The 104252-nt window shown below is 45.2% G+C and overlaps 1 protein-coding gene across 5 annotated transcripts; it reads left to right on the forward strand.

Moving 5' to 3' along the window:
- Nucleotides 1-11414: 11414 nt before the first annotated feature.
- MARK3 (microtubule affinity regulating kinase 3) lies at nucleotides 11415-87466 on the forward strand. Of its 5 annotated transcripts, none has more exons than XM_040412498.1 (18): nucleotides 11415-11886; nucleotides 19462-19653; nucleotides 23119-23172; nucleotides 38628-38676; nucleotides 40672-40737; nucleotides 48438-48508; nucleotides 57158-57214; nucleotides 57953-58189; nucleotides 59270-59389; nucleotides 61041-61140; nucleotides 63192-63304; nucleotides 63790-63943; nucleotides 65458-65669; nucleotides 66099-66202; nucleotides 67530-67691; nucleotides 69720-69977; nucleotides 85169-85213; nucleotides 86468-87466. In XM_040412498.1, exons 1-18 carry the CDS (start codon nucleotides 11836-11838, stop codon nucleotides 86811-86813), a joined length of 2391 nt encoding a protein of 796 aa, XP_040268432.1. In that variant the 5' UTR covers nucleotides 11415-11835; the 3' UTR covers nucleotides 86814-87466. The 5 variants fall into 5 exon arrangements, with proteins under 5 accessions (XP_040268432.1, XP_040268428.1, XP_040268430.1 ...); XM_040412494.1 differs by lacking the exon at nucleotides 67530-67691 and adding an exon at nucleotides 81774-81800; XM_040412496.1 differs by lacking the exons at nucleotides 67530-67691; nucleotides 85169-85213 and adding an exon at nucleotides 81774-81800.
- The last annotated feature ends 16786 nt before the right edge of the window (nucleotides 87467-104252 follow it).

The following is a 104252-nucleotide window of genomic DNA, read 5'->3' on the forward strand; positions in this document are numbered from 1 at the left end:
CTGTACCTATCCTTGTTTTCAGAATAATGCCATTGTGTACTGTGATCTCATCGTCAGATCGACTTTCCCTTGTATACTGATCCAACTAGGCACAGAACACAAGGAGGAGAGGGACTATGGAAGTGTCATAAACATTGAGAGACTTGGATGGAGGAGAAGGGGTGAACTCGGGAAGCATTTCTACAGATTTAGGATGGTTTGGACACCTGTAACCTAAATTCACTTCAGTAGGATCACAAGAGGTTAAAAGTCTAAGTCATCATTATAGCTACCTGTAAACATGGCTGACTGCAGAAGGAAGTTTCTGTATTAGCTTCCAGAAGGAAGTCCTGTGCAGACTTAGGCTCCGATCACATCATGTCCGAGCCTTCTGAAAGCTATACATCTCTCAAGCATCCGCCTGAACCCTATAGGCCCCTATGTACTGTATATTTCCACTGAATAGGAAAGTGCAGTAGACTTCATATATTAAAAAATAGTTATGCTTATGCATGGGGACAAAAAGGGCACTGTGCAGCGGAACAAGCACAGCTCTGTACACTGTGTGACGGAACAAGCACAGCTCTGTACACTGTGTGACGGAACAAGCACAGCTCTGTACACTGTGTGACGGAACAAGCACAGCTCTGTACATTGTGCATCGGAACAAGCACAGCTCTGTACACTGAGTGATGGAACAAGCACAGCTCTGTACACTGTGTGGAGAAACATGGACAGCTCTGTACACTGTGTGATGGAACAAGCACAGCTCTGTACACTGTGTGGTGGAAGAAGCATAGCTCTGTACATTGTGTGATGGAACAAACACAGCTCTGTACACTGTGTGACGGAAGAAGCACAGCTCTGTACACTGTGGCGAAACATGCACAACTCTGTACACTGTGTGATGGAACAAGCACAGCTTTGTACACTGTGATGGAACAAGCACAGCTCTGTACACTGTGTGATGGAACAAGCACAGCTCTGTACACTGTGTGATGGAACAAGCACAGCTCTGTACACTGTGTGACGGAACAAGCACAGCTCTGTACACTGTGTGACGGAACAAGCACAGCTCTGTACACTGTGTGACGGAACAAGCACAGCTCTGTACACTATGTGACGGAACAAGCGCAGCTCTGTACTCTGTGTGGTGGAACAAGCGCAGCTCTGTACACATTCATGCAATTATCTAGTCAACCAATCACGTGGCAGTTGCTTCAATGCATTTAAGGGGGTGCTCCTGGTCAAGACAATTTCCTGAACTCCAAACTGAATGTCAGAATGGGAAAGAAAGGTGATTTAAGCAATTTTGAGCGTGGCATGGTTGTTGGTGCCAGGCGGGCCGGTCTGAGTATTTCACAATCTGCTCAGTTACTGAGATTTTCACGCACAACCATTTCTAGGGTTTACAAAGAATGGTGTGAAAAGGGAAAAACATCCAGTATGCGGCAGTCCTGTGGGCAAAAATGCCTTGTGGATGCTGGAGGTCAGAGGAGAATGGGCCGACTGATTCAAGCTGATAGAAGAGCAACGTTGACTGAAATAACCACTCGTTACAACCGAGGTCTGCAGCAAAGCATTTGTGAAGCCACAACACGCACAACCGTGAGGCGGATGGGCTACAACAGCAGAAGACCCCACCGGGTACCACTCTTCTCCACTACAAATAGGAAAAAGAGGCTACAATTTGCACGAGCTCACCAAAATTGGACTGTTGAAGACTGGAAAAATGTTGCCTGTTCTGATGAGTCTCGATTTCTGTTGAGACATTCAAATGGTAGAGTCCGAATTTGGCGTAAACAGAATGAGAACATGTATCCGTCCTCTGATGGCTACTTCCAGCAGGATAATGCACCATGTCACAAAGCTCGAATCATTTCAAATTGGTTTCTTGAACATGACAATGAGTTCACTGTACTAAAATGGCCCCACAGTCACCAGATCTCAACCCAATAGAGCATCTGTGGGATGTGGTGGAACGGGAGCTTCGTGCCCTGGATGTGCATCCCTCAAATCTCCATCAACTGCAAGATGCTATCCTATCAATATGGGCCAACATTTCTAAAGAATGCTATCAGCACCTTGTGGAATCAATGCCACGTAGAATTAAGGCAGTTCTGAAGGCAAAAGGGGGTCCAACACCGTATTAGTATGGGGGCACTAATAATTCTTTAGGTGAGTGTATATTGCATCATTTGCCTACTACATTTCAAAAGTAGTTAATGTTTTCTAAATAAAAACAACTGTGTGTGAACTACATATACGTTGAGCATTCATACATCACAGATTTTATCATAATTTAGAATTTTCTCCTTCAATGTGAATTTTGAAAATAAGAATAAATTACATTTTTCAGGTTAATTAGCTCACAACGCCAAATATGCAAAAATTTCTAAATAATTGATTGGTGTTTGGATCAGTGAAGCACAAAACGAGGTATACACATTCAAGGACCAAAAGCAGTGCTGATATTCTGTCCGTCTCTTCTGTATCTGGACTGCTTTGAACTTACTACCATTCATATGTAATGTAAACCAAAAAGATCATTTCCTAATAAATAACATGGGGCACGCATCACAAGGCCATGGTGGTAGTAGTAGTTACTATTCAGCTGTACGGACACTGATGGAGCAGCAGTACTATAGGGTGCTATACTCATAATACTCTATTCAAAGCGGATTCTGTATGTGTCATTTTTATATAGTTCAACTTTGATGACTCCATGTTGAGGTTTTTAAGCAAACATTAAAACTATATAAATGTCAATTACAGTACCGAAGAGGTACCAAATCCTAAAACCACCATAATAAAATTAGCGTGTATGTTCCAGAAATTATGAACATAACAAAACTTACACAAATGGGTACGCTATTCAGGCTTTTCCATAAACTTTACACGTTTATTACCTATCCACAGGTTAAGTACACAAGATCATATTGGCCGGGGAACAACAGCCAACCACCATGACGATGAACTGTAGGAGAAGACGATGCGTGCAGTGCGCACGGGCCATCTCCCCTCTCGATTTCTGCTCTAATTGCTGAGATCTAGGTGACTTGTTCAAGAAAATAGCGCCACGCAGGAAATAAAAAGATACAGGAGGCGGCATGTGCGCTCTGCACGTGTCGTCTCATCATACAGCTCATCATCGGTGGTGGCCGGTGTTACTACCCCACAAAAATGATTTGGTCCACCGACACAAAGGATAGGTCAACAATTGTACAACCCCTTACATTCTAGACCACTATGGCTAAACCAATATTAGGAACTAATAATTACCAGGAAAAAAAGATTTTAGCACAACAAAATAACTTACGGCCTCAAATCCATCACCGGACGCAAAAACTGCAATTGAGCAGCGTATAGATATGGCCTCTTTTTGGAGCTGCCTTCCCCACTCCGGCCTTGACTATTCAGCTCCTGGCGGAATTGGTCCCGGCAGCTGTTCCACCTTGTTTTCGTCTGTTTCAATGTAAAGAAATGAAATATTGCATTTAATGTAAAGAAATGTCAGTCAAAACATAAAAAATATATCAGTAGAAATAGCAAAGGGAAATGTAAAATCAAAATCAAGTTGACAACTAAGATAAATGTATGAATAGTCCGGATTATACAGCACATGGTACTGTACTGCAGGTGTGGGGATACTAATGTACAATCAGTTCAGGAAGGAGGAGATTAGTCGTGCGAGCCATTTGGACTAAAAGATTTAATAATATGACATGGAGACAACTATAGGATGCTCAATTACAAAAGGGACACGTGTGACGAAATAAGAAGTGCACATACAGGCTTGAGACATGAGTACTGTTTGCTGGAGCAAAGGGAGGCTCAGCCATTTATTGAAAAAAAAGATGGGGTATGGTATTTAGTAACATAGTAACATAGTATATAAGGCCGAAAAAATACATTTGTCCATCCAGTTCGACCTGTCATCCTGCAAGTTGATCCAGAGGAAGGCAAAAAAACCCTGTGAGGTAGAAGCCAATTTTCCCCACTTTAGGGGAATAAAAAATTCCTTCCCGACTCCAATCAGGCATCAGAATAACTCCCTGGATCCACGACCCCTCTCTAGTAGCTATAGCCTGTAATATTATTATGCTCCAGAAACACATCCAGGCCCCTCTTGAATTCCTTTATAGTGCACGACTGTTCCCAAAACCATGTGCAGGTTTTATGCCAAATGAAGCTGGACCACAAAATATACATTCTTCTGACCGCATGGAATTTATAGCTACATCATTTTATAGGGACAGACTGGGCAAGGACAGTACAACGACATTGCTGGCACTTACCTAAAGCTGCACGGCCACGGCCATCTGCTTTGGACCATTCTTGCCGCCTCATGTTACGGGCCACCTGCTCCTAAGCCGACTCCTTGCGCACTCGGTCCTGATAATTATTTGACCGGGTGTCCCATAGTTCGGGCCTCTCCTGCACCAAACAAATAAGTCTCTCCACGTTCCAGGGGGGCATCTTTGTTGGCACGAAATATAATAGCCAGACGCTCACTGCCCCACCACACTATGGATTTTCACCACAGGTGCCTAGCAATTTGCATAACCTGTGACCTTAAACTTCCTGTATCAGATTTTTTATAATTTTATTGGCACAAGTTCTGGCAGACATTTTTGCCATGGCAAATGATAGAAATAAAACAGACGCGGACGACAATCGGATGTGCCTCCGCGTTTTATAGCAGATCTATTGACTTGAATGGGTCCGCGAACCATTTTCCGCGAAAATAATAGGACAGGTTATATTTTTTGGACGGACTGGAACCACGGATCACGGACGGCAAACGGTGCATTAGCCGAGTTTTCCACGGACCTATTGAAAATCAATGGGTCCGCAGAAAATCACGAAAAACGGCGCAACGGACACGGAACACAACAACGGTCGTGTGCATGAGGCCTTACACTGCACCTCACACTGAGAAGCGGGAGGGAACATGACCAAACAGCTCATCGTAGGTAGGCCCTGGCAGAGGAACCCGAGCGATCAGCTAGCTGAAGAGTCAGATACCAAATTCAATTTGTACCCAGTCCCTATAAAGTACCATTTATCATACTGGTAATATAACACAGTGGCCCCTTCGTTAAAGGGGTTCTGCACTTTCATTTAACTGATGATCTATCCTCTGGATCCTCCCACTGAGGAAGAGATAAGCTATCTCGAAACGCGTCTGGTGGAATACCTGTGCATTAACTCGCCTCATTTATCGAAACTTACAGACGGACTAAGTCTCATGAGAATTGGGACGAGATCCCGAAAGACGCTGCAAAGAGAAACCAACACTACTGGAGCGTGGTGTGAGCGGTGGGACGCCACTGGAAAAATCTCCACATGTAGAAAAAAACCTTGTGATCAGCGCAACGTGTCGTGAGTAATAAATGTGTATATTCACCCTCTAAAGTGGGTAAAACGATTGACTATGAAAGCTTGAAACTAAGGCGAAACTGTGAGGTCCTACATATACAGATTGACATTAGATATCTGCTACTGGGACTCACCTACATATACAAGTCTTTGTACTGGGACTCTTACCTATACATACAAGTCTTCATAGGAAACTAAAAACAACAATCGATTTAGAATGTTTTATTGATGTCCTACTTTCATTTTATGTATTCGATTTTATTTATTCGATTTATGTCATAATCGATTTTATATACAGTACAGACCAAAACTTTGGACACACCTTCTCATTCAAAGAGTTTTCTTTATTTTCATGACTATGAAAATTGTAGATTCACACTGAAGGCATCAAAACTATGAATTAACACATGTGGAATTATATTCATAACAAACAAGTGTGAAACAACTGAAAATATGTCATATCCTAGGTTCTTCAAAGTAGCCACCTTTTGCTTTGATTACTGCTCTGCACACTCTTGGCATTCTCTTGATGAGCTTCAAGAGGTAGTCCTCTGAAATGGTTTTCCCTTCACAGGTGTGCCCTGTCAGGTTTAATAAGTGGGATTTCTTGCCTTATAAATGGGGTTGGAACCATCAGTGGCGTTGAGGAGAAGTCAGGTGGATACACAGCTGATAGTCCTACTGAATAGACTGTTAGAATTTGTATTATGGCAAGAAAAAAGCAGCTAAGTAAAGAAAAACGAGTGGCCATCATTACTTTAAGAAATGAAGGTCAGTCAGTCAGCCCAAAAATTGGGAAAACTTTAAAAGTAAGGGCTATTTGACCATGAAGGAGAGTGATGGGGTGCTGCGCTCAGATGACCTGGCCTCCACAGTCACCGGACCTGAACCCAATCGAGATGGTTTGGGGTGAGCTGGACCGCAGAGTGAAGGCAGAAGGGCCAACAAGTGCTAAGCATCTCTGGAAACTCTTTCAAGACTGTTGGAAGACCATTTCAGGGGACTACCTTTTGAAGCTCATCAAGAGAATGCCAAGAGTGTGCAAAGCAGTAATCAAAGCAAAAGGTGGCTACTTTGAAGAACCTAGAATATGACATATTTTCAGTTGTTTCACACTTGTTTGTTATGTATAATAACAGTTGTATATAATTCCACAGAGAAAACTCTTTGAATGAGAAGGTGTGTCCAAACTTTGTCTGTACTGTATTTGATATTTTATATTCGATAGATTGTATATTTTATATATCAGATGGTCAATACCTAGATACATTGTGATTGAATACATTTGTTTGGTTCCACATTGCTCTATGGGTGTTTTGAGTGCCGGTCCAACTATCTACATTTTACCATTGTCGAGAGCAAGGGGTGGTTCTTTTTGACCTGAGCACCAGTCGTGATTGTCCACAGTGAGCCATCTGTTTATTACATTCAGTGCAAAGATAAATGATTTCAGAACTTTTTCCACCTTTTATGTGACCTATAAACTGTACAACTCAATTGAAAAACAAACTGAAATCTTTTAGGTGGAGGGAAGAAAACAAAACAAAAACTAAAATAATGTGGTTGCATAAGTGTGCACACCCTCTTATAACTGGGGATGTAGCTGTGTTCAGAATTAAGCAATCACATTCAGAATCCTGGTAAATAGGAGTCAGCATACACCGGCCATCATGTAAACTGCTTCTGATTAACCCCAGATAAAGCTCAGCTGCTCTAGTTGGTCTTTCCTGAAATTTTCTTAGTCTTATCCCACAGCAGAAGCCATGGTCCACAGAGAGCTTCCAAAGCATCAGAGGGATCTCATTGTTAGAAGGTATCAGTCAGGAGAAGGGGACAAAAGAATTCCCAAGGCATTAGATATACCATGGAACACAGTGAAGACCGTCATCATCAAGTGGAGAAAATATGGCACAACATGATATTACCAAGAACTGGACGTCCCTCCAAAATTGATGAAAAGACGAGAAGAAAACTGGTCTGGGAGGGACCAAGAGGCCTACAGCAACATTAAAGGAGCTGCAGGAATATCTGGCAAGTACTGGCTGTGTGGTACATGTGATAACAATCTCCTGTATTCTTCATATGTCTGGGCTATGGGGTAGAGTGGCAAGACAAAAGACTTCTCTTACCAAGAAAAACATCCAAGCCAGGCTACATTTTGCAAAAACACATCTGAAGTCTCATTTTTGGCCATAATTCCAAAAGATATGTTTGGCGCAAAAACAACACTGCACATCACCAAAAGAACACCATACCCACAAGTGAAGCATGGTGGTGGCAGCATCATGCCAAGGGGCTGGTTTTCTTCAGCTGGAACTGGGGCCTTAGTTAAGCTAGAGGGAATTATGAACAGTTCCAAATACCAGTCAATATTGGCACAAAACCTTTAGGCTTCTGCTAGAAAGCTGAAGATAATGAGAAACTTCATCTTTCAGCATGACAACGACCCAAAGCATACATCCAAATCAACAAAGGAATGGCTTCACCAGAAGAAGATTAAAGTTTTGGAATGGCCCAGCCAGAGCCCAGACCTGAATCCGATTGACAATCTGTGGGGTGATCTGAAGAGGGCTGTGCCCAGGAGATGCCCTCGCAATCTGACAGATTTGGAGTGTTTTTGGAAAGAAGAGTGGGCAAATCTTGCCAAGTCAAAATGTGCCATGCTGATAGACTCATACCCAAAAAGACTGAGTGCTGGAATAAAATCAAAGGCCTCATGCCCACGACAGTGTTTTTTCACTGTCATTGATTTTGCTTCAGTTGTGTTTCCTTGTGTCTTACTTTTTTTTGTCTGACAGGGAAAAAAAAGGAAGGTTAATGAAAAGTGTAATTTTATTGCACCAAGGTCTTGTAGAAAAAACGAACGCGGACGCGGTCACGGATGACATACCAGTTGTGCATCCGTTTTTTTTGACTAACCCATTGACTTGAATCCGTCCTTCGTTTTCCACTGACAAGAATAGGACAGGTTATATTTTTTTGACGGACTAGAATCACAGATCACGGATGCGGAGAAAAAACGGAGGACTATCAGTTTTTTTTCACAGCCCCATGGAAATGAATGGGACCTCCACTAAACTGTGAAAAATGACGGAACGGACGCAGATGCACACAACGGTCGTGTGCATGAGGCCAAAAGGTGCTTCAACAAAGTATTAGTTTAAGGGTGTGCACACTTCTGCAACCATATTATTTAATTTTTATATTTTTTCTTCCCTCCACCTAAAAGAATTCAGTTGGTTTTTCAATTGAGTTGCACAGTTTATAGGTCACATTAAAGGTGGAAAAAGTTCTAAAATAATTTATCTTTGTCTCATTTTTTATTTTTTTTTACATCACAGAAACCTGACATTTGAACAGGGGTGTGTAGACTTTTTATATTCACTGTACATGTCAGTGAAAAACGACTCCACTTCGAGCGCATTGACTGTGGGGGGAATGGGCCTAGGTTATGACGAGGAGTGCACGTCATCATAAATTAGGAGCATCCTCCGGTAGCGCACAGGGAAACCAAATGACCCCCAAGGAGTCCAGATCGCTGGTTTTTATTCCACCACCATCAGTGCCCAAAGCTGCACTGAAATAGATTTGCTGTGCATGCGTACAAATCCTCTCTGTGGCTGGGTTCACACCTGAGCGTTTACAGCGCATTCCTACGCGCTGTAAAACGCTCAACAGGCAAGAACCAATGATTCCCTATGGGAATGGTTCTCACCTGAGCGTTTTACAGCGCGTACGAACGCGCTGTAAAACGCCCTACGCCCCAAGAAGTACAGGAGCTTCTTTGGGGCGTAGTGTCGCGCGTTCCCGTACATAGATCTCCGGGAACGCGCGACAATGGGCGTTCGCTTGCACAGGAGCCGCGTATGTGAGACGCCCGTAGAATCGCGCATACAGAGCGCTTCATCCAGTACGCTCAGGTCTGAACCCAGCGTCAGAGGGTGACTGGTGATCTGGACTCCTTATATGCAGGACTACTCTCGTGTGATGACAGTCCTTTTAAAGGGTTTCTGTCACCCCATTAAACCGTTTTTTTTTTTTTCTTTAATAATAATCCCTATAGTGCGATCTCATGATACATATTCAAATTAATAATTTTGGTTCAGTAGATTTTGCTAAAAAACGATTTTTAAAATATGCTAATTACCTTGCTACCAGCAAGTAGGGCGGCTACTTGCTGGTAGCAGCCGCATCCTCCGATGGTAATGACGCCCCCTCGGCATGCCGGCGTCTTCTCTTCCGGGTGTATGCGATGACGTCATCGACGCAGGCGCATTGAGGATGGAGCGGTCGAGCAGAGCGGCCGCCTCTCAGTGCGCCTGCGCCGATTGAAGCCAGGTACGGCGCAGGCGCGAGATTTCAAATTCTAACAGCGCCAGTAGAGAAGGATTACCTTCCCTGGCCCTGTCAATCAGCATGCCGAGGGGGCGTCATTACCATCGGAGGATGCGGCTGCTACCAGCAAGTAGCCGCCCTACTTGCTGGTAGCAAGGTAATTAGCATATTTTAAAAATCGTTTTTTAGCAAAATCTACTGAACCAAAATTATTAATTTGATTATGTATCATGAGATCGCACTATAGGGATTATTATTAAAGAAAAAAAAAAAAAAACGGTTTAATGGGGTGACAGAAACCCTTTAAAGTGGGGCCACACAGGGTGCGTACACAGCACACTTTTCTGCAGCAGAACACAGAAGGTAACCTGCAGTGCACAGTTTAACCCCTTCACGCATTATGACGTAACTGTACGTCATAACGTGTGAAGGGATGTATGGAGCGCGCCCGCATCCTTTAGGCTACTTTCACACTGGCGTTTCTGGGTCCGCCTGTGAGACCCGTTTCAGGGCTCTCACAAGCGGCCCCAAAACGGATCAGTTCAGCCCCAATGCATTCTGAATGGAGAAGGATCCGTTCAGAATGCATCAGTTTGCCTCCGTTCCGCCTCCATTCCGCTCTGCAGCGTTTTGGTGTCCGCCTGGCGATGCGGAGCCAAACGGATCTGTCCTGACTTACAATGTAAGTCAATGGGGACGGATCCGTTTTCACTGACACAATATGGTGCAATTGAAAACTGATCCGTCCTCCCATTGACTTTCAGTGTAAGTCAAAACTGATCCGTTTGCATTATCATGAACAAAAATAAAGATAAATTATTTATACAATCGTTTGCATTATTGGTGCGGATCCGTCTGTGCAGATACAAGATCGATCCGCACCTAAACGCAGATGTGAAAGTAGCCTTAACCCCTCAGGTGCCGGGATCAACGCTGATCGCAGCACCTGTGACTGAAGGCAGAGGGATGTGGCTCGCTCTGCCTTCTGATTGGAGCCCCCGCGTTGATCGGTTGCCATGGCAGCCTGGACGCTAAAAAAACAAAACAAACGGCGGTGGTCGTGCTTGCACACTATAGAAAAAAAGCTCAGCCTCTCTGGTGGCCGGGACCTTAGGAGCGCGCATAGGCCGGCGCTTTTTCTTAGGGTCCATTCACACGTCTGCAATTTTGTTCCGCATTTTGCGGAACAGAATTGCGGACCCATTCATTTCTATGGGGCCCGGACACGGAATTGCGGACCCGAAAAAAATAGAACATGTCCTATTCTTGACCGCAATTGCCTTTTTCCCGTGTTTTGCGGATCCACAGCTCCGTGGATCCGCAAAACACGTTGCGGACGTGTGAATGGAGCCTTATAGTGTGCAAGCAGCCATGGAAACAAGCTATGTATAATGCGATGGTAAAATGAATCCAGCCTGCCAGGGGGGCAATATGGACAATCACAATACATTAGTAAGTGCCTGGTAGTAACTTTCTCTACATGATAAGTGCCATTTGCTGAAGTGACACAACCCCTTTAAGAGTCACCTAAACAGCTCCCCCTACCGTCACACACCATAATAGCTATACTTTCCCCCATGTTCCTATGACAGCGCCGCCTGCCCTCCATTCCCCTCACAGACCCCGAGTCGCCCCTAGCAACAACAGCCAGCCCCGTCCTCCAATCAGTGCCGCAGATGGAGGCGACGTCACTTCCGGCGGCTGTAGCAGGGCTAGGCTGTGAGGATCCGTCCGGAGGAAGCGGGGCGGCCATCTTGGATGGTATAGTAGTAGCGGCACGGAGGGGGCAGAGCGCTGTAGCTTGGGGCGGAGAAGATAGCACACATTGCCCCCCTCCAAATGTCCATAGGAGCCCGGGGAGCGAGGAGGGGGCCGTACAGCAGGACAGCGCCCGTGAGCCCGCCCCCCGTGTGCGGCGCGGAGAGCCCGTGAGCCTCGCCCCGGTGACATTACATCTCACTCGGGGCCTGTGGGACCGGAGGGTTTGGAGTCTGTGTACACAGAGGAGAATGGAGGAGACCGCAGTGTGAGAGAATGTACCCCCGGGAGCCTGCGGAGAAGAGCGGACTGTAACCACTAGACCCCCGCACCGTCCCCCCGGCCTCCTCACGTCACAGGGCGATCAGAAGGGACCCCGCCATGTCCACCCGAACCCCCCTGCCCACGGTGAATGAACGGGACACCGAGAACGTAAGTGACTTCATCATCCAGGCTGCCCCCCCCCTCCCCCAATGTCCTGATGGTTCAGCCCATTTTGTACCCTATAATATAGCAGTGTGGAGACATGTGGACATCGGGTGATGCATAGTGTGTACAGGAAGGGCTCTGCTACATGGAGACCCTGCTGCTCCGCTGTGTGGTGTGCCATTCATGTCTGAGGAGGCCTGGGCATCAGATCGACTGTCTAATGTCACGTCTGTCTAATGTCACGTCTGTCTAATGTCACGTCTGTCTAATGTCACGTCTGTCTACTGTCACGTCTGTCTACTGTCACGTCTGTCTACTGTCACGTCTGTCTATCTTCTTTTTTTCTTGCTAGCGCTCTTTCTCTTCCTTGCTCCCTCTCTCCCTTTGCTCACATACACTGTAATATAATTAAATTGCACTTAAATATCCTATTTTCCATTGCAATGAAGGCAGTGGTTGTCTCAGCGGCGTTTGAAGGTGGTTTCACTGGTGGCGGTTGTCTCCCCGGCGGCGGCGGTTGTCTCGCTGGTGGCGGCGGTTGAAGGTGGTTGTCCCGAGTCTCATTGTCTGTAGTGATTTGTTTTCTAGGATCAGTCCCAATGTTCCGGATCTTACACACAGTATATGTAACAATGTCTCGGTTGTAAAGACTCTTTTACATTCAGAGGTATTTGCTGTAGTCCTGCTAGAAATGTCAGCGGGTGCGTGTGCTGTATTCCATGAGGACAGAGATTTTGGGCCGTATTCTGTGCACTGACACGACCCCATCAGATAAGATTTTTGTATTGCACTAGGTGGGGGGTTTCACTTGCGGCACTGACATTTTTGATTAAAAGGCTCATGTGCTGGAGGTCAAGTGTTACGTTGACCGTAGACGGCAAGAATAGAGCTGCAAGTACTGAAAGTGACAGAACCGCCAAATGTGAACATGGCATAAGCCCTATTCAGGTGAATGTGACTGAATATGATGGGGCCTCGGACAGATGTGAACATAGATCTTCCAAAGCTGACGGCTATTGCCCCCGCCCCAAACACATGCATGCTCGGGGGCAAGAGAGGAAAGCTCTGGCAGCCGCTTATCTCCAGCCAGAATTGGGCAATAAAAAACTCAACTTTCCCTATTATTCTTCGCTCCTTGGAGGCTTCTTTATCAGGTAATCTCAGACAATCACCGATGTTCCCAAAGGAGGTCTGCTATGAGTTGCTGGAGGCGGGCTGGCCGTAGACCCTACAGGGAAATTTTCTGGTGGGCTGATGCCCAGGGGGGCCCGCCCGTGGTCTCCTGACTGGCGTCGTACAGGTACATAATGATCCGATGCTCTCGGCAGTAATTAATTCCGGGAACATCAGGTTCTCTTGTATCTGGCCGGTGGCGCAGATGCTTTCCTGAATTCAATTGCATGGCTGTGCTCGAGGCGGTGATCCAACTTAATATGGCTGCAGGGCATGGGAATGATCACCCTCATGAGCCCCAGGCCACAATATGAGGCAGTGTACCAATGGCATAGGGATGCGGGCAGGAAAAAGGACTGTGGTCTGAGATGGTGACTTGGAACGGCACTCAGGTGTTTTATTTTCTTCTTTCCTCGGCCACTTGGGGAACATGCAGCTGGGGGTGCTATAGAAGTCATTACTAGGGAAGTGGCCCGCATCTTACCTCCTAAGCCCCCTGCTCCATATCATACTTGGAGACAATTGGAGGAGGACAGAACGTGCCCATTATTAATGCCTGATGAAGGGGGCTGTTCGTCCCCGAAACGCGTATACCTGGAATAAAGAATGGTTACTGTTTTACCAATCCTAATCTAGTCCCACGTCTTCTGCATCAGCGCCGGGAAAAGGTCCTGTTTTTCTTCCTTTCTACCGCTATTAATGCCCACCACAGAAGGACAGCTGCTGGGGCAGTATATTGTGCTGCACTGTGGTATCGCTGACCCCATCTACTTGTGATGCCCCACCTTCTGCCAATTCGGATCCGCCTACCACCTGGGGCCAAGTCATGTGACCCTAACAGGTATCATGTGACCTGGCTTTCCGTTAACTACCCAGGTATCTATCAGGTGAATAGTGTATTGAGGAGCAGCACATTCACAGTATTTACAGAATTACTAGCTGCAGCATCTCATCATTATGTGTCGGTGTAGATGCAGATCTATGTGTTTTCTTTCTTATTTTTTTTTTTTTTTTTTTTATACTAAACTCTATGAAGTGAACAACATGACAACATCACCTAGAGACAGGAGGCCATTTCACAACATTGCCTAGAGACAGGCAGCCATGTAAATACATGCAGTGATGTAGTCACTGTAATGACCACAATAAAAAGTACGATTCCATCACTTGTCCTATTTATGTATCACATGGATGTTTCCTAATATGATTTCCTATTATATAAGCAATTAAATTAAAAACAAACTGGAACACCCCTTTAAGCCTTTAAGTGCGTGGCTAGTCGGTCTCATTTTGTGGTATATTATTATGGCCACTACGAGACCTCAGTTTTATGTAGATGGACGCCGTCTGATCTGTAATAATAATTGTGATTTATTTCGGATTTGTGTTCCTGTAATTACAGTTTACCACAGACAATCTTATTTTCCAAGCTATCATTCGTGGTGTGCTCAGGATTATGGGCATTGTCACTGTATATCACAGGGCCGTTCGGATATTGTCTCGCTAACGTATTGGACCCATGTCCAGGCAGCGCCGCCGACTCATTTTGTGGCGTCTCCTTAAAAAGTCTAAATTACAATTGATCTGGGTCTCTCTTCCTGGAACTGTTTGGCATCTGCTCTGCTGCCAGTGTGTTTTCTGGTCTTTTAATTGATGATCCTTCTATTGCTACATCTGGACACAAATAAAGCACGTTCCTTGGCCGCTTCCTTTGGGCGGTTGCGTATTTACTAGACCATTTAACCTGTCAGCTGGACCGGTCTCCTTCAGATGAGTGCATCTAGATTGGCTTCAAAAGTGTTCACTGAATGGCAGAAGTTTCAGAAGTGGCTCACCCTTCCTTAGGGTACTTTCACACTTGCGTTTTTCTTTTCCGGCACGGAGTTCCGTCCTAGGGGCTCCATGCCGGAAAATAACTGATCAGTTTTATCCTAATGCATTCTGAATGGAGAGCGATCCGTTCAGGATGTCTTCAGTTCAGTCTTTTTGACTGATCAGGCTTTTCAGAAAAACGTAGCATGTTGTATTTTTACCTCCGGCCAAAAATCCTGAACACTTTGAACGCCGGATCCGGTCTTTTCCCCATTGACTTGCATTAACGCCGGATCCGGTGCCGTGTGTTCTGTTCTGAACCGGATCCGGCTTTTGCATGTTAAACCCGAAAAATGTGAAAAAAAAGTTAGTCCATAAATGGCGGATCCGTTTTTTCCAATGCATTTTTTCATTGTGATCAGGATTCAAATGTAATCCGTTTTCACACTTTTTTCCGGATCCGGCGGGCAGTTCCGGTGTCGGAATTGAACGCCGGATTAAAACAACGCTAGTGTGAAAGTAGCCTAATCCGTTCAGGATGTCTTCTTCAGTTCAGTCATTTTGACTGATCAGGACGGAGATAAAACTGCAGCATGCTACGGTTGTATCTCCGGCCCAAAAAAACTGTTGAAGAGTCCTGTAAAAACGGTCTCTGCAAGTTGAATCTGTCAGACGACTCCGCTGATGTCTGCAGAGCTCGTTATGGGGATGGCCGTTTTTTCCCTGTATGATAATTAGCAGAAGAGAGAAAAGGAAAAGACCCTGTGACTTTGCATGGCGAGGATTCTGTGTGTGGATCTGCTGTAGGATCTCTGGTTACAAAGCCCCTGTCCTCTGAGCTGGCTGTCAGGAAATGCGTCAGTGCTTTGTGGGGAGAGCCCGGCAGATGACGATGTCAGTTATGCAGCCCACAGACTGGAGGCTCTGCTTTGTTTCCGAATTTTATGCTATACACAGGCAAGGGCTGGACGGGCTGCCCTTGCTTTTCACAAAGTGGTGGAGATCCGGCACCTGTTTGCATCCGTTGGGGGGGGGGGGGGGGGTTGCAAAGGGAGTGTTTTTAAGAGTTTTGAGCAGTATTTTTCTAGATAGGGCAACATGGTCACTTGTAACCAGGATCACAGTGTCACTAGCAGTGAATGTGGTCGCAGTACTACATGATGTGGTACGACCGTGACTTTGCTGGATATTTGATCCCAGGAATAAACGTTCCAGCATAGAGATCAGCGTAAGGCCACTTTCACACGTCAGTGAATCACATACGTCTGCTGTCTGTGGTCCCCATGTATCCATTGCCTTTAGGCCTCATGCACCTGGCCGTATCCATTTTTGCGATACGCAAATCAAGGATAGCGGGCGTGGGTTTTTCCCTTCCGCAGGTCCCACAGTCTGTTTCGAATGCCTATCCTTGTCCGCAAAACAGAGAAGAACAGGACATGTTCTATTTTTTTTAATTTTTTTTGGGCAGGGCCGCGGACGGACTTACAGATGCAGACTGCACATGGGTTGCGGCTCCTTAAAACAAATGGGTCCGCATCCGAGCCGCAAAAAATGCAGGTCGGATTCGGACGTAAACTATGGTTGTGTGCATGAGGCCTTATTTCACACACCAGTCGCTTTTCACAGTCCATGGTGACACCGTGGAAGCATACTCTGCTTTTGTCCGTGATTACGGATCCCTCACACACACAGTCAATGGGCCAACTAAATCCACGGATGCAACACGGATGATATCCGTGTTTGGTCTGCGGTTTTCACTGACCTTTGGCAGAATATGCTCTGGAAATTATGGACATTTTTAGCTTGGCAGTGATCATGGAATACGGATGACACACACACGGAGGGCAAAAAACGGACACACGTGACCACGCATGGATCCTTCACGGACATCTTCACAGAACTACTGACCCTCTTGTCATGGATGTCATCACCAACATGTTCACTACTGAGACTCCCTTGAGACATCTTAGCGGGGTTATTTTTGAGTGTTGCAAAAGCTTTATTACATACGGCTCGCCTCCATATTGCACAATGAAAAAAAGACAAAAGTCACACATTTTTGGAGACGCAGCTTTGTGTTTGGCGGCTTGTAGCCCTAGCATAAAAGATATTTAAGTGCCATGTGACAGCGTCCCGGATTTGTGCAGTAAGATGAATAATCTGCGGCGTAAATCGTCACGCTGTGTCTTTTAAAATCTGAACCACAGAACTCTGCAGATCTATAGATGTGATTTGGTAAAATCGCCTCAACTTTTCTGTGTCTGTAAATCCTTGGCTTTGTGTGTCTCGTGGGAACTTACCGTTAAAGGAGTTGTCCTATGTGGCCAGGCACGTGGGCCGGCGCTATGCAGTTTCCGTTAACTCATTTGGTAATGAACGTTACGTAACTCCCGGAAGCAGCAATGGGAGTTGTGAACACAGTGGCGCGCCGTCCCACTCCGGCCGTTTCTGTAAGCCCAACCATCTAGGACGGGCGCCTTGTCCCATTCTGCTGTTTTTTCCCGGTTTTAGGTCGAAACGGACCACTTAAAGTACTGTTCAGCACTTACCTGGAAAATCCCGGGCTTCAGCTCTGGTTCTTCTGAGATCTGCTTACAAAGCTGCAGCAGCGATTACGTCACATCATCAACAGGTGGCTGTTGCAGTCAATTACTGGCCTCTTCTGTGTACCGCTGAGACCAGTAATTGCAACAGTAACTCGTTTTCAATGTGACGTCACCGCTGCAGCCCTCTGGGAGAACCAAAGCCGGTGGCACAGGGTCTGCTAGTCGGTATTTTTTTATTTATTTGTTTTGCAGGTGGATCCCCTCTGTTCTCCAGTTTCCTCTGCCAACCCCTTTAAGGGCATGTTAGACTGGATGATTTTTGGGTCAATTATCAGGAACAAGCATTCCTAGGTGCTCTCGTTCCCCATAATTGGCCTGTATAATTATTCCACTGATCAGTCGATAAATGAGCAAACGCTCGGCTTATTTGCCTGTTTCATCCGGATGAAAGATGCATGGTTATTGGCAACACGTCGCCCTGTGCCACAGACGGTCATTATAGCTGAATGGGCACGCTCCCTTTGCATCGGCTTGTGTAATAGGCCGATGCCAACGAGCGCAGGTCGACGCTTCTCCTGCCGGAGCATCAGGCTGTCTAATAGGGCCCTTACATGTGGGTTTTGCTACACATTTCATCTTTCATTAAGTTAGGCGCAATCCATGGCAAAATCCGGAAAGAAAAAGTTCATTATATTATTTTTTCCCCTCTCTCCTATGTATGGCTTTTCAGTGCGCCCCTGCTGCAGTGTGAATGTGGCCTTACAGTATAGTTTACAGCCCCTCAGGTGTACAGACCCCTGTCTGGTGTTTCTACTTCTCACAGCATTTCTGCGGACGTCTGTGTAGAGTATCCCACTCATCCACAGGATGTGATAACACATTTAGATGGATGACACAGGAAATCTGCCTCTGGCGTCACTCCCTGCAGCGCCGTATGCGGCTCCTGATGTGTCCCAGCTCTTCCTGTTGATCAGCCGTAAATACGGGCGTCGTTTCCTTCAGCGCAGATCTATACTTTTATTCCAGAGAAGCAGAAGAAGAAAGTTTGATTGTTAAAGGTCTTAAGTACGCGCTAAGTAGTTACAGATGTCTCCTTAAGGCCTCGTGCACACGACCGTTGTTTTGGTCCGCATCCGAGCCGCAGTTTTTGCAGCTCAGGTGCGGACCCATTCGCTTCAATGGGGCCGCAAAAGATGCTGACAGCACTCCGTGTGCTGTGCGCATCCGTTGCTCCGTTCCGTGGTCCGCAAAGAAATATAACCTGTCCTATTCTTGTCAATGGCTCCTCAGGATAGGCCCCCACTAGGTGATCAGCAGGGGGTCCGACACTCGTTGCAATCAGCTGTTTGGGTGTATGTCCGTCACCGGAAGTTAGCGGCAGAACCACACTGCAGGAATGCTGCAGTAGCAGCTGATCGACGGGGGTGCGGGGTGGAGAACTCCTTGAGGATAGGTCATCAATCAGTAAAAGCAGGAAACCCCTCTCATTCATCATTTGTTTAAATTGAGCATTTTTAGCTCCTCTTTGCTGTCAGTGAATGAAAACATTCTTCTTTACCCTCATAAGCTGAAAAACCCATGCAGACCTATGGGTGCAGGTTCTGTCAAAAATGTATCAGTGTTTTTTTTTTTTGTTTTGTTTTTTTGCAGTAAAATGAACACCATGAGTGAAATCCAGTGGTCCCCATTATAGTCACTGGGGTCCGTTGGCAGCTTGAATTCCGTTTATCTGTCCCTGGGATGCAGGGGCCGCAGCGCTGGCCCCATTCACGCAACCTATCAGGCTGCACCACAACTCATAGTAGTGCAACGTGTGTGACTCAACTTGGATCAGCGCTGCAGCCCCTTCGTTCTCCGCAACGGACCTTCCGCAGAAGTTGGACCCCCCCTCCCCACCGTTCATATGTAATGGCATTTCCTATTGATGTGCTATGACTTTATCAGATGGAAATGCCCCTTAAGTAGGAAGACCTACCTGGCCTGTGTGTGTAGACGTTGGAGTGGGAGCACCCAAACTAATTTTTTATTTTTTTCCTTCTCGTTACAGCACACGTCCCATGGAGACACCCGGCAAGATGTGCCACCCCGCTCTGCCCGCTCTGGAGCCCGAAACAGGAACTCGATAGCGTCCTGTGCCGACGAGCAGCCGCACATTGGAAACTACAGGCTTCTAAAAACAATCGGCAAAGGAAACTTTGCAAAAGTCAAACTGGCTCGGCATATCCTGACTGGCAGAGAGGTAAGCGTCCGTTTGCCGTTCTCCCTCGATGCGCGGTGTTACGTAAGCGGAGTGCATGCATATTTCAACGTCGGCACGCACTGGAATGCTATGAGAGCCTGCCTATCGTTCGGAGACCTCATTGTGTATTCACTGCAGCGCTCCGCTGTAAATCTGGGCTTTGTGCGCTCCAGTACACAATGAGCTTGTTTGCAGTAAAAGGTCACTGGAAGACTCTTTATGCAGAGATATCTTAGAACTTTGCATTTGCTTACGCTGGATACACTTATTAGAATATTATAATGGAAAAGAGGCCATTGATGCTTTTCTGCGACTCTATGAATATACGCATCTGGCGTGGTTTGTTTGGAGAGGGGTTTCACGTCGGGTTGCTCACTTTCTTGCAAATCATTTACATTTATGTTCTGCGTTCCCAGTGGTGTTTTTTTTTTTTCTCCCTCTCCCTCTCCAAAAGTGGGTTAGATCCAGAGTGGAGACAAGGAAAACCTTTTGAAAGTCACATTGCTGATTTTATCTAATGTATGAACGCTGTCAGGATCTCCCACTGGAGTAACAGGGAAACTCTAATGCTACGTTTAATTGTGCCTCGGAGGCCGCTCTATTTTTCCCATCCAAGCAGTGTCCATTGTTCTTTCCGTTTATGACAGAAATCATGAAACACTGGATTTTAGGTATAGAGCTGAGGACATGGGATGCTAGATCGTCTCTAGCACATCCGCAATACCCAGTCCCCATAGCTCTGTGTGCTTTTATTGTGTCAAAAAAACTATTTTGTATGTGTGTATGTATGTATGTATATATATATATATATATATATATATATAATGTGTGTAAATGAGGCTACTAACTTTTCTGGAGCCCAACCACGCCCAGTGTGAAGGAGCCCAGCACCGCCCCTCATCCTCCGAATCTCCTCCTTGCTCCCCGACGTCACAAAGCTAGAGCGCCGCAATCTCGCGATGCGCCAGCTAGCACATGCGCAGTGTCGGCATAGTGTTCCTTCCCTGTGCTGGCATCAGCCTCAGGGAATGTACTGCGTGTGCGCTAGCTCGCTCATCGCGAGATTACGGCGCTCTAGCTTTGTGACCTTTGGGAGCAAGGAGGAGATTTGGAGGATGCGGGGCGGTGCTGGGCTCCAGAAAAGTTAGTAGCCTCATTTACATATATATACACAAAATTGTTTTTTTGACACAATAAAAGCACACAGAGCTATAGGGACTGGGTATTGCGGATGTACTAGAGGCGCACATGCAACAGGTCAGACAGTGTCATAGGTACAAAACTGCTGACAGATGCCCTTTAGAGAGCACCTTTCACTGGTCCTGACATTACAGTATAAGTACCTGGCACTGTAGAGCATATTGAGGAAATGTGATATCCCTTTTTTTTTTTTTCCGATGGGCCTCTCCTTTCCCCTGCCGTGCCCCCCTGTTCTGGTTTTCTGCCATGTATGCTAATCCATACCATCGGTACAGGAGGGAGGAGACGGCCATGTTTCTCAAGGTGCGTCTCCTCTCCCTGGCTGTGAGCTGGCCAATCACAGTGGAGCGCGTCACAGCCAGGTAGAAGGAGATGTCCCCTTCTTGCACCAAGTCTGTCAGTTTGCAAAACCATGGATTTGTGTTGTGCCAAGCCTGGATGGAATAAATCCTGTTTGGTTGCAAATGTCACTTTCTCTAGGTACAGTGGGTAATCGGCTGGGCGCAGCAGTGGGTGTTCCCGTGTGGCCAACCACTGCTAAAGAGGTATGACAGCGCTGTCCATTAAACCTAGAGGTCAATATATTCAGCATCATGGTTCCTTAGAGCCCAAATTTAGATACTGCCATCCGGCTCATTGGATAGGTACAGAAGCTGCCCATAGTGCTTCCTCATGAGGCATTTGGGAACAGAGCGACAGATTTAGCATGTGGGAATGCCCAGAAGATGCCAGCGTTGGATGGTCTCCGAGTCTTCGGTGACTGTTTTCTTGGCTACTTGATTATTCATAGAGAGCTAGGCTTTCAGCCTAAGTATCTGTCCCCTTGTCCCAAAATGGAGTAATGGAGGAGCAGGGTACAAATCAATAGTGGTCCGTGGGCAGGCGAGATTTATTATAGCAGTATTTTATATGACTGCAGCTGCACATGAGGAACTGCTTTGATTATTTTACTAACCGTTTGTTTAGGCTACTTTCACACTGGCGTTTCTGGGTCCGCCTGTGAGATCCGTTTCAAGGCTCTCACAAGCGGCCCCAAAACGGATCAGTTCAGCCCCAATGCATTCTGAATGGATAAGGATCCGTTCAGAATGCATCAGTTTGCCTCAGTTTAGCCTCCATTCCGCTCTGGAGACGGACACCAAAACGCTGCTTGCAGCGTTTTGATGTCTGCCTGACGATGCGGAGCCAAACGATGACACAATATGGTGCAATTGAAAACGGATCCGCCTCCCATTGACTTTCAATGTAAGTCCAAACGGATCTGTTTGCATTATCATGAAAAAAGAAAAAAAAAAAAAATTATTTAATTTTTTCATGGTAATGCAAACGGATCCGTTCTGAACGGATACAATAGTTTGCATTATAGGTGCGGATCCGTCTGTGCAGATACTAGCCGGATCCGCACCGAACGCAGGTGTGAAAGTAGCCTTAAATGCATGCTTTTGTGTATTATTTTTATTTTTTTGTTGGGGTACTTTCACACTATCGTTTTTCTTTTCCGCCATAGAGTTCTGTCCTAGGGGCTCAATACCGGAAAAGAACTGATCAGTTTTATCCCCATGCATTCTGGATGGAGAGCAATCTGTTCCGGATATCATCAGTTCAGTCTTTTTAACTGATCAGGACGGAGATAATACCGCGGTATGCTACGGTTTTATCTCCGGCCAAAAATCCGGAACATTTGCCAGATTTTTTATATATATTTTACATAGGAATGTTTTAGTGCCGGATCCGTCCTTCCGGTCTGCGCATCCGCAGACTGAAAAAAATAAATGCCGGACAATATTGTTTTTCTCTCATATCTTTTGTTAATCTATTTTTGCTTTGCTTAAATACCTTTCCTCATCATTCTGCCTCGTTTGTATGCTATTGCTATGGGGACCTCAAATCACAGGGTCCCCAATAGACTTGGCGAAATACCTGACATTCATACAGCCCCCGCCCCCCCCCCTCGCTGTGCTCTCATGTGTTTCTAGTCGGCTGTGAGGCACCCCTGCTAGAGTTCAGCTTCTATATTTTCTGCTTTGAATAGCATCCAAGTAACAGTGTGTTCTGGGAAGTGACATTGCGCGCCCTGCTAATTGATCTGGAGTCGGGTTACATTCCCATGAAATGTGCCAGTGTTCAGGTGCGCCTTTGCACAGGAGTGCCATCCCCATCTCCAGCATTGCCCGCACAGATGTGCCATCTGTTTTGTCATGCAATTTTATTTTATTTTTTATTTATTAATCCCCCCCCCCCCCCCCTCTCTTTCTCTCTTTTTAGGTCGCAATAAAAATCATCGACAAAACTCAGCTAAATCCAACTAGTCTGCAAAAGGTAAGGTCCGGGCTCGTTGCATATCCGAGTATCGGCTTACAAGTTGGCACATGTGTTCTTTAGCTGCATTGTCTCGTAATCCAGAACAAGGTGACTTTTGCACAGCGACTTCCTGCCGCCCGGTGAAGGACACCGAACACTTGTCATACGCCAAGAGAAATCCACAGTGTAAATGCTTGAGGGGGCAGATGCGGGTATGGAGGTGTTGGCAGGTTCCTGTTATGTCAGAATGCATTATGACCGTAGTGTTTGTCAACCAGGGGCCCAAAATTTACCCAGAAGGCATCGAAAATGTCACTTTGCAAGATCCGTCCTTTTATAATGGTGTATGCAGCCGTGTTTGACCTGCAGTCAGCACCAACAAGTCCTCTCCACAATGGTGGCCATAGACGGCTAGTAAGTCTGCTGAATAGCGTGGCTACCAAGCAGTCATTTCTCCTGACTCCCCACGTGAACATGCATGCTGGGCCGAGCCTTCATGTATATCTCTATAGGGAGAGAAGAGTAAGCTTATCTTCGGTGACATGTCCGATACTACTTTCCCTAAAAATCTGTTGTTGAAGAGTTTGATGGCCGCGACATCTACAATAGTTCGTCTGCTTGGCTTAATGCTTGGACGTACCACAAGGTGGGTTTCCGTACACGACCCACATATAACACATGCAGATTTTGCTGCGGCTTTACCATCAATTTCTCCCCACTACATGGAAAGAAGTGAAAATAGCGAGGATGCAAAATCCGTACTGCAGATTAGTTTTTTTCCATCAGTGCACGAATCTGATTTACCATGCCACAGATATCGTCCAGGTGGAAAATCTGCAGCATTTTATGAAACTTAAAGGGGTTGTGCAGGCAGTATATATTGATGACCTATCGTCGGGAGGGGCTATCAATATCTGATCGGCTGGGGTTTTTACAACTGGCACCCCCACTGATCAGCTGTTTAAAGAGGAGGCAGCAATCCATGCGAGCGCCACTTCCCGGTCTTTACACAACACGTTGTCTCCCCTGTAGTGGTGGCGCAGTGTCATTACAAGTACTGGCCCCATTCGAGTACCTAAAATTACACTCCAGTTCCTCAGCGATGAGCAGTGTAACAGGAAGTAGTGGAGAAACAGCTGATTGGGGGGGGGGGGGGAGAAGAGTTTCAGACCTCCGCAGATCAGATATTGATCACCTATTCTGAGACGAGGTCATCAATACAACCCCTTTAATGACATTACAGTCAATAAAATTGACAGGCTTAGGCTACTTACACACTACCGTTCAGAGCTGATGTCTGCCCAGACGGATCCGCTCATATAATGCAGACTTGGGATCCATTCAGAACGGATCCGTCTGCATTATATTGTAGAAAAAATTCTAAGTGTGAAAGTAGCTTCAGACGGATCCGTCCAGACTTTACATTGAAAGTCAATGGGGGACGGATCAGTTTGAAAATTGAGCCATACTGTGTCAACTTCAAACGGATCCGTCCCCATTGACTTACAATGTAAGTCTGGACGGATCCGCTTGTCTCCGCACGGCCAGGTGTCCGCTTGCTGACTGATGATGCATTCTGAGCGGATCCACTCAGAATGCATTAGGGCAGTACGGATGCGTTCGGGGCCGCTTGTGAGCCCCTTCAAACGGAGCTCACAAGCGGAGCCCCGAACGATAGTGTGAAAGTATCCTTACACCGCATACATCTCTGGGTACATATAGTGGCCTGAATGGTTTCGAAATTGGCTTGTGCTAAACATTTCGTACGTCAGAACTGGACAAATGCCAGGCACCACAACTAGAAATTTGCTGCTGTCACCTACATTTTTATTTTGATATATATATTTTTTTTTATATCTCAGTGACGTTTGGCTAAAAAACAAAACTAGTTCTTAACATAATTCATCCGCCCTTTAAATTAATTAGTGGGTGCTGATTGTGCCTGCTAATTGCCATATGACTTGACAATGGGATGGAGTCTGCGGATCTCTGCTGATTGGCCCATGTGGTGTTCCTGCTGTACTCCTCCTGGTCAGCACGTCTCGCTCGTACCTGGTGCAATTTCTAGGTGACTCGTACTACAGCGCATCTGATGCACCCATCCGGTGGATAGGTCATCAGTATGATTTCCCGGATAACCCCCTTTAAAGCCTGGAAGTCTTAAAGGGATGTCCGGGTTTTCTATTCTTTTGGGGTGTCTTCACTGGACTTCCTCTTCTTTGCCATGTATGGGGTCACAGGCGCAATGACTGACCTGAGCAGTGATACATCACCAAGAGGCACATCACTGCTGGGTCACGTGTCACTGCTGAGGCCAGTTATTGGCTGCAGCGGCACACGTGATCCCGTTAGTGCGGAAGTTAACAGGTGGAGATTCAGTCAGGTGAAGGGAGCTGGGATGGAGTGGTGGGGAGCAGGTAAGTGTAGATATCTGCTGTGTTACAGCTGCTGGGGGGTTGTCCAGATAGGAACATGGCTGCTTTCTTCCAACAACAGCCCCCCAAGTTGCATGTGTATATTGTATCTCAGTCTCATTCACTTCAATAGAGCTGAGCTGCAATACCAGACACAACCCATGAACATGTGTGGCACCATTTATGATAGAAAGAAGCCATGTTCTAATCATAGACAATACCTTTTAACCCTTTCATGCCATTTTTCACCTTAAGGACCAGGCCATTCTTTGCAAATCTGACCAGTGTCACTTTGTGGTGATAACTTTAAAATGCTTCTACTTATCCAGGCCATTCTGAGATTGTTTTCTCGTCACATATTGTACTTCATGACAGTGGTAAATTTGAGTCAAAATATTTAATATATATATATAAAAAAAAAATTACCAAAAATTTAGAAAAATTCACATTTTTCAAAATTTTAATTTCTCTGCTTTGAAAACAGATAGTGATACCTCCTAAAATAGTTATTTTACGTTAAAGGAAAATGGAGATGAAATTTCAGAATTTCATTTTTTGGCAGATTTCCCATTTTAATCCATATTTTTCTGCTAACAAATCAAGGGTTAACAGCCAAACAAAACTCAATATTTATTAGCCCGATTCTGTAGTTTACAGAAACACCCCATATGTGGTCGTAAACTGCTGTACGGGCAGACGGCAGGGCGCAGAAGGAAAGGAACGCCTTATGGTTTTTGGAGGGCAGATTTCACTGGGATCATTTTAAGTTGCCATGTCACATTTGAAGGCCCCTTGATGCACCCCTAGAGTAGAAACTAAAAAAAAAATGACATTTTGGAAACTGCGGGATAAGGTGGCAGTTTTGTTGGTACTATTTTAGGGTACATATGATTTTTGGTTGCTCTATATTACACTTTTTGTGAGGCAAGGTAACAAAAAATAGGTTTTGGCAGCGTTTTTATTTTTTGTTATTTACAATGTTCATCTGACAGGTTAGATCATGTGGTATTTTTATAGAGCAGGTTGTTACGGACGTGACTGCCAAATATGACAACTTTTTTTGGTTGTTCGTTTCAGTTTTACATAATAAAGCATTTTTGGAAAAAAATAATATATTTTTTAGTCCATATTCTGAAAGCCAAAGTTTTTTAAAAAATTTTTGGGCTCATTTATTTCGATATGAGAGGACTGTTTGATTGGTACTATTTTAGGGTGCATATGACTTTTTGATCGCTTGGTATTACACTTTTTGTGATGTAAATACCTAATATGTCTACTTAGGTTTTAGTGTCTCCATAGGCTTGAGAGCCATATTTTTTTTATTTTTTGGGCAATTGTCTCATGTAGGGGCTTATTTTTTGCGGGATGAGGTGACCGTTTGGTATCATTTTGGGGTACATAAGACTATTTTGTTCACTTTTAATAACTTTTTTTTTGGGGGGTGAGGTTTCAAAATTTTAGTTTCATCATAATTATTATTTTTTTTAATGGCGTTTACCGTCCGAGGAAAGTAACATGACCCTTTCATAGATCAGGTTGTTGCGCACGCGGTGATATCAAACATGTGTAAGTGTATTTTTATTTTTTAATCCAAGTATAAATGTGCGGCTATAAGAAGAAATTATTATTTTTGAAACTTTTTTTTTTTTTTTTTTACCGAGACCCACTTGGTTCTTGAAGATCCAGTGGGTCTGATGCCTCTATATTACACTACAGTACACTATATACTTATATACTGCACTGCAGTGTATTGTAACTTTACACAGCCTGATCAGCCTCCTGCCTGTAAAGGCATCTGGTTGCCATGGTAACCATCAGGACGCTGCCACAACAGAGCAGCGGCCCGATGGGGGGAGGGAGCTCCCTTCCTCTGTGAACTCGTCAAGCATCGGGTCGCTGCAACAGCACAGCAGCGGCCTGATGGGAGAGTGAGGGAGTTCCCTCCCTGTTAACCCTTTCAATACAGCAGTCGCTATGGGCCGTGGCATGGAAGGGGTTAAACGGCTGACATTGGTTCCAGCACTGATGTCGGCCGTTTTAAGCACCTAAAATTAGGGGGGCACAATGAATAAAAGCTGGGGTCTCAGCGCTGTCACCATGTCTGCAGACATGGTGACCGTTTAATGCCATGATGTGTATACTCGTCGTGGAGTGCCAAGTAGCAGTGCTCCATGACGAGTATACGTGTCAAATAGCACTAAGGGGTTAAAGGCAGATGGCCCTGTGTCTTCACACATCTCCCACAATCAACGTTACAGTGGACTTTAAATGGTTACAGCCTGTCCCTCCGGTTCACATCTGTTGGACCCTCTAGTGCCCTGATTTAAAGCGACCCGTGACCTACTGAGCAGACGTCCATGCTTTACCAGGCAATGTCTGTTAGGCTACTTTCACACCTGCGTTCGGGTGTCCGCTCGTGAGCTCCGTTTGAAGGGGCTCACGAGCGTTCCTGAACGCAGCCGTCCGGCCCCAATGCATTCTCAGTGGAGGCGGATCCACTCAGAATGCATCCGCCTGCCAGCGCTCAGCCTCCACTCCGCTCAGTGAGCGGACACCTGAACGCTGCTTGCAGCGTTCGGGTGTCCGCCTGGCCGTGCGGAAGCGAGCGGATCCGTCCAGACTTATAATGGAAGTCAATGGGGACGGATCCACTTGAAGATGACACTATATGGCTCAATCTTCAAGCGGATCCGTTCCCCATTGACTTTCAATGTAAAGTCTGAATGGATCCGCTCAGGCTACTTTCATACTTAGAAAATTTTCTAAGTTATAATGCAGACAGATCCGCTCAGAACGCTAGTGTGAAAGTAGCCTAACAAACTATTGATTTTGCGGCCGCAGCTCGGCTCAGTTATTCCTCATCTAGTACAGCACCATGTCTGTGGCGCTTCATTCCAAGCGTTTCTCCATGTTTTCTGGGTCCGCAGAGTAACGGAATATGCAGGGACTTGTTTACGGCCATGTTTCTGCCCTGTAAACCTCACCTCCCCCTACAAGAAAAGCATTTTTTGACTCTTGCAGCGGTTGCCTAGACATGCGGCGGCACACATTACGGTAGTCACATGTGCGGTGAGAGGTCAGCTGTCTTTCCCACCCCCTATAACCGAAGGTCAGAAGAATGGTTCCCACAAGCGGCGGTTTCCTCCCCTAGCCTGTCACAACAACCAGAGAAATCTGTAAGAATGGGACGGAGGGGGGAGGGGTGCAGGAATGCCATTCTCAGACAAAAGTACTGTTCATGCCTATAGTGCCACCGACCCCGAGACATTTCTCTTCCATCCAGACTGCTGAGTCTGAGCTTTTTCCTCACTTGTTAATATTACGGAAGTTTAACCCTTTTCCTGCTTGTGATGTACATCCTTTCTACCTCTTAAAAAGGCATTGCTCTATTAGTAGCCAGTTGAGGCCAGACGGAGGCGTGCACCGACCTTCTCCATTATTTATACTGCTGGAAGGTCCAGAAGAACCCCTCTACCAGAATCTCCCATATTTTGTAGTTTAGTTTTTCTTCTACCTTTCTATAAACTGTGTATTCCCGGTTTTGTTCTCTTTTTAATAATTATTTTTTCCCTTTAAAGGGAACCTGTCACCAGGTTTTTGGGTATAGATCTGAGGACATGGGTTGCTAGATCGCCACTAGCACATCCGCAATACCCAGTCCCCATAGCTCTGTGTGCTTTAATTGTGTAAAAAGACCAATATGATACATATGCAAATTAACATAAGAGTCATATCTTACTTGTGAGACCAGAGAAGAGTCATATTTTCAAGCTCTGACTCATCTCAGGTTAGTTTGCATATGTATCAAATATTTTTTTTTACACAATAAAAGCACACAGAGCTATGGAGACTGGATATTGCGGATGTGCTAGCGGCCATCTAGCAACCCATGTCCTCAGATCTATACCCAAAATCCCGGTGACAGGTTCCCTTTAAAGGGGTTATCCAGGCTTTTACTATTGATGACCTATTCTCCGGATAGGTCATCAATATCAGATCGGCGGGGGTCCAACACCTCCGATCAGCTGTATGAGGAGACGGCGCGCACGTGCCGTCTCCAGTCTCTCTCTCCATGTTCACCGCTGCGGTCTATGGAAAAGACCGGAGCAGCGGACAGGAAGAGAAGAGAGATGGTACGTGCGCACTGTCTCCTCATACTGCTGATTGGGAGTGGTGGCGGGGGTCAGACCCCCACCGAACTGATTTTGATGACCTATCCTGAGGATAGGTCATCAATAGTAAAAGCCCGGAGAACCTCTTTAAAGGGGTGTTCCCATCTGAGACATTGATGGCATGTTGCTAGGATATGCCATGAATGTCAAATGGCGATCTGCTCCTGTCTCTAGAACGGGACCCCTGAAGAGCAGATCTGAAAGTACCCGAGTTCAGTCCCATAGCAATTTATGGGGTTCTCTGAGGCTTTGACTAAATCCTAGCTTGCAGACAATCTGTGAAGGAAAATCGTTTCACCACTACTTGCCATGCCATTGCCGATTCTGCAGTTTGGGCTGTGGTGACGTGACCGCCTGACTCTGGCGGCGGACTCTCCTGCTGAGGTCTTGACTGGATCTGCTCCTGTGGCTTCCTGTTCAGTTGCCTGTACGTTATACAGGGGGAGACAGGAGCAGAAGTGGTCAACATGTCAGCAGAAGTCAGGCGGTTACGTGGCCTCAGTCCAGATTGCAGAATCGGCGGCGCAATGAAATGGTAAGTAGTGGTGAAACCATCTTCTTTTACAAGTTTAGTCAAAGCCTCCGAGAATCCCTTTTAAAGGGTTTGTCCAGCCTTTGGGACTTTAATGGTCATGAGCAGCGTACTGGGCCTTTTTGAAAAAAATAAATAAATAAATCCTGCTCTCTTGCACCCCCTTCTGGTCTTTGGCTTCTGTTCAGCAGTGTTCCAGTCCCCAGCCTGTAAACTCCTGAACAGAAGAAGTCAGATTCACCACTCCAGCCATTGACTTGCCTGAGTGGTGACTCCTGGGTGACGTGTTCCACTTGGGGAGAAGTCACCGCTGAGGCCATTCATTGGCTGCAGCAGCCATGTGACTCCCAACTGTCCGGAAGATCGCAGGACAGCCAGTAATTGGTTGAGGGGCATTCACAGCCGTTTCCTGCCATGTTGAGAGGATTAAGAAGTAGAGAGCAACGGCGACCTGGGTCATATCGGAACAGCAGAGGCGACTCGGGTCGTTTCAGAACAGCAGTGGCTGGGAAATTTTCAAGGTGAGCATAAACTTGGAATACCCCTTCAAGGATACTGCTTCATTAGGGCTCAGATAATATTTAATCTTGGCACGGCGGGAGCGGAGAACATAAAGCAATCCTAGATATTTCAAGTGAAAATAAACTAAGCTTGCAGTGCAAACGGCTTGGCTTGTCGGAAGCAGACGTGTGGGCATATTAACCTGTGGCTTGCCAGGGGACCATCTGTTATGCCACCTGACAACTGGCTGCGGTACAGCTCTGCCGTCAGCCAAAGTCACGTATGATAGGTTTGTGCGTGCTGCCTTGAGCACCATGTGGCTTCTGATCAAATCTGCAAATATGACTCGCCGCAGAACGATTGCAGTTAATTAATGCTGCAGCGTTGTGCCCAGTCAGCAGCGCCCTGGATTAAGCTCCAGTGTTTGGTAATGGGCGCTACTGCTTCCTGAAGTTACAAGTTTGATCCCACATGTGCCTTTCACTGACGGTCTGGTGAGGGTGACATAAGGGCGGTTCCTTGCGGCACTTTTAGGTCTATTGTGTGCAGCATTGGCATTGTAGTCAAAGGCTTCTGGGCAGACACATGCTTGTACTATGACGGTATTGTTCTCAACCTTTTATCTGCTCGCTTCACTGCGATAGACCGTCCATTGATGGGTTGTGCTTGTGAACAAAAGCTTCTATGGGCGCTGCATACCCCGGTCATGGGAATTTTAGAGGTTCCTTTTAAAGAGGACAATCTGTGGTCCTGGAAAACCCGCCATCTAGATTGCAGACAGGTCATTTGCTCAGTTCATATGCAGCAGACGGGATCACTTTACTTTTTTTACGGTTCCTTTTGGGAGTCTGAAGTTTTACGAAAGTTAAAGCTTTCTTACTTTAGAATGGCGATACAGCTTTTTGTCATAATTCCCCACCAGTTCCAAGATCTCTGCTTGCTTTCAAATATAAATATTTATCCTTAAGACCTGTAACTGCAATGGACCGTGCTGTCACACCGTGACCTGCTAGTGTCAGCTAGACGCGGTCCGGAAAGGCTTTCTGCCCGCCACGTTTTGTTTGCATTGCAGCAAGCAGAGGTTGTAAAAATGACAAGGGATGGAAACACTATGTATTAGAAAGGTGCAGAACGTATACAGGGAATATGATTCATTTTCATAAAATTGGATTTTGCAAAGTCTGGCGCATAATCCACGGCATAAACTCCATTGTGAAGGCCGTGGACCCACTTGCATTTTAGCCACTTTGAGTGGAGCGAACACCCAGCAACATCATGACACCGTGCCGAGAAAGGACATGTTCTTTCTGGGCGTGACCGCGGCCTAGTGAACTGTGGCGTGGCCTCCCAATGAAAACAGTGCCCGGACCCCGGTGTTTCTTTTCAGATTTCGCACCCATTTCTGATGGCAAAAGCTGCTGTTTGAACGGACCTTAGATGGCCTTAAGGTGGCCATGAAATATGGGTGATATTTTTTTTTTTTTTTTAACCCTCTATGGTTCCAACACATCTGAACCTCCTACAGTTAATCAGATCCTGCGAACTATGGCTTTAAGAACACTCTAATTCCAGTTCTGATGAACCACAGGAGCTCCTATAGCTGGGCCCCTAAAAACATCAAAATGGCCTGACTTGCTCCTAACATTTATAGGATTTTTTCCAACCCTCATATGGGGGACGTACTGGCTGCAGAAATCTCAAGCACTTGAAGCTTTTCCAGATCCCTTTTGGGAATAATATTGCAGGTGGTCATTTTCAGCTCGCCGTCTTGATGGCCTTTAATATTTTATTAGATGCTGATGTAACATTGCCTGATTTGCAGGAAGTGAACTAATGTGGAAAATCACGGCGTAGATCGATAGTCAGACATTGCAGGACATTTTGATCTGAGGTGGTTGCTTTAGGTTTCACTTGTACGGATAAAGGTTTGTATTATTTTAGGCCACTTAGTTTTTTTTTTAATGCCTGGTCAGTCACTTAAAGGGAGTGTGGAATTAGTAAAAGAGTTTGCTTTTCCTGGACAAGCCCTTTAAGGGGAACTAATGGATGTAATGTATAAAATCCCTTGGAGCGCTGTGATCTTAGGTGACAATAGCTCCTTTTGATTCCTGTAAAATTTCTTGCAATAAGGGCACATTGTGTAGATAGAAATCGCTGTTCAAGTCATCGTACACACTGTGCTAGCCAAGTCAGATGTAAGCTTTGGCACCTTTATTCTGCGACTGCTCAGCTCCTAGCAGAGAAATGAGGCTTCCGGTGGGGACAGAGACAGTCTCCTGCCAGTTGCTGCCATACAATGAGAGAGGAGAGTGGGGCTGATTCATTATCTCAAGAAGTGTAAAGCAACAAGATAAGTCTTGCTTGTAATTGGAAGTGCACTTTAAAGGGGTTCTTCACTCTCATAATGAAATTATTTTGTTATCTGCCCAGAGTACCCCAGACATTGCATATTTTTGCCCCATATACCTGTTTTTCATGTCAGTGCTTTCTTCCCCCAGTTGTCAGCATCACTGCATCCTGGCAGGATGTTTACATGCAGAACTTCCTGTTTGCATCAGATTCCTGCTGGGTGTTCTAACCAATCCCACCATGCTCTGCAGTATTTCACCAATCTTGCGCCCTCTACCACGCTGTTCCTTCTTTATTAGTCATGCCCCCTACACCTCCCATCTTCATTTTAGTTAGGCGTTTAAGCAGGAAGCTGATGAAAACAGGAAGTTCTGCATGTAAACATCCTGCCAGGATGCAGTGATTCTGAGAACAGAGTAAGGAAAGCCCCGACATGAAAAAAAGTATATGTCAAAAATAGTGTCTGGGTTACACTGGACAGCTTTAATTTGAGGACCAGCGAACCCCTTAAAGGGGTTATCTGGAAAAAAATATTGATGACCTATCCACAGGATATGTCATTAAAAATCACATTAGCGGGGGTCTGAGTCCCGGCACCCTCAACAATCAGCTGTTTCGTGGCGCTGCAGTGCTCACCAGAGCTATAGTGAGCATAGCAGCCTCCTGGGCGCTTACCAAGCACAGCGCCTTACATCATATAGCAGCCGTGCTTGGTATTGCAGATTGCCTCTTTTGGCTTGGACTAGGCCATATGACTGATGCGTGGCAACATCACGTTGGCCTAGGAAGAGGCAGCGGTGCTCATGGAGCACCTGGCCTCTTCTAACAACTGATTGGCGGGGGTCCCAGTTGTCGGACCTTTGCCGATCCGATATTGATAGCATATCCTGAAGATAGGTTATCACTATTAGTTCTCGGATAACCCCTTTAAAGGTGTGCCCTCATACTCCTGAGCAGAAACTGACAGTCCTGATAATAAGTCAGTGGGATCCTCCGGTGCCATTGGTATCAGTCTTATGATGAATCTGGTTTCTCGTCCATGGACGGAAGTCCTGTTGCAGATGTGAACAGCGCCGTATACTCCTGGTTCAGCTTGTACTGTAAAGTAAGGAGACAGTAGGTGCTGTATCGGTGACTACCAGTGTGGGCAGGACGGGGTGATTCACTGGTAAGGGTCTGGGCAGGCAGAAACCATTCCTTTACAAAGACACTGGATCATTGTTTTACAGGAAAATGACTCCTTGGAATTATTCCTTGTGATAAATCCTCCAACCTTAGCTCGCATTATACCTGAAGATTTAGCATGTGATTCATAAGTGTCGTGCAAGTTACGGCTAAGACTGGCAAAATGTTGTGTTCTTCACCTGGAAGGTAGAAAGACCTCAGACTTTCAGTGTTGTTGGGTACAGAGCCGGGGCCGGGCAAACGCAGACTTCTGTGGTTAAAACTGCACATGGCGTTCTGCCACGCTTTTCATGGCGTTCAATCTATATAGCAAAATGTTGGGAATTTTTCGGTTTTTGTTTTTGGAGTCAGTGGCAATAAGTATTTACGACCAAGTATGTCATGTGAACCGATCTTTTCAATGTAAGGACACTGGCTTAGGCCTCATGCACACAACCCTACTTTGCATCCGTATCCAATACACATTTTTTGCAAATTGCGCACAGACCCGTCCATTCCTATGTGTTTGCAAAAAAAAAAAAACAAGCACAAGGATGTCACCCGTGTGCTGTCCGCATCTGTGTGTCCATTGCTCAAATTATAGAACGTGTCCTTTCCTTGTCCGTATTGCGGACAAAAATAGTAAATTCCAGTAATGGACTTGGGAAAAATGCGGAGTGCACATGGACAAGGTGTCCGTATTTTTTAGATCTCTGATTTGCAGACTGGAATATGGACACGGTCGTGTGCATGAGGCCTTATCATGCAGTTCTCCAGTCAATGGCTGACTTGGGTTTAAGGGGTTCTCCGGGGCTTTAAAAATAAAAATAATCCAGCAGACTGGGCACCCATGGTGGTGCGCTGTTTCCATAACCTGTGGATGAGACATCTTCTAAGAAACCGCTCGGGTTCCCATGTGTTTACTGTGGCACAGCATGTACTGTGTGCAGTATACACCTTTATGGAGCATCTGTGCTTATGACGTCATTCCTCTATTATTTCTTCCTGAATGAATTACCAAGTGGTATTACCGGTTAGCCTGCACAGCCTGACACCATCCAATCAGTGCAAGGACACACACCCAACACTCAGTTGTCAATTCATTCATAAACTTCTAATAGGAATAATAGAGGAATGGCACAGCATAGATTTATATGGAATTGTTGTTGCATGGTGGATTCAAGTAGTTCCTAAAACAGGCATGTCAGGAGAGGGGACAGGTTATCTTTAGAAACGGCCAGACATGGATCTCCGAGGTGTACCATAATGCCCAGCAACACCATTGCTCACATAGAAGAGCTGCAACCAAGCAGCACCCAGAAGAGATGGAAAGTGTAACCTACATTGTGCACTGTGTGTGTTCTCTGTATGACGTATGCATAGTATTTCTATTTTTTTGAATAAAGATCCCCCCCCCCCCCCCTTTATTTATTTTTTCCCCGGACATACGGACGGAGGAAAATATTGGATTTTCAGTATATTAAATTTGACTTTCATCTTAAACGTGTCCTCCCCAGATAGCTGGCATGCTGCTGCCTTCCTCTGTACAGCGGGCATAAGGTGCTGAATATAATTCACATTATATTAAAGAGAATGCCATCTGTGGTTTTCAGAGCGTGCAAATCCGTTTAGGAGAGTGGGCGTTGCGAACAAATTCCCAAAAATTTATTCCACGAGGCACGGCCCCATTTGGGGTTAATCCGGTGCCTCCGAGATCTCCACCCAGGACAAAGCTTTAATTGACCTGATTTCTTCTTCATATATTTATGAGGAGTCCTCGCTGAGATAAAGCCTCCCGGTGTCTGCTCCCCCCTGCGGAAGAAAAGCAAATGCCTCGCTGCTCGCCTCCACCGGCGTATCCGGATTGGCCAGCCCGTCTGCTCTCGGACGGCCTGGGTGGAGTGGGAAGCTCTGGAATCCCATTTATAATTGAAGTCTTGCGTCAGTCATATGAGGGTTAATGGGGACGATAATTTTCGTTCTAAATTTAGGAGCTGATTCCGTCTGGTTATCCAGTTCTTTCACAATGTGAACGTCGTTTGTCCCCTTATAATTACTGAGAAGAATGCCAGCCTCATGTCACTTCTTGTAAGACTCGTTTCCTTCCAGCCTCGGATAATGCGCCGCCTGTTAGCCGCGATGATCGCCAGAGAATCGGGCCGCGTCCAGTTTACTCTGCCGGGTGGTAGGAAGGTCCGTAGCACGCCCCTATACCTGGCGCCCTGGATTTAGCTTTCTCTGGCTGAGCGCCATCGCTCTTGTACTGAATTTAGGCATGTGCTGGTGAGTGGTTAGAGGGTAGCTAAAAAGAAACGAAAGGGCAGAATTGCTGCTCAGAGCGGCTTTCGTAAAAAATTCGATCCGTGCTCAAAAAGCCTAGCAAAGCCGACAGGGCAGAGCGCAGTTCTGCCCCTTCATTTCGTGCCTACTTTTTTTTTTTTGTGGAGGCGTTTATTATACTGAACGACTGACCATGCGGCTTCTGAAAAGGAACAGACAGGAGTCCATATGATACAGCGCCGCTGCACAAGTTCTAGCGATTGCTAGTGTCTAGTGTTGAGCGAACTTCTGTTTTTAAGTTCGGCGTCTAAAGTTCGGCTTCCGGTTAGCGGAGAATCCCGATATGGATTCCGAATTCCGTTGTGGTCCGTGGTAGCGGAATTAATAATCGGCCATTATTGATTCCGCTACCACGGACCACAACGGAATTCGGAATCCATATCGGGATTCTCCGCTAACCGGAAGCCGAACTTTAGACGCCGAACTTAAAACAGAAGTTCGCTCAACACTACTAGTGTCTCCACATTTTAGTGATGTCATCAGCGTCTTTTTTGATGAAACCCCTTGAATATTATAAGGCCATATGTTGAAAGAGCAGGTTTAACCCTATTAACCCAGGCATACTGCCTTGTAGGCCTGATCCTGCTTATGTAGGGTCTAATGTGTATGGCGCCCTGCGTTCTCAGCTTATTCAATGATGGTATAGAGCTGTGATGGCTAACCTCCGGCTGTGGTAAAACTACGACTCCCAAGATGTAAACTTGCTTGGCTGTTCTCAGAATCTCCATAGAAATGAATGGAGCATCTTGGGGGTCGTAGTTAGCCTTCACTGGTCTAGAGATTTCCTCTACGCTTCCTACAATGGCGAGTCAGGTGCAGTCGTGGCCATACTCCCTTCTGTTGTCTTTTACGCAGTTCGCTTAGGGTACTTTCACACTTGCGGCAGAGGATTTCGGCAGGCAGTTCAGTCACCGGAACCGCCTGCCGGATCCGTCAAAACGTATGCAAACTGATGGCATTTGTCAGACGGATCAGGATCCTGACCTGTATGACAAATGCATTGAAATGCCGGATCTGTCTCTCAGGTGTCATCTGGAAAAACGGATCCGGCATTTATTTTTTTTCACATTTTTTGCGGTCTGAGCATGCGCAGACTGCATTGCCGGATCCGGCAAGTGTTCTGGAATTTTGGACGGAGATAAAACCGCAGCATGCTGCGATATTATCTCCGTCCTGAAAAGGCAAAAAGACTGAACTGAAGACATCCTGATGCATCCTGATCAGATTGCTCTCCATTCAGAATGCATGGGGATAAAACTGATCAGTTCTTTTCCGGTATTGAGCCCCTAGGACGGAACTCAATGCCGGAAAAGAATAACGCTAGTGTGAAAGTACCTAAATTGGGGAAATGTGTCATCATAAAAATGACCTATTTAGATAGTCAGTGAGTCATCTCCAGTCTGCCGTTTTCTATGGTCCACGTGGCCTATTTGTGAATGATAATAACAGCTGAGACATGAATGCCACCCCATAGTCAATTACAGAAAATAGAATAAAAATATCTGCTATCTGAAAACAAAAACCGATTAGAAATAAAGAATATGTAGCAGTATCTGGTTGAAAAAAAAATAGGTGACGTCTTCCCTTTTAAGCAGCCGGAGCAGAATGTAATCGCCACAGATCTGTGCTCCTAGCAGCACAGAGTACACTGGTCTCCAGTCTAGCTGTGTCTATCAGCCCGGCACTGCTTCATATGCTGTAGTGCAGGGATCAGCATCCTCCGGCACTCCAGCTGTTCAGAAACTACAGCTCCCAGAATGCTCCGTTCACGTCTGTGGTAGTTAGTAGAACAGTCAAGCATGTTTGCATGCTGGGAGTTGTAGTTTCACAGCAGCTGGAGTGCCGACGGTTGCTGATCCCTGCTGTAGTGTAAAAATGGCCACTAGTAGTAGGGCCTTGTAGCTGTAATATTGCCCATATTAATCTGACCGCTTTTAAGTGATTCCAGTTGTCTGTGGTTGCAGTTTTCAGTAACGAGTTGTCTTTTTCTTGTCTCCTCAGCTCTTCAGGGAAGTACGGATAATGAAGATTTTGAATCACCCTAATATAGGTAAGGTTTACAGCGAAGGCTCTGTGTACCCCTCAGCGGTGGGTCTTCCGTTCTTGGAGAGGAGCTGTCCCCTCTCCTGACATGTCTGTTTTACTAAGTACTTCCACATGTAATAATTATGGAGCATCCATTCTTATGATACTATGTTGTACCATTCCTTTATTATTCCTGCTAGAAGTTTATGAATGAATTGCTAGCAGTTTGCTGTGATGGTCCAGATGGGTGTTACCAGTTAGGGATGTGTCCCTGCACAGTCTGACACTATCCAATCAGTGCTGCCAGTGTCAGACTGTGCAGGGACTCATCTGGACCTTCGCTGCAAACTGCTAATAATTCAGAAACTTCTAGAAGGAATAATAAATCCAGCGTTGACCATAGCTGGGCTTCCACTATGATGGCTAATTCAGAGGTAGCTCAGATCCCGACTGTTTAACCCCCTAGATTCCACAATTATAGCGACCGCAGCATCTAAGCAATTACCCAGAAGCTCCCTACCATTGGTCCTTTGTGAAGGCAATCGCATCCAAAGTCGCTTCGTTCAAAACTTCGGACTATTAGTGTATGGAGATCTGTCTCCGTACAGTATTAAAATGTATGGCCTCTGATGAGCGGGAGTCAGTTATTCGCGAAGTCGCACGAGACTTCGTTGAATAACTTCGGTAGTTGATTTGTAAAGTGGAAAAAACACTTTAAAACTTGGAACTGTGCGACTTTGCCTCATCGGAGCCCATACATTTTAATACCGTACAGAGACGGATCTCCGTACAGTAATAATCCGAAGCTTTGAATGAAGCGACTTTGTATGTAGCATCCGAAGCTCACTTCTCTCAAGAAAAAAATAAAGGTCAATAAAGATTGTATTAAAAAAAATCCATCCATGGTAAACTGCTCCATGAACAAAATAAAAAAAAAACACAAACTTAGTTTGTTTGTTTGTTTTTTTTGTTCGTTTTTTTTCTATCGCCTCCCAAAAAATAAATGGTACTCAAGAAAGTCCCATGTACCCCAAAATACTAATAATAATAAAAAAAAAAAAAATCTCTCCCCTCGAAAATCAAGCCTATAAATGACTACATCTGTGGAAAAATGCTTAAGTCCTGGCTCCTGGAATGCAGCGATAAAAACTATTGTTTTTGCATTAGACGTGCTAGTACTGTGCAAAATTAGTACAAAAAACACTCTATGCATATTTGGTATCACTAATTGTACTGACCCATAGAATAAAAGTGCCATGCTAGTTAGGCCAAATGGGCAATATCCTAAATTTTAAACTGCAAAAAACGAGTAGTCAGTTACCACATGCCAAATTATAATAAATTAATCTATTAAGTTGCACGTACCCCATGATGAGGTGGCTAAAAACTACAATTCAGCCGCATACAGCTACATCAGCAGAAAGATAGTTATGGCCTGACAAAAATGGAGAAAATAGAGAGAAATCAATAATTGCCATCAAAGGGACCCACATCTGAGACCAGCTCCAGAACAGGCCTCCCGAAAGCCTCTATGCAAAAATGTCATTTAGTGACAACACAGAATGCAAGTTTTTTTTTTTCTTTTCAAGTTTCTAAAACGCTTCAAAAACAGCAAAAAAAAACTTTAAAAAAAACTGTTACTGCGGCCTAATCATTCTCCCTCCGGCCCGCTAGCGCTGGCTTTTTTTGTGTTCCTGACTTTACATGTGTGTGTGCAGCATTTCCTGGAAATCCCACTCTCGCAGCACGGGGGATTAATTAAAACCCTTACTCATAATTTCCCTTACTGATTGCTAAGCCCCCGGATGCTGCAGGATTTTGTGTTCTTTCTTGCTGTAGACAAACATGTTCTGGTTTTGTCGTATGGACGCCGCTCAGAGTTGAGAACGAGCACACACGTTTCTAATTTGCCGTCTGCCAACACACAGATCGATTTTTTTTTTTTTTTTACATTGGTTGTTAATTAACTTTAAGTAACGAGAAGGAAAATTAACTTAGACTGTTTCTAATTTTCCTCCAGTTAAATTATTTGAAGTAATTGAAACGGAAAAAACTCTCTACTTAATAATGGAATATGCAAGTGGAGGTAAGTGATCCCAACGGCACTTGGTGTATTGAGACATTTAGCATCTTTATAGGTCTAATCGCTGTGGGTCTCACTTTTTGGGACCCCCACTAATTGAGAGAACGTGACCCCCGTCTGAAGTAGCGGTTACACATACACAAATTCTATGGGATTGTTGAACAGCGCTGTACTCTCCATCTGTCCTGTAGAGCAGTGTTTCCCAACCAGTGTGCCTCCAGCTGTTGCAAAACTACAACTCCCAGCATGCCCGCACAGCCAAAGGCTCTCCGGGCATGCTGGGAGTTGTAGTTTTGCAACAGCTGGAGGCACACTGGTTGGGAAACACTGCTGTAGAGACTGAACGGAGTGGTGACCGCAAGGGACGCGAGTCCTGATTGGTAGGGGTCCCAGCAGTGAGATCTCCAGCAATCCGATATATATATCCTGCTCAAAAAAATAAAGGGAACACAAAAATAACACATCCTAGATCTGAATTAATTAAATATTCTTCTGAAATACTTTGTTCTTTACATAGTTGAATGTGCCGACAACAAAATCACACAAAAATAGCCTTTCTCAAGCATTGGTACAAAATGAACAGCACACATATAAAGGTGTATCAATCAAGGTAATCAGTGGAAAGACATAATTGGTAATACAAAATGTGTCAAAATACCTAAAAAAATAAAAATAAATCAATGATCATCCCCAAAGGGTAAAGTGACATGTGCATATGATGAATCAAATACATGATATAATAAATAACATACAGTACCATCAAATGTGCATAATTGAATCCAACTCTATCGCATCAATTTGTAATCGGTGCATATACTTTAATGTGATCATAAGAAGGAGGAGGAGACTAGTTAGTACCTGGAAGATCGATGTAGCCCACATATACAATCGCGCCGATCAGCGCGTCTATAGGTTACCTCTGCGCATGTTCCGGCTGCATTACATCATCCTTATCTGGCCGAAAGACACGTTCGCCGCAGGGTCGCCTGCCGATGACCCAAGCGGCGCACGCATGAATCACGTGCACTGCCCATAAGCTGACTGCTGAAAATGGCGTCGCATGCGAAACACTGTCGTCACCTTTGTAACTGCCACCATATTCAAGAAGGGAACATTGCCAGATCTCTTTTTTTGTAATTCATCATTGTAGCCAAAGACTGTCACAATCATATAAAACCAGTCACTGTGGATAAATTCCACTGACAAGCAGGTTAGGCGAGTAACCACCTTTTCCAAGATCGATACCCCAGACCCGATCGGCGCCCCAATGTTGCCAGCACGTCAGTGTTAGCCACATTACGGGTCCCCGCCCTGCCCCAACTCGTGACTAAGAGGGTTCTCCTCTATTAGCTGTGACATAATTGGTCATTGGATATATAAAGCTCTAAAGGGGTACCATACTGGCAACATAAGCACTTGAACTAAACAAAACATTGTCTCATCAAAACAAGGAGGGAACTACCTCCATGTAATGCAGGCGGGACACGCAAAAGGAACCTCAAAAACCAATAAGATGTTATAGCAGAATTGTACTTTATTGGGGGCTCTTCATCCAACGTCCAGGCTCATTACTCATCCAAAATACCTTCTCCCAGATGTGCGAAAGTGTCTAAAAAACTGAAATAATAAAAAAAGTATCAATAATAAATATAAATAATATACCTTATTATTCCTATGTTACAAAAAAATATCATTTTCTTTTTATATTTTTAGTTATTTTTTAACCAATGAACCTGTCAACCACCACAGGTAGAACGCTTCATGTACAGCCAGGGTAACCAAGGGCAAACCACCACATACTCATACTAGACCCCCATATCTATAATCTATGTTCAATCCATTAGGATACAGGCTATTTAAGGTCTGGATCCAGTATAACTCCCTTTTTTTAGAGATATACGGTCTCCACCCCTCCGTGGCATTTGGATCTGATCTATAATCCAACATCTGAGATCCTTTTCATTATGCTTATGTGACACGAAATGTCTAGGGACCGGTAAATCTGTGCGCCCTTTTCTAATCGTATAGCGATGATCATTGAGCCTGGTCTTTAAATCTGTAGATGTTTCGCCTACATAGAGCAACTGGCAAGGACAGGACAATATGTATACTACAGAAGAAGAATCACATGTTCGGTGGAACTTGATGGGGTATGTGCAACCCGTATTGGGGTGTACGAATGTCCTAGATCTACAGACGTAACGACAATTGACACAATGCAGGCACGGAAAACAACCAGTGCCCGATGGTGCCAACGTCTTCTGTCTGATAGTTGTTTTGGGGCCCGCATCCGCTCTCACTACCTGATCGCTGATATTTTTACATCTGCCATATGAAAACAAAGGTAATGCCCTAAATTCAGGTACCGCTTTCAAACAACTGCCTAATATAGGCCAATGCCTCTTCAGAATTGTGTTGATTTCACCGCTACGCTCAGAATAAGTAGATACAAATGTGATTCTCCTTTGAACATTCCTATCTCTAGTCCCTTGAAGTATAGAGTCCCTATCCATAGCCAAAACTTTGTGTTTTTGTTCAGTAAGCAATTTACTAGGGTAACCTCGCTGTCTAAATTTAGTAACCATGTCATCTATTGTCTTGTCCAAAGTGGTACTATCTGTTACAATCCTCTTAGCCCTCAAGAATTGTGTTTCACCATACTACGAGGATGGCAGCTCTCATACCTCAACATCGTATTTCTATCGGTTGGTTTCATATAGAGTTGTGTAATGAGAGCCCCATTAGAAAATAATACATTGGTGTCAAGAAATTGTACAGCGGTATCTGAATAGGTGATGGTGAACTGTAAATCATGGTGTTGCGCATGTGACGCCTTTGTCAGCAGTCAGCTTATGGGCAGTGCACGTGATTCATGCATGCGTCGCTTGGGTCATCGGCAGGCGACCCTGCGGCGAACGTGTGTCTCCTTTCGGCTCGATATGGATGATCTAATGCAGAGGTAACCTATAGACGCGCTGATCGGCGCGATGGTATATGTGGGCTACATCGATCTTCCAGGTACTAACTAGTCTCCTCCTCCTTCTTATGATCACATTAAAGTATATGCACCGATTACAAATTGATGCGATAGAGTTGGATTCAATTATGCACATTTGATGGTACTGTATGTTATTTATTATATCATGTATTTGATTCATCATATGCACATGTCACTTTACCCTTTGGGGATGATCATTGATTTATTTTATTTTTTTTATTTATTTTGACACATTTTGTACTTGTACTTTTTTAATTACCAATTATGTCTTTGCACTGATTACCTTGATTGATACACCTTTATATGTGTGCTGTTCATTTTGTACCAATGCTTGAGAAAGGCTCATGTATGAGCCGAAACGTCGCTCTTTGCCACTTCATGGGTGAATAAAACACATTGACTTATTGAAGTCTTCTGGAGTGCAGTCCGATTTTTTTTTTTTTTTTTTTTGTTCTATAAAAGTGGGTAAGCGCCTATTGCCATACTTGGACCTTGCACCCTCCTACTTTACTTTTTTCTTTTTGGATGGTGCTGCCGGTGGTTTTTTCTAATAAAAAAATATATAGATATAAGATCAAGCTTTTTTGTATTCGATCGATGTACACTTTGCGCTATGTTTGCGATGCACATGACATGCATGGTCATGTCTCTTACCTTATGATATGTATTTTTATCAATGTCACCATGTGTCACTGCATTTTTTTCATCATATTATTGTCACAATTTGTAACACACCCACTGGGGGGGGTGTGATCACATGATTTGCATGTAGATTGATTTCCTTATATAATTGCCATCATTTGAGTTGTATCTTTGCTTGAAGAAGGCTCATGTTTGGAGCCGAAACGTTGCACCACCTGGGTGAATAAAAGTGAATGGGGCTGCGTGAAAGTCGCAAGCATCCGCAAGCAAGTGTTGATGCGGTGCGATTTTTCACGCATGGTTGCTAGGAGATGATCGGGATGGGGACACAATCATTATTATTTTCCCTTATAACATGGTTATAAGGGAAAATAATAGCATTCTTAATACAGAATGCTTAGTAAAATTTAACTCTCCTCATCCACTTGTTCGCGCTGCCTGGCTCGTCTTTCTTCTTTGATAACCTGGGAGGAAAAGGACCTTTGGTGAGGTCACTGCGCTCATCACATGGTCCATCACATGGTCCATCACATGATCCATCACCATGCTGTTGGATAATGTGATGAGCGCAGTGATGTCATCAAAGGTCCTTTTCCTCCCAGGTCATCAAAGAAGACAGAAGACGAGCCGGGCTGCGCGAACAAGTGGATGAGGTGAGTTAAATTTAATTTAATTTTTTTTTTAACCCACTCCATCCCTATTTTACTAAGCAGTCTGTATTCAGAATGCTATTATTTTCCCTTATAACCATGTTTATAAGGGAAAATAATAAAATCTACACTACACCTAACCCAAAGTTCTGTGAAGAAGTTCGGGTCTGGGTACCAAACATGCCAATTTTAATCACGCGCGTGCAAAACGCATTGAAAAGCTTTGCACTCGCGGGGGAAAATCGTGCATTTTCCAGCAACGCACCCGCATCTTTTCCCGTACGTCGCCCGCAATGCCAGTGTAAAAAGGGGCCTTAAAGGTTGCCTTGCCTGAACTTGGTCCCACTCTTTATCAACCTTTTATTATGATTGTACTTTAATTCAGCACCAGAAAATGCATGTGCAGCAGTAGACCGAGCAGATGTGTTTGAGTGATAGCGGATCTGATAGTGATAAGCCATTTCCTGTTCTCGTGAGGGTGAACAACTCTCAACATCCTCGTACTAGTCAGTGATCAATACATACATTATGTCTGTAGGTCGTCAGGTCTCTAACCTGTCAAGGCCTAGTCAATTCTGCTGGTTATTAATTGCACACCGCTCAGTTTAAGCCTCTTGCACATGACCGTATCTTTCAGCTGTGTGCTCTTAGCATTTTTTGCGGATAGCCCACTGACGATTCGTTTTTATGGGGCATTTCACATATCCATATTTTTTGGCGGATCCAAGTTGCGGTGCCGCAAATTATAGAGTATGTCCTATTGTACCTATTGCAGAATAGTCCTTTATATTTGTGAAAGCGTGAAAAATACAAATGCACATGGAAAGTATCTGCATTTTGTGGACAAATGTCGACTCAGCCGTGTGCATGAGGCCTTTAAAGGGGTTGTCCAACCCCTATAATGATACCCCCCTCCCCCAATGCCAGGGCTCTTCGTGTGTGTGTGTATAGATAGATAGATATAGATATATAGATATAGATATATATAGATAGATAGATATAGTACTTACCTGCTCCCTGGCATTCGCGCCGCTCCGTATGGCTGCACGGCCCCCGCTGCATTATCCGCGATGATAGGGAGGCTCATCCCTGTCGCAGCCTGCTATTGGCTGCTCCCCCTGTCGCCAGACATTTTGATCCGGACAATGGGGAGATGCGGCGGTGGCCCTGCAGGGATCTGGAGCAATGTGGGTGCTGGGGAGCAAGTAAGTATAATGTATACAAGGGGTCATTATACAGATGCCGGAGTACAATCGCTCTGCCATAGTGCTATTCAGCTGTATGGAATGGTAGCGGGCAGGTGTGAGGAGCCGTCGGGTTCTGCCCCTCCTCCAGCAATCAAACACTGGTAATGCGTTGTCTAAATGGGACAATCCTTTTAATTTGGGTTGAATCGAGGTTATAATTTTTTTTTTTTTTTGTAATCTAGCAGCCACCATTTTTTTTGCCCACTAGATCTTCCTAGCAAATTTTGCTTCAATCCCAACTGTGAAGGGGATTGTCTCAGCCTATCCACCCCCTTTCTATGACCATGCAGTCAGACCTCTGACTCGCCATATGTTTCCCCTGCAGCATTATGTGGTCGCCAGATCAAGAGCGGCTTTTTGCTGCAACACTCTGCATCGGCTACTGGAGAGGGATCCTTAGCAAGGGATCCCCCCCCCCTCTTGATAGATTCCCAGATGAGGAATTTGAGCAGGGCTCGTCCTGCCTCTATCCGTGGCATATTTGCCCTTGAACAGACTGCCCGTCTTTGTAGCACCTGAGGTTTGCTGCCGCCCTCTTGGCAGCCGCTCTGTACGAGTGTGGTCAGCGGTGTTAATGGAGTACAGGGAAGGGAAGTTTACTCTACAGAGGAGAGCGCCAGACCAAGAGTTCACGTTCTGAAAGGCGAGCTTTTTTAGGCGTAACCTCAGATGTTCTTATTAAGGACTTGTTTATTAAGTTGAGTTTGCCGTGGATTGATCTCAGCTGTGCAAACCCAATTATTCTTTCTGCAAAGACGTCTTGGGGCTGGGAACATTTCTGGGGGATGTTATGTAGCAGACTTGTTTTCACATGTGCATTTAACAACTTTCTGGTTTAGACTCTTTAGCAATCTCTTCTTCCTGTGATCTGAACACTGTCTGTGGCATCGTGTTCTTTACATTGCACGCCGCTTCGCCTATTGTCATTTTCACGTTCAGGCCGTCGTGCCAACTGCACACACTTCAAGGGGTGTCCGGGAGTAAAATACTGATGATCTATCCTCAGGACAGCTCATCAGTATCAGATCAGTGGGGGGTCAGACAGCCGGCACCTCCACCGATGAGCTGTTTGAAGAGACTCTTGGAGCTTCTCAAAGCATACAAGTATATGAATGGGACTGAGCTGCACACAGGCCACGTGACTGGTGAACGTGACATCACTGGTCTAGGAAAAGGCCATAGTGCTAAAAGAGAGCACCGTGTTCCCTTCAAACCGCTGATCGGCAGGGGTGACGTGACCTGGACCTCCACCGGTCTGATATTGACCTATCCTGAGGATAGGTCTTCAATATTTTACTCACAGAAAAGCCCTTTAAGTTGCCAGAAGACTGACTGTACATTTTTGAAATTTGACAAAATGTGTTAATTTCTTATTTTATTTAGCAGGTAGATTTTCCATTACTTTCATGGCACGGTAATGGCTCGGGCCCAAGAGCTGTTCCCACATAATCACCCATGGAAGTCAACTGTAAGTCACAGCTGACATACTGCACTAAATGGAGTCTGTCAGCAGGTTTGACCATGCTCAACTGCTGACGGCACTAGGTAGTGGCCTGGGAGAGCACTAATAGCATACATTTTGTGTAGCGTGAATAGGAAGTTTTATTCTGCCTAAGAGCAGAAGGGCTGTGAAGCAGAACACTTGCAGAAACAAAATAAAACTTCATATTAACTCTACTCCTGATAAGAATTGTATAAAGAATAGATATGTTGTACTGATCTTCCCAGCCCCTGCCTATTGCTGTTGACGGCTTGGGGTCAGCACAGATGACAGACTCCTTTAGTGGATCAGTCCGACTCGGGTTAGGCAGGACTAGAAAAATATGGCTACTTACCTGTCTACAGGTTGAGTGTGGAACTGGCAGGTTTTTCGAATCTTATATCCCCATTTCCATATGATATGCCATAAATGTCTAAAAGGTGTAGGTTCCAGATTTGGGAGACGTATCTATAATGAGATTTGGGGACTTTTTTTTTTTGTTAATCACATTTGGCACCAAAAATATGTAATTGAGCAAATATTGTATTTTTATCCATCATCCTCTTTGTTACATGTTTAACGAACCACCAGGGTTTAGGGTGAGAAATCCCTCCCCAAGCCTCCAATGTGATACACTATGGTATATGATCTCCGCCTCATCTCTTTCCTCATCGTTTCCTCTGTAGGGGAAGTGTTTGACTATCTGGTTGCACATGGAAGAATGAAGGAAAAGGAAGCCAGGGCCAAATTCCGGCAGGTGTGTGAAGTTATTTCCTCTTTTTTTTTTTTTTTTTTTTTTCCTTTTTTTTTTTTTTTCCTTAGTGTCTGGTTTGGGGGCAGACATTTCAATTTCCAAAATGATTATTTTTTTTTCATATGACGGATTACACAATGGCAATTTGTGTAAGTATGTATGTATGTATATAATGCATGTTAGAAATGTGATATATATATATATATATATATATATATATATATATATATATATATATATACACACTGCGTGCAGAATTATTAGGCAAATGAGTATTTTGACCACATCATCCTCTTTATGCATGTTGTCTTACTCCAAGCTGTATAGGCTCGAAAGCCTACTACCAATTAAGCATATTAGGTGATGTGCATCTCTGTAATGAGAAGGGGTGTCGTCTAATGACATCAACACCCTATATCAGGTGTGCATAATTATTAGGCAACTTCCTTTCCTTTGGCAAAATGGGTCAAAAGAAGGACTTGACAGGCTCAGAAAAGTCAAAAATAGTGAGATATCTTGCAGAGGGATGCAGCACTCTTAAAATTGCAAAGCTTCTGAAGCGTGATCATCGAACAATCAAGCGTTTCATTCAAAATAGTCAACAGGGTCGCAAGAAGCGTGTGGAAAAACCAAGGCGCAAAATAACTGCCCATGAACTGAGAAAAGTCAAGCGTGCAGCTGCCAAGATGCCACTTGCCACCAGTTTGGCCATATTTCAGAGCTGCAACATCACTGGAGTGCCCAAAAGCACAAGGTGTGCAATACTCAGAGACATGGCCAAGGTAAGAAAGGCTGAAAGACGACCACCACTGAACAAGACACACAAGCTGAAACGTCAAGACTGGGACAAGAAATATCTCAAGACTGATTTTTCTAAGGTTTTATGGACTGATGAAATGAGAGTCTTGATGGGCCAGATGGATGGGCCTGTGGCTGGATTGGTAAAGGGCAGAGAGCTCCAGTCCGACTCAGACGCCAGCAAGGTGGAGGTGGAGTACTGGTTTGGGCTGGTATCATCAAAGATGAGCTTGTGGGGCCTTTTCGGGTTGAGGATGGAGTCAAGCTCAACTTCCAGTCCTACTGCCAGTTTCTGGAAGACAACTTCTTCAAGCAGTGGTACAGGAAGAAGTCTGCATCCTTCAAGAAAAGCATGATTTTCATGCAGGACAATGCTCCATCACACGCGTCCAAGTACTCCACAGCGTGGCTGGCAAGAAAGGGTATAAAAGAAGAAAATCTAATGACATGGCCTCCTTGTTCACCTGATCTGAACCCCATTGAGAACCTGTGGTCCATCATCAAATCTGAGATTTACAAGGAGGGAAAACAGTACACCTCTCTGAACAGTGTCTGGGAGGCTGTGGTTGCTGCTGCACGCAATGTTGATGGTGAACAGATCAAAACACTGACAGAATCCATGGATGGCAGGCTTTTGAGTGTCCTTGCAAAGAAAGGTGGCTATATTGGTCACTGATTTGTTTTTGTTTTGTTTTTGAATGTCAGAAATGTATATTTGTTTGTATGGGGGGCGTGGCCTGACTGCCGGCATGAACGCACGCATCTGAGAGAGGCTCCGTTCCCTGTACTAAATCCTAATCAATCCTGCCAAGCTGTCTATGCCAAATACCGAGTGGCAAGTGCAGAGGAAAAGGAGGAAGCCCAGGCAGCTCGAAATGGGCCCCAGCAAGGCGCAATCGGCAGCTGAGAAGCTGAAGGAATATGCCCGCCAAGATAACCAGCATGGCGCCGGCCCTCCCGCCACTCCACGGGCGGCGACTCGCGGACAGGTCGCGCAACAGATAGAGCCTGATGATGCTGGGGAACCAGAAATTACCCTAAAAGCAGTATCGGAGCAGCTTCTAACGGCAATCTCCTCCTGCCAGTCCTCTCTCACGTGTAAGATCGAGGAGGTACGGGTGGACCTGGGCCTGTTGAGGCAGGACGTACAGCAGCTGAGAGAGAGGGTTAAGCAGACGGAAGATCGGGTGTCGGCGCTGGAGGATTATACTAGGCCCCTGGACACAAGACTGCAGGAGGTGGAGAGATCCGTGGGATTATGGCGGCAGAAGTGCGACGACCTGGAGAATCGGTCCCGCCGCAACAACGTGCGGATTCTAGGTATTCCCGAAAGAGCGGAGGGAAGGGATCCTGCTAATTTCCTGGAGGCATGGTTCAAGGCCCAGTTTCCCGATGCCGCGTTCTCGACCGCGTACGCGGTGGAGAGAGCGCATAGGATTCCTGCCAGACCACCTCCCCCGGGAGCCCCGCCGAGACCATTGCTGGCCCGTATGCTCAACTGGAAGGACCGGGACTTAATCCTAAGTCAGGCAAGATGCAAAGGAGTGCTGATGTACGACAACGCTAACATATCATTATTTCCGGACTTTTCTGCGGAATTGCAGAAGAAGAGGGCCACTTTTGTCTCGGTAAAGAGACGTCTCCGTGAATTAAATTTGCAATATTCGATGGCCTACCCAGCTCGTCTCCGCGTGATCGATGGGGACAGACCGCTCTTCTTCACTGATCCAAAGGAAGCAGAGGACTGGTTATCCAGGCGCCCAAGACCGCGCTAACCGGGACATTGGGACTGCGCAGCAAGTATTATGGGGTATTGTACTGAGTAATATGGTACCTGCCGCAGTGTCCAAGTGTATGTGATGCTGTGTTCTCCTTCTCACTTGTATGCCACGGACACTCTCAGCCGCTGGGCCTTCTAGAATTTTAATGCTGGCTACTGTTGTTCATTAATAGCTGGTATGAGGCCCGGTTGTGCATTATATATTTTGTTATCCGCTGTTCCTCTTAATAATTACAGCTGTACTACAACATGTACAGGGAATGTCCGGCCACCGGTATGGGCCTGAACAACTTCTTTGCCGTACCGGTCCCCGAACACGTTACCACGAAACTAACGCATTAATGGTTGTACTGGATGAATATCTAGAGTTGTTAATTCATCATATGTTATGTTCTATGTTTATACTGTTGATTAAGGCATGGGCATCTGCATATTTATCATGGGCTAAGGAGGCGAAGAGACTGCTTAGGAAAGTGGGGTACTGTGCTGGATCTGACAGAGTGACCCCCATTAGTATGGTAGATGTATTGTTGGCTGAGCCATGGGGTCTTTAACAATGACGTCCTGGAATGTGAGAGGATTGGGCGCACCAAATAAGAGGATCGCGGTATTCTCGCATGTCAGGAGATACTGCCCTCACATTCTGGGACTTCAGGAAACTCATTTGACGCCAGACACTGGGCACAGAATAGTTAAATCATGGGTGCAATGGTCTATGCAGGCGTATGGCACCTCACACTCTAGAGGAGTAGCAATACTGGTTCGTAAGGGCCTAATATGGGAGCCACAGCAGACTGCTGTAGATCCTGAGGGGCAATACGTAATGGTGTACGGGTTTATTAATCATGTGCCTTATGTTATTGTTAACCTATACAACCCCCCTCCGGCCAGGGTTTCACTCTTGCAGACGACATTGGGATTTGCAGCACAATATCCCTCGGCCCGATTAATCTGCATGGGCGACTTCAATATGGTCATGGGGGAGGAGCTAGACAGGCACCGCCCACCCGGGATGCAGATAAATGAATCCTCCTCTGTCACTGCATTATCTAGAATTGCTGCAGAATTGGGATGGCTGGACCTTTGGAGACTTAGGAACCCACGGTTGAGGGAGTACTCCTGCTTCACCCCCGCTAGAGGCGCGCTGTCTAGAATCGACTATGTCTTGGGCAATGCCACAGTGTATACAGATCTGATTGATATTACCTATGTGCCACAGGGCCCCTCAGATCATGCTCCAATAGTAGCGCGTCTGAATGTCCCTGGTGCCGCCTCTGGGGGGGGTAAGGTGAGGATTCACCCCTTTTGGCTCACGCTTTTTACTCAGAATGATAGGATTCCTGACCAACTGGAGGTGTTCTTGGAGATGCAGGGAGATGAGACGGAAGGTTTGCTATTGTGGGACACCTTGAAGGCCTACCTGAGGGGCTGCCTGAAGTCCTCCATTTCTTATGTAAAAAAGTGCACTGCCCGTCAGGAGCTTGAGCTACACACCAAGTGTAGGGAGGCAGAAGCCTCTTTTTGTCTAGATCCCACAGAGGCGAATAGAATTGAATGGATGACGAGGGGTCGATCTTATATGCTGCACATTAAAGAAAAAAGCGAGCGCAGAATGTTCTTCATGAAGCAGCAGTCATTTGAATCTGGGGATAGAGCGGGCAAACTCCTCGCCCAGATTGCAAGAACCAATCAGATGTCCCCCCCTGTTCTGCGCATATTAAACTCTAGAGGGCAGCTGCTGGAATCAGTGGAGGGTATTCTAGATACTTTCAAATGCTTTTATAAGTCGCTTTACAGTTCCTCAGCTCAATATACTGTTGGAGAGCTGTGTGACTATATTGCTGAGGTGTCCCACCCTAAGATTAGCGCGGAGGATAGACGGTTGTTGGATGCAGATATAACACTGGAGGAGATTCAACTAGCCATTAAGGATCTACCTAAAGGGAAGGCGCCAGGCCCGGATGGGATCCCTGTGGAAGTATATGTCAGATACAGCAATATCCTAGGACCCCAACTCCTTAAACTGTATTCGGAGTCGATTCGGCGGCGTCTATTACCTGATTCCCTGTATGATGCCACCATTGTAGTAATTTTAAAACCAGACAAGGATCCAAATGAGTGTGGGTCCTATAGACCAATCTCATTGTTAAATTTAGACTACAAGATATTGACTAGGCTTTTGGCTTCACGCCTAAATAAAGTGGTGACATCCATAATACATAAGGATCAGGCTGGATTTATGCCGGGCAGGACGACCTCTGATAACATTAGAAGGGCGCAGGTAATAGCGCAGATCGGGGCGGCGGAAGGTAGGAGGTGGGCCTTGGCGTCCCTAGACACTGCTAAGGCCTTTGATTCTGTGGAATGGCCCTTCCTGCTGCAGATTTTAAGAGATTTCGGCTTTGGCCCTCAGTTTGTAAGCTGGATTGAAATACTGTATCAGAGCCCTAAAGCAAATATACTAGTGAATGGCACTCAATCTGATTCCTTTGCGCTTCACAGAGGCACGAGGCAGGGCTGTCCCGTTTCCCCGCTGCTGTTTGCGGTTGTGATAGAGCATCTTGCGCTACGCATTAGACAGGATGAGGCCTTTCTGGGGATCTCTAGAGGGAATAGAGTAGAGAAAATAGGGCTCTACGCTGATGATTTGCTCCTGTTTATGGATGAGCCCGAGAGAACCCTCCGAAGTGCGATGGAAGTGATAGAGAGGTTTGGTACTTATTCGGGCTTGCACATAAATTGGACAAAATCTGCTATCATGCCCCTCTGGACACATGACTGGCCCGAAAGGCTACTTAACTTACCAGTGGTGGATCAATTTAAATACCTTGGCATTGTGATCACTAGGGATCCACATGTATCAGTGGCAAGAAATATAGACCCTATAGAATCTTTATTCATTGACAAATTTAAAACATGGAAGTCCTTACCGCTTTCGATAATGGGTAGATTGAATTTGGTCAAAATGGTTTTACTTCCGAAGGGTCTTTATCTCCTGTCACACGCATGCGCCCCGGTCTCTAAAACCTTCTTTGACAGATTGCACAAGATAACAGCTGCTTTTGTCTGGGGGGGAGCTAGGAGGAAGCTTTCATTGAACGTCCTACAGAGGTCCAAGCTTCACGGTGGAGTGGCCCTGCCTGACTTTTTTCTGTATTACTTAGCTAGTCAGCTGAAATACGTAGCGGCATGGGTGGGGCAGGGGGAACTGCCGGGACCGGAATACTGGCTGAGGGAGTATCTTAACCTTTCCACTTTGTGGCCTGTGCTAGAAGCCCCCAATCAGGTGCTTGGTAGGCTTCTCCCTGCCCATAGGTTAGCCAACCAGGTCTGGAGGGCGGCCAAACTTAACTCATACAAGGATTTGCCAGATACTGCTCCTCTTTGGGATAATCCTATGTTTCCACATTTGGTGAATTTGGAGGGAGCAGCGGATTGGAAAGAGCAAGGGATTCGGACCTTGGAGGACTTATATATAGGAGGCGTTTTGCGATCTCTACAGCAATTGCAAGAGAAGTTTGAGATTCCTCATACACAATTCTATAGATATCTTCAGTTGCGGCATGCCCTAACTGCTCAATTTAGAGGTGAGAGTAAGAACATCTCTAAGTATCCCTTGATAGGGGTATTAAGGTCACAGGGTCCCAGGGGAGTAATTTCTGTGTTATATACTCATCTGTTGGGAGAGCGCATGGCACTCCAACCTCTGGAGGTAGAGGCAAAGTGGAGAGACTCCATCATTACATTTGATGCCGAGGATTGGGAGGAGGCTCTGCTGGTGCCCACTAGGGTTTCCCCTTCAGTGAACAACAGACTAACCCAGCTATTTATTCTCCATAGGAGCTACTTATCTCCTCTAAGGTTATATAGAATGGGAAGGTCTCCCAGTAGTAGATGTCATAGGTGTCAAGAGGAAAGGGCTGATTTCTGGCATTTGATGTGGGGATGCAGCTATATTCAGGCCGCCTGGGGTGGGGTTGTGGACGTTCTTTCAACAATGGTCCCTGCTCAGCTAGCTGTTTGTCCTAAAGTTTGTGTCCTGGGAGTCCTGGATGAGGAGCAGTGGACACATCACCAGAGGATATTTTTAGGAGAGGCTTTATTCATGGCTAGGAAGGCAATAGCGCTGAGGTGGATGGCAGACAGGCCTCCAACTGTCAATCAATGGAAAGCACTGGTGAATCAAGCCATGTCTATGGAGAAAGTAGTATACACTCATAGAAGGTGCCCGCAGAAATTTCAAAAGGTATGGGGGGAGTGGTGCTCCTCACCTTTGACTTTGCAACCCATGCACATGCACTCTATATAAGCAAGGTCTACATGATGCACCCCTTTGATGAATACTGTGCAATGATGTATTTAATGCCTGGCTCAGTGCTTTATGAAGCATGATGATATGCTTACTCGCTTGTATATGCTCCTATTCCGAGTTACTGTATTTGCCCATATGTGATTTTCATGTAAAATGCCATGATACCTGGAGCTCCCCTGCGCGGGCTGCTACAGTTTTGTTTTTGATGCCTAAATGTATGCCTTTTATTGAAACTCCAATAAAACGAGTTTAAAAAAAAAAAAAGAAATGTATATTTGTGAATGTTGAGATGTTATATTGGTTTCACTGGTTAAAATAAATAATTGAAATGGGTATATATTTGTTTTTTGTTAAGTTGCCTAATAATTATGCACAGTAATAGTCACCTGCACACACAGATATCCCCCTAAAATAGCTAAAACTAAAAACAAACTAAAAACTACTTCCAAAAATATTCAGCTTTGATATTAATGAGTTTTTTGGGTTCATTGAGAACATGGTGGTTGTTCAATAATAAAATTAATCCTCAAAAATACAACTTGCCTAATAATTCTGCACTCCCTGTATATATATATATATAATGCTTTAATTTCATGCCATTTTTTATTTTAATTTAATTTTTTTTTTTACAAATGCAGCCATACTATTCTAATCTTGTACAACACCTTTCAAGGGATTATTCACCCCGGGGACCTTTTCTGCAGACCCCCACAGTGTGGCCACGGGTCTCCCCACGTCACCCTCCTGTTGATGACCCGCCAGAAGCGATGGCGGGTCACCCATGCATGGTCACTGGGTCATGTGACACTTCACCACTGCAGCAACTTGACCAGCGTCAAACCGGATTTTGACGTGGGGAGACCTGAGACCTGTGGTGCCTGGGAGCGAAGGAGCCAGAACCCGGCGATCAGGTAAGTATGATTCCCACCGTGGGTCCTGCCACGCCTGGGGGTCTGCAGGAAAGATACCCAGAGGTGGTATGTACAGGTCTGTGGATGGTCTCCCACTTATGCCCCATTCCTGGGATATAATCTGCCCTTGTTAATAATAGGCTTCGTTATCTTGCCTTGCTGTCTGCCCCAGTATAATTTGGGCCTGGACCTTTCTCCTACATGATGGATTTTGTGTTTTGTGAAGAAACATCTGGAGGGTGGGTTCCTGTTAATAAATTAAGACCCGGCTAACTATGACCTTGGCGAAGCTTCTGTGAAGTGTTTATTGAATATGCGTCACAAATATGTTTCATACTGAATCACAGAAATTTTTGGGTGGAGGGAAGGTCCTTCTCCACCAATTTTGTTTTCCGATTGCATCGAAGCTGGAAAATAAAGCAAATTGTGCAGGTCTTAATGAACAATTCTCTGTTTTGTGTTTGCTGGTCCTATAATGACTCCTATGTTTTCAAGGTAACAGATAACAAGCACATGCTGTAGTACTCGGGTACTGCAGTGAGCACCATCAGTCTGTCTCCCTACTTCTTGGTAACCCAGCAAGTGTAAGTTGGTATAAATTCTCAGATATGGAAGTGCAGGATCAGACTACAGAGTTTGTAGTCTGTTACCATGGAAACCTATAAGTCCGTATTAAAGTTGGAAATCGGAGCTCTCCAATGAGCAGTGACTGTAGCAGCTGCCGTACAGCAGCCTACACAGAGGAAAATAACCATGTCCAGAGGTCGAACACGGTGTCTCATTTGGAAGATTACAACAAGCCTTTGAAATATATGGAATGGTGATGTAAATCGTTATTTTGTATCTTTTAGATCGTTTCTGCGGTGCAGTACTGTCATCAAAAACACATTGTTCACAGAGACCTGAAGGTAAGTGTACCAACTTCTCAGAACGTCTGCGTTTAAGGCCTCATGCACACGACTATCGCGGACCTGTTGACTTCAATGGGTCCATGGCCCGAGTTTTGCAGCCAAGAACAGGACTTGTTTTGTCTTTTGCGGAAACGGACATACAGATGCGGAAAGCACACGGACCATATGTGTGTTTTCCTCATCCCTATGTCCATTCTGCAAAATGCAGACCACGCATCCATTGAAGTCAGTAGGTTCGCAAAAAAACAAAACAAAAAACTGATGCGACACGAACGTCATGTATATTTTGCAGTTGTGTTTTGGGGACCACAAAATGTGGCCTTGCTTTACTCAGTTATACGCAATTGAGATGGGGTCTGGTTCTTCAAGGGGTGAGGACATGGGTATTACGTTATTGGGTGTCTGACTTTTGACAACCCCCGCCCTGTAGTTGTGTGGCGCCCCTGTTTACCAGGCACAGCTCTGTACTTTGAGTAGCGGTTGTATTTGGTATTGTCGCTCAGTCCAATTCACTTCACTTGTTTGAGACGCAGATATGTAGTAAACTAGAATACCAGGTACATACATCAGTACGAAGCTGTGCCTGGTACCAGGGGTTGGGGCGCTCACTATATTGTCCGAAGCGGAGAACCACTTTAAATACGCCAAGTGCGAAGTGACTTTTATTTAGTCGGTACGTTTGTATCACCTGATTGTACTGCTGCTGAGCAGTCTTGTTTTTTGTCGATCCTCCAGGCAGAAAACCTGTTACTAGATGCGGACATGAACATTAAAATAGCGGACTTTGGATTTAGCAACGAGTTTACGGTTGGCAACAAACTGGACACGTTTTGTGGGAGCCCGCCATACGCTGCCCCTGAGCTCTTTCAGGGCAAAAAGTATGATGGACCCGAGGTAGACGTCTGGAGCCTGGGGGTCATTCTGTACACTCTCGTCAGCGGATCCTTACCCTTCGATGGACAGAATTTAAAGGTGTGTGTTACTGGTGGTCTACATACGGTAGACCAGTGTTCAATGTCTTAAAGACAGGTGGTGCTTCTTTCCAGTATATAATTACTCCCTTTTAATATTATTTTTTTTGCGGGACAGAATAGCATGGTCTACCACTGTGTTCTGTCCAGGAAAAAAAAGAGGGAAATACATGAAAAGCAGGTCAAACGGGAGTCTAAAGATGAATCCTTGGATTTTTCCAAGCATGCTTTTGAATGGTGTTTTTTGGTTGAAATGTTTACCCCTGATGAGTATAACCCCAAACTGTGTTAGGGAGAGAGCTCCAGCAGAAAGGGCACACCACTGGAGCTGTGACAGGGAAAGAGCTGCAGCAGAAAGGGCACACCCATGGAGCTGTGACAGGGGGAGAGCTGCAGCAGAAAGGGCACACCACTGGAGCTGTGACAGGGAAAGAACTGCAGAAGAAAGGGCACACCACTGGAGCTGTGACAGGGAGAGAGCTGCAGCAGAAAGGGCACACCACTGGAGCGGTGACAGGGAGAGAGCTGCAGCAGAAAGGGCACACCACTGGAGCGGTGACAGGGAGAGAGCTGCAGCAGAAAGGGCACACCACTGGAGCTGTGACAGGGAGAGAGCTGCAGCAGAAAGGGCACACCACTGGAGCGGTGACAGGGAGAGAGCTGCAGCAGAAAGGGCACACCACTGGAGCGGTGACAGGGAGAGAGCTGCAGCAGAAAGGGCACACCACTGGAGCTGTGACAGGGGGAAAGGTGCAGCAGGAAGGACATTCCCCCGGAGCTTTGACAGGTAGAGCTTCAGCAGGAAGGGCACTCTCCCCGGAGCTGTGACATGCAGAGAACTGATCCCGGAACTGAGATGAGTAGAGACCTGCAGCAAAAAGGACACACACCCTGACAGTCTGAAGAAAATGTAGCAGAAGAAGAATGGCTCAAATTGCATGTCTGATTCTAGCCCCTGAAATAGCATCGCACACGAGCTGATTTTGTTCATCTTTGTAGTCTCGGACTCTATTGATTTACATTGGATCTGTTTTTCATAGAAGTTTTATTTTTATTTTATTTTTTTATATTCTTTTCTTAGGAATTAAGGGAAAGAGTGCTGAGGGGGAAATACAGAATTCCCTTCTACATGTCAACAGACTGTGAAAACCTTCTCAAGCGTTTCCTGGTGCTAAACCCTACCAAAAGAGGCACTCTAGAGGTAAGGGTTCCAAAACTTTGCAGCCCTTTGTTTTTTTTAAATCTAGGTTGTCATCTTTGTGATTACTTTGTTATATTCTAGATCTTTTTTAAAGGGGTTATGCCACTAATAACACTTATACCCTGTCCTATGGTTAAGGGATAAGTGTTTGACCGCTGGTGGTCTTATTGCTGGGACTCCCACCGATCAGGAGAACGGGGGTCTGCAAGTGCCGCTGAACTGCCTGGTGGTGGTCAGAGAAAAATAAAAAAGAAACTGAAAATGGAGAGGTGGTGCTCATGCATGCCCACTGCTCTATTTATTTCTATGGGACTGATGGAAACGCTGTTCTTGTTAGTCCCTTAGAAGTAAATAGAGCAGTGGGCATGTATGAGCACCACCTCTCCATTTTCACAGTTTTTATTTTTTATTTTTCTCTGACCTGTTAGGTACATGATGTAAACTGTAGTGAAGATAATCTTCTTACCAGTGAATGTATACGTGAGTTATAACCTCCCTTCTGATCCTCAGCTGTGTCATGTGACCAACCCTCTGATCTCTAACTGACACAGAACAGGAAGTCAGTTACTTCTCTGTTCATTCCTATGAAACTGACATTGAGGCCCCCATAGGAATACATGGAGAAACTGGCTTCCTGTCCACACATAAGATACTGTTATTTGGAGAGTCAGAGTACTGGTCACATGACACAGCTGAGGATCAGAAGGGAGGTTATAACTCAGTCACTGGTAAGAAGATCACCTTCACTACAGTTTACATCAGGGGTGCACAACGTTTCCTGGTTGGGGGCCACATTGCCAGACTGAACCAATGACGAGGGCCGAAATTAAAATTTAAAGGTGTATTAACAACTGAAATATTGTACTTATGGCTTATTGAACACACATTATATACCATTAATGTCTAGTTACACTTCCAGGACTCCCATCTAATGGGAGAAATAAATGAAAAATACATCTGAGCAGCCACAAGACATAGGCATACATTTCTGTTACTAGATGGTTGGGGGCCGCACAGAATGGTATCAAGGGCCGCATGTGGCCCCCGGGCCACAGGTTGTGCACCCCTGGTTTACATCATGTAACTTTCTAACCGTTCAGAGAGTACAATCTTTTGTTGAGTGCTTCCTTAAAATCGTTTTGCCATTTACTGTGTGGACAACCCTTCTAAAGGGTTAATGTGGATTTCTTGCCGTAGACTTGCTCACAGGTGTCAGAGGTGGTCCTTTGCTCACTTATCCATCGTACTATTAAAGGTCGGTGTGGATTTACAAAATTTGGCTAGATGGATCTAAAGAGTCTGTTTGGTAAATAAGAACAGTGGGGTTCTCCTTGTTAAGCCGGTCAGTGGCTTCCCCGGACACCGGCGAGGGCTGAGGACGGCGCTCGGCAGGGTGTTTCTTGGAATGAGCAAATTTATCCCCCAAAAAAGTGCTTAATGAGCACCACACATGAAAACTAATGCAAACCGTAAACATGGAAGTAACTGAAAGGCCACTTTGAAGATCATACGGCTAAATGATTTCCTCTGGGTGCAGTCTTGAAGAGAGCAAAGGTGTTCTATGGTTTTTTATTTTATTTTATTTTAACCCTTGTCTGTCCAATGAGAACCTCTTGTTATATAACATCCTCATTTAACTTTTCCTATTAAGCAAATAATGAAGGACAGATGGATCAATGCGGGACATGAAGAGGACGAGCTCAAGCCATTTGTCGAGCCAGAGCTTGATATAGCAGACCAGAAACGAATAGGTAATCAATGGTTAATTACATGAGGGCAGAATCTCTTGACTACTGGCAGCTTAGAGGCAGTGTCGTCAGAAAATGACCGGTTTAAAAAAATCTTAATGTTATTTTTTTTAAGTCATGATCTTAAAAAATGCCCTTCACTTTTGCAGTATTGCTTCTTAACGCTAAGCCTCATAATAGGCTTCTGTTCTGTAGAGATCACTTCTCAGCAGTCATCTTATTATCATCACAGGCAGGATTACACTTATGTAGGAGACGCCATTCGCAATAAATGATGGTCATAGCTCACCTCACCCTTCCTGCATAATGACCTCCAGGGGTCACAGAGCATGCCCACAACACTCATCCTTAAAAGTCAGATATCAATTTATTTTTTATTTTTTTTATTTCCTGCTCAGAAAAACTTACTTAAAGGGGTTGTCTCATCTCAGACCTTGGTGGCATATTGCTAGGATATGCCACCAATGTCAGGTAGCTGCAGGTCCCACTCCTATCTCCAGAACGGGGCCACCAAAGTGAAGGAGATTGCACCACGTTCTCCAATCAATTGTAAGGGAGTTCAGAAGTTTTGGAAGTCCCATAGCAATGTTTGGAAAGTGCACGATGTCTGCACTGGTGCCTCTCCATTCACTTCTATGAGACTGCCGAAAATACAAACTACAAATTGGCGTGGTATTAAAAAGCAGGAAGTGCTTAACCCCATATGCAGTGGTGCATCTATACCGGGGGAGCAGATCCTGCACTTGTGGTCCGCTGCTAATGGCAATCCCCAGCAAAAATGCATACAATGGAGGATGCCTGTAGCGGACCACAAGTACCACAATGGACATCCTACACAGGATAGCAAATGTGTGGATGTGATAAACAGTATATATAATGTAACAAAAACAAAGACAGGTGCACTCTGCGGTCTTACTAAGCCCTCAAACTGGTGTTAAAATTGAGAGATTAGCCAACATGTCCTATGTGAGGACATGTCTGAGCCCGAGCACCGCGCCAAGGTTTCTCAAGTAGCTCGGGACCTAACGCTAAACCTACCTGGGCCGTATGGGCAATACCAGGAGCCAGTGGGCGAATTACAGGAGCGCATGGTCCGACTCAAAGCAATCTCCCAGTAACCTCCAGCATGTGACCATGCGTACAATGGGAGGAGGCAGAGAGCTCTGAGCCCCACCCAAGATTGGCTGATATAGCCCGGGCCTCACATGTGCACCAGAATGCTGCCTGTGGATGGAAATAAAGGCACATTCAGACTAGGAGTTTCTACACCTCCAAAAAATTCAAAATACAAACTACAAATTGGCGTGGTATTAAAAAGCAGGAAGTGCTCAACCCCATATGCAGTGGTGCATCTATACCGGGGGAGCAGATCCTGCACTTGTGGTCCGCTGCTAATGGCAATCCCCAGCAAAAATGCATACAATGGAGGATGCCTGCAGCTGACCACAAGTACCACAAAGTGTTATATAGACTGCCGAAAATACCCCTGCCAGCGCTCGGCTATTTTCAGCACAGTCTCCCGTCAAAGTAAATGGAGGGGTGGCCGCTCTTGCGCCATGCATTCTCCTTCTCTTTGGGAGGCCAGTTTCAGAGAGTGCCATGGGTCCCACGTCTGGGACCTGCCTCTGTCTGACTTTGGTGGCATATCCTAGAAATATGCCGCCAATGTCCGAGATGAGACGACCCTTTTAAAAGGGCTGAAGTTGATTGAATAGCAGGAAAGATTATAAAAATAACCACTTGCCTGTTCAGACCCCGCTGCTCCAGCATAACTGCTCTGGTGGTCCCAGTCAGTGTGTTTACCTCCCTGCAGTGATGACATGATCTCCACAGCAAATCTCTGGCCTCCATGGTGATGCTAGCATGTATGGCACAGGACTGCTGGGGCCAGAGATTGGCTACAGTGGTCTTGTGAATGTATGGCAAGTCATCACTGCAGGACAGGCAAATTAAGGCCGCCGGGGACCACCAGGATGGAATATGTGAATATTAGATTCCTAGTAAGGTGCTTGAAAAGTCTAGCTAATGACCCCCTTTTTTCTGTTCTTTTTCAGATATAATGGTTGGAATGGGTTATTCAAGGGAAGAGATTCAGGAATCTCTTAGCAAAATGAAATATGATGAAATCACTGCTACCTATCTGTTACTTGGAAGAAAATCATCAGAGGTATTCATTTTACTCTTATACGGCTTAGTGATTTTACTTTATTCTTTTTGTCTTCAATTATTTATTATATATTTTTATAAATTGTCTGAAGAATCTGCCACCAGATCTGAGGGCAAAGAAGCCGAGATCCTAATTCCCTGGATGTATGACTTGTGCTTCTGGCTCTAGTTTTCACAAAACTACTGCCGTGCTGCGGTCTGTTCAGTGATGAGAGCTCGCTGCGTAGTTCTGTGTATATGAGCGCCATGCTGTCCCCCTGCCGCTTACTGATAGCTTAACCTTGTACTAAGCGGAAAGCTGCCAGTCACTGGTGGTAGGAGCCCAAGCCCAGCGCTCACGTATACAGAGGACTACATAGCATGTGCTCATCACAGCGCTGTGCTAAATGCAGTAGTTTTGTATGTGCTAAAAAAGGAACTTGTATATATCTCTGCACGTTTCCTTGCTTTACTTTTAATCACCAGAACATGTGTTTTTATCTACAGTTGGATGCCAGTGACTCCAGCTCTAGCAGCAATTTGTCACTTGCTAAAGTCAGGCCAAGCAGTGATCTGAACAATAGCACTGGACAGTCCCCGCTCCATAAGGTGCAGCGAAGCATCTCCTCCAGCCAGAAACAGAGACGGTACAGTGATCACGGTGAGCAGGCCTCTTGTATGTCCGTATACATAGTATATGCGTAATGTGTGCGCGTGCGTTCATATGCGTTATGTAGGAGATGTGAAACTAAATATACGGTGGGAATTTATCAAATGAGTCGGTTCGTTCAAACACTTTGTTTTAATGCTGTCGGAGACCTGTCTCCACACAGCATTAAAGGGTTTCTGTCACCCCACAAAACTCATTTTTTTTTTTTTGGATAGTTAGATTCCTTATAGGGCGATATAGGAGAATATAATAGTCTTACTTACTTTCATGCGGCCGATTCTTTATAAAATGAAGTTTTATAATATGTAAATGAGGGCTCTACCAGCAAGTAGGGCGTCTACTTGCTGGTAGCCGCAGCAGCAATCCGCCCCCTCGCCGTGTTGATTGACAGGGCCAGCCGTGATCTCCTCCTCTGGCCGGCCCTGTCAGTAATTCAAAAATCGCACGCCTCTGGTCATTCGGCGCAGGCGCTCTGAGATGAGGAGGCTGGTCTCCTCAGTGCGCCTGCGCCGATGACATCACCGAAAGAGAAGATGTCATCGGCGCAGGCGCACTGAGGGAGTGCTGAGGAGACGAGCCTCCTCATCTCAGAGCGCCTGCGCCGAATGACCAGAGGCGCGCGATTTTTGAAATACTGACAGGGCCCTGTCAATCAACACGGCGAGGGGGCGGATTGCTGCTGCGGCTACCAGCAAGTAGACGCCCTACTTGCTGGTAGAGCCCTCATTTACATATTATAAAACTTCGTTTTATAAAGAATCGGCCGCATGAAAGTAAGTAAGACTATTATATTCTCCTATATCGCCCTATAAGGAATCTAACTATCCAAAAAAAAAATATGAGTTTTGTGGGGTGACAGAAACCCTTTAAAATGTATTGGCTCCGCGGAGCCAGACTGCATTTCATCCGATGTCGCTTGAGACTTCGGCGAATGAATTCAGTATTCATTTATGCATTTTTAAAAACCTTCAGAATTAGGAATCCAAAGTCAGGTTTAGTAGTGAGGTACCAGCCGTGACGAAACCCAACTTCGTATTCCGAGCTTTAAACGTTTTTAGAGATGCAGAAATGAATACCAAATTAATTCACCGAAGTCTCGCGCGACTTCGGGTGAAGCGCAGTTTGGCTCTGCAGAGCCAATACATTTTAATGTATAGTGTGTAATTTTTTTATTTTATTATTTTTGTATACAGATGGTAAAAATGGGATGTGAACCTAGCCTAAAAGATGCACTAACTTTATCAAACGTGATAAATATGGCATAAATCACAGCAACAGACTCAAGCAAAACCAACTTTAAAAGTTCTCCTTGTGATAAATTGCACCCACTGTATACAGAATTCTTGCATAATCAGAAATCTGACGTCTTCCCCACTCATATGGGGTCGTAGGACCTCACAATGTCTCCAGAATGGGCCACTCTGGTTTTAGGCAATAGAACCCATGATGGGGCTTGTGTCTTATTTTCTGTGTTATTAACAAGCCTTTGTCTTCCTGTTTCCCAGCTGGCCCTGCCATCCCTTCTGTTACAGTTTACCCAAAAAGAAGCCAGACAAGCACCACAGATAACGATCTGAAGGAAGAGGTGCAGTCTCGGAAATCCAGTAGCGCGGTTAGTGGCCGAGGAGTCACTCCTCCTAGCCCGATGCTTGGTAATGCAAACAACCCCAATAAAGCAGATATCCCCGAGAGGAAGAAGAGTTCTGTCGTCCCCAGTGTAAGTGTGTTAAAGTAACTGTGAAACGAACACTCCTCTTCTATATGCACTTTGCATCTCCTAAAATTGCAGTTGCAATTTTTATTTTGGTGTGTTTAAATGCCATACTGATTTTGACCGTGTATTCTAACCTTTCCCGGTGGATATTCTCCCCATCACCTGCCCTTCCTTCACTGACATCGTATTTAGCCTGCCAAAAAAAAATCCTGGACTCTAGCTTCACCCTTCTTGCTGTGGGTTGGGAATGAAACAGGATTAGATTGTTTTTGCTGCCACAAAATGCCCCCAAACCCTCCTGGCAAGTTGTAAATGTGAAAGGTTGAAGTCGAGGTCAGTCCACAAGACTTGTGTAGCGGGAGCGGAGTTCCCTTATGTTGTGCCTTTTTAGTACGACCGCCACAGTAACCCACGGTGTTATCTCCCCTGCAGAGTAATTCGACGTCCAGTGGAATGACACGTCGAAATACGTACGTGTGCAGCGAGCGCGCCTCCACCGATCGACATTCGGTCATTCAAAATGGCAAAGAAAACAGGTAAGTTTTCTTTTTGTGGGGGGAAGGGAGCCTTTGAGTAGTCCTGCATAGATAATGCTGATTGTGTGTAAGGTATGATGTATGCAAACCTTTATAATGTGCCATAAGTTGTAGTTCCAGTGACAACACTTATTCCCTATGCACAAAATAGGGGTTAAGTGTCAGATTGGTCGGGGTCCAACCACTGGGACCTCCACCGATCAGAAGAATGGGGGTAATGTGTTTGAATTAAGTGTTGGTCACGCATGTGTGCTGCCACACCTTGCAATTCTATGGGACTGCCTAAGATGGCAGCGTACAGTCTAGTTGTTGGGATCAGCGGGGGTACCAGCGGTTAGTTCTCTTCACCAGTCAGACACTCTTCCGCTATCCTATGGATAGAAGATAACTTGTATCTGAGTAAACCCCTTCAAGGGTGTTTTCCCACCATCCGATTGTTGGGTGCAGAATGCTGGGACCCCCTCGGATTACAAGAATGAGGGGCCTAGAGTCCCCAGAATGGATGGAGTGGCTGTCACGCATTTGAGCTGCCATGCCATTAAACTCTATCGAAGAGAAGTGGAGTACAGTGCTCAGCTACGTCCAGCAGCCCCATAGTGTTGACTGGAGTAGCAGTAGGCAAGTGTGAACCCCGCTCCAGGGAGCCCAGGCCCCTCATTCTTGTTATTTGTGAGGGTACCAGTAGTCTGACCCCAAACGATCACTTATTCCCTATTGTGTGGATAGGCGATAAGTTCTCATGATGGGACAACCTCTTAAAAGAGCTTTCCAGGACTTTTATACTAATGACTATCTGATCGGTGGGGACCAGGCACCCGGACCCTGCTGATCAGCTGTTCGTGAAGGAGGCCTTTTCCATAGAATTGTCACATAAGATGTGTAGAAATTTACATAATGGCGCTTAACATTAATGGCGCTTAACAGCGATTTCAGTGAATTCAGACTGGCTGCCCGTGGTGTGCCGCATGCCAATCTGCGAACAAACACTAGTTTCCAGCTTAAAAAATTGAACATTTTACAAGCGAAATTTCCATCCTTAAAATCTAGCATTTATTTTCAATTATGCCTAGAAGCCCTGGATTTGTAGCACGTGCATGAGAATGAACGTTCGAGATGATGCCCGGGGCTTGCTTAAAATGTATGGGGAATTTGTATAGTGCATAGGCATTTTCACATGTAGGACTGTATGCACGGAAATATACAATGTTTTCTATTTTTATTTTATTTTTTTTTGTTTTGTGCTTTTTGCAATAATTTGCACCTGTGTTCTTGGTCCATTATACTTTTCTGTCTGCCCAAACCTATTCTACCCCCCTTCCCATCACAGCCTGACAGGAATTTTCGCTTATGCAACTAGTCCTGCCTCAGTAGGTGCCCTATCTTCCATCTTTGCTCGGCTGCGGCATCCGAAATCGATGTCCATGTCAGCCTCCAGGCACTCCGAGATGTTACCACCAAAGGCCAGTGAAGCCGATAACTTCGGGTCTGCGTAAGAATATTTAAAAAGAACACAAAAAAAATCTTTCAAAAAGTATCTGTCAAACTAACATATTACCCGTTGCCCTTAAGTGTCATACTATACCATCCCCTCCCCCAGTTGTGCTACAAGGCCTGTGTTACATTTCCCATTTGGGTCCATTATCATTTTTTCCCTTTCTCGTAGCTAAAGCTGTTGAAATATATGTCCCTCATGGTAATAATGTCGTCTGTGGAAACCCATCTAAAATATATTTCTTGCTAAGATCCCTGATCGTTTTTTGTTTTTCATGTTGCACTTTTAACATTGACGATAAAGCGCAACGTGGTCATGTCGAATACTAAGAATGCCTGTAAATCCGTGACACATGACCAGTGATGTGTATAACATTTGTTCATAACGTCCGTGTGCTTTCGGACTACATTCAGATGTTTTCCATTATCTCCCCCTTGTTTTAATTCCAAAGCGTCAGCCGTTTATCTTCATTACAATGTATTTACTTAAAGCGCACCTCCGGGGGGAAAATTCCTGTGGACGGATCGCGCGGTCCCATTTTCCACCACTCCCCATCATTACGGCGTTCCACGGAGCAGAGGTTTTTAATCCTGTATGGAGCCTCTGCACATCGGAGAGCTACTTTAGCTATCCTTGTGCCTTGGGGGAAGGTAGTCGTCAAAAAATTGCAGTGCAAACAAAGACCCTGCCTACGGTAGCCTATATCTACCTCCTGGACCCCGATTAGGATGTGGTGATTTGGGATACTGCGTCTTCCGCCCGGGCAGATTTATGTTCTTGGTCAAGGTGTGCTTTAAGACTGGTTCCAGTTATGAATTTGTTTGCATTGATCCATTATTTTAAAGCGGTTGTTCAATAATTTAAGGGGGAAAAAAGTCTAAAAGTAATGTTCCAAAACAGCAAGAAAAAACACCAGTACTCACTACCTCAATCCGCCACCGATCCTGCGCAGATGTCACAGCGGACCTCCATTGGGGTTTGTTTACAGGCTGTGGGCTTTGACATGATATACCGCGCAGCATATGATGTGTTTACTTTGTGGCCAACGGCCATCATATGTCACCACATGGCGCTACAGTGGTATATGCCCCTGTAACGTATCGCCCGAATGCCTTGTAACTGGAGCCCAGGTATGGCATGTGATGCAAGGAAACTGTGTTTGTTATTTTAGACTTTGCAGCTTTTTTAAAAAAAATTCTGAATATTGGACAACCCCTTTAAAAAGCCTTAAAGAGGTCCTGCACTCGGCACTCCCTGCCGATCAGCTGGTTGAAGGGAGGGCCCCGCTCCGTGCAAGCATAGCCTTCCCTTGTTTACTTACTCGCCATCGACAACGCAGTGGTGAACAAGTGCAACTACAAGCCGTCCCATTACCTTCTATGGGACGGCTCCTTCCTATACACATGAATAGGAATAAGCCGTCCCAGTGAAGTGAATGGAATGGTTTGCAGTTACACATGCACAACGTGCGCTTTCTCCTCATACAGCTGATCGGCGGGGGGTGCCCAGTGTTGGACTCCCGCAGATCTGATATTGATGTCCTATCCTGAGGATTGGTCATCAATATTAAAATCCTGGACAACCCCTTTAAGGTTTAGTAGGTTTGAGGGGGGATTTTTTTCCCAAAAGGGTTAAAAATAAAATTTGCAATGCTCAGCTCACAAATGTTTGCTGTTCTGAGGCTACTTTGGTCTTCTCTGTTCTGATTCCTGCCCGACACAGGAAATCACTTGAAATCCCCACTCAGCCAATCCCTGGTCGTAGAGGTGGCCCACCTCGTCCAGTGATTGGCTGAGCTGCTGTTTCTTGTGTCTCAAGCCAGGAGTGGAGAGCAGCGACAAGACAGTATCTGTGAGGTGAGCAATGTTTTTTGTTTTTTTTATAACCCTTAACATTTTTGTTAGTTTTTTTTTTTACCCATAGCGAATACCGCTAGTAAATGCTGTAAATACCCGTGTTCCGATTCCCCTGTCTCATTACCAACCTTATGTAAAGGTTTAGTTTATCTGTCTCTTCTTATCGCAGCACAATCCCTGATCAGAGAACATCAGTGGCCTCCACGCACAGCATAACAAGCACCACTACTCCAGATCGCATGCGCTTCCCCCGAGGAACCGCCAGCCGAAGCACTTTCCATGGCCAGCTCCGCGAGCGACGCACTGCAACCTACAACGGACCACCCGCCTCGCCCAGTTTATCTCATGAAGCCACACCTCTGTCACAGACTCGAAGTAGAGGCTCCACCAATCTTTTTAGTAAATTAACTTCAAAATTAACTAGAAGGTAAGTTGTCTTTTTGGTGGTGTGGCAATTCTTTCACCCGTCACTCCCAAAAGATCCCTATGTCACAGAATTTGACTTTCTGTTGTATGTATTGTATCTGTATGTATATTTTGTGCCATATTTATAGCGTTTTTGTCCCTTTATGTTCCCCTCCCCCCCCCTTTGCGTACTGTAAACCTTAGACCTATTTGGATATGTTAGCTTCGTTGGACCAGTTTACAGTCATTGTGTAAGCTCCGGCCCCTCAAACATACTTGTGCCACGGAGCATTGCTAACTGGCAGAACAATTGGAGTGTAACATGTCGCCAGCCTGTGATCCATTCCATGCATGGTGCTCCCAACCAGCAGCTTTTTCTTTTTTTTTATTTTTTTTTTATACATTTAATTGTGAACGGAGGATGGCATCCGTTTACTCCAGTTGTGATCATTATGGTAGTGTTCGTGGGGCATCAAAGGTTTACATTGAGTAGGATGTGCAGTTTTCTATTCAGGTAATTGTCTGTTGGGCAGTTAGATGTAAGGCCTATGCTTAGCAAGCAGTAAATATGTCTGAATTGAGATTTTTCTCAGAGAGACTTGCATTGAGCGCATCCTAGGGATAAATAGTGACTTCCGGTCCACACGTAAGACACTAAGTCCCCATGCACACAGCTGTATCTTCAGTCTGCATTTTTGAGCGGGTAACTCAAAAATAAAGGCACCAGGAATGATTTTCACACGCCAGCCCATTTAAGTAGAGGCACATAGGGACCCGCTCCCTTTGGCTTATCTGATATGTATCATGCCCTCTCAAAGTTGAAATCCTGAAAATAATTGCACCCACAAAGTTCAAAACTGAAGGCCATTGACTTTTTTTTTTCTTTTTTTTTTTTTTTCTTTTTTTCTTTTCTTGCACCCCAGTGGGTAATTTACAAGGCATTTTAGTGGGTGCAATTGTGCCCTCTAGTTCAACGTTCTTAGGGCTCATGCACACAGCCGTATCTTGTCTCCCATCTGCGTTTTTTCAGCATAGCACACAAACTCATTCATTTTTAGAGGTCCGCAAAAAAAAAAAGTGTCGTCTGTGTTCTGTCCGCATCCGTACACAAATTATACAACCTGTCCTATTCTTGTCCTTATTGCGGGAGAGACTAGTCATTTCTAGTGAGGGTAACACACGGAAGGGATCTGTATTCTGTGGATCCGTGGTTTGCATAGTTGCGTGCATGAGGTCCTACATCATCTGTAAGGCTAGGGCTCCGCGACGTGTTGTGTGACAAATTTTATAAGGCTAGTCTATGGTGTCGCACTGTGAAATGCAACATACTGCGAAATGACAGTCGTAAAAAATCCATCTGAGATGGATTTTTGTGCGACACCATAGTCTATAATTATAAAAATTGTTGCGCGACACATGTTGCAGTGTAGTTGTAACCTATGTGCTATGAATTAAAGGGATGCAGTCACACCATTTCAGTCTAGGGCCCTGTGACTGCATCCCTTTAGTTCTCGTACTTATAGCTGTCTCCACATCTGCCATCTTGAATACATTTGTGCAGTGTATTTCAGCGATCTGGCAGAGGATGATGATCCTACCCCCTGAATTCTTTGTTCCTGCGGCTAGCACAGTGCTGAGTCAACTCCATCGTGACTCATCTCTGTTCATCAGAAGTTGAGTAGAAGCATCTTCCCAGAACGTTTGACAGCAGCGCGAGTGAAAATCCGTCCCTTCTTACGAATGATACATATGTAGTGTATTTACTGCTTGTGAAGTATTGTGCCCTAGGTGTGTATCGCAGTGCAATAATAAACCAGATGCCTTCTATTTCCTTCCAATCTGGACCAGGGATGAAAGCGCAGCCTGCTGAGCCAGTGAGACACTGTAAAGTATCGCTGTATGGTTGCTTTCTGTTTCGTAGAGTAGAGCTTTTTGCTAGCGTAAAGTATTATTTTTTTAGAACCTATATCAATGCATTAAACACTTGCAATATCTCGGGTGGTGAATGCTGCCCGAGCTTTTAATACTACAGTGTGGTCTCGTTCAGTCCCAGTGAACCCCTCACTTGTGTGTGCCGACATTTTGTAGTAGTCTCTTGAATATGCAACGTCTAGAACTTGGGTCATGTGACATTAATGTACATTGTAACCTGAACACTAAATCTACCTCCAAGTTTTACCTGCTGGTGTAATCTGGTATTGCACAGAAATTTGTTCATATAAAGTTCTGATTTGTAAAAGGGGGAGGGGATTGGGGTAAATTTTGAGTTTGAAGAGGAACATTTTTGAAGCTTACACGTAGGGCTGCAGCTAACTATTATTTTAGCAATCGAGTATTCTACCGATTATTTTTATGATTAATCGAGTACTCTAATAAGAAAAAATTAATTAATAGACTGTTTTCCTTTATAAAAACTCATCAGACTCCCTGCCCTCAGTCCCCAACACCCTTCGTTCCCCCACCCCGGTGCCTTCAGCACCACTCCCCCTTGTGCCACACTTCATTTAAACCACGGACACACGGTCCGTGAAAGCCCAGCCTGCCTGCCTCCTGACACGCGGGCGCCTGGCCTTAGTCGCGCTCCCACCCCCTCGGTGTCACCAACTTATGTTTCAAGCAGGGGCGCTGCCGACACTCCATCGTTCCGCGCTGCTCTGGGCCTGACGTCACACAGCTCATCAGGTCATGACATGCGTACGTAAGGAGGTCAGTGCAGCGCGGGACCATGGACGTGCTGTGGAGTGTCCGGAGCCCCCCTGCTGGAAAGGTAAGTATTACGAGCGCATTGCGGGCCAGCGGGAGACCACTGAGCGGGAGTAAAGCGCTTGGTCTCACGTGACACAAACGAATCTTCGATGCAAAAAATTTGCATCGAGGATTTTTTGGTCGAATTACTCGATTTAAGCGAGTACTTGTTGCAGCCCTACTTACACATACGTGGCTCATTTCTTACACTGGTCGTTTTTTTTGCTCTTCTTGTTCACTGTCTGTGCAGATACATTCTGGGAGATGTAGTGTTGACATCGGGCAGCGTAACAGCCTGATGTTGAAATCCTCTCCAAATGTACTAGGCTTTGTCCGTACGATGCAGGCGGATTCCAAGCGTCATAAGACATGACGTGGCTGAAGTTTAATACAAGATGAAGAGATTCAAAGTAAACGGTGGGGCCACCCCGTATGTTGCGGAGTCGCAGTTTGCAGACCACATAACCGGTACGGTCGTGCAACTGAAAATCCGTTCCATTCATCTGAAAGCAAGCCATTCAGATGACTGGGACAGCTGCAGAAACCTCTGCAACTAATCTGCCACATTTGACTACACCGTTATCCCAACCCAGAAGCTCAGGCTGTCGCTCGCTTTGTCCCTTCCTTCTGCTTTACACTTCAGCACTGCACTGCTCAGGTTGGTTGTTGGGTATAGTCACAACCTCGCCAATGGAATCTGAAATTCTGCTTCCGCCTCCCTTCGGTCATGCAGCGACACTACAGAGGCATGAAATTGGCCGTCTCCTCTGCATATTGCCATCCAGTAAGTTTCATGAATGTTCCTCTTTAACTCCTCCGGGTTCTGTCCAGTTTACCTTAACATGACCTTTGTGTGATTTAGTGGAAAAAACGATCAGAGTATTTATTCCGAAAAGTTTTATTTTTCAATGTCCAGTCCATGAACAAAGCCTAAGCTGTATTGTATTTTCTTTCTGTACCTTTCATTATGAAAGTATTATTGCTTCCTTAATGTTCTTTTTATGCTTTTAATTATATTCTCTGCAATCGTTTGGGGAAAAAACAAAAACATAAGTCTAACCATTTACCCCGGTCTGAGACCGTTTGAGGGGCTGTTCATTTGCCTGTGCTGTATATCTCGATCAGCAGTAGTTTACACCCATCTGTTAACAGCAATACATTAATGTTTATGGTATGCGTGTTCTCAGCGATTTACATGAACTCTAAAAAACCCAAAAATTCTCAGGGCCAAAATAATCAAGTCTAAGATACCTTCCAAATCCAACTTTAAGACCCTTTCGTCAGAGAGCAGCCCAACATCTGGCAGATCCAGAGGCTATAACATTGAAGAATCTAATCCTCCTGCTGCTGCTGCGTTAACGATCTCAAATTAAAATGTCTGTAAAATAATTTTTTTTACATAGTTTCCAACCGAACTTGCTTGTAACAAAGTTTAATAAAACTTTCAGAAATACCCTGTCTGTGTGACACTTAGTTTCATAGTAAATTAAGATGTATGTTATATTGATCCACACCTATACATTAGAATAATCGGAAAGTCCCTGTATTCTGGCAGATCACAAGACCAGAGACCTGATGGGATGGTCCGTTTAAAAAGGTTGTCTGAAATTGGGGGGGGGGGGAAAGGCACCATTCATGTATATGGGCCATGTCTGGTATTGCAGCTCAGCCTGATTCAAGTGAATACTAGACGCAGCCCTCACAACCATTTCTTCGTTTTTCTGATCTTGGAGAACACATTTAAAGGGGGCATTGCCATCTCATAAAGTGATGACCTCTCTAGGGTATGCTGACCTCTGGTCCTGAAAATAAGGAATCTTTAGTACTAATGTACTTTTTGTTTTCCACTGCACAGAAGTGCCCCCGACCACCAGCCACGCAGCAACCAGCCCCATTTAGGTGTAGAGAATGAGGCGAGCTGCAGTCCCATGCACAGCGAAAACTAAGGAGGGGATGCAGCAATGCATCATTCTCAGGATTGGTGTGGAGGTCTGACCCCTGGGACCTCCTAGTGATAAGCAATCGCTTTATAAAGTAGGAATGATTTCTTTAAAGGGGTATTCCCATCTGAGACAATGGGGGCATATTGCTAGGATATGTTCCCATTGTCTGATAGGTGCGGGTCCTATCTCTGGGACCTGCACCAAGAACGGAGCCGGGAAGGCGGTGGCAAGAGGACCCATGTCCGGCCACCACCAAGCGCTCTACCCATAGTAGTGAATGGGAGCGCAACGCGCTTGCGCGGTCACCGCTCCCATTCATTTCTATGGGGCCAACGGTCTGTTATTTTCGCTGCCCCATAGAAATGGATGGAGTGCAGCTGCGCATGCGCAGTACACCCTCCACAAATTTCAGGGCTCCATTCTCTGTGTGGGACCCGCACCTATCGGACAATGGGGGCATATCCTAGCGATATGCCCCCATTGACTGATAGGAATACCCCTTTAAGGCCAACTGGCCATGTGGATTACGTGCAGAAAACTGCAGCGTAATACAGTACCAGCAAAGTGTATGAGATTTAAAGGGGTTGTCCTACGATAAATATTCTACAGCTTTCAAACCAGCACCTGGTTCTGATTACTTTTGTAATTGCCTGAGTTATTCAATAAAATGTATCTATAGCACCACCTGCTGTTTGTTCCTTTTATTAATTTTTCTGTCCACCTTACTGAGGCGGACACACGTGCTCCGTTCTATCCTCTAACTCAGTTCCATCCTTGAAATAAGTCAAGCAGAGCAATGACTGGGGAGATCTCTGGATCCATGTGAGGGACAGGGCTGGTTCTGGCTTAGTTAAAGGGGTTGTCCGGGTTCAGAGCTGAATCCGGACATACCTCCATTTTCACCCAGGCAGCCCTTCTGACTTGAGCATCGGAACAGTTCATGCTCTGCAAGGGCTCTTTTGCTCTTTTGTTTACAATAACCCACTGCCGGGCAGAGGCTTCCGCCCAGCAGTGTGTTCCATGACGTCACCGGCTCTGATGGGCGTGCTTTAGTGCTGCCCTAGCCATTTTGCTAGCCAGGGCAACGCTAAAGCCCGCCCATCAGTGCCGGTTACGTCACCGGGCTTCCTGGCAGCCCCATGGAGAGCCTGGTTCTTCACCGCAACTCTTGAAAAAAATGCCTTTGCCCTGCGCGATCTAGCGCAGGGCAAAGGAGAGCATCGGAGCATGAACTGCTCCAAAGCTCGTCAGGGGGGCTGCCTTTGTGAAAATGGAGGTATGTTCGGGTTCAACTCTGAACCTGGACAACCCCTTTAAAAAGATTGTCATGTACTATATGATGTCAGTTTTTTACATTAATCCTGGGATAACCCTATTAAGCAAATCTCATTTACACTGCTTCTGTGCAGAAACTGACCTGCTGTGCGGATTTAGAAATCCGCAGCATTCCAATTATTATGTTTCCGGTTTTAGGTCCAGATTTCACATTTTATGCGGTGCAATTGTGTGCAGATCTTCTGCGCGTTCACCCACACCCATGCACCCCCATGTACACCTGATAGTCCAGGATACTGTATTATTGTCCTTCAATCCTGCCGGATAAGGCTACTTTCCCACTGGCGTTTTGGCTTTCAGTTTGTGAGATCCGTTCAGGGCTCTGACAAGCGGTCCAAAACGGATCAGTTTTGCCCTAATGCATTCTGAATGGAGAAGGATCCGCTCAGAAGGCATCAGTTTGCCTCCGTTCAGTCTCCATTCCGCTTGCAGCGTTTTGGTGTCCGTCTGACGAAACTGAGCCAAACGGATCTGTCCTGACACACAATGTAAGTCAATGGGGACGGATCCGTTTTCTATGACACAATCTGGCACGATAAAAAACGGATCCGTCCTCCATTGACTTACAATGGTGTTCAAGAAGTATCCGTCTTGGCTATGTTACAGATAATACAGACGGATCCGTTCGGAACGGATGCAGACGGTTGTATTATCTGAACGGATCCGTCTGTGCAGATCCATGACGGATCCACACCAGACGCGAGTGTGAAAGTAGCCTTAGAAGAATTTTTTTTCAGCACATATTTGCATGTTCTTCAGCCGCACTTAGTGTATTTCAGAAGGAAAATTTTCCTTTTACTGTCTTTTATCCTCACTCCCCCAACCTTTATATGTGAAGTCTATGTAAAAGCTTCTAATAACATTCACGTATGTGTAATGGGTTATCGAAGCTGCAGATATTTAATACACACGTGGAAGAATATTTTTCTTCATCCGTTGGCATACTACTTGCCAAGGGCATATCTTGTGCCCCTCCTGGAATGTCTGATTTATGCTTAACACGACTGTATGAAACTGTATACCATCATGGCGGACTCGCCATGGACAAGACAGAAGGCTATCAACCCCCGACATCTGATCCTCTCAAAAAAATTGAAAGATCGTATCTTGAAAAAAACAAAATGTACCTGGAAGATGGCGACAGATCAATAATGATGGTGGGCTGACCGCCGAACGAGACCGCCTTGGGAGCATTCAGTCAGCTCATGTACTGGAATTATTCCCCAAACTGTAAGATCTGTCTGTGACCAACATTACATCAAGTTCTGTGAATGTTATTAGCGGCTTCTTATGTCAAAATAGTTTTTTTTTTGTATGGTGCCCCTTTAAGTCCGGAAACACAGGAAAGTGTCTGCCATGTAAATGTATGTGCCGTACACCAAGTATAACCTGTCGCTAGTGAATACAATGACTAAATGGGTACGCTTATGGTCGGTGCAGTGCCTGAGGGGGCGGGGCGTGACACTAGACTCTATCATGCCCCGCCTATTAGGACTTTCTCTAAAAGCGTACTAGTTGGTATGATAACGTCAGCGCTATAAAAGTGAGTAAAAGAAGAAATATTAGACTTTAAAGAGTTTTCACCATTACAGTATTGACTTCCCATGCTCCGGATAGGTCATCAATGTCAGATTGGTGGGGGTCCATAACCGGGCGTCTACACCCATCGGCTGTTTCAGGCAGGAGGCAGAAACTATGCAATAGACAGAAGGCTCCTTCCACTGTGTAGTGAGCGTGCCCGGGGTGCAGCAGCTCGGCTGCCACTGAATGCGGGTCGTCAGTACCCCCACCGCTGTGATATTGATGTCCTTTCTGGAGGATAGGTCATCAATAAGTGGAAACCCCCTTAATTCTTGAAGTCATGGGATATATAATGGGGGTGCCCAACCTGTGGTCCTCCAGCATGCTCGGACAGCCTACAGCAAGGCATGGTGGGAGTTGTTTTGCAACAGCTGGAGGGCCGCAGGTTTGGCATCCCTGATGGAAAGCAATGGCCCTGTGATCCTTACATCATGGCTATATTAGGCTAGAGCACTGGATATTGTATAGCCCTCAATGCAGATTGCATACTATGTTATGCCTAATACAGCCCCTGAGGGGGGCGGAGCATGACAAAGATTCAGAAAGGACCAATGAGAGAGTGCCTTTGTCATGCATGCTCTCTTCCCCTTCAGTCCATGCACTGGACATATTGTATAATGGAGTATATGTTTTGGTCAGGGGGTTCCTATAGATTTACAAAAGGTTGTAGTTGTTGTGCAGGAGAAAAGGTGGGCAATGCTCGTTCCAGAGTTGGAAGTGGAGGAAAGTCCCTTTAAAGGGAGTTTAATATTGATAGCCTATCCTCAGGATAGGTCATCAATATCTTATTGGTGGGTGTCCGACACCCTTCCCCCACGATAAGCAGTTTGAAGGGGCTGCTCCAGTAAATGCTGCAGTCTCTTCTTAGGCCAGTGACGTCACATGGCCTAGGTGCAGCTCAGTCCCATGTGGGCTGCAGTACCAAGTCCAGCCACTATACATTGCATGGCGCTGTGCTTGGTATGTTCTGTTCATTCATCCGTTTGAAGAGGGCCGCGGTGCTTCTGTATAGTGGCTGTGCTTGAATGGGACTGAGCGGCAGCTAGGCCAGAGGCTGTGGCGGAAGAGGCTGTGGCGCTCACCGGAGCACTGCAGCTGATCGGCAGGGATGGCGGGAGTCGGAACCCTTCCAATCAGATATTGTTGACCTGTCCTGAGAATAGGCCATCAATATTAAAATCTTGGAAAACCCCTTTAAGATATGATTTGAAATTTAAGTTAAAAATTACACACGATCATCTTTAATTGAACTTCGTTTTTTGTTTTTTTTTGCAATTTTTTGTCATTTATAGGACTAAGGGGCAAAAAAAAAATTATCTGTTTTTGTGGAAGTTACAGCCCTTCTAATTTGTTGAATCTGCTACAATATTTTCAGGTCATTCTGCCACATTTAAATCCTCTAATCTCCAATTCCAAATGTTATCGCATTCAATTTAGTGGAGGAATTGATATCCTCAAAGCACGAGGCCTTGATCAATAAAATTTTAAAATTGGATAATGTAACAAAAACAAACAAACGCACGACCATACAATTTATATGAAATCTGTAATCCTCTCCATTACTGCTGAATTACAGAAGTTAGAAGCTGCACAAGTGAATGAGGCAGGGCTGCAGTAACAGGCACGGCCCATAGACGAGAGGGGTGCTGTTTCTGGGAGGGCACCTTTTAAAAAAATAAAATTAGCCAATCCATTTAAATTATCCCAGGTCAAAATTGTACGGGTCATTTCTACAACTTTCCTCACCCCTTGCCTCTAAACTGGGAGGTACTTTACCTTCTACTACAACACCCATTATTGTTGTGAATAGATCTGTATCTGGAGGTCTGTATATTTTTATTCATTCCATAAAGTTGTCTTCCATTTTACAGTTGTGTGGAGTTGTATTCCATGATCTATTAGCCTGCCTGCGCACATTGCAGATTTTCATGCTTAAAAACCGCTGTGTAATACAGAACCAGCAAAGTAATGAAATTTGACAAATCTCTTGTACGCTCTGCTTTTTTCGGTCCTTGCAGAAAATGACCTTCAAAGCACGTTTAGAAACCCGCAGTATGTGTGGATTTTACTTTTTGCAATGCAAGGGTGAGTCAAATCCGCAACAAAAACCGCAAGCAACATGTAGATTTTTAGGGCAGAAACGCACAGAAATCCGTGCGCAGTCCTCATTTGCATGGTTGTGGGAGGACTTGCAAAAACTGTAAGTGAATTTCTGTACATTTGCACACCAAATCCACATGTAAGGCTACTTTTACACTCGCGTTTGGTTCGGATCAGTCATGGATCTGCATAGATGGATCTGTTCATATAATGCAACCGTCTGCATCCGTTCAGAACTGATCCGGTTGTATCATCTGTAACATGGCCAAGACGGATCAGTCTTGAACACTATTGAAAGTCAATGGAGGACGGATCCGTTTTCTATTGTGCCAGATTGTGTCATAGAAAACGGATCCGTCCCCATTGACTTACATTGTGTGTCAGAACGGATCAGTTTGGCTCAGTTTCGTCAGACGGACACCAAAACGCTGCAAGCAGTGTCCGCCTCCGAAGCGGAATGGAGACGGATCGGAGCCAAACTGATGCATTCTGAGCGGATCCATTTCCATTCAGAATGCATTAGGGCAAAACTGATCCGTTTTGGATCTCACAAACGGAAAGCCAAAACGCCAGTGTGAAAGTAGCCTTAGTCGTGGATTTGATGCAGTTTTGCCGCAGATCTCACCCTTCCATTGAAAAGCGTGAAATCTGCAACAAGAATCGCACAAACAATTGACGTGCTGCAGATTTCAAAATCCACATGACGGCTACATTTCTGCATTAAAGAAAAAGTGTACATGAGACTTGTCTAAATTCATACTTTGCTGGTACTGTATTAGGCCTCATGCACACGACCGTGCTGTATTTTGCGATCTGCAAAACACGGATGCCGCCCATGTACGTTCTGCAATTTGCGTTGCGCATGCCCATAATAGAAATGCCTGTTCTTGTCTGCAAAATAAACAAAAATAGGACATTTTCAAATTTTTTTTAATTGTATTTTTTTGCTGGGCCACAGAGTGGTGTCCGCATCTTTTGCGGCCCCATTAAAGTGAATGGTTCCGCATCCGAGCCGCAAAAAATGCGGCTCGGATGAGGACAAAAACAACGTTCGTGTGCATGAGGTTTTTCTGCATGAGAATCCATGTGGGAAAAAATGTGCATAATCATCAACGTGCGCAGGTAGCCTTAGAGCTCGCCTAATCTTGCTTTTGGAAAAATCTGATTAATAAAGACGGTCCCAGTTGAAAGAAGCAGGCTGTGACTGCTACCGGATTCCTTTTTTCTCGACTTTGTCGTGCCAATGTGTCTTGTATGATCTGAACAGCTAATTCATATGAGAGTGACTACGGATGCACGCAGTCATGGAGTAAAGCATAGACATGTGATTTCCCCTCTCCTCCTGCCTTATTAATCAGATTTGTGTACATTTTGGTGGAGAATCTGAACACTCAGAAATTCTAGTCCTGGTACTTGAAAGTATGATTTGGAGAAAATAATTTTATGGACACGTATTATGTCTAATTTTCCCAATTTTTTGTTAAATATGCATGCCTTATGTAAGGCTACTTTCACACCTGCGTTCGGTGCGGATCCGTCTTGTATCTGCACAGACGGATCCGCACCGATAATGCAAACGCTGGTATCCGTTCAGAACGAATCCGTTTGCATTATTGTTAAAAAAAAAAAGTAAGTCAAACGGATCCGTCCTGACTTACATTAAAAGTCAATGGGGGACGGATCCGTTTTCAATTGCACCATATTGTGTCAGTGAAAACGGATCCGTCCCCATTGACTTACATTGTAAGTCAGGACGGATCCGTTTGGCTCCGTATCGTAAGGCAGTCACCAAAACGCTGCAAGCAGCCTCCAGACCGGAGTACAGGCGCAACGCAGCCAAACTGATGCATTCTGAACAGATCCTTATCCATTCAGAATGCATTGATCCGTTTTGGGACGCTTGAGAGCCTTGAAACGGATCTCACAGACGGACCCAGAAAGGCCAGTGTGAAAGTAGCCTAACCCACCTTTCCTCCAGTGTATGTTCCCATCAGGGCCAGTGATGTTGATTGTGACATAATGCGCAAGACCTGGTTTGCTTTTTTTATTTTTATTTTTGCTTATCTTTAATTTTTTTTACTTTGACTTTTCTTGTTTTTTTTTTGTATTTTTAGAAACATGTCATTCAGATTTATAAAAAGGTAGGATTTAAGTTGCTATGTATATTTATTTAGTTTATTTTCCCTGTATAACTTGCCTTCCTGGATCTGATTTTTTTCTGAATACTAAACTTTCTGCTGAAAACTAAATTTGATCGAGACGGCGTCTTTACCTACTTTTCACTGGTTGATATGACTTTTAATCCGCTGAGCATGTCCTGCACACTTTGCAACCATAGTCATGAGTGTCATAAAATTTCATGTTTCATTTTTACTAATACACACTTGGCATGCGAGCAGCAGAAGGTTTGTGGTGTTAATGTTAAAAATCAAAGTTATGTATTGTAAGGTAAGTTTGGAGGGCAGGAGGGGGGGGGGGGTATTTAAGACTACAGATTGCTTCCCTTCTTACTAGCCTAGCTCAGCATACACGTCCGCATCTACACACTTCACCATTACAGGGAATGTAGCGTTATAACAAGTACTACAATATGCCCTTTACATAGGAACTGGGGTTCCATACTTTGCAGTTCAGTGGGTTTCCTGTTGAATATCATGATGCCGACTACTATGCCTTATCTTCTCCTATCCTGGTGTCTTGCCTGCTGCTGCTGCTGCTGCTCTCTGCTTGCTCTGGGGTTGCCATAGTAGCATTAAAGGGATTGTCTAGGATTTTTATACTGGTGGCCTTTTATACTGGTGGCCTTGACCTCAGGACAAGGCAGTCAATATCTGATAGGAGGTGGTCTGACGCCCCCTGCTGATGCGTGTCGGAACTACACAGCTTCCTCCGTTGTGCAGTGGATGGAGCTGGTTACTGCAGCGCTGCTCTCATTGCCCAATGGGCAATGCTGTGTAGTTCCAGAGATGCTTCAGAACAGCTGATGGAGGGGTGCAGGGTGTCGAAACGCCCCCACTGATCTGATACGGATCTTGAGTACAGGTGACATGACTAAAATGCATTACACTGTTGGGGTTCATGCGCACAAGAATCTTAAAGCCCCCATACAAATTAGTGTGTTATCGGCCAACAGCTATTGAATATGTATGGCTAAAGGGGTTGTCTAATCTGAGACCATGGGGGCATATTGTTAGGCTATGCCCCCTTTGTCTGATAGGTGCCGGTCCCCCTGCTGGGACCCGCACCCATCATAAACGGCGCCCCAAAAGTGGTGGAGGATGCACTGCGCATGCGCAGCCGCCCTCCATTTATTTCTATGGACGGTCATGTGCGGTGCGGTGCGCTCCCATTTACCACTTGGTGGCCGGGCCGAAATCCTTCAACCACCACGTTGGCCCGCTCCGTTCTTGATGTAGATGCGGGTCCCAGCAGTGGGACCCACACCTATCAGATAATGGGGACATATCCCAGCGATATGACCCCATTGTCTGAGATGAGACAACCCCTTTAAGGCTTGGGTCACACGTGACTGACTAGCTGCAGATCTGATATCGTGGATTTTCGTGCTGCAAATCTGTAGCGTTTTACAGTACCGGCAAAGTGGATGAGAATTTCTGAATTCTCATCCACACGCTGCGTACAAAAAAAAGTCAGTGTACATGTCCATTTATACAGCAGATTTCTTCTGCGGATTTCACCCTTTCCAATGGAGAGGGTGGGATACAATGGCTTTTCTGCTATTAAAAAACACATGTACTACATGCAATTATATTGTGATTTTTTTTTTTACATGGAATTGCAGCAAAATCCGCTATAGATCTTTCTGCTGGATTTTCAGTCACTTGTGAACACTCGGGCTGTTTTCAGACTGTCTTGAGTGTCCATATGTCATGCCAGAAACACACCCGGCTCATCCTCTAAATGGACCCATAACACAATGCGGTATATTTTACCCGATACCCCTGCATGGAGTAGTGCGGTCTGCAGCCCTGTTCCATGCAGTTAAAAAAAAAATATGAAACCCTGCCGGTGCTGTTGAACGGAGACAGAAGACACTCTTTATGTGCCCATTGGTGTAATGGGAGCCTATGCGTCCATTTAAAGGATGCGCCAGGAACTTTCCCGTGATAGATGCTGTAATCGCACACCGTCTGAAAAGAGCCTGTGGGGCACAGCTTATAATATCCTGTAGGCTCAGCTTACCATGACACTAGGACCAGGGAATCGGATGCTGAATCATCCATATCCTCCCAGAACCTCTAAGGCCCTATTCACATCACATTAAGATTGTACAGATGAGGTGCACAGTTTCTATAGGGATCTTTTTTTGAAAAATTTGTCAAACTTCAAGGGAACCTGTTACGTTGAACATGGTGTCTGATCTGCAGACAGTATGTTTATAGAGCAGGAGGAGCTGAGCAGATTGATGTATAGTTTTGTAGGAAAAGATTCAGTAGAATTTGTATTTCATCCATTTAAATTCCTGCTCTTTCTGGTCTTTGAAGTCCAGGAGGCGGTCCTATCAGTGATTGACAGCTCTCTCTGAAGTCCAGGAGGCGGTCCTATCAGTGATTGACGGCTCTCTCTGTATTCACAGTCATAGAGGGAAGGCTGTCAATCACTGATAGGCAAAGAGAGAGTATAGGCGTGCTCAAACCCTGTCCACGCCAAGCACGGACCACGCCAAGAACCACAGCGTTGCTCGAGTAAAAAGAGAAAAAGGTCCAGCTCGGTTAAAATGTTACTTTTATTTTTCAGTGCAGATAAAAGCCAGTTACAGTCCAGTCTACATGTTTCGGATTAGAGACAATAGCGATCCTTTCTCATGAGGAAGGATCGCTGTGGTCTCTGATCCTCTGCACTGAAAAATAAAGGTAACATTGTAACCGAGCTGGACCTTTTTATCTCTTTTTGTCAATCACTGATGGGACCGGCTCCTGGACGTCAAAGACCAGTATGAGCAGAGATCTAAATGAATACAATACAAGCTATATATCAATCTGCTCAGCTCCTGCTCTAGAACATATTATTTTTTTTTAAATCTTTTTAGATGAACGCGAATCTGAGCGGTTCAGTGACTGAGAGCGGCACAATTGCTGTTCCCCATCATTGCACCCGCTGCTTACAAACAAATGCACTTTGTCACAAAGTGAATTTCTTTGTGAAATTCAGTGAAGTTTTGTCATCTTCGCTCATCACTAATCGTTACACGTGGAATGCAATTATTTTCTAAAACGGACGTGTCAGGAGGTCCCCTTATAGGTGCACCTTCTTTTCTGATATAGGATGGGCTGATTATACCAGAGGATAGAGATATAGATATATATATATATATATATATATATATATATATGTAGCCGCACCTGCCTCTATTATGTACCGATGACAGGGACGCTGTGAATTTTCCTCTTGTAAATCTGATCAGCTTTTGAACACCAGTGTAAGATTTCTCTTCTCTTTTGCTTGTCTTTGCTTTTTTTTTTTTTTTTCTTGTATTGTTTTCATTGAGGCTCCCGACCGAACCTGAGCGAAACGGGAGATATGAGGGCTCCAGGTGAGGGGAATATTCTTATTTTAACATCACCCATAAGCATTCCTTTAACCCTTCCATGAGAATGTGCATGTCGTTCCTGCATCCGTTACATTGAGTTTGTGAATGTCTGCATGTGGGGCTGTCTCATTGTATGCTGGGGGTAGTCGCCTCTCGGAGGGGGCAGAATATAGACCATGGTTCTCGGGGGGGGGACTACATTCTATATCTTTTCACTATTCAAAGGCAACATTCTCCATCTGCTTAGAACATTTTTGGGAAGGTCTGTGGTTTGTATCCATCTCTGAGGCCCATAGTAGATTTGTAATATTCTCTCCTTAAAGGGGATGTATGCTTTTGCAGCCCTGTTTTCTTTCTCCAAAGCTTTAAAAAAAAAAAAATAAAAAAAAATTATAATAACTTTTCAAATGTAACCGTTTTGTGTATACAGCTCTTATGCAAACCTATGTATCCCCATGGTTGCGGACTTTAAAGTCCTGTACTCATCACTCCGTCCCTTATCCTTCTCGCTGTGCTACAGACTGAGGGAAGGAAGAAACACGTCTACTGGATCAGACTACACACAGGCTTTATTTGTAGTCTGTAACCATGGAGACGCAAGCATGTGTAAAAAGCTTTATGCACAACATGGTCAGGTTTGTTTTTTCAATGACTGTTTTCACCTCTCCTTTTAGATACATTGGAGCGGTAACAGTTGGTTGCACAAGTGTACATACCCTTGTAATGGAATGTGCTGCTTGAGGCTTATGCCAGTTTTCATACCCCATGTCTATACAGTGAAAGCGCACCCCCCCTCCCCCTTTAAAAAAAAATGTTTAAATTTTAAAAAAAATGTTTTTGAGAAGACAAGTGACCCGTCATCTGACCCCAATTACAACATGTCCACTAAGGGGATCACTTGTCCTTTTTGCCCTGTTTTGTGGTGGGATGTACCACTGTCCTTGCTGTTTAAGAACTCTCGGAGGGCTATGTGACAGCCATGATGGCGGCCATGTTGTTTCACAATTTTCCCATTGACCTTGGCAGAAGAGGCCGATTGAAGGGCTTGGTTTAGTGGTCACATTATTTTGAGGAGGGGATAGTAAATGCCCCTTAGTGCAGACTGACTGTCCATGTACTTATGGCCTTTGGTCTGTAAAGTAAGGCTAGCCCCAGTTAGAAATTGTATGTTTTCCAATCTTGACCCCCCCCCCCCCCCCCCCCACCGCATCCCTGGACTTGAATTCCTACAAAAGAGTAACTTCTCTTCTCTTCTAGTCGTAATGTGTCAGGGGACCAGAAAGACGAGAACAAAGAGTCAAAGCCAAGGTCGCTGCGTTTCACCTGGAGCATGAAAACCACCAGTTCCATGGACCCCAGCGACATGATGCGCGAGATTCGCAAGGTCCTAGACGCCAACAATTGTGACTATGAGCAGAGAGAGCGCTTCTTACTCTTCTGCGTCCACGGGGACGGCCACGCCGAGAATCTCGTCCAATGGGAAATGGAAGTGTGCAAACTGCCAAGGCTCTCTCTGAACGGGGTGCGCTTCAAGCGGATATCTGGGACATCCATAGCTTTCAAAAACATTGCTTCCAAAATTGCCAATGAGTTAAAACTGTAAAATGAGGAGGGGGGGGGGGGGGAGGGCGAACAATCATGTTGTAAATTACGTAGCAATTCAAAGTGTTTTTTTCCCCCCTGAGAACACTGGTTTAATGTATAGAATTATTTAGGCAATAATTCCTGCATCTCCTGAATTATGATATCACAAAACGGAACAAGCTGCTGGAACGAGGGGGAGAGTCGGACTTTTTTGTTTTAATTTTTTGTTTTTTTATATATATAAATATATATATAAGTGCACTACAGCATTAAAGTTGCCTACCATGTAATTTATTTTTTGGCTTTTTTTCTGTTCCTGGTGATTCCTATCAACTATTATATTTCCTTATTGATATCCATCATGTATGCCTGTGCAAGTATGGCTGTTGCGTTTGCGTAGAGGGCACACACAAAAAAAAAAATGGCAGTTGCTAAACCAAGACCTCCTGTAACAGCGATGATTTTGTTTTGTTTCACTTTTTTTATTTAAATTTTTTTTAACACTCCTTAGATTGCATGAGTGTTAACGGCACATTTTGTCTTGACAGTATTTTCATTGTCCCGTTCGGGAAGGTAAAAAAAGAATACAAAAAATTCAGTGATAAAGTGTGAGAATTGTAATTTATGAGCGTGATGATATGGGCAGCGATTAAACAGTGTTCCTGCTAAAGAAACCGAAAATGAAGTCTGTGTTCCTTTTTAGACACTCGAGTCTTTCCATAGAAAATAACGGCTCTTATTCTAATTCTTTTATTGTTCTTTTTTGGTTTATTTTTTTAGAGGGAAAACTTGCAGTGCAATCTGCAGGCAGCATGTTTTGGGGCAGGAGGAGCTGAGAAGACTGATTGTATAGTTTTATGGGTGAAGGTTCAGTAAAACGTGTGTTTTATATAGTTTATGTTCAGGGGTTTTGTGGGCAGTGCCACTCAGCGACTGACTTCTATGGTCCTCCTGCATGACTAAGGCTACTTTCGCGTTTGGTGCGCATCCGTCATGCATCTGCACAGACAGATCTGCACCGATAATACAACCGCATGCATCCGGTCATGATGGATCCGTTTGTATTATCTTTAACATAGCCGAGATGGGTCCGTCTTGAACACCATTGCTGTCTGGTTTTAAGGTTCCGTTCTAATTATACAACCGGCTGCATCCGTTCAGAACGTATCCAGTTGTATTATATTGAAAATGAAGAAACCATGTCTGAAAAAAAAAAAACTGATCTGGCACTATTCACTTATATGGTCTTTTGGTGCCAGATCCGATTGCTTCAGTTTCCTATGCCGCACACAAAAATGCTGCTTGCAGCATTTTTTTTTTGTGTCCGGCATGGGAACGCAACAAACCGGAACGGAATGCATTCTGGCGCACTTCTTTCCGGTTTGTGCAGTCTTGTCCTCATTGACAATGAATGAAAGTGCTGCGGTTTTGAGAGCCTATGCTGGGCCTCAAAATCGGAAAACAGAACGCAGATGTGAACGCAGACTCCTTTAGTAAAGTCAATGGTGTGGTCAGGATTTGTTGCCATCAGTTCCAAAAATGGTCTCTGATATGAGCAGAAGTCTTGATGCTAGTGTGAACATTTATATTTTTTATATAAATTTGGCAGCTTTCTTCTAAAAACAGCACACACCTGTCCAAAGGGTTGCCTGGTATTGCCGCTCAGCACCAATGAAGTGAACGGGACTGAGGTGCAATATCAACTAGTGGTCAGGTTTGGAGCAGTTTTTGGAAGAGGAGCCGTATCATCATAATCCATTATATTGGTCACTTGCCGAGAAAATGGCGTGTGGTCAGGTAAAAATTCTAATCTCAGCAGATGAAAAGTAAAGAGTGGAAACTGTTCTCTGGTTGGGCAGCTCAGCACCCAAGACCTCGAGATCCCGGACCCTGGTGACATGACGGAAGGGGATTTGGGTACTGGGAGTGATGGTATCTTGATCACAAGAAGGAAAGCGGTCCTGATACCATTGCCTGATGTTTTATACATACTGGGAGATCCTGCAATACACTTGTCAAAGGCTGTAGATGCCCAGAAGACCCTGTGGTGGACACCACAATATACACTGGTTAGGTCCACGTGACTTGGTAGCAGGTAACCTGCTGCTACCGTAATTTTGGATTGGTGGAGGTCATTTGTAATCTTCTAAAATGACGTCTTGTTTAGACTCTATGTTGCGGCTTCCGCATTTTAAGGCCGCGTGTGAAATCAGGTCAGGGAAGGAAAACCAGATAGGTTATGCCTTAAGCCTCATTCACACGTCCGTGCTTAAATCCGTGAAAAGGTGGTTAGTGATGCCTCCATTAAGACGTCCGTGTTGGGTCCTTGTGTCATCTGTGTTTCACTGACCCTGCACAGCTGAAATTTTGGCATCCGTGGTTTTCACGGACCCATGGACTATAATGGGCGTGATGGATCTGTGAACACGGACAAAATAGAGCGTGCTTCCGGGCTAAAACCACGGACCGTGCTAAGAGACTGATGTCTGAATACACACATTAAAATGAATGGGGACGTGTGAATGAGGCTTTATTCACATGTCCATGTTTTCTATCAGTGAGGGTGCATTCACACGACTAAGTGTTTTGCGTTCTGCAAATTGCGTATCCGCAAAACACAGATACTGGCCGTGTGCTTTCTGCATTTTGCGGACCGCACATGGCCGGCGCTATATAGAGAATGCCTATTCTTGTCTGCAACGCTCATTAGCTATTATCGGCCAGTGTAATAAAGCCTTTAGATGTTGATGGGATGTTCTCGGAATAAAGCATCCATATCGGATTGTTTGGGGTCTGGCATCATCCACTTATCAGCTATTTCAGGCAGCCACCAGCACTGGAAGCTGTACACATACAGCAGAAGGTTCTGTCCACTGTGTAGTGGGCGCGCCGGGTACTGCAGATCCCATTCAAGTGAATAGGAACGGAGCTGAAGTACTCTGGCCATCGGTGAAGGTTCTGGGTGTCAGACCCAAACCAATCTGATATGGATGACCTATCCCGAGGACAGCCAATCAATATCTAACTACCAGAAAACGCCTCTAAAGGATAACTGTCATGTTTTCATAAAAAAAAAAATCAATTTTAGCATATGTTACTGCTGCAGCAGGATTATACATAAAGCAATCTTTAGTTTCTTCACATACCACTGGTTTCCCCTTAGTTACAGCTGTCTTGAATCCTACAATATGAGTATCTTTTCAAGATGGCTCCTCTGCCAGTTCTCTGAGGCCAAAACTGCCATCCCTTACTTCACATACACACTTGCTGTAGCCAGCAGCTCCCTGCCAGCCAATCAGATTGGATTACTGAGACACGCCTCCTCACTCTGAAGCCTAATGCAGGCGTGGAGGACCGCCCCCTCTGTCTTCCTCTCTTCTTAGCCAGAGACAGACAAGTCATAGCAAGTGTCTTTGAAGGGAGCAGTGGAAAGGGACAGGGGACATTAAAGGGTTTCTATCACTTCGTATGACATAATTAGCTGTCAGACACTAGCGATCTGCTAGTGTCTGCTCTGGCCAACTATCCTACTATAATCACTTGTGGGGCAGCGGTTTTGCTAAAAAACTAACTTTTATAAATATGCTAATGAGCCTCTAGGTGCTATGTGGGCGTCATTAGCACCTAGAGGCTCCGTCTACCTTCATACACAGCCGCCGCCCAGCGCGTCCCTCCAGCCCGCCCATGTCCTCCTCCGTGTGACGCAGCGGCCGAATTCTCGCGCATGCGCCGTGCGCGGCTGTATTCGGCGCATTTGAGATGTCTGAGCTCGGAGCGGTCAGACATTCAATGCGCATGTGCGGATGTATTCGGCGCATGCGCATTGAATGTCTGACCGCTCCGAGCTCACATCTCAAATGCGCCGAATACAGCCGCGCACGGCGCATGCGCGAGAATTCGGCCGCTGCGTCACACGGAGGAGGACATGGGCGGGCTGGAGGGACGCGCTGGGCGGCGGCTGTGTATGAAGGTAGACGGAGCCTCTAGGTGCTAATGACGCCCACATAGCACCTAGAGGCTCATTAGCATATTTATAAAAGTTAGTTTTTTTTAGCAAAACCGCTGCCCCACAAGTGATTATAGTAGGATGGTTGGCCAGAGCAGACACTAGCAGATCGCTAGTGTCTGACAGCTAATTATGTCATACGAAGTGATAGAAACCCTTTAATGAAGGCTGTTATTATTAGGTAATTACAGATCATTTGACCATCATTGACAGACTAACTCAGGTATACATGCCTAGCTCTAATAAACTAGCAAATAAAAAAATTTGACAGTTATACTTTGTTATGAAGATGTTTATATAAGATTTACAAACAGATATACAGGCAGGTCCATAAATATTGGGACATTGACACAATTCTAAAATTTTTGGGGACATAATGGGACATAATTATAATTCAAACTTTCACTTTTTAATACTTGGTTACAAATCCTTTGCAGTCAATTACAGCCTGAGGTCTGGAACGCATAGACATCACTAGACGCTGGGTTTCATCCCTGGTGATGCTCTGCCCGGCCTCTACTGCAACTGTCTTGGGGCATTTTCCCTTCAGTTTTGTCTTCAGCAAGTGAAATGCATGCTCAATCGGATTCAGGTCCGTTGATTGACTTGGCCATTACATAACATTCCACTTCTTTCCTTAAAAAAAACTCTTTGGTTGCTTTTGCAGTATGCTTTGGGTCATTGTCCATCTGCACTGTGACGCCGTCCAATGAATTCTGAAGCATTTGGCTGAATATGAGCAGATAATTTTGCCCAAAACAATTCAGAATTCATCCTGCGGCTTTTGTCAGCAGTCACATCATCAATAAATACAAGAGAAGCAGTTCCATTGGCAGCCTCACATGTCCACGCCATGACACTACCACCACCATGCTTCACTGATGAGGTGGTATGCTTAGGATCATGAGCAGTTCCTTTCCTTCTCCATACTCTTCTCTTCCCATCACTTTGGTACAAGTTGATCTTGGTCTCATCTGTCCATAGGATGTTGTTCCATAACTGTGAAGGCTTTTTTAGATGTTGTTTGGCAAACTCTAATCTGGCCTTCCTGTTTTTGAGGCTCACCGATGGTTTACATCTTGTGGTGAACCCTCTGTATTCACTCTGGTGAAGTCTTCTCTTGACTGTTAACTTTGACACACAGACACCTACCTCCTGGAGAGTGTTCTTGATCTGGTTAACTGTTGTGAAGGGTGTTTTCTTCACCAGGGAAAGAATTATTCGGTCATCCACCACAGTTGTTTTCCGTGGTCTTCCGGGTCTTTTGGTGTTGCTGAGCTCCCCGGTGCGTTCCTTCTTTTTAAGAATGTTCCAAACAGTTGTTTTGGCCAGGCCTAATGTTTTTGCTATCTCTCTGATGGGTTTGTTGTGTTTTTTCAGCCTAATGATGGCTGGCTTCACTGATAGTGACAGCTCTTTGGATCTCATCTTGAGAGTTGACAGCAACAGATTCCAAATGCAAATAGCAGACTGGAAATGACCTCTGGACCTTTTATCTGCTCATTGTAATTGGGATAATGAGGGAATAACAGACACCTGGCCATGGAACAGCTGAGAAGCCAATTGTCCCATTACTTTTGGTTCCTTAACAAGTGGGAGGCACATATGCAAACTGCTGTAATTCCTGCACCATTCACCTGATTTGGATGTAAATCCCCTCAAATTAAAGCTGACAGTCTGCAGGTAAAGCACATCTTGTTTGTGTCATTTCAAATCCATTGTGGTGGTGTATAGAGCCAAAAATGTTAGAATTGTGTCTGTCCCAATATTTATGGAACCGACTTTACCTGTCACATTGACGGCGGTGTCTGAGCTGCGGACAGCATATTATACGGCAGGAGGAGCTGCTACCTTCTATGGCTTCCCCCTAGTTCTTTTTTTTGCTGCATGTTTTAGAACCAATTAAACTCTAGGGGGCCGATCACATGGCTGTTTTTTTTTATTTTATTTTTTTAACTGGCAGTAAATAGAGGCCGTTAAACTATAGGACTAAGGATGAGCGAATCGACTTTGGATGCTTCATCTAAAGTCGATTCTCATAAAACTTGGTTTTAATACTGTACGAAGCGAGCGCTCTGTACAGTATTAGAATGTATTGGCTCCGATGAGCCGAAGTTATCACTGCCCAAAGTCTCGCGAGACTTCGTGTAATAACTTGGAACCGAACCCGAGTTCAGTACAAAGGTTTTTTTTACAGTAGAAATGAATTTCTGAAGTAATTACACGGTCTCGCGGAGACTTCGGCTCATCGGAGCCAATACATTCTAATACTGTACGGCGCGCTCGCTTTGTACAGTATTAAAACCAAGTTTTATGAGAATCGACTTTAGATGAAGCATCCGAAGTCGATTCGCTCATCCGTCTAATGGCCATTTAAAACAGCTGCAAGGGGTTTCAGGGGTAGAAAAGAAAAAAAACTCATCCACTTCAACGCATGGGAGGACACCACACTCGCACCTTGACCCCTCGTTCCTCACTGAATGCAGCAGGACCTGTGCTCCCAGCATGATGACATCAGGTCCCGCAGCATCCATTGAGGAGCGAGTGTCTCTGCATGTTTCAAGTGGATGAAGTGATATATATATATTTTTTTGTGTGTGCACTATTATGGATGGGGGACTAAAGGGGGCTATTATCTATACTGGGTAGCACTGCAGGGGTTGGGATTAAAAAAAAAAAAAAAAACTATGAAATTCATCTGTTTTTAGGCTACTTTCACACTAGTGCTTTTTGCTGGATCGGGCAGGGTTCCGCAAAAACGCATCTGTTACTGATAATACAACCATCTGCATCCGTTATGAACGGATCTGGTTGTATTATCTGTAACATAGCCAAGACGGATTCGTCATGAACTCCATTGAAAGTCAATGGGGGACGGATCCGTTTTCTATTGTCAGAGAAAACTGATCCGTCCCTATTGACTTGCATTGTGGGTCATGACGGATCTGTTTTGCTCCGCTTCCCAGGACAGAAGGCAAACTGCAGCATGTTGCGGTTTGCTCTCCGGTATGAGAACGCAACCAAATGGAACGGAATACATTTTGGAGCATTCCGTTCTGTTCTGTTATTGTTTTGTCCCCATTGACAATGGGTATTGTACCGGTATTGAGACCCTATGACGGATCTCAATACCGGAAAATAATAACGCTAGTGTGAAAGTAGCCTTAATAGTTGTGAACAGTCTTAAAGGAGCTATACAAGGTTAGAATAAAAGCAGGGATGGGTTATGTTTGGCGTTGAACAGGACTGTGTTGCAGTACCAGATCCAGCCCATGTGTGCAAGGGGCGCCATTTCTATTAAAATGTGCCTTGCCCAGCAATAACCGGTGAATCACACAAACTTTGAAAGGAGCCTTCAGCTTGTAAAAAGAAGTCTACAAAATGTACATAAGCATTCCATTCACTGGCTGCAAGTAGAGATATTAAAATAAGGAGAAATTTGGACTCCGAAGCATATATCAGAACATTGCATAATAATCTGCAGACAAGACTACTGATGGCATCATAATCTCCAAAGGAATAATCTGTAAGGGCCAGTTTTACTGAATGGAGGGTCTGGTGATCTGATTAGACTTGGTTTTACACACTCTTAAGTAGAGCTTGGGCGACATCTAGTGGCGTTATTGTGCACTACATTGGTCATAGACTGCATATACAGAAATGATATAGATATAGTATTCATAGCTGTTTTCAAAATCTCTGCTGACTGTGAATAAATGGGTACACACAGAGGATTAGTTAGGATGCTCTGTCACCTAAATTCATCAGCAGCACAAATCTCTCTCATGACCTGAGGTTTTGCTACAATGTATCATTGCAGGTAAGGCTACTTTAACACTTGTGTTTGGTGCGGATCCGTTCAGATAATACAAATGTCTGCATCCGTTCAGAACGGATCCATTTGTATTATCTTTAACATAGCCAAGCCGGATCCGTCTTGAACACCATTGAAAATCAATGGAGGACGGATCCGTTTTCTATTGTGCCAGATTGTGTCATAGAAAACGGATCCGTCCCCATTGACTTACATTGTGTGTCAGAACGGAACCGTTTGGCTCACTTTCGTCAGACGGACACCAAAACGCTGCAAGCAACGTTTTGGTGTCCGCCTCCAAAGCGGAACGGAGGCAAACTGATGGATTCTGAGCGGATCCTGCATTAGGGCTTTGGACCGCTTGTCAGAGCCCTGAACGGATCTCACAAACGGAAAGCCAAAACGCCAGTGTGAAAGTAGCCTAAAATGTTATGGCCCAAATAGGATGTGTAAATTATGTAGAACCCCTTCAATTGTTAATCCTGAAAATAATCTCCAATGTGACCAAAAGCAATTCTAATACCTGGAGTAGCATAATATCCAGATGTAGCAGAGCTGAGTTGGTTGTTCTTTTAGCTGCAGGGTGGTAGCTTGCTACTTTGAGATGACTTGATAGGTTTATTATACACATCGCAGAGAATATCAATGGACACAGTAATCAGCTTTCTTTCATGTTGCATCCACTCACAAGGCATAGGTGCTGCCAGTTGGGGATAACCTTATAGACAGAGGCCAGAAGGGCCTATTTTTTGTAAAATATGAATGGTCATTGTATAAAGTCTGCATGATAATGGGTTAAACTAGATGATGTCTTTTATTTTTTTATTTGTTTTGTCTTTCTGCGTATCGGCTACATTCCTTTATGCACAATTCACATTTATAGCAATTGCATACAATGTCCACCAGAGGGCACTAGAACAAAGTGCATAGAATTATACAGTATGATTGAGAATAACACCCAAGAAGAAAGACAGGTCAATATATTCTGCCGCTAAGCCCTTCACACCCTGAATACTAAGACCATGTATGGCAGCTCTGCTCTGTATAGGCTCTACATTTTATAATATGCTTATTTGCATTGGTCACATTACACGAGAAGACAAATTGAAGATAAGAAATGTAGATAATGAACAGAGATGCAGGTAGACATAGATAGCAGAGGGCCCCATGCAGGATGGACCCCTTTTTCTCATTCCACTCAGTGCCCCATTAACGATCCATCTGTAATTGTGACCTGTAGAAATCATAAGCCTAGTCCCCTAGCTGCAATGCAGCTGATCCTGGACATATCCCCCATCTTTACCCCTCCGGCTCCTCTGACATTTCATGCTCCGATGCTCTGCATTGCGCAGGCCAAGGGCTGTTTGTTCATATTTAGGACTCTGCTAGGCGGAGGCTCCCACCTAGCAGTGTTGATGGTGACGTCACCGGCACTAATGGGCGGACATCGAGAACACTACTTGGTGGAAGCCTCCCCCTAGCAGTCCCCATGGAGAGCCTGATACGTCACCGAATCTAATGAAAAAGCCCTTTCCCTGCGCGATTTAACGCAGGGCCGGGGAGAGATTTGGAGCATGAAATACTCCGATGCTCATCTCAGGGGGGCTGCCTGGGTGAAAAAGGGGATATGTTAGGTTTCAGCTCTGAACCCAGACAACCCCTTAAGGGAGTAGCGGGCCCCCTTATCTCCTCGCCCAGGTTGCACACATTAGGATGTCCACTCATGCAGTCTCCCAATTTGGCAGCACAAAATAGACCACGGCACCAATAGCAGCAAAGTCCCGTTACAAAAATGTGGTTGCTCTGTTAATCCTTCTGGAAATGCATGAATATGTTCACAACCAGGTTGGTAGGGTTTGCTCACCCTACCGACAAGGGGCATGGTAAAAAAAACAGTCAATTTATTCATACATTTCCCGAAGGAATAACAGAGGAACGGCCCAAGAAGTGGATGCTCCAGAATTGTTATTTCATGAGAAATACTCGTAGTTACTAAAACAGACATGTCGGGATACAGGACAGGTCTCCTTTAAGCAACGGAAATGTTTTTAACCGGGAGCCGAGATTGCAGGTAGTCACTCGCGTCCTTGACAATGTCCTTGACAGGCGGGCGCTCAATATTTCATGTTAAATCAACCTGTGAGTGTTTGCTCAAGCGGTCTCTGTTTGATTTCTGATTGCTCCTGGTCTCCTAGCAGCGTACCTAAAAACTGTTCCGCACCAGCGGGGAGACGTGTACTGGACGGGAGTGACCGCTCGCCCCGTAAGCGTTGTCTATGAGGAATGTACATTGGGCGTCAGCCAGTGACAGGATGATGTACTGTGCCGGAGACGTGGCCCAATATATGGTTAAGACCCCCTGCATAGCCCCATGTGGAGGATCCAAGGAAATACCAGTGCCACCTCCTGGAAATGGCTCCCTAGGTGTCAAAATCCGACTTTCCAACGAGCCTTGGGATTTGACCAGGGAAAATAACCAAGTCAGATATCTATCCGTAGACGACTGTTTTGGGGTGCTTGCCCCTTTTGCATAGATACCAAAAGATTAAGACACAATCCACTCCTCTTTCTCTGTTAAAGGGGACCTACTACTGCAGCAGCATGTCCTCTGCACCCTCTAAAGCTTCTGCCCTGGGTTATCCTATGAAGCACAGCAGCGTGTATTCATATAGGACTACGATTTAAAGGGGTTGTCTGGGACTTTCATATTGATGATCTATCCTTAAAGGGGTAATCTAGATGGTCTATCTTCAGGCTGTTACTTTCTGATCGGCGGGGGTCCAACACCCTGCACCCTCACCAACCGGCTGTTTCAAAGTAGCTCTGAAGCCAGAACTCCACAGCGCCCTCCATTGTGCACTTACTTCTCTACAGTCAGCGACCTCCAGTACCCTAGCTCTGGTGAAACTACACCTCTCAGCATGGCCCTTTCACTTCTATGGGAGTTCTGAGAACAGCCAAGCAAAGTGTGCATGCTGGGAGTTGTGGTGTCACCACAGCCGGAGGGCTAGAAGTTGCCGATACCTCTTCTACACAATGGATGAAGCTACTCGGGAACAGATGATCAGCTCAGGTGCTGAGCGTTGGATGCCTGACGAGTTGATATTGATGGCCTAAACTGAGGATAGGCTGTAATTTGTAAAATTCTTGACACCCCTTTAAGATAGGCCATCAATATCAAATCAGTGGGGGTCCAACACCTAGCACCAACTGGGTTCCGTACATGGCGTCGGGGGCCCCCACCGATCTGATATTAATGGCCTATACCAGTGGTGGGCAAACTTTTTTGTCAACTGAGCCAAATATCGCCAAAACCACGATTGAAATTTCTTTCTAGAGCCACATTTTTAAAACCTAAAATATTGCATCAACAGTACCAGTGAGGACTATTAGGGCTCATGCACACGACCGTGCGGGTCCGCAATACACGGGCACTGGCCGTGTGCAGCCCGCATCAAGGACCCATTCACTTCAATGGGTCCAGGATCCGGGATATGAGTGCTACAGAGTGCTTCTGGCTGTGCCTCCGCACCGCAAAAAAGTAGCGCATGCCCTACTTTTTTGCGGTGCGGAGGCACAGCCAGAAGCACCACGGAAGCACACTGTAGCACTCATATCCCTGATCCTGGACCCATTGAAGTGAATGGGTCCTTGATGCGGGCTGCACACGGCCGTGTGCAGCCCGCATCATGGACCCATTCACTTCAGCATGCGCTACTTTTTTGCGGTGCGGGCAGTCGGATGCGGATCGCGAACCCCATTCAAGTGAATGGGTCCGCGATCCTCATGCAGCTGCCCCATGGTCTGTGTCCGTGCATTGTGGACCGCTATTTGCGGTCCGCAGCACAGGCACGACGCCCTTACATTCGTGGGCATGAGCCCATAGTGTGTTTTTACATACTTTTATATGTACTTTCTTTTATTTGGATCTTGATTATTATTTCATTTTATCTTTATCATCTTTTACTTTTATTAAACTTATCTGCAGATGTGGATGTAATGTGGATGACGCACTTATGGGGGATATCTGTGGATGACGCACTTATGGGGGATATCTGTGGATGACGCACTTATGGGGGATATCTGTGGATGACACATATACAGTGGGGGAAATAATTATTTGACCCCTCACTGATTTTGTAAGTTTGTCCAATGACAAAGAAATGAAAAGTCTCAGAACAGTATCATTTCAATGGTAGGTTTATTGTAACAGTGGCAGATAGCACATCAAAAGGAAAATCGAAAAAATAACTTTAAATAAAAGATAGCAACTGATTTGCATTTCATTGAGTGAAATAAGTATTTGAACCCTCTAACAAAAAAAGACTTAATACTTGGTGGAAAAACCCTTGTCAAACGTTTCTTGTAATTGATGACCAAGTTTGCGCACATTTTAGGAGGAATGTTGGTCCACTCCTCTTTGCAGATCATCTCTAAATCCCTAAGGTTTCGAGGCTGTCTCTGTGCAACTCTGAGCTTGAGCTCCCTCCATAGGTTTTCGATTGGATTAAGGTCCGGAGACTGACTAGGCCACTCCATGACCTTAATGTGCTTCTTCTTGAGCCACTCCTTTGTTGCCTTTGCTGTATGTTTTGGGTCATTGTCGTGCTGGAACACCCATCCACGACCCATTTTCAGTTTCCTGGCAGAGGGAAGGAGGTTGTCGCTCAGGATTTCACGATACATGGCTCCGTCCATTTTCCCGTTTATGCGAATAAGTTGTCCTGTGCCCTTAGCAGAAAAACACCCCCAAAGCAAAATGTTTCCACCCCCATGCTTGACGGTGGGGACGGTGTTTTGGGGGTCATAGGCAGCATTTTTCTTCCTCCAAACACAGCGAGTTGAGTTAATGCCAAAGAGCTCTATTTTGGTCTCATCAGACCACAGCACCTTCTCCCAGTCACTCTCTGAATCATTCAGGTGTTCATTGGCAAACTTCAGACGGGCCTGCACATGTGCCTTCCTGAGCAGGGGGACCTTGCGAGCCCTGCAGGATTTTAATCCATTGCGGTGTAATGTGTTTCCAATGGTTTTCTTGGTGACTGTGGTCCCTGCTAATTTGAGGTCATTAACTAACTCCTCCCGTGTAGTTCTAGGATGCTTTTTCACCTTTCTCAGAACCATTGACACCCCACGAGGTGAGATCTTGCGTGGAGCCCCAGAGCGAGGTCGATTGATGGTCATTTTGTGCTCCTTCCATTTTCGAACAATCGCACCAACAGTTGTCACCTTCTCTCCCAGCTTCTTGCTAATGGTTTTGTAGCCCATTCCAGCCTTGTGCAGGTCTACAATTTTGTCTCTGACATCCTTGGACAGCTCTTTGGTCTTTCCCATGTTGGAGAGTTTGGAGTCTGCTTGATTGATTGATTCTGTGGACAGGTGTCTTTTATACAGGTGACTAGTTAAGACAGGTGTCCTTAATGAGGGTGACTAATTGAGTAGAAGTGTCTAACCACTCTGTGGGAGCCAGAACTCTTAATGGTTGGTAGGGGTTCAAATACTTATTTCACTCAATGAAATGCAAATCAGTTGCTATCTTTTATTTAAAGTTATTTTTTCGATTTTCCTTTTGATGTGCTATCTGCCACTGTTACAATAAACCTACTATTGAAATGATACTGTTCTGAGACTTTTCATTTCTTTGTCATTGGACAAACTTACAAAATCAGTGAGGGGTCAAATAATTATTTCCCCCACTGTATAGCATAAGATGCTATATATGTGCCCTCTGCAGATATCCCCCATAAGTGCCTCCAGGTAAGTAAAGTAATGTATTAGTGGGGGGAAGGGAGGAGGCAGGGACACTTGCGGCGGGGCCGGTGCAGTGCCCGGCGCTGTGCACACACTGGGGGCAGCTCCTACCTTTCTACTGAAGAACATTTCGCTCCTCCTGAGCGGAGGCCTCTTCACCACTCCTCCCATGGCTGGTGTTCTCCCGAAAGTCCGCCCTTCTGCTGCTGTGCGCAGCGTGACATCTCACCCTCCGTCATGCGCCTCCTGCCTGCTTCATTCATAAAGTGGAAGGAGCAGACAGACGGGCAGGAGGCGCATGACGGACATTTTGCAAGCAGCTTGAGCGGCGCGATATGGCTGTGCGGCCGCCCACCCGCACCAATGAGCCGCATTCAAGGATCTAAAGAGCCGCACTTTGCCGACCACTGGCCTATACTAAGGATAGGTCATCAATATTAAAATCCTAGATAACAAAGTCTGCTTTGTAAAATGGAGGTGGTTGTACATGGAGAGGCGGGAAGGACGGTCATGGACTGCGATCCCTAGGTCAGCTCTGGTTCACTATAGAGCACTAAGCCTGGTCCTCCCCAAAGAGAGCGTTAACCCATAGACCAGGGGCCCCCTATGCAAATAAAGCTGCATGCACTCTCTCTACTGCTAAATAATGAAAGTGGGGGGCTAGCCAAAGCTCACCTAAGGGTCCATTCACACGTCCACAAGTGTTTTTTTGCAGTCCGGGCCAGCCCTGTGATAGAAATGCCTATTCTTGTCCATGGCTGCAGACAACAATAGGACATGCTCTATCTTTTTTGTGGGGCCGCGGAACAGAACTACGGATACAGCTTATGTGGCCCCATTGAAATGAAACCAATGCGGACCCAAGACTCCAGATGTGTGAATGGACCCTTATTCTTAGCAGTCCATGGTGTGCCCGTCCATCAGTCACTGAGCGTGTTAGTGTTGAATCTTTTATAGAAAGTATGGAGTAAAAAAAAAAAATTTTCATATGGCCCCCATTGCCTTCAGAGGCTCTTTATAGCCATATTGTATATGTTGATATATACACTGCTCAAAAAAATAAAGGGAACACAAAAATAACACATCCTAGATCTGAATTAATTAAATATTCTTCTGAAATACTTTGTTCTTTACATAGTTGAATGTGCTGACAACAAAATCACACAAAAGAAAAAAATGGAAATCAAATTTTTTAACCCATGGAGGTCTGGATTTGGAGTCACCCTCAAAATTAAAGTGGAAAAACACACTACAGGCTGATCCAACTTTGATGTAATGTCCTTAAAACAAGTCAAAATGAGGCTCAGTAGTGTGTGTGGCCTCCACGTGCCTGTATGACCTCCCTACAACGCCTGTGCATGCTCCTGATGAGGTGGCGGACGGTCTCCTGAGGGATCTCCTCCCAGACCTGGACTAAAGCATCTGCCAACTCCTGGACAGTCTGTGGTGCAACGTGACGTTGGTGGATAGAGCGAGACGTGATGTCCCAGATGTGCTCAATTGGATTCAGGTCTGGGGAACGGGCGGGCCAGTCCATAGCATCAATGCCTTCGTCTTGCAGGAACTGCTGACACACTCCAGCCACATGAGGTCTAGCATTGTCTTGCATTAGGAGGAACCCAGGGCCAACCGCACCAGCATATGGTCTCACAAGGGGTCTGAGGATCTCATCTCGGTACCTAATGGCAGTCAGGCTACCTCTGGAGAGCACATGGAGGGCTGTGCGGCCCTCCAAAGAAATGCCACCCCACACCATTACTGACCCAATGCCAAACCGGTCATGCTGGAGGATGTTGCAGGCAGAAGAACGTTCTCCACGGCGTCTCCAGACTCTGTCACGTCTGTCACATGTGCTCAATGTGAACCTGCTTTCATCTGTAAAGAGCACAGGGCGCCAGTGGCGAATTTGCCAATCTTGGCGTTTTCTGGCAAATGCCAAACGTCCTGCACGGTGTTGGGCTGTAAGCACAACCCCCACCTGTGGACGTCGGGCCCTCATGGAGTCTGTTTCTGACCGTTTGAGCAGACACATGCACATTTGTGGCCTGCTGGAGGTCATTTTGCAGGGCTCTGACAGTGCTCCTCCTGTTCCTCCTTGCACAAAGGTGGAGGTAGCGGTCCTGCTGCTGGGTTGTTGCCCTCCTACGGCCTCCTCCACGTCTCCTGATGTACTGGCCTGTCTCCTGGTAGCGCCTCCATGCTCTGGACACTACGCTGACAGACACAGCAAACCTTCTTGCCACAGCTCGCATTGATGTGCCATCCTGGATAAGCTGCACTACCTGAGCCACTTGTGTGGGTTGTAGATTCCGTCTCATGCTACCACTAGAGTGAAAGCACCGCCAGCATTCAAAAGTGACCAAAACATCAGCCAGGAAGCATAGGAACTGAGAAGTGGTCTGTGGTCACCACCTGCAGAACCACTCCTTTATTGGGGGTGTCTTGCTAATTGCCTATAATTTCCACCTGTTGTCTATCCCATTTGCACAACAGCATGTGAAATTGATTGTCACTCAGTGTTGCTTCCTAAGTGGTCAGTTTGATTTCACAGAAGTGTGATTGACTTGGAGTTACATTGTGTTGTTTAAGTGTTCCCTTTATTTTTTTGAGCAGTGTATATAGGATTTATAAGGGTAGGGTACAATATGTGAGGCCTGGGCCTAGGGCAGCAAAGACTAAATAGGGGCAAGACCTCTCCCTAACTCCCAGGGCAGATGTACTGTATCAATATATTGTGTTATGTGTATATATATAACATGTAAATATAATTCATTATATTGATACATCCACCCTGGGAGAGGATGTATCTTGCCACCATTTAGTCTTTGCCGCCCTAGGTCCAGGCCTTACATACTGTACCCCACCCTTTTAAATTCTATATAATTCCACTAAATCTATGGGCATCATTGGGGTTAAGAGGAGCACCTATTCCCCTAGAAGTACAGGATAGAGGTCTGAGCAGTCTCGCCCACATACTTAGAATCGTGTCTATCAACTAAGGTACCGGTAGTTAAATATTAACAGGTAAACAGATGCATATTGAAAGGGATTTCTAACCTTGGGGACATTAACATGATTTCCATGGTAACCACCCATGGCAGACAAATTCATTTTATGGAGCAGATATTTTTGCTGTACTGCGTTGTAGAACAGAAGAATTGTGTAATTAATTATGTGGGTTTTAAAACAAGGTATTTTATGGAGGAACCTGGACAGTTAACTAACATGAAGCTACAGTCTAACCTGCACTTGGGTCTTCGATAGTGTCGAGCTTGACTTTCCATGGCTCACACTGGTGGAAAGGGTGTTGAGGTCCTCCCTCCATCTCTACAGAAGATCTGCACATCTATTTTCTGCTTTGCAACCTTTGTTGTAACCATTTCACACACAAGATGGGGCTGTCTTCTATTGGACCTTTGTGCCCATTATTGTGTCAGAGTCTGTGCCAACTTGAGGATCCTCGGGTCAGACAGTCCAACCCTGGTATCTGTTAGAGGACACTTTCCATAGAAGCTCTCCGTAGACCGCTCAGTAAGATGGAGTGACATCTTTAGGGTTCTTTTCAGATGGTAACATTTATAGCTGGCCCCAACATTGCCACCCAAGTTATTCCTTCCATCACTTGCTATATTGCAACCCCTATATTGGATATTAAACACCTATTTAATTTATTTTTGGAACTGGAATCTTTAGAGATGTCTATGGAAGGACACATTTGTCATTTTCTTTGGATCCAAGTCTTTCTTTCCTACCAGCTGTATAGGATCTCTGTTCATGTTGGTATTAATTAGTACTGACAACGAAGCCATTCTGGAAAGAGATCTAGGCCAGTGATGGCTAACCTCCGGCACTCCGGTTGTGTTGGAGCTACGACTCCCAGCATGCTC

Source organism: Bufo bufo, chromosome 11 (genome assembly GCF_905171765.1).
Source record: "Bufo bufo chromosome 11, aBufBuf1.1, whole genome shotgun sequence".
Classification (NCBI taxonomy): domain Eukaryota; kingdom Metazoa; phylum Chordata; class Amphibia; order Anura; family Bufonidae; genus Bufo; species Bufo bufo.

What these genes read in the sequence shown, in the direction of transcription:
- MARK3 (XM_040412498.1), top strand. Translation starts at nt 11,836, where the DNA reads ATGTCCACCCGAACCCCCCTGCCCACGGTGAATGAACGGGACACCGAG. An exon ending in CCAGGGCCAAATTCCGGCAG is followed by an intron (nt 48,509 to 57,157) that starts GTGTGTGAAGTT and finishes TGTATCTTTTAG; the next exon opens with ATCGTTTCTGCGGTGCAGTA. An exon ending in ACTTCAAAATTAACTAGAAG is followed by an intron (nt 69,978 to 85,168) that starts GTAAGTTGTCTT and finishes GTTTTCATTGAG; the next exon opens with GCTCCCGACCGAACCTGAGC.